We start from the raw sequence: 144,179 nt of genomic DNA on the forward strand, positions 1-144,179 counted from the left end.
GCACAAAGGGTTTGCACTTGACTACTAACCTAAAAGTTGGCAATTCGAACCCGCCCAGCAGCTCTGCAGAAGAAAGGCCTGGTGATCTGCTTCCATAAAGATTATAGCCAAGAACCCTATGGAGCAGTTCTACTCTGTAATACATGGAGTCTCCATGAGTTGGAATTGACTTGATGGCAACAGGTTTGGTTTGGTTTTGATACCTTAACTATAACCAGCAAAACAACATTAATAAGATCCCTCTTCACGCCATTCCCTAGGGCCTCAAGATTGCCTTGGGACCCCCAGATTTGCCTTATAATTTCCTAGAGCAGTGATGGACTTCCAACATCTTTACCAATTTTTTCACATTCTTATCTTCTAAAACATCTCCTGGCAAGCCCACTTTGTAACAGGGAGAAGAGCATGCATAAAATTCGATAATTGAAGGGAGGGGTGGGAGGAGGTGAGTCTGCCAGTTGAAGCAGGGGGTGGGGAGGTTAGGGGGTGGGAGAACTACACCAGAGCAAATACACGAGTTGGAAGTGGGGAAGCCTGGTGGAGGAAAGCCCCGTCAAAACATAGCAGTGCCCCCTTCAGGACTGAGTCCCAGCCTGGGTACCCTGATGGCAGAGAATGCTAGCCAGCCCCTGTAGGTGAGAAAGGGGACTATAACCATCAAGTAAGAAGAGGAGGGGCTGAAGAGAGTGATCACAGAAGTCCTGTGGGAAGAAGGGGATGGGAGGTGTCTTAGTTATCTAAACCCACAAAACACCAAACCCACTGCCATCAAGTCAATTCTGACTCATAGTGAACCCATAGGGTTTCCAAGGCTGTAAATCTTTACGGAAGCAGACTGCCACATCTTTCTCCCTCGGTGCTGCTGGTGGTTTCAAACTGCTGACCTTTTGGTTAGCAGTCAAAGGTTTTAACCACTGCACCACCATAGTTCCTCCTTGGTTATCTAGTGCTGCTACAACAGAAATACCACAAGTGGATGACTTACACAAATTTATTTTCTCAGTTTAGGAAGCTAGAAGTCTGAATTCAGAGCACCAGCTCTAGGGGAAGTCTTTCTCTGTCACAAGGTCCTTGTTGCTTCAGCTTCTGCTTCCTGGTTCCCTGGAGAGCTACATGTCTCTTGGCATCTATCTTACCCCATCTCTGCTTCTAGCTTGCATTTAATCTCTTTTATATCTCAAAAGAGATTGACTCAAGATACACTCCACACTAATCCTGCCTCATTAACATAAAGACAACCTATTCCCAAATGGGATTATAACCACGTATGTGTTAGGATTTACAACACATATTTCTTGGGGGGGACACAATTTAATCCATAACATTCCACTCTTTGGCCCCGAAAATTCATTTCCTTGCCACACGTAAAACACATTCACCCCATCACATTATCTCGAAAGTCTTAAATCAACTCCACGTCCAAAATCTCATCTTCTGAATCATCTAGATCAAATATGGGTGAGACTTTAGACATATTCCATCATGTGGCAAAATTCGCCTTTGTGAACTTGTGCAATCTAGAATACAAGTTATTTGTTTTCAAAGTACAGTGGCTGAACAGGCACAAGGTACACATTTCCATTACAAATGGGAGAAATTGGAGGAAAAAAACAGATAACCAGCACCAAGTAAGTCCAAAACCCAGCAGAACAAATTACATTAGCTCTCAAGGCCTGAAAATAATCCTTTCTTCTCTGAGACCATCTGGGCTCTGGCCCTGCGCTCCAGACTCTTGGTGTTGGCTGTGCCCTCTGGATTCTGGGTGGAGGCCCCTGGGTCCTGGGCTTCAGCTTCACCTTCCAGGCCCTCTGGGACAGTAACTCTGCTCCCTTGGCTTTAGACAGCCCCATTCTATTCCATCTGAGAGGCGACCCCATCCCTTTGGCCCCTCGGGACCCCCCCCCATTCTTCTGCCCCTTGGGCATGGCAGCCCAATTCCCCTCTGTTTTGGGCTGTGGCCCCATCCCCCTGGCACACCTTAACAGCAGTGGCAGCCCCACACTCTGGAACCAAGTTGACAAAGATAGAAGATTGACTCTTTGAAACCTAGGAGGCTGTGGCCTCACTCTTTGAAACCAAAAAGACCTGGCTTCTCGTGCTCCTTCCACGGATGGTCCTTTTCTGGGAGGACAACAGATGTCCTGTTTCCTGCCTGTAGAATTCCAAGAAGCAGACAGCGTTCCTTCCTTTTGTTCCTTTTCTGTTCCCTTCAGTCTAAGCTGGTGGGTTTTCAGCTGTAGTAGTTAGTTAAATTCATCAGTCACAGGCTTAATCTCTTTAACAAGATTATGTAGCCACATCCTTGGTGAACATTCTAGAACTCATGTCCTTAATTCGTACAACAGAATTTTCCAAATCTTTAACTTCTGTTTTCATTTTGCACAGCTCACTTTTAAGTCCATTTCTTTCACATTTTACTATAGGCAGCAAGGAGAAACCACGTGGTCCCTTTAAGATTATGCTTAGAAATCTCATCAGCCAGATTTCCAAGTTCAACACTTAGAAGTTCTACCTTCCACCAAACGTTTGAGCATAATTCAGACAAGTTCTTTGCCACTGCATAAAAAAATCACCTCTATTGTCCAAAACATCACCTTCATTGTCCAACCACAAGTTTATCGTTTTCTTTTAAAGCGTCACCAGAAGCACATTTAACATACACATTTCTACCAACATTATGTTGCTGGCGCACCATATGTATTCTCTACGACGATAGAGACTTTCTCTATACCTCTCCTCACTTCCTTCTGAGCCCTCACCAGAATTGTCTTTGATGTCCATAATCCTACCAACAGTCTCTTCAAAGCAACCTAGGCTTTTACTATTAGACACCTTAAAACTCTGCCAGCCTCTACCTATTACCCAATTCCAAAACCACTTCCACATTTTAGGTATCTGTTAGAGCAGCATCCCCACTCTTCCGGTACCAAATTCTGTCTTAGTTATCTAGTGCTGCTATAATAGAAATACCACAAGTGGATGGTTTTAACAAACAGAAATTAATTTTCTCACAGTTTAGGAGGCTGTAAGTCCAAATTCAGGGTGCCAGCTCTATGGGAAGGCTTTCTTTCTCTGTCAGCTCTGGAGGAAGGTCCTTGTCTCTTCTGAGCTTCTGCTCCTGGGCAGTCTTCATGTGGTTTCACATTTCTCTTCCTCCATCTCTTCTTCTAGCTTTCATTCAATTTCTTTTGTATCTCAAAAGAGATTGACTCAAGATACACCCTATACTAATCCTGCCTCATTAACATAAGACAACCCATTCCCAAATGGGATTATAACCAGGAGCATAGAGTTTAGGATTTACAACACATACTTTGAGGGAACACAATCCAATCCATAATAGGAGGAACAGGAGGGAAAGGAGGGCGTGTGGGTGAATACAGAGGACAGTCTGGTCTGTCTCCCTCCTGTGAAAGGAAGAGGAGGAAATGGGACATAGAAGTCCTGTGAGAGGAGCAGGTGGGAAAGGAGGATGGGTGAATGGGAGTAAGGATATAGTCCTAGGTAAAGTGGTGATAAAAGGAATGTTATGAAGGAGGGACACAGAAGTCCTGTACGAGGGGGTGGTGGAAGGAGAGACATGTAAGTCTTACATAAATCCTATATGGGAGAAGGGGGAAGAGGAACAGAATCAAGTATGAGAAGGGGGGGTGGGAGGAGTGTGCCTTAGTTTCTTAGTGTTGCTGAAAAAGAAATACACAAGTGTGTGGCTTTAATGAACAGAAATTAATTTTCTCACTGTTTAGGAGGCTAGAAATTTGAATTTAAGGCACCAACTCTAGGGAAAGGCTTTCTCTCTTTACTCTGGGGGAAGGTCCTTGTCTCTTTTCAGCTTCTCTTCCTCTGTTCCTTGACGATCTTCATGTGGCTTGGCATCTATCTTCCCCCATCTGTGCTTGCTTGCTTCTGTGTCTAATCTACTCTTTTTATATTTCAGAAGTGACTGGCTTAAGACACACCCTACACCGATATGTCCTCATTAACAGACAAAACCCTATTCCCAAATGGGATTACATCCATAGTATATGGGTTAGGATTTACAACACATATCAGGGGAAGGGGAGGGACTTACAAATTCTGCATGAGAAAGAGGTAAGATGAAGGAAATAAAAATCCTAAAGAAGAAGGGGCAGAGGAGGGAGATAAAGTGTGCAACCCATAGCAGGTACCCAAGTCATTCATTGTAGGTGCTCAACACATTGCTTTCCATTTTAGTTTCTTATTGAAGTATAACTTACATGCAATAAAGTGCACAGTCATAAGCTTGCAGCTCAATATACACTTACATGACTACCACTTTGGGCACGTCATTAAGAAAGAGCAATTGCTAGAAAAGGACATCATGTTTGGTAAAGTCGAGGGTCAGCGAAAACAAGGGAAACCCTCAATGAGATGGATTGACACACCAGCCACTGTTATACATAAGGTCGCCATGAGTCCGAGCCAACTCGATGACGAGTAACAAATATTTATTATTCATTATTTATTTATCTTGGGATATAGAACATTTCCAGCAACCTTGTGCTCCCTGCCCGTCAGCACCACCCACAGAAACCACTATTATGTCCTCTGCCACTGTAGTTTTGTCTTGCTTGATTTTGAACTTCCTCCACACTTGCCTGCACTCTTAGGGAAGGATCTGGGTTTAAGTCTTTAAATCTTTAAATCAGTCCTCCACTGCTCCCTGTTTTGCCTCAGCCTCAGTCTGTGGCCAATTTTCTTACTTACACACTCCACATGCCAGTAGGACTTCAAAAACAGGTTTATTATATGAATAATACGTGGTATGGTATTTTTTTCAATGATTTTTTTCATTAGGGAAGCTTTTATTTAATGCAGTGGTAATTTGCCATGAGCATACCTGTTGTATTGCTGATCTTGTTATTTCTGTTAAATAAAGTTTTTGTGTAAGTATAGCATTTATCCACCACTTGTCTGTCAGTTTGTTGCACTGTGATGGCTTATGTGTTGCTGTGATGCTGGAAGCTATGCCACTGCTATTTCAAATATCAGCAGGGTCACCCATGGAGGTTTCAGTGGAGCTTCCAGACTAAGACAGACTAGGAAGAAGGACCTGGTGATCTAATTTTGGAAAAAAAAATTGGCCAGTAAAAACCTTACAGGATAGCAATGAGACACTGATACACTGCTGGAAGATGAGCCCCTCAGGTTGGAAGGCACTGAAAATATGATTGGGGAAGACCTACCTCCTGAAAGCAGAGTCAACCTTAATGACATGAATAAAGCTTTCAGGACCTTCATTTGCTGATATGGCATGACTCAAAATGAGGAGAAAGAGCTGCAAACATCCATCAGTAATCAGAATATGGAATGTACAAAGTACAAATCAAGGAAAATTGGAAGTTGCCAAAAATGAGATGGAATGCTTTAAGATCAATATGCTAGGCATTAGTGAGCTGAAATAGACTCGCATATGACATTTTGATTTGGACAACCATATGGTCTACTTTGTCTGGAATGACAAATTGAAGAATGGTGTTGCATTCTGTCTTGGTCATCTAGTGCTGCTGTAACAGAAATATTACATGGATGGCTTTAACAAAGAGAAACTTATTTCCTCACAGTAAAGAAGGCTAAAAGTCTAAATTCAGGGCGTCAGCTCCAGGGGAAGGCTTTCTCTGTCAGCTCTGGAGGAAGGTCCTTGTCCTCAATCTTCCCCTGGTTGAGGGGCTTCTCAGGCGTAGGGACCACCGGGCCAAAGGACATGCTCTGCTCCAGGTACTTTCTTGGTGGTATGAGGTCCTCCTGTCTCTCTGCTCGCTTCTTTCTTTTATATCTCAAGAGATTGCCTGAAGACACAATCCAATTTTATAGATTGAATCCTGCCTCACCAACACAACTGCTACCCATCCTCCCTCATTAACATTACAGAGGCAGGATTTACAACATATAGGAAAATTACACAATACTGGGAATCATGGCCCAGCCATATTGATACACACGTTTTTGGGGGGACATAATTCAATCCATGAGACATTATCAAAAAGAACATTTCAAAATCTATCCTGAAGTACTGCACTGTCAGTGATAGGATAATATCTTCCTATAAGGAAGACCAGTTACTATAACTATTATTCAAATTTACACACCAACCGCTAATGCCAAAGGTGGAGATACTGAAGTTTTACCAATATCTGCAGTCTGAAATTAATTAAACATGCAATCAAGATGCATTGATAATTACTGGTGATTAGAATGTGAAAGTTGGGAACGAAGACTGATCAGTAGCTTGAAAATGTGGCCTTGGTGATAGAAACAACACTGGAGATCGTATGACAGAATTTTACAAGATCAACAACTTATTCATTGGAAACACCTTTTTCAACAACATAAATGATGACTATATACATGAACTTCGCCAGATGGAATACATAGGAATCAAATCGACTACATGTGTGGAAAGAGATGATGGAGAAACTCAATATCATCAGTTAAAAAGGCCAGGGGCCAACTGCAGGACAGACCATCATTTGCTCATATGACCATCAAGTTGAAGCTAAAGAAAATTAAAACAAGTCCACAAAAGCTAAAGTATAACCTTGAGTATATTACACCTAAATTTAGAGACCATCTCAAGACTAGATCTGACGCACTAAACACTAATGACTGAAGACCAGAAGAGTTGTGGGATGACATGAAGGACATCACACATGAGAAAAGCAAAAGGTCATTAAAAAAACAGGAAAGAAAGAAAAGATCAAAATGGATGTCGTAAGAAACTCTGAAACTTGCTCATGAATATAGGGCAAACAAAAAAAACCAAACCCAGTGCCATCGAGTTGATTCTGACTCATAGCGACCCTATAGGACAGAGTAGAACTGCCCCATAGAGTTTCCAAGGAGCACCTGGCAGATTCAAACTACTGACCCTTTGGTTAGCAGCCGTAGCACTTAACCACTACGCCACCAGGGTTTCCATAGGGTAGCTAAGGCAAATTGAAGACGTGATGAAGTAAAAGACCCGAACATATTTCAAAGTGGGACCCGAGAAGACAAACCAAAACCAAACTCATTGCTGTCAAGTCAATTCCGACTCATAGTGACCCTACAGGACAGAGCAGAACTGCCCCGTACGGTTCCCAAGGAGCGGCTGGTGGATTCGAACTGCCGATATTTTGGTTAGCAGCCAAGATCTTAACCATTGTGCCACCAGGACTCCAAGAAGACAAAGTATTATAATGAAATGTGCAAAGACCTAGAGTTAGAATACCAAAGGGGAAATATATACTCAGCATTTCCCAAGTTGAAAGAACTGAAGAAAAAATTCAACCCGCGATTTGCAATATTGAAGGATTCTATGGGGAAAATATTGAACGACGCGAGAAGCATGAAAAGGAGATGGAAGGAATACACAGAGTCACTGTACCAAAAAGAATTGGTCGACATTCAACCATTTCAGGAGGCAGCATATGATCAAGAACTGAAGGAAGAAGTCCAAGCTGCACTGAAGACACGGGCAAAAAACAAGTCTCCAGGAATCAACATAATACCAATTGTTTCAACAAACGGATGCAACGCTAGAAGCACTCACTTGTTGATGCCAAGAAATCCAGAAGAAAGCTACCTGGCCAACCGACTGGAAGAGATCCATATATGTGCCCATTCCAAAGAAAGGTGATCCAACAGAACGCGGAAACTATCAAACAATATCACATGCAAGTAAAATTTTGCTGAAGATAATTCAAAAACAGTTGCAGCAGTACATTGACAGGGAACTGCCCAATAATGAAGCTGGATTCAGAAGAGGATGTGGAATGAGAGATATGATTGCTGATGTCAGATGGATCTTGGTTGAAAGCAGAAAATACCAGAAAGATGTTTACTTGTGTTTTATTGACTATGCAAAGGCATTCGACTGTGTGGATTATAACAAATTATAGATAACACTGTGAAGAAATGGAATTCCAGAGCACTTGTGTTCACGGAGAACCTGCTCATACACCGAGAGGCAGTCCTTCAAACAGAAGGGGATACTGTGTTCTTAAAAATTGGGAAAGGCGTGCACCAGTGTTCTATCCTTTCAGCATACTTACTCAATCTGTATGCTGAGCAAGTAATCGGAGAAGCTGGGCTATATGAAGAAGAACGCAGCATTGGGATTGGAGGAAGACTCATTAACAACCTGTGATATGCAGGTTGCTGAAACTGAAGAGGACTTGAAGCACCTACTGATGAAAGTCAAAGACTACAACCTTCAGTATGGATTACACCTCAACATAAAGAAAACCAAAATCCTCACAACTGGACCAATAAGCAACATCATGATAAATGGAGAAAAGATCGAAGTTGTCAAGGATTTCATTTTACTTGGATTCACAATCAACAGCCATGGAAGCAGCAGTCAAAAAGTCAAATGACATATTGCATCTGGCAAATCTGCTGCAAAAGACCTTTTTCAAGTGTTGGAAAGCAAAAATGTCACTTTGAGGACTAAGGTGCACCTGAGCCAAGCCATGGTATTTTCAATCACCTCACATGCAAAAGCTGGACAAAGAATAAGGAAGACCGAAGGACTGATACATTTGAATTATGGTGTTGGTAAAGAATATTGAATATACCATGGATTGCCAGAAGGACTGTCTTAGAAGTACAGCCAGACTGCTCCTTAGAAGCAAGGATGGCAAGACTTCATCTCATGTACTTTGGACATGTTATCAGGAGCAATCAGTCCCTGGAGAAAGACATCATGCTTGGTAAGGTGGAGGGTCAGCAAAGGAGAGGAAGACCCTCAATGAGATGGACTGACACAGTGGCTGCAACAACGAGCTCAAACACAGCAATAATTTTAAGGATGGCGCAGGACTGGGCAGTGTTTCATTGTTGTACCTAGGGTCGCTATGAGTCAGAACTTGACAACACCTAACAAGAACAATAGCATTCAAGTGTAAAAGGGCACAAGTCATAAGTGCATAGGTGAAAACATCCATTCATTTCAAGAACAGAACACTACCATTGACGATGGCCTCCAGCCAAACACCACCAGGAACAACCTGTGGTTAAAGAATCTGGATTTATTACCCATTGCAGTGAGGGAGAATGGGCACTGCGGGGTGTCTTAGTAAGAGGGTGTTAGAAAAGACTTTTAGGATTTGCACCTGTGCTAGGTGATTTGGGGGAGGGTTTAAGGAAGCAGGGCTTTTCTCTGGATTGGATGCTGTCAAGAAGCAGGTCATTTTATAGTTGGGTATCTTAATGAAGCAAGATTAAAACCATAATTGGTAAAGCAGCAGCACTCACTCATTTTAACCAGGAAAAGGAGGTGTTTGGCCATTTTTGTGGTTTGAACAATGTTCCTGTTTTTGGTGTGTTCAGACATGATTACAGGCTGGTCTTTTGTCTTCATCCATCATGGTCACAGCCTTGTCTGATACTGCTGTTCTGTGGAATTGTTTACGTTCAAAAGGAGAACATCAAGGCTTCACTGTGAGTACCAGGCCAGCTCCGAGATGTCGGGGGCTGCTTTTCTTCTCATCAACATCTCCGATTTCCCTTCATACCCTTTCCCAGTCACTCTCCCCACAAAGGTAGCCACCATCCTGACTTCTATCAACCTACATTAGTTTTGTCTGTGTTTGAACTGTATATAAATGGGATCCTACAGTATGTGCTCTTTGGAGTTTGCCTTCTTTCAGTTATTATCTTTTTGAAATTCATCCACATTGTTGCATATACTTATACTTCAATCCTTTTCATTGCTTTCTAGTATCCTATTCTATGGATATACCAAAAATCCTTTATCCATTCTAGAGCTGATGGACCTTCCCCCATACCCCCTTGAGTTTGGCTATTATTAGTAAAGGTGCTATGAACATTCTAGTACATAACATTTAGTGCATATATGTGCACATTTGTTTCATATATACATAGCAGTAAAATGACTGGGTCATACCATAGGTGTATGCTTACCTTTTGAAGAAACTGCCAAACCATTTCCCAAAGTGGCTGTACCATTTTATATTCTCTCTAGCAGTACTGGAGAGTTTGTCTTCCCCCATTCTCACCGACACTTGACAACTAACTTTTGTATTTTTTTGACTCCAGTTAACCATATGTTAGACCTTTGCATCATGTCCCTTATGATTTCCCCAGTCCCTTATTGTCTCTTCTTTTTGTTCTCTATAATTCATTCATAAGTTCTATTGTCTGATCTTCCCGCTCACTAATCTGCTCTTCACTGGTTTCCAGTCTGCTACAAAACCATTTATTGATTTCTTAATTTCAGTTACTGTATTTTCTAGTCACAGACTTTTTATGCGGCTCTTTTTTATACATTCCAACTGTCTGGTAATATTTTCTATTTTATCACCTCTTAGACATATTTACTACTTAAAAAAATTTTTATTGTGCTTTAAGTGAAAGTTCACCAGTCTCTCATACAAAAATTTAAACACACCTTCCTATACACTAATTGCTCTCTCCAATGAGACAGCACACTCCCTCCCTTGACTCTCTATTTTCATGTCCATTTGGCCAGCTTCTGACCCACTCTCCAGACAGGACATGGAAAAATAGTCTGATGTGTCTACTTGATCCAAGAAGCTCACTCCTCACCAGTATCATTTTCCATCCCATAGTCCAGTCCAATCCCTGTCTGAAGGGCTAGCTCTTGGGAATGGCTCCTGTCTTGGGCTAACAGAAGGTCTGGGGACCATAACCTCTGGAGTCCCTCATAGTCTCAGTCAGACCATTAAGTCCGGTCTCTTTACGAGAATTTGGGGTCTGCATCCCACTGCTCCCCCGCTCCCTCAGGGGTTCTCAGTTGCATACCCTGTCAGGGCAGTCCTCGGTTGTAGCCGGGTACCATCTAGTTCTTCTGGTCTCATGCTGATGTAGTCTCTGGTTTATGTGGCCCTTTCTGTCTCTTGGGCTTGTGTCCTTGGTGTTCTTCATTCTCCTTTGATCCAGGTGGGTTGAGACCAATTGATGCATTTTAGATGGCCGCATGCTAGCGTTTAAGACCCCAGACGCCACTCTCCAAAATGGGATGCAGAATGTTTTCTTAATAGCTTTTATCATGCCAATTGACTTAGATAGCCCCTGAAATGATGGTCCCCAAACCCCTGCCAAGCTGGCCTTTGAAGCACTCTTTATTCAGGAAACTTCTCTTTTAGTTGAGTACTATTGTGCTGACCTCGCCTGTATTGTGTGTTGTCCTTCCCTTCATCCAAAATAATTCCTATCCACTACCTAACCAGTGAAAACCCCTCTCCCTCCCTCCCCCTCTCGTAACCATCAAAGAATATTTTCTTCTCTGTTTAAATGATTTTTCCAGTTATTATAATAGTGGTCTTATACAATATTTGTCCTTTTAGAACCAACTAATTTCACTCAGCATAATGCCTTCCAGATTCCTCCATACTATGAAATGTTTCATGGATTCATCATTGTTCTTTATGGATGCGTAGTATTCCATTTTTGAATATACCATGATTTATTTATCCATTCATCCATTAAGAAGCACCTTGGTTGCTTCCATCTTTTTGCTATTGTAAACACTACTGCAACGGACATGGGTGTGCATATACCGGTTAGTGAAAAGGCTGTTAATTGTCTAGGATATATTCCAAGGACTGGGATTGCTAAATTGTATGGTAGTTTAATTTCTAGTTTAAGGAAACGCCAAATTGATTTCCAAAGTGGTTGTACCAGTTTACATTCCCACCAGAAGTGCATAAGTGTCCCAGTCTCTCAACAACCTCTCCCGCATTATTTTGTTTTTTGGATTAATGTCAGCCTTGATGGAGATGGAATCTCATTGTAGTTTTGATTTGCATTTTTCTAATGGCTAATGATTGTGAGGATTTCCTCATGTATCTATTAGCTACCTGAATATCTTCTTTAGTGAAGTGTCTGTTCATATCCTTTGCCCATTCTTTAATTGGGTTGTCTTTTCGTAGTTGAGTTTTTGAAGCATAATGTAGATTTTGGAGATCAGACGCTGACTGCAAATGTCATAGCTAAAAACTTTTTCCCAGTCTGTAGGTAATCTTTTTACTCTTTTGGTGAAGTCTTTGGATGAGCATAGGTGTTTGATTTTTAGGAGTTCCCAGTTACCTAGTTTCTCTTCTGCACTGTTATGAACATTTTGTATACCATTTATGTCATGTATTAGGGCACATAGCATTCTCCTTATTTTTTCTTCTGTGATCTTGTTTTAGATCTTATATTTAGGTCTTTGATCCATTTTGAGTTAGTTTTTATACATGGTGTGAGGTACGGGTGCTGTTTCATTTTCTTGCAGATGGATGTCCAGTTATGTCAGCACCATTTGTTAAACAGAACATATTTTCCCCATTTAACTGACTTTGGGCCTTTGTCAACTATCAGCTGCTCATATGTGGATGGATTTATGTCTGGATTCTCAATTCTGTTCTATTGGTCTATGCATCTGTTGTTATACCAGTAACACGCTGTTTTGACTACTGTGGCAGTATAATAGCTTCTAAAATCAGGTAGTGTGAGACCTCCCACTTTGTTCTTCTTTTTCAGTAATGCTTTACTTAACCGGGGCCTCTTTCCCTTCCATATGAAGTTGGTGATTTGTTTCTCCATCTAATTAAAAAATGCCATTTGAATTTTAATTGGAATTGCATTGTATCTACAGATCACTTTTGGTAGAATAGACATTTTTACAATGTTACATCTTCCTACCCATTAGAGCAAGGTACGTTTTTCCACTTATGTAGGTCTCTTCTGGTTTATTGCAGTAGTGTCCTGTAGTTTTCTTTGTCTAAGTCTTTTACATCTCTGGTAAGATTTTTTTCTATGTATTTTATGTTCTTGGGGGCTACTGTAAATGGTATTGATTTAGTGATTTCCTCCTTGATGTTCCTGTTGGTGTAGAGGAATACAACTGATTTTTGTATGTTTATCTTGTATCCTGATGCTCTGCTGAACTCTTCTATTAGTTTCAGTAGTTTCTAGAGGATTCCTTAGGGTATTCTGTGTATAAGATCATGTCATCTGCAAATAGAGATAGATACTTTTACTCCTTCTTTACCAATCTGGATGTCCTTTATTTCTTTATCTAGCCTAATTGCTCTGGCTAGGACCTCCAGCACAATGTTGAATAAGAGTGGTGATAAAGGACATCCTTGTCTGGTTCCTGATCTCAAGAGGAATGCTTTCAGACTCTCTCCATTTGGGAAGATGTTGGCTGTTCGCTTTGTACAAGTGCCCTTTAGTATGTTGAGTTTTCCTTCTATTCCAATTTTGCTGAGTTTTTTTTTTTATCATGAATGGGTGTTGAACTTTGTCAAATGCCTTTTCTGCATCAATTGATAAAATCATATGATTCTTGTCTTTTGTTTTATTTATATTAATTGTGTTTCTAATGTTGAATTGTCCCTGCATATCTGGTATGAATCCCACTTGGTTAGGGTAAATTATTGTTTTGATATTTTGTTGAATTCTATTGGCTGGAGTATCATTGAGGATTTTTGCATTTAAGTTCATGAGGGGTATAAGTCTGTAATTTTCTTTCTTTTGTGGTGTCAGTACATGGTTTTGGTATCAGGGAAACGCTGGCTTCATAGAACGAGTTTGGGAGTATGCCGTCGTTTTGTATGCTGTGAAATAGTGGTGTTAACCGTTCTCTGACAGTTTGGTAGAACTCTGCAATGATGCCTTCCAGACCAGGGCTTTTTTTGTTGTTGTTGTTAGGAGTTTTTTGATTACCTTTTCAATCACTTCTTTTGTTATGGGTCTATTTAGTTGTTCTACCTCTGTTTGTGTTAGTTCAGGCAGGTAGTGTTTCTCTAGGAATTCATCCATTTCTTCTAGGTTTTCAAATTTGTTGGAGTACAGTTTCTCATACTAATCTGTTTCTTTTAATTTCAGTTGGTGTGTTGTAATAAAGCCTATCTCATTTCTTATTCAGGTTATTTGCTTTCTTTCCTGTTTTTCTTTTGTCAGTTTGGCCAGTGGTTTATCAATTTTGTTAATTTTTTAAAAGAACCAGCTTTTTGGAAGCAACCAAGGTGTCCATCAACGGATGAATGGGTAAATAAATTGTGGTATATTCACACAATGGAATACTACGCATCGATAAAGAACAGTGACGAATCTGTGAAACATTTCATAACATGGAGGAACCTGGAAGGCATTATGCTGAGCGAAACCAGTCAGAGGCAAAAGGACAAATATTGTATAAGACCACTATTATAAGATCTTGAGAAACAGTATAAACTGAGAACACATACTTCTGTGGTTACGAGGGGGGGAGGGAGGGAGAGGGTTTTTTAGTGATTAATTAGTAGATAAGAACTGCTTTAGGTGAAGGGAAGGACAACACTCAATACATGGAAGGTCAGCTCAATTGGACTGGACCAAAAGCAAAGAAGTTTCCGGGATAAGATGAATGCTTCAAAGGTCAGTGGACCAAGGGCGGGGGTTTGGGAACCATGGTTTAAGGAGACTTCTAAGTCAATTGGCAAAATAATTCTATTATGAAAACATTCTGCATTCCACTTTGAAATGTGGCGTCTGGGGTCTTAAATGCTAACAAGCGGCCATCTAAGATGCATCAATTGGTCTCAACCCACCTGGAGCAAAGCAGAATGAAGAACACCAAGGTCACATGATAACTAAGAGCCCAAGAGACAGAAAGGGCCACATGAACCAGAGACCTACATCATCCTGAGACCAGAAGAACTAGTTGGTGCCCGGCCACAATCGATGACTGCCCTGACAGGGAGCACAATAGAGAACCCCTGAGGGAGCAGGAGATCAGTGGGATTCAGACCCCAAATTCTCATAAAAAGACCATACTTAATGGTCTGACTGTGACTAGAGGGATCCTGGCGGTCATGGTCCCCAAACCTTCTGTTGGCCCAGGACAGGAACCATCCCCGAAGACAACTCATCAGACATGAAAGGGACTGGACAGTGGGTAGGAGAGAGATGCTGATGAAGAGTGAGCTAATTATATCAGGTGGACACTTGAGACTGTGTTGGCATCTCCTGTCTGGAGGGGGGATGGGAGGATAGAGAGAGTTGGAAGCTGGTAAAATTGTCATGAGAGACTGGAAGGGCTGACTCATTAGGGGGAGAGCAAGTGGGAGTAAGGAGTAAGATGTATATAAAATTATATGTGACAGACTGACTTGATTTGTAAACGTTCACTTGAAGCTCAACAATAAAAAAAAAAAAAAAAAGGAAAAAAAGAACCAGCTTTTACTCTTGTTAATTCTTTCAATTGTTTTTCCGTTTTCTATTTCATTCAGTTCTGCTCTACTTTTTATTATTTGCTTTCTTCTGGTGCCGGAGGGTTTATTTTGTTGCTTTCTATTTGTTCATGTTGCAGGGGTAATTCTTTGATTTTGGCCCTTTCTTCTTTTTGTATGTGTGCATTTATTGAAATACATTGAACTCTGAACACTGCTTTTGCTGTGTCCCAAAGGTTCTGATAAGAAGTGTTTTCACTCTCATTGGATTCTATGAATTTCTTTATTCCATCCTTAATGTCTTCTATAACCCAGTCGTTTTTGAGCAGGGTATTCTTCAGTTTCCAAGTGTTTGATTTCTTTTCCCTACTTTTCCTGTTGCTGATTTCTACTTTTATGGCCTTATGGTCAGAGAGGACGTTTTGTAATATTTCAGTGTATTGGATTCTGTTAAGGCTCGCTTTATAACCTAATATGTGGTCTCTTCTACAGAATGTTCCTTGTCCACTAGAAAAGAAAGTATACTTGGCTGCTGTTCAGTGAAGTGTTCTGTATATGAGGTCAAGTTGGTTGATTGTTGCATTTAGATCTCCGGTGTCTTTATTGAGCTTCTTTCTGGATGTCCTGTTTTTCACCAAAAGTGGTGTGAAGTCTCCTAGTATTCTGTGGAGCGATCTCACTTTTCAGTGGTGGTAAGAGTTTGTTTTGTGTATCTTGAAGCTCTGCCATTGGGTGCATAAATACTTAATATGGTTATATCCTCCTGGTATATTGTCCCTTTAATCATTTTATAGTGTCCCTCCTTGTCCTTTGTGGTGGATTTAACTTTGAAATCTATTTTGTTGGAAATTAATCCTGCTACTCCTGCTCTTTTTTGGGTGTTGTTTGCTTGGTATTTTTCCATCCTTTTAGTTTGTTTGTGTCTCTAAGGTGTCTCTTGTAGGCAGCATATAGACAGATTGTGCTTTTTTATCCATTCTGCCACACTCTGTCTCTTTATTGGTGCATTTAGTCCATTTACATTCAGTGTAATTATAGATGAGTTTATTGCTGTCATTTTGATATCTGTTTTTGTGTTGTTGACAGTTTTTTTCCCACTTAATTTTTTTGTGCTGAATGATTTATCTTTATATATTGTCTTTTATTCATTGTTGATTTCCTATCTGCTGAGTCTCTACTTTTTTTCTTGTATTTTATTTTGATGAGTAGGACAGTTAGTCTCTTTTGTGGTTACCTTAGTATTACCCCTCTTTTTCTTAGATTAAACCTGACTTTTTCATTATATTGCTTTGTCTTCTCCATATGAAAGATCTATGACTCATTTCTTAGTCCCTCTGTATTGTTTTAATATTGTCTTCTTTCACATAATATTGCTGTTTCCCTGTTTTGAGTGGTTTTTTAAATCTTGATTTATTTTTGTGATTTCCCTGTCTGGGTTAACCTCTGATTGCTCTGCCCAGTGTTCTAGTCTTGAGTTGATACCTGATATTTATTTTCTAACCAAAAAACTCCCTGTAGTATTTCTTGTAGTTATGGTTTGGTTTTTACAAATTCCCTAACCTTCTGTTTATCTGGAAATGTCCTAATTTCACCTTCATATTTGAGAGACAGTGTTGCTGGAAACATGATTCCTGGTTGGCAATTTTTTTCCTTCAATGCTTCGTATAAGTCTTTCCATTGCCTTCTTGCCTGCATGGTTTCTGCCGAGTAGTCCGAGCTTATTCCTATTGACTCTCCTTTGTTAGTGACTTTTGTTTTATTCCTAGCTGCTCTTTAAATCCTCTATCTTTGGTTTTGTCAAGTTTGGTTATGTCTTGGTGAATTTCTTTTAAAATCTACCTCATGTGGAGTTCAATGAGCATCTTGGATAGATAGCTTCTCATCTTTCACAGTATCAGGGAAGTTTTCTGCCAACAAATCTTCAACAATTCCCTCTGTATTTTGTTATCCCTTCCTGTTCTGGTACTCCAATCACTCGCAGGTTATTTCTCTTGATAGAGTCCCACATGATTCTTAAGGTTGCTTCACTTTTTAAAATTCTTTTATCTGATTTTTCTTCAAATATATTGGTGCCAAGTACTTTATCTTCAAGCTCACCAATTTTGCCTTCCACTTGCTCAATTGTACTCCTCTTTCTATTGAGTTGTCTAAATCTGTAATTTTATTGTTCATCTTCTGAATTTCTGATTGCTGTCTATGGATCCTTGCAGCTTATTAAATTTTTCATTATGTTCTTGAATAACCTTTTTAATTTCTTCAACCACTTTATCTGTGTGTTCCTTGGTTTGTTCTGCGTATTGCTTGATCTTTTTAATCTCATTCCAGATGTCTTGAAGAGTTCTGTATATTAATCTTTTGAATTCTGCATCCAGTAATTCCAGGAAGTCACCTTCATCCAGAAGATCCATTGGTTCTTTGTTATCAGAGCTTGTTGAGGCAGTCATTGTTTCTTTACGCGACTTGATATTGACTGGTGTCTCTGAGCCATCTATAAGTTATTAATTTTTTGTTTGCTTACTGTATCCTAGCTTATTGCTTTGTTTTGTTTTGATATGCCCAAACAGGGTTGCTTGAGTGAGCTAGCTTATTTTCGCCTTTGGAGTTCTGACGTCCTGTCCCCAGATGGCTAGAGCTGTTATCAGGCATATCAGTCTGAGTCTATATTCACTTTTCTTGTATGAATTCAGCTCAGGTGTCCAGGTAGCTGATCATCAAGTGTGTGGTAAAGGCTCTGTCCTACAGTCTTAGAGGGACAGGGGTGATTGGTGTAGGTACCGGTATCTGGTTGCAGCAGGTGGTCATGCTCTGAACAAGGCAGAGGGCTGACAACCGTCCCCCAAGTCTGTGAGGGAAGTGTGTCCCTGTTCTCTAGAGTGCACAGGTGGGTGGATTCTGCAGACAGACCATGGGCACCCTAACCTTTTTGCTTTAAGGACTGGGAGGTACCAGTTGTCCTTTGACCACTGTCACGGGTAGCTGGGTGACCTGAGTGGAGCCACCAGTCCTTAGGCCCCTGATGTGGGTAGGTGAGGGCCCTGTTTAATAGGCAAAGTGATGTCAAATATCAAACACCCACCTCTTCACCACGCAGCTATAACAGTTGCAGTCTGCCAATAACGGCCTATGCTCTTGAAATAGGCCCACACAGGTCCATGCAGGGGGGAAAAGTACTCGAAGTTTATGCATGGACAGGAGTTGCTTCTGTCCTTAGCTCCCCCAGTTACTGGAGGTGGCAAGTTATCTCTTCCCCTAGTTGTGAATTTATTCCTACTCCAAGGCCGGGAGGATGGCTCCGGGTGCTCAACAGGCCGTATCTCAGGCCAGGGAAATCAACAGCCTCTGAAGCCAGTCTGGGGGGAGGGGGTGCAGTAAAATGTAAGCAAATACTTAGCATTTGCTGAGCGTGCTATTATTCTCTGGTTCCGGAGGTTTGAGTAGGCTGTGCAGCTGGCTGCTTCTTCCTGAGGAAACTGTGGCCGAATGCTACTAACAGCCTGCTGCAGCTGCTCCCAGGAGCAGTGCCTGAGGGATCCCGGCAATTCAGGTCCGGCAACTCCTCTCTGCTTCTGAACCATCTCTACCTCCCCCTGCCACTCAGTCCGTTTTCTAATTTTGCCTTTGATGTTCAGGACTCCTAGTTTGTCATAAATATAATCATTTCGCTTTTTTTTTTTTTTGGTCTTTGATGTAAGAGGGATCACAGGAAGCATCTCGCTATTCCACCATCTTGGCCTCGCCTCCTAATTTACTATTACTTTAAAGTCAGTGTCTAGTAAGTAAAAAATTATGGTCAATTGAGGGCTGACATCTATTGCACTTCTTTTGTTTGACCTAGGTTCTTGATGTGCATAGTCATTTTTAATTGAGTGTTGGGAATTACATATGGAAGTTGATGTCTCTCTATGGAGAGGGTCACTCTATCCTCTGGCAAGCAAGCAAAAATAAAGGCAGATTATCTCATCCAATTAGTGGTTGAGCTGATCCAAGGCTGAGTTGCAGTGTTTGTGAGGCATGGTCAACCTCTGGATTGGCTTCAGTTTTCAGGATTAAGCCCCCTAGGTGTCCCATCTATAAATCTGGGGTGTTTAATTTCATGGGTCTGTTTTTCTTGGTGCATACTTCTTTTAATTACTGTATTTAGCTCAGTGCCCTTATGTCACAGTGTCAGTACACAACATGTAGGCTAGTACCCAACAGCATCAGAAAGTGCGATTTTCCAGTTAGTGGGATATTCTAGTTAATAGGGTGTGGTTGTGGCATAGAGTATTGTAAAATGCACCTCACACTGGTGACTGTCTCGCATATGTAGCTGTGTAATGAAATTATAGAACCGTAGATGACTGTGAAGATCAAGTACGTTCTTCCAAACCAGGTGCACTTTGGAATCTGTCATTGCCTGATGGTCTTTGTTTTGAACAATGCTAATTGTGATCATGTAGATATACAGAAATGTTAGTTGATAGCCTTGTTTTATAGGAGCTTTTACTATAACAGCTTCCTCTTTGCGTTCCCCTTTTCCATCTACAGACACAAAAATGCTAAAGTTTATGTTGAAATAAACCTCATAGCTACCTAGTTCATTGCTGGGAACATAGTGAGGGCTCAGGAGATACCGGTTCCCTCTCCTTTTGATTACTACTGCAAGTGTTAATCCAGACCAACGTCATAAACGTCAACAGAGCACTCTGAGGGAGTGGGACTGTCTCTCGATTACTAGGCTGAATTTGGATTGAGTTCTGTTCAGCAGGCTTTGTGGAACTATTAAAGGTTTCTGAGAAGTTGAGGGATGGGACCAAAGTTTACCTTTAAAGGCCTGAAATAGTTTGTGGGAAATAAGAGAGACTGGAGCCTGAAGCAGCACTGTAAAGTAGGGTATATAAGGTGAGAGAGGCAGAAGTAGTAAGTGTAAGGATGGAGTGGAGGGCAGATATGCAGGACAAAGTTAATAGGACCCAGCAACTGACTGATGGCTGGGGTGGAGAAAGGTAAGGTGCAGTTCAAGGTTGGGCATGGGGGCCTGAGAAAGTGATGGTACTATGGACAGGAACAGGAAACTAAAACTATAAACTCAAGCTTCAGTTATACTGTTTTTCAAGTTCACTTTAGACATCTGAGCTGGGGAACTTGATTCAAAGTCATACGCAGAGAAGAGATATGAACACAGAGAACAAAGACAAACCAACACCTAGGTAAACCAAAACCAAACCAAACCCAGTGCGTCGAGTTGATTCCGACTTATAGCGACCCTATAGGACAGAGTAGAACTGCCCCAAAGAGTTTCCAAGGAGTGCCTGGCAGATTTGAACTGCCAACCCTTTGGTTAGCAGCCATAGCACTTAACCACTATGCCACCAGGGTTTCTCAGAGAAAAGAGAAGCAATCTCACCATTTCTCCCCTCACTTCTCTGCCTTTCAGGAAATAGCCAAAAGCTTAACCACTATGCCACCAGGGCTCCTTAAAAGGCTCCTTAGACACAGTATATTAAAAAAAAAAGTTGCTGTCAAGTTGATTCCAACTTAGAGACTTTATAAGACAGGGTAGAACTGCCTCACAGAGTTTCCAAGGAGCAGCTGGTGGATTCAAACTGCCCACCTTTTGTTTAGCAGCCGTAGCTCACCATAGCTCTTAACCACTGTGCCACTAGGACTCCAAATAGTATATTAAAACACATTGCTGTCAAACTGACTCATAGCTACCCTATAGGACAGAGTGGCTATTTTACAAATTTAAAAGACAAACTTTCTAAAATTCTTCCTTGCAGACTTCAACTCTTTTGCCCTAAATAATAAAGCAGGTAGAAAAGAAATGAACAACATATTGGTACACTAAAGGCCCACTTTATAGGTGAGAAAACTAGTATTCTCCTGAGTTCTTGGCCCCAAATCGGCCATCTTGCAGTCAGAAATACTACCCACCTTTAAAACTTAAATCTGATGCTTTCATTCATTTTTAAGCACTTATGTAACACAAATTCATTTCCCCCTTTTCCAAATTGTACCATAATTTTTTAATTTTTATAATTTTTATTGTGCTTTAAGTTTCCAAATCAAGTCAGTCTCTCACACACAAACCCATATACACCTTGCTACACACTCCCAATTATTCTCCCCCTAATGAGAGCCCACTCTCTCTTTTCGTGTCCATTTCGCCAGCTTCTAACCCCCTCAACCCTCTCATGTCCCCTCCAGGCAGGAGATACCAACATAGTCTCAAGTGTCCACCTGATCCAAGAAGCTCACTCCTCACCAGCTTCCCTCTCCAACCCCTTGTCCAGTCCAATCCATGTCTGAAGAGTTGCCTTCGGGAATGGTTCCTGTCCTGGGCCAACAGAAGGTCTGGGGGCCATGGCCACCGGGGTACTTCCAGTCTCAGTCAGACCATTAAGTCTGGTCTTATGAGAATTTGGGGTCTGCATCCCACTGCTCTCCTGCTCCCTCAGGGATTCCCTGTTGTGTTCCGTCAGGGCAGTCATCGGTTGTAGCTGGGCACCATCTAGTTCTTCTGGTCTCAGGATGATGTACTCTCTGGTTCATGTGGCCCTTTCTGTCTCTTGGGCTCATAATTGCCTTGTGTCCTTGGTGTTCTTCATTCTCCTTTGATCCAGGTGGGTTGGGACCAATTGATGCATCTTAGATGGCTGCTTGCTAGCGTTTAAGACCCCAGACACCACTCTTCAAAGTGGGATGCAGAATGTTTTAATAGATTATGCCAATTGACTTAGATGTCCCCTGAAACCATGGTCCCCAGGCCCCTGCCACTGCTACGCTGGCCTTCAAAGCATTCAGTTTATTCAGGAAACTTGTTTTTGGTTTAGTCCATTGTGCTGACCTCCCCTGTATTGTGTGCTGTCTTTCCCTTCACCTAAAGTAGTTCCTATCTACTAATTAGTGAATGCCCCCTCCCACCATCCCTCCCTCCCTCCTCTCGTAACCACAAAAGAATGTTTTCTTCTCAGTTTAAACTATTTCTCAAGTTCTTATAATAGTTGTCTTATACAATATTTGTCCTTTCGCAACTAATTTCATTCAGCAATAATGCCTTCCAGGTTCCTCCATGTTATGAAATGTTTCACAGATTCCTCACTGTTCTTTATTGATGGGTAGTATTCCATTGTGTGACTATACCATAATTTATTTATCCATTCATCCATTGATGGGCACCTTGGTTGCTTCCAATTCTTAACGGACTGCACTGTTTTGTGGGAAACATGACTCATGTAATAAATTCAAATACTGGAAACTGAGAATAGGTAAAATTAACAATTCCTGCTGCCCTCAAATTCTCGAATGTACATAAATAATGACAATGAGAACGTAGAGAACTGGTTTGCTGAGCACTGCGTCCCAAAAGCAGGCTGTCTCTATCCCATATACCTGTGGTCACCATGGGGTCCTCAGCACAGCTTCTCTTTCCACAGAAGCCCCAGTGACCACCTCCCATTTCCTCCATTCAGTCCCCAAATACCCACTGCCAAGACCACAAGATCCCACATCACTGAAGCCTCCAGACCCTATGGCCTCTGACACCCCAGACCCCATCACTCACCCCACAGACCTCCTATCATTCCCAGATTATAGCAGTCGGCTCCACATTGACTGTCCATAACTCTTCATGTTTTCACTAACACTGTGCCACATTTTACCACTCACCTGCACTGCTCTTCACTCACCATTTACTCCCACTCTGCCCCCATTCACCACTACGACCTCCAATTTACTTACACCCTGTCCTCATTTCCAACTCTCACTCTCTATCCCTCATTATCCCCACTCACTCCCACTCTCCCCATTACTCATATTTAAGTACACTGTTTCTTCTCCAGTAATTCACTCCACCTGGTATTCTCTCCATTTATCTCAACTTTTCCCCTTATCCACCCCTACTCTGCCCCTCATTACTCCATTCACCCACACTTGACCCTTCACTACCTTCCTCTCTCTCCCTAATTCCAGTCCATTTATTCATATCCTACTGTTCATGCCCATTCCTTCCCCTCCAGGTCTGTTCCTCACTCACCTTCGTTCATGTACACGCTGCCCATCAGGTTGCCATCTCTTTCGCAGGAAGAAGGAGTCCAAGATACACCTGAAATGGAAAGACTTAACCTCCCAACCCCACCCCACTGCAGGATGACCTTTGATGAGTCAGTTAGATTCCTTCTCAACAGGAAGACAAAACAGCTTCATTTCCAATCTTTTTAGGCATCCTCCCAGCAGACTGCACCAGGAGCTGGCCAGTCGCACCCAATTTCTTCTCCAAGCATCCTTCTCCCTGGAAAGGGACTGAATGTGACATGTCTGAATTACATAGCCTATTAAAAAGTGAGCCAATGCTTCATTTTCTTGCAGGATAATTCAGAAAAAAAGGCCCAGAGGACCCAGACAGGATCTCAGATCTAGCTTACCCATTTTGTTTTATCTAAACACTGACCATCCCCAGGTTTTGCATAGCTTGGCCTGTCCAGCTCCACCAGATAGCCTCAGTGAAAAACTGCAGAGGCATGAGTGCCACAAATATGGTAATTCACACAGGAGTACCTCTCATTCTGGAGCAAATGTGCTGAGGCTACATGGTCCTCAGCAGTGTCCATTCAGACCATCGCTCTCAATCTGTCGCTCACCATGGAAAATGTTATGTGTTACCATCAGTAATGTGACCTTGAGCAAGTAGATTCATGCTTTACATTTCTTGTAAAAAAAATGTATATATATAATTTAAATCACTGTGTTAAGATACGGAAAGACATTGCGGGCTTTAGTACAGATATTTTCACAGATGGCACTGTGCATAGTAAGTTAGAAGTGTATTCCACTCTTAATTATTCTAGGTTTACAGAATGTGCTCCCAGCTGACCTGGCAATTACTTCATTTGGCACCCTCAGGAAAGTAATGCCTATGTCCCTTTGGAACTGACTGGATATCTGTTGTTCTGACTGCACAGCTATTCCATTCATTCTTTTTAAAAAATTAAATTCCAAATTGAGCATATCTATATTAAGTTATTAAATCCTGTATCTAAAATCTGACTTCATTATAACATTAATAGTATAAAACACGCTTTTTAAAAAGTTTTATTTGTTTTTTTGAAAAGATAGTACATCCTCATAGAATAATTTTCAAGCTATGAATGGATATACAGTTATCTCCCTCCCTGTCCCATCCCCCCAGCCACCCACTTCCCTTCTTCCCAGAGGTAATCAAAGTTACCAGCTTCTTGCGTATCTTTTGAAAGAGTTTATGCATATACAATCAATTTCGTACTTATCAATTTTTTTCCTTTTTATATACAAACGGTAGCATATTATACTCATTATCCTGCATCTTGATTTTCTGACTTGGTAACATATCTTTTTTTTTTTTTTTAACATATCTTGGAGATTATCCCGTATCAATACATAAAGAGTGTCCGTCCAAGTTCTCTTTGGTTGGTTGGTTACATATGTATGTATGTCTCTGCTAGTAGTCTGCTGTATGAATATACCATGATTTTGGAAAATAGACCCCTGAAGTTATCATTTGGACAGCTTCCAATCTTTTGTTTTTGCAAACAGTGTATCAATGAATACCTCTGTGTGTTCATCATTTTGTACATGTTTGAGTATATACATTCCTAGAAGTAGAAATGCCGGCTCAAAAGCCATGTGCATTTCTGGTTTTACTTTTTAATCCTTCATCTTTGAATGAGAAGAATTTTTCCTGAACTTACTATTTGCTAGAGGTTACAGATCAGAGTTTTTCTTACAACTGGGAGTTTTATTTGTTTTTTTGCATGTGTGTGTTCTTTCAGACTTTACTTCTCCCAAGCTAGCAACTTTAGGGTTCTTCACAAGAAAAAGTACCCACTCCTCTTCCAGCCCCCACCCCCTCAACTGCTCCTGCTGCCAGTACAGACAACTTTCTGCAAATATGGCTTGTCTGAGTGATTCCTTGTCAAGGCCCCCACGTGTTTCTCCTCAGATCCGAAATGGGTTTAGGAAACACCATACCTTCTATCTGCCCATGCAATCTGTTACTGTTGTTGAAAAAGATACACGGTTTTGTACCTCAGGATGTATGAAACTCAGATAAGAGTCCTTACCAGTGCTGTTTTACATCTGGAGCCTTGAGCATTCTCTCTCTGAAATCTCCTGTACTGGCACTTGATTCCTGCTGACTCTAGCAGCCCTCTTATTAGAGTTTCAGCTTTCTCTCAATTTTGTCAGATACTGAGATTACACTTCTGCTTCTTTTTCTCCCTGTAGATTTTGGGTGAAGATTGAGATGAAAAGAGGAAAGACTGGCTTTACTCCCTCATATTTAAATCAGAAGTCAGAACATAGTTTCAAAATATTAATTAAATTGACAAAACTTTCCTTCAGTGTACATAACAGACACTGTTGATTTACTCTCTAACGTGTGATGTGCTTTGACTTCCAGGTGTGGCCTCTCCCATGGGCTTTCTTTCCTGTATGGGTTCTCTGATGTACAATAAGGTTTGATTTTTGGGTAAAGGCTTTTCCACATTCTGTACACTTATAGGGTTTCTCTCCAGTATGAGTCCTCTGATGCACAGTGAATGTTGATTTTTCTCTGAAGGCTTTGCCACACTCATTGCATGCATAGGGTTTCTCTCCTGTGTGTGTTCTCTGATGTATTATGAGCTGTGACTTTTGGCTGAAAGCTTTCCAACATACAGGACATTCATAGGGTTTCTCTCCTGTATGAATTCTCTGGTGTATAATGAGCTTTGACTTTTCTCTGAAGGCTTTGCCGCATTCATTACATTTATAGGGTTTTTCTTCTGTATGAGTTCTTTGATGTATAATGAGGTACGATTTTTGGGAGAATGCTTTTTCACACTCATTGCACTCATAGGGCTTCTCTCCTGTATGACCTCTCTGATGTAGCATGAGATAGGATTTCTGAGAGAATGCTTTCTCACATTCATTACATTCAAAGGGTTTCTCTCCTGAGTGAGTTCTCTGATGTACACCAAGGTTTGACTTTTGGGTGAAGGTTTTTCCACACACATCACATTCATAGGGTTTCTCTCCTGTATGAGTTCTCTGATGCACAATGAGAGTTGACTTCTCATTGAAGGACTTCCCACATTCAATACATTTATGTGGTTTCTCTCCTGTGTGAGTTCTCTGATGTATAATGAGGGTTGACTTATCGCTGAAAGTTTTTTTACACTCATTACATTCATGGGGTTTCTTTCCTGTATGAGTACTATGATGTATAATTAGATCGAGCTTCTGTATGAAAGATTTCCCACATTTAGTACATTCATAGGTTTTCTCTCCTGTGTGAGTTTTCTGATGGACAATGAGGTTTGACTTCTGAGTGAAGGCTTTTCCACACTCATTACATTCGTAAGGTTTCTCTCCTGTATGAGTCCTGTAGTGTATGATGACAGTTGACTTCTCTCTGAAGGCTTTCCCACATTCAGGGCACTCAAACGGTCTCTCTCCTGTATGTGTCCTCAGGTGTATTATGAGCTGAGATTTCTGGCTAAATGCTTTTCCACATTCAGTACATCCAAAGGGTTTCTCTCCTGTATGAGTTCTCCAGTGCACAATGAGGTGTGACTTCTTGCTGAAGGTTTTCCTACATGCAGTACATTCAAAAGGCTTCTCTCCATTTTTAATTCTCTGATGTAGACTAAGACCTTTCTTTCGCCTGAGGGCTTTCCCACATTCTTTATATCCATATGGTTTCACCCCAGGATTTGTTTTTTCATATTCAGTATGGAAAAATAATTTTGTACACCCATTATCATGCTTCTTTCCTGAAAAACTACTAAATGAGTCTATATTATCTGCCATATTACTTCCAAATGGGTCATGTTTATGGGGTCTCTGTAATGAAGAAATAAGGTTTGTACTCAGATGAAGCGTGTTTCCAAATTCACTACATTCATGGCCATTCTTGGTGGTAATTATTTTCTGGTTAGGAACTCCATCTTGCATCAACAAACATTTATCTTGGTTATCCTGGTGCTGCCTCTCAATCTGTTCATCAACTTGGCAGTCTTCTTCTAGAAAGAAGTACAATAAACCATCTTTACACTTTGACATTGTAGAATCAACCTCCTTTAGAAATGCCCTGCCATGTGAAAGCTGGTACTATCATCTTATTTTATCAGAGCTCCTGAAGAAAGAATCATGATCAACAAATACTGTTCTTTCACTAACCTCCCAACTGCTAATCTTTTTGTTACCAAGAACAATCACCCTGACACCTCAGTCTTTCTTACTTCTACTTTGATGCCGTCTCTGATTTCCATCAATTCTGGGGGCTTGAAGTATCAGATTCTTTATCACCCTTTACCTTCACTTATCATATGAACTCTGAACTACATCAGAGTTATACTGTTTCTACCTAGGGAGAAATGCAACAATGTAATTCATGGACTCAAATCTTAAAACAACCCTGAGTCTACATTCCCAATGAACAGGAGAAATATCTATAATAATCAGCCTTAAGGAAAAAAAAAAATGAAAACTAAAATTCTTTGCCCCATCTGAAGTCACCTGTGTATTCAGCTATATATTAGCAATGAGAAATACAAAAATTAAGAAAATAATTCCACTTACAACAGCATCAACAAGAGTAAAACACGTAGGAATAAATTTAACAGAAGTGAAAAATTTGTACACCAAAAACCACAAAACATTGTGAAAGAAATTAAAGATGATCTTAATAAATGGAAAGAATCCCATGTTCATGGATCAGAAGACTTAATATTGTTACAATAATATTCTTAATATTCTCCAAGTTGATCTACAGATTCAATGCAATTCCTACCAAAATCCCAGCTGACTTGTTTGCAGAAATTGACAAGCTGATGCTAAAATTCAAAAGGAAATACAAGAGACCCTGAATAGCCAAAAAATCTTGAAAAAGGAGAACAAAGTTGGAGGAGTCACACTTACCAATTTCAAAACTTACTACAAAGCAACAGAACTCAAGACAGTGTGGTACTGGCACAAGGATAGACATATAGGTTAACGAAATAGAATTTAGAGTCCACAAATAAACCCTCACATCTACAGTCAACTGATTTTCAAAACGGGTGTCAACACAATTCAATGGAGAATAAAACAGTCTTTTCAACACATAGTGCTGGGAAATTCACATACAAAAAAATGAAGTTGGATCCCTACCTCACACCTTACACAAAATTTAACTAAAAGTGGATCACAGACCTAAATGTAAGAGGTAAAACTATAGCACTCTTAGAAGAAAACATAGGAGTAAATCATGACCTTGAGTTACACAATGGTTTCTTAGATATGACACCAAAAGCTCAGGCAACCAAAGAAAAAAAGATAAATTGGACCATCTCAAAATTTAAAATGTTTGTGCTTCAAAGGACACAACAAGAAAGTGAAACACAATAGAGGGTCCCAGACAGAGCTGAGAAATGTAGAACAAAACTACAATTCAAAAAAAAAAAAGAGCAGACTTACTGGCCTGACAGAAACTGGAGAAACTCCAAAAGTACAGACCCTGGATACCCTTTTAGTTCAGTAATGAAGTCACTCCTGAGGTTCACCCTTCAGCCAAAGATTAGACAGGCCCATAAAACAAAATTAGACTAAAGGGGCACAGCAGCCCAGGGGCAAGACTAGAAGGCAGGAGGGGACAGGTAAGCTGTGATAGGGAACCCAAGGTCAAGAAGGGAGAGTGCTGACATGTTGTGGGGTTGTTAACCAATGTTACAAAACAATATGTGTACTAACTGTTTAATGAGAAGCTAGTTTGTTTTGTAAACCTTCATCTAAAATACAATAAAAAAAGAGAGTTAAACAAAAACCCACAAAACGGAAGAAGATATTTTCAAATCATATATCTGACAAGGGAACTTTTAATCAAGAATATATAAAGAACTCCTACAACTCAACAATAAAAAGACAACCAAATTAATTGTCAAAGGATTTAAACAGATATTTCTTCAAAGAAGATACACAAATAGCCAATAAGCACATGAAAAGATACTCAACATCACTAGTCATTAAGGAAATGTAAATCAAAAACACAATGAGATACCACTTCACATCCACTAGGATGGCTATAATAAAAAAAAAAACAGAAAATAACAAGTGTTGGCAAGGATATAGAGAAATTAAAACCTGCATATATTTCTGATGGGACAGTAAAATGATGCAGCCCCTGTGAAAAACAGCTTGGCAGTTCCTCAAAATGTTAAACATAGAGTTACCATAAGACCAAGCAATTCCTCTCCTAGGTATATACCTAAGAGAACTGAAAACATATATTCATATAAAAATTTGTATATAGAATGCTCACAGCAACATTATTCATAATAGCCAAACAGTAGGAACAACCTGAATGTCCATCAACAGATGAATGAACAAAACGTGGTATATCTGTACAATGGAATATTAAAAAAAAAACACATGAATGAATAAACAAAACGTGGTATATCTGTACAATGGAATATTACTCTCCCATAAAAAGGAATAAAGTACTGATACATGCTACAATATGGATGAACCTTGAAAACACTATGTTAAGTGCAAGAAGCCAGACTATAGAAAGCCACATAGTGTACAATTCGATTTATATGAAATGTCCAGAAAATGGATTAGTGTTGCCAGGGATGGGGGAGAGGGGAATAAGGAGTAACTGCTAGGGCATGTTTTAAATTAGGTAGTGATGATGGCTGCACAACTCTGATTATGTTAAAAATCACTGAAATGTATACTTTAAAAGGATGAATTTTATGGTATACAAATTATATCTCAATAAAACTATTTTAAAGAAGAGATAATCAAGGTGTTTTAGGAGAGCAAATTTGACAGGAATATTTAAGCTAAACAAGAACAGAGTCTGATAATCCAATCTGTAATTACAACATACAAGTCTAAGCCTGTGACTCATGTGGGCCTAGCTTTAGATATGCCAGTGAGAAATGAGAATGATGGAAATGGTGAGGGTGGGGAAGTGTGGCATTTAAAAGATACTCATCTATGGGATAAAAGGAACAGCACAGAAGCTTCTGAATGAGCACCAATTTAAGGAGAATAGCCCAGTGTGTGTGTGACATGGGACGGGGGGTGGGGGGAATGTTAGTCTTATGTTTAAGGTGTTCACGTTCCTGTATTCAAACAGCAACAAAAGCCAACAACCTTTCCCAAGATATACTGAAAACCCTTTCAGAGGTCCTCACCCATGACTGACAAGCTGGGACCTCATGTACTCCATATCCTGGGGCAATCCTACTTACCTAGAAAACTCCAAATTGGGATTTTTCCTTCTGCTGCGGCTTGCTCTTCTAACTCTAATTTGAGAATGAGGTCTGGTTTGGTAATCTGATGCTCTGTTAATGAGAAATGACAGAGATACCTCCTTGGTCTTCAGAGCCTCTGAGAAAAAGGAAGCTGCAGTTTTGGGCAGCACAAGGGACCTATCCCTTGTCACAATGATTTTGAGTTCACAAATACCTTGTCAGGGGAACAACAGGGAAAAAGGACCTTTTGCCCTTGGAATTCAATGTCAAATACTTCAAGCAATTCAGAGACCTTGCAAATTTCAGAAATTGGCAAAGGGAAGGCCCTATATTGGACACGATAATCACAAAGAGCAAAATTACCTGGGGAAGCCATTCTTACCCACAGAGACCAGGTTGCTGTAGGTCTCCAGCATCACATCTCTGTACAGAGTCTTCTGTGGAGGGTTCAGGTACTGCCATTCCTCCTGGGTGAAATCCACAGCCACATCTTCAAATGTCACTTGTCCCTGTAATTGCACATTCTTTTTATTCTAAAATGCTGACCAATGAGTGACGCAGACGGAATGTAGAGGAACTTCTGACTGTGTTCACTGTTCATTCTGATAAGTTAATATAGGATGTCTACCTTATATGAAGCACATTGACCTACTTTGTGGGAAAAACACAAATCAATAATTAAGACACTACGGTACTAGCATAAGAATAGACAAATAGTCCAGTGGAACAAAATAGAAAATCCAAGCATGTATGGACACATTATTTATAATAAAGTTGACACTGCAAAGCAGTAGAAAAAAGGATGATCTTTTCAATAAATGTGTATGGGTTACTGGATATATGGGAAAAAAATTAAATTTAATCCCTAACTCTCACCATCCACAAAAAATCAGCTGCAGGTGAACTGTAAATCTGATGAAAGTTAACACAATAAAGTGTCTAGAAAATAAGACAGAAAAATGTTTTACAAGTTGGGATATGGAACGAATTCTAAAACAAGACACAGAATGCACTAATCATAAAAGGCAAATATTTATAAACATTATAAAATTAAAATTAAGACAGAGAAAAGGAAACTGTAGGTGGGGAGGAGATTATCTGCAACATTCATAAATGACAAAAGGATCATATACAGTACATAAAAGGATCTTATATAATATATACAATAACTCCTACACATAAATAAGAAACACATAAATGACAATAGAAAAATGGAAAAGATATGGGAACAGATACTTCACTAAAAAGGAAAACCAAATGAACTATGAACATAAGAAAACATGCTCAACCTCATTAGCAATCAATATAAATGAAAATTTAAGCCATATTGAGATACCACTATGCACTCACCAGAAAGGTTATAATTAAGCAGGCCAAAGTATCATAAGATTATGGAGAAACCGGAACACTCACACATTGTTAGGAGGAGTGTAAACTGGTAACATACCTTTGACAAACAGTTTCGCATTATTTATTAAAGTTAATGATTTGCATACACTAAAAAAAAGCAATTCCCTTGGTATACACTTTAAGAGAAAATTACACACATATGCACTAGAAAACAAGTACAGAGATGTTCATAGCAGCACAATTTCTAATAGCTAAATCATGGAATCATTTAATAGAATATTATTCAGTAATGAAAATGAATAAACTACAACTGCACACCCAACATGGATGAATCTCACAGATGTAATGATGAGCAAAAGAAGCTAGATACAAAAGAGTACATACTGCGTGATTCTATTTATACATAGCTCAAGAACAGGCAAGGTTGATCCATGATATTAAAGTCATGATAGTGATCACCTTTGGCAGGTGGCACTAACTGGGAGAGGACATAGGGGGAGACTCTAAGGTCCTTATTATATTCTATATCTTGACCTGAATGCTGGCTTTGTGATAATTCATTAAACTGAACACTAATGACCTGTAAACTTTTCTTTATGAATGTTATACTTAAATATACTTTCTATCTTTATACTTAAATAAAAATTGTCAAAAGCAAAGACTGCAAAATGGTGGAGCAGTCAGATGCACTAAGCCATCCCACTGCAACTAAGACCTGAAAAACCAAGTAAAACAGACACAAACGTCAATCCCAGAACCATGAACTTTAAATGAAAGGATAAAGTATTAGAAGGCACTGAGGAGAAGAAACTGACAGAAAACAGGGAAGGAACAGAGATATGAAGCAGCATGACTCAGCATGCCATCCTGAAATAGGGCCAACAACTCCACATGCAGAAAGACACCTTCATGGAATTCCCAACAGAAGACAGAGGGACAGTGTGGACACACCCGGGACTAAGTCTGATCATGTTTGCTGGCTGCAACTCAGCAGAAACCCGGACTCTCTCACCCATTAACCACAGGGGCACGCTCCTACAACCCCCTGCCCCTCTGGTGAACAGCAGCCATAACTACCCCATTACGGCAACCCAGGTTGCTGGAACCAGAGCATCAACCCACCCTATGGCCCTCCTTCATCTAGCCCCCTCTGCCCCTGCCTTTGTGCCCCTCCTACGTCTCTCCTCTGCCCCACTGCCCGCAGCCCTGAGTGAACCTGGCCCAGACCCAGGCCCCTTCCCACCAGGTCTGGGCCCCTCCCACCACTGCCCACTGCCTCAGTGGGACCTGGGCCAGAACACAGGCCCTTTCCCGCTGGCTCCACACCACTCCCGCCACCCACTGCAGCCCCAAGCGGACCTGGCCTGGACCCCAGGCCCCTCCCTGCCAGCTCTGGGCCCCTCCCGCCACCTGCTGTGGTCCCAAGGGGACCTGGCTGAGACCCTAGGCCCATTCCCACCAGTTCCAGACTCCTCCTTCTGCCAGCCATGACCTGAGGGGACCTGGCCTGGACCCCAGGCCCTTCTCCACCAGCTCAGGAATCCCCGCAGACCGCAGCAGCCCCACTCCAGCCCCCAGCCCAGTTCACACTGCAGACATATGACCCATCTCTGCCCCCTTCCTTCCTGCTGGACCTATCCTGCTGCACCATAGTTGAGCGACCAGACCTACACACCAGGACAAAGTGGTGAGAACTATCAGGCCCACAGATGAGCAAACAACAAAGCACACCTGGCCCACCCACCCAGACATAACCAAACAACACCAGGACAAAACAAATAAACCTAAAATCAATAAATAAAGAAAATAAGACCTGAATGTCTCAGAGACAGCTGACAATACCAAAACATATAAAACACAGGATAAGATGGCTCCAGTGAGAGACCAGAATAAAGCACCAGCTGATCATCCAGCAGAAGAAATGGCACTGGAACTACCTGATAGGGAATTCAAAAGTCTAATAGTCAGGGCTTTCCAGCGATTAGGAAAGAGATCAAGGAAAACACAGATAAAATCATGGAAAACATAGACAAAACCAACTAAAACCTAGCCCAAATCAAGGAAAACACAGAAAAAGCAGTAGAAGGATTCAGAAAAATAATACAAAAACAAAATGTCAAAATGAACAATTACAAATCACACAAAAACAGCAATTAGAAATTGCTGTAGTACACCAGTACTACTCAAACTATTTCAGAACACAGAAAAGGAAGGGAAACTTCCGAATTCATTCTATGAAGCCAGCATAACCCTGATACCAAAACTGAGCAAAGACACAACAAAAAAAGAAAATTACAGACCCAATATCTCTCATGAATACAGATGCAAAAATTCTCAACAACACTGTAGCCAATAAAATTCAGCAACATATTAAAAAAAATTATAATGAACCACGGCCAAGGGGGGTTCATACCAGGTATGCAAGGATGGTTCAACATTAGGAAATCAATCAACATAATCCACCACATAAGTAAAAAAGAATCACATGACCATTTCAATCGCCACAGAAAAGGCATTCGATAAAGTCCAACACCCAAACCTGATAAAAACCCTTGATAAGATAGGAATAGAAGGAAAATTCCTCAACATAATAAAAGGCAGCCAAAATCATTCTCAATGGAGAGAGGCTGAAAACATTCCCTCTTAGAACAGGAACAAGACAAGGATGCCCTTTGTCACCACTCCTATTTAACATTCTGTTGGAAGTTCTAGCTAGAGCAATAAGGAAAGAAGAAGAAATAAAGGGCATTCAAATTGGTGGGAAAAAAAAACTATCCCTATTCTCAGATGATGCAACACTGTACACAGAGAACTGTAAGACTCCACAAGAAAATTACCGGAACTAATAGAAAGATTCAGCAGAGTATCAGTATATAAGACAAACATACAAAAATCAATTGGACTCCTACACACCAATAAAGAGAACCATGAAAAGGAAATCAAGAAATCAACATTTGTAACAGCCCCTAAAAAAATAAAATACTTAGGAATAAATCTAACCAGGTACATAAAAGACCTATTCAAAGAAAACTACAAAACATTACTGCAAGAAACCAAGAGACCTACATAAATGGAAAAACATATCATTGCTCATGGATAGGTACTCAACCTTGTGAAAATGTCAATTCTACCCAAAGCAATCTACAAATACAATGCAATTCCGATCCAAACACCAACAGCATTCTTTAACGAGATGGAAAAACTAATCATCAACTTTATATGGAAAAGAAAGAGGCCCCAGATAAGTAAAGCATTACTAAAGAAAAAGAACAAAGTAGGAGGCCTTGCACTACCTGACCTCAGAACCTACTATACAGCTATGGCAGTCAAAACAGCCTAGTGCTGGTACAACGACAGATACATTGATCAATGGAACAGAATAAAAAAGCCAGATGTAAATCCATCTACCTATGGCCACCTGATATTTAACAAAGGCCCAAAGTCCATTAAATGGGGAAAAGACAGTCTTTTTAACAAATGGTGCTGGCAAAACTGGATGTCCATCTGCAAAAACATGAAACAGGACCCACCCATACCTTACACCATACACAAAAACTAATTCAAAATGGATCAAAGACCTAAACATAAAACCAAAAATTATAAAGATCATGGAGGAAAATACAGGGTCAACACTAAAAACCAAAACCAAACCCACTGCCGTTAAGTTGATTCCGACTCATAGCGACCCTATAGGGCAGAGTACAACTGCCCCATAGAGTTTACAAGGAGCACCTGGTGGATTCAAACTGCTGACCTTTTGGTTAGCAGCCGTAGCACTTAACCAGTATGCCACCAGGGTTTCCATGTCAAAACTAGGGGCCCTAATATATGGCATAAACAGCATACAAGCCATAATTAACAACACACAAACACCAAGATAAGCAAGATGGGATCTCTTAAAAATTAAACACTTAGGCTCACCAAAAGACTTCACTAAGAGTAAAAGAGAACCTACAAACTGGGAAAAAAAATTTGGATATGATACATTTGACAAAGGTCTAATCTCTAAAATATATAGGAAAATCCAACACCTCTATGATAAAAAGACAAATAATTCAATTAAAAATAGGCAAAGGATATGAACAGACATTTCGCCAAAGAAGACATTCAGGCGGCTAAAAAACACGAGGAAATGCTCATGATCACTAGCCATTAGAGAAATGCAAACCAAAACTACAATGAGATACCATCTAACCCAACATTGCTGCCTATCATTAATTGAGTTGTGTCTCTGGGTTGGTCCCCCAAAAATGTGTCCACTTGATTAGGCCATGATTCCCGGTATTGTGTGGTTGTCCTCCATTTTGTGATTGTAATTTATGTTAAAGAGGATTAGGGTGGGATTGTAACACCACCCTTACCCAGGTCACACCCCTGATCCAATGTAAAGGGAGTTCCCTTGGGGTGTGGCCTGCACCACCTTTTCTCTCTCAAGAGATAAAAAGGAAAGGGAAGCAAGCACAGAGAGGGGGACCTCATACCATCAAGAAAGAAGCACCGGGAGCAGAGTGCGTCCCTTAGACCCGGGGTTCCTGGGCAGAGAAGCTCTAGTCCAGGGGAAGATTGGCAAGAAGGACCTTCATCCAGAGCCAACAGAGAGAGAAAGTCTTCCCTTGGAGTTGACCCTCTGAATTTGGACTTCTAGCCTACTAGACTTCGAGAAAATAAATTTCCCTTTGTTGAAGCCATCTCCTCGTGGCATTTCTGTTACGGCAGCACTAGATGACTAAGACACTGGCACAAATCAAAGAAAACAGAAAATAACAAATGTTGGAGAGGTTGTGGGGGAGATTTGAACTCTTATGCATTGCTGGTCCCATCCCAGTGCCATCGAGTTGATTCCGACTCATAGCGACTCTATAGGACATTGCTGGCAGGAATGCCAAATGGTACAATCATTTTGGAAAACAATATGGCACTTTCTTAAAAAGCTAGAAACAAATACCACATGATCCAGCAATCCCACTTCTAGGAATATACCCTAGGGAAATAAGTGCCATCACACGAATAGACATATGCACACCCACGTTCACTGCAGCATTATTCACAATAGAAAAAAGATGGAAACAACCTAGGTGCTCATCAACAGAGGAATAAACAAACTATGATACATACACACAAAGGAACTCTGCACAATGATAAAAAACAACGATGAATCTGCAAAACATCGCACAACATGGATGAATCTGGAGGGCATTATCCTGAGTGAAATAAGTCAATCAAAAAGGACAAATATTGTATGAGACCACTAGTATAAAAACACATGAAAATGTGTCCCACAGAAAGAAACAATCTTTGGTGGTTACGAAGGAAGGGATGGGTGGGAAGGGAAAAACACTTAACTAGGGAAGTCAGTAAAACTCTTCCAGGGCAAGGTCCTAGAAGCTTCACAGACATATCCAAACGCCATGAGAGACTGAGATACTAGGCAGAGGGATTGGGACCGTGGTCTCGGGGTATATCTAACTCAACTGGCATAACATAGTCTATAAAGAAAATCTTCTACATCTGACTGTGGTGAGTAGCTCCTGGGGTCTTAAAAGCCTGTGAGTGGCCATTTAAGATACATCTACTGGTCCCATCCCAGCTGGAGCAAAGGAGAATGAAGAAGACCAAAGACACAAGAGAAAGATTAGTCCAAAGGACTAATGGACCTCACCTACCACAACCCCTACCAGACGGTGCCCAGAACAACTAGATGATGCCCAGTTACCACCATCAACTGCTCTGGCAGGGGTCAAAATAAAGGGTCCCAGACAGGGCGGGAGAAAAATGTAGAACAAAATTCAAATTCACACACACACACAAAAAGACCAAGCTTGCTGGTCTGACAGACTGGAGAAACCCCAAGAATATGATCCCTGGACACCCTTTTAACTCAGTACTGAAGTCACTCCTGAGGTTCATCCTTCAGCCAATGATTAGACAGGTCTCTAGGGCCAACAATAACACACATGAGGGTCATGCTTCATAGTTCAATCATGTATAAGAGATTAATGGGCACACTGAGCCAAAAGCAAAGACGAGAAGGCAAGAGGAGACAGGAAAACTCAATGAATGGAAACAAGGAAACTAGGGTGGAGAAGGGGAGAGTGTTGACACATCATGGGGTTGGCAACAAATGTCACAGAACAATTTGTGTATTAACTATTTAGTGAGACACTAATTTGCTCTGTAAACTTTCACCTAAATCACAATTTAAAAAAGGTACAAAAGCAATTCAATGGAGAAAGGATAGCTTTGTCAACAAATGGTGCTGAACAATTGGACATTCATATGCAAAAAAATCAACCTAGATCCATACCTCAAGCATATATAAAAATTAACTCAAAATGGATCAGAGATGTAAATATAAAACCTAAACCTATAAAAATTTCTAGAAGAAAGTCCGGGAGAAATTCTTTTTAATCCTGCATTAGCCACAGAGTTCTTAAATATGACACCAAAATTCAAAAGACACCATCAAAAGAATGAAAAGATAAGCCATAGACTGGGAGGAAATATTTGCAAATCACATACCTGGTAAAGGACTTGTATTGAGTATATATAAAGAACTACCAGAACTCGATATGTAAAAAAACTCAATAAAATACTTCACCAAAGAAGATATACAAATGGTAAATAAACACAAGAAAAGCTGCTCAACATTATTAGTCATGAAAACCACCCACCACCACTGCCGTCGAGTCGATTCCGACTCATAGCAACCCCATAGGACAGAGTAGACCTGCCCCATAGAGTTTCCAAGGAGTGCCTGGCGGATTCGAACTGCCGACCTTTCGGTTAGCAGCCGTAGCACTTAAACATTATGCTAGGGAACTGCAAATGAAAACAACTATTAGATACTGTGATGCACTTATTAGGAGCCCTGGTGGCGAAGTGGTTAAGCATTCAGCTGCTATCCCGAAGGTCAGTAGTTCGAACCCACCAGCTGCTCCGCAGGACAAAGATGTGGCAGTCAGTCTGTTTCTGTAAAGATTACACCCTTGGAAACCCTATGGGGAAGTTCTACTCTGTCATATAGGGTCACTAGGAGTCAGAATTGACTCAACGGCAACAGTTTTATGCACCTATTAGAATGAGAAAAAAACTGACAATACCAAGTGCTGATGAGGATGAAGAGCAACTGGAACTCAAAGGTTTTTTTTTTTTTTATATCATACATATATCATATATCATAGGAATATCAAATTGGCACAGCCATCTTAAAAAACTACTTTCCAGTTTCTTATAAAATTAAACATACACTTGCCATATGATCTTACAATCCCACTCCCAGGTATTTACCCAAGTGAAATGAAGGCTTATGTAAACTCCCAAACCTGTAAATGAACATTTTTATTTGTAATAACCAAAAAACTGGAAACAACCCAAATGTCCTTCAACTAGTGAATGGATAAACACAAGCTGGAATCCATACAATCTAATACTATTCAGCAATAAAAATAAACTACTGATACATACAATAACATGGATGAACCTCAAAGGTATTATGCTAAGTGAAAGAACCCAGACTCAAAAGGCTACATACGGTATGATTCCATTTACATAACATTATGAGAAAGGCAAAATGACTACATTATGAGAAAGGCAAAATGACAGGGACCAAAAAGAGATCAGTCATTGCCAGGGTCTGGGATGCAGGGAGGGGTTAACTACAAAGGAGAAATATAAGGAAGGGATGGACCTGTTGTATATCTTCATTGTGATGGTGGTTACATACATAACTGGATGGGTTTATGAAAACATGCAGAACTATATACCAAAAGGTGTCAATTTTACTGTACATAAATTATACCTTAATTTTTTTAAGTGAAAAAAATTAAGGGGCTTCCAGGCAATCTAGGATAATTGCATCGGTACAAATCTGAATCTCTCCATATGTCCTCAAAAACACAATACAGATCAACAGGAAGAGCAAATGAATCTACACATAACCTACACTTTCAGTTTAACTTATAATAGAAAATAGAGAATACTATGACTTTTAAATTACCTGTAAGTAAAAAAACAAATACCAAATTGCAGCTCAACTGTTTCAAACTTTTATCATAAACCTTTTTGGAGTGTGAAGAGGTCTGAAAAAACAGTCAAGAGAACATAAATGGGGAGTAGAGGGCCTAAGAGTGAGCTGAAATCATGGTTAGAAAGTGAAAATCTACCATAAGTATGAAAATACTTTAAAAAAAAACAAAACAAAAAAACAGCTGTCTGGACATATCAGCGCACCAGCTGTAGGAAGGACCTTGAATGTGTGCAGGATCCAAGGTGGCAGTGACAAAAAAGCATCATTTCTGGGGGAGAAGAGAGTAGAAAGGAAGAAGTACCCCCTTGGAAACTAGGTAGTGAAGGGAAAAAGACAAGAGGTGGAAATTTAGGGTCATGTAAAACAAACAATGACAAAAAAAAAAAAAAAGAAAATCAGAGCATACATAATTCCTCTCCCAAAGAAACAGTCATTCTTTAAGGAAACTGCACTTTGCCTCACTGACAAAAAGGGTATAACTGATATAGGAATCGGGAAGCCACACCAATTCCCAACCCTGTCCTCAAAACTAATATACAAAAACAGTTTTCATCTATTCACAGCTTCATTAAGAACAGTAGAAAATGAGATGACATTTCAGGTGACAAAAAACAAAACCAAACACAAAGTAGGAGAAAACAGTAACTCAACACTACAAAATGAGTTAAATATCCTTGAACAATCACTTGGAAATATGAATAAAACACCTTGAATCACAAATTCAAAAGCTAGGTATAAAAACGGACAAAAATCGGTAAAAAATGTAATGATAGTTGACTGAATTCAGTAAAGAAATTGAAGAAAAAGACAAAATAATCTTAGAAATGAATATTAAAATGCAAGGTATCCAAAGAACAATAGATTTGAATGAAAATTTAGTAACGGACACTAAAGAACGGCAGGAAAGCAACTAAATAAATTAAAAAATGAAATAAAGAAAAAAAGAGTGAAGAGAAAGTGGTTAAAATGGAAGACAAGCAAAAAAATCCAACGTACTGACATCTGGAGTATCTGAAGAAGAAAAACAAATAAGGGGACATAACTAAAACTACAATCCATGAAAACTTTCCAGAAATAAAAGACCTAAATATATACATTGAAAGGGCCACTAAATACCTGCCATTTATTCAAATGGTTCACAAAAAATTATGTGTGTGTGTATGTACACGTTCTTTTCCCGAACCATTTGAATAAGTTACAAAAGACACCATGCTCCTTTACCACTGAATAAAAAAAATACATATCCTAAAAATAAGGTCATTCACTTACATAAAAGCAGTGTAATTATCAAAATGAGTAAATTTAATAATGATATAATATGATATCTAATGTAGAAACCTTATTCAAACTGTCTCAGTAATGATCTTTAATGGAATTTATTTTTTCTGGTCTAGGATCCAACCCAAGATTACACATTGCATTTAGTTTTCACGTCTAAATTTTTAATCTTCTTTAATCTGGAAGGATTTCTCAGCATTTCTTTGTCTTTCATGTCCTTGACATTTTTAAAGCAAATAGGCTTGAATAAGCTGCAGATGTAAATGCATGTTTTTTATAAGCACTTATATATTATATAAAAATATATATGCAACAATAAATAGAACAATAAAGTAGAATGGGTAAAATGTAAATAATAGGTGAATTTGGGTAAGATATATAGGAATTCCTTGAACCATTCTTGGAACTTTTCATAAAGTGTTACACCCAAAATAAACGATAAGACTGAATTATAGCTCATTGAATTAAAAAAAAAAGAAAAGCCTCAAGTGCATACTGATAATAAATATATACATAAATGAAGGAAGGAAATCTTTTCTTTACAGAAGCCAATATAGCTGGAATGATGGGGTTAAAAAATCCCCATTTTACAATCATCAGAATAATAATTGATTCAAACAACATTCAGCAATGGATGCTAAAACAATTTAGTAAATTTATTTTGTAAAACTTAGAAAATAGGTTATGCAGTCTGAAAGTATTATGTCACAGGTTACTTTCAAATGAGAAGTGGTAATTTTACAGTGGAGAGACCTGACACCACTTTAATCAAGTGATCAGGGTTAACATCACAAATGAGACAAAATGACATCATGTGCCTCCTAATTTGATTCACAGAGAAGGACACAGCATTATCTATGTAGAATTCCCATCAAAATCTTTAACCTGAATTTAACCATGAGAAAACAATTTGATAAATACAAATTGAGAGACACTGCAAAACAACCAGCCTGAATTTTTAAAAAATATCAATGATATAAAAAAGAAAAATGGCTGGGAAACTACCCTACATTAAAGGAGACTAAAGAGGCTTGACAAGTAAATGCAGTGTGTGATCTCTGACCAAATCCTGGATAAGGGAATGTACTGTCAAAGGCATTATTGGGACCATTAGGATCATAGGAATATAGACTACATATTACATAATAGTATTATATCATTGTTAATTTCCTGAGTGTAGCAATTGTAATGTAATGAAACAGGAGAATGTTCTTGCCCTAAGGAGATGTATGATGAAGTATTTAGGTGTAAAGTGTCATTATGTCTGCCATTAAGTCTCAAAATGTATGTGTGTATGTATGTGTGTATATATACACATATATATATAACTGTATGTATACACACAAATATATATTTCTAGAGAGACAGATAAAGTAAACATAAATGTGGCAAAAGTCAACAATTGGTGAAGGGTATATGATTATTCATTTTATTGTTCTTGCAACTTCTCTGTAGAAAATGGTCAACACATATGGAAAGTTGGTTAACTTCACTAATAATTAAATAGATAAATAAAGGAGGTGGAGCCAAGATGGCAGAATAGAAAGACGCTTCCCTCGAGCCCTCTTTACAACAAAGACCTGGAAAAAAAAGTGAAACGAGTATATTTCTGACAAGCTGGGAGCCCTGAGCATCAAAGGCAAGCTTAGACAATAAACTGAGGGGCAGGGGAAGGAAGAGACCGTTCAGAAGTGCAGAGGAGTTACCGGACCTGAATCGTGGGGAGCCCTTAGGCACCATTCCCGGAGCAGCGGCAGCAGCGGGCTGGTCCTAGCGTTCGGCCGCAGTTTCCTCAGGGACAAGCAGCCAGCCACACAGCCCACTCACACCTCCGGAACCTGAGGAGAAGGGTGCTCTCGGCAAAAGCTAAGTACTTGCGGATATTTTACCGAGCCACTGCCCCCCCCCCCCCCCCCCCCCCCCCGCCAAGCTGGCTTCAGTAGCTGAATCCCTGGGCCTGAGATAGGCCCTGCTGAGCACATAGAGCCCTCCTTCCAGCCTTGGGGAAGGAAAAAATTTGCAACTGGGGGGAAAAGATAAAGGGGCGCCCAGAACGGAAGCGGCCCCTGTCCTGGGCATAAACCTTCCGAGGACTTTGAGCACACTTTCCCTTCTGCATTGACCTGTGTGGGCCTATTTCGGGAGAATAGACCCTTGTTGGCAAACTCCGACCATTTCAGCTGTGCGGTGGAGGGGTGGGTGTTTGACGTTTGACATTACTCTGCCTATTAAACAAGCTCCTCACCTACCCATAACATGGACCTAAGGACTGGTGGCTCTGCTTGGGTCGCCCAGCCACCTGCAACAGGGGTCCAGGGATAACTGGTACCACCCAGTCATTACAACAAAAACACTGGGTGCCTGTGGTCCCTCTGCAGAGCCCACCCACCAGCACACTCTAGGGAACAGAGACGCATTTTCCTCAGAGACACTTGGGGGTCGGTTCTCAGCCCCTTGCCTTGTTCAGAGCGTGACCCCCTGCTGCAATCAGATATGGGTATATATGCCAAGCAGCCCTGCCCCTCTAAGACTGTAGGACAGAGCCTGTACCACATACTTGATATCAGCTACCTGGAAACCTGAGATGAATTCATACAAGAGAACTGAATGGACTCCTAGACTGATATACCTGATGACAGCTCTAGCCAGCTGGGGTCAAGACACCAGAGCTTTAAAGGCAAAAATAATCAAGCTAGCTCACTCAAGCAACCCACAGGGGCATACCAAAACAAAACAATGCAAGCAGCTACGACACAGTAAGCAAGCATAAACTAATACTATAACTTATAGATGGCTCAGAGACAACAGTCAATATCAAGTCACATAAAGAAACAAGCCATGATCACCTCAACAGGCTCTCAAAACAAAGAATCCAGGGATCTTTTAGATGAAAGTGCATTCCTGGAATTCCCAGATGCAGAATACCAAGTTTAATATACAGAACCCTTCAAGACATCAGGAAGGAAATGAAGCAACACGCAGAACAAGCCAAGGAACACACAGATAAAGCAACTGAAGAAATCAGAAAGATTATTCAGGAACATAATGAAAAGATTAATTTAATAAGCTGGAAAATCCATAGACAGCAATCAGAAATTCAGAAGATTAACAATAAAATTACAGAATTAGATAACTAAATAGAAACTCAGAGGAGCAGAATTGAGCAAGTAGAACCTAGAATTTCTGAACTTGAAGATAAATCACTTGACACTAATATATTTAAGAAAAATCAGATAAAAGAATTTAAAAAAATGAAGAAACCTTAAGAATCCTGTGAGACTGAGACTCTATCAAGAGAAATAACCTAAGAGTGATTGGAGTACCAGAACAGGGAGGGCAAACAGAAAATACAGAGAAAATTGTTGAGGATTTGTTGGCAGAACACTTTCCTGATATTATAAAAGATGAGAAGATATCTATCCAAGATGCTCATCAAACTCCATATAAGGTACATCTTAAAAGAAAGTCACCAAGACATTATAATTAAGCTTGGAAAACCAAAGATAAAGAGACAATTATAAGAGCAGCGAGGGATAAAAGAAAAGTCACCTACAAGGGAGAGCCAATAAGAATAAGATCAGACTACTCGGCAGAAACCATGCAGGCAAGAAGGCAATGAGATGACATATTTTAAAAAACTGAAGGAAAAACATTGCCTGCCAAAAATCATATACCCATCAAAACTGTCTCTTAAATATGAAGGTGAAATTAAGACATTTCCAGATAAACACACGTTGAGGGGATTCATAAAAACCAAACCAAAACTAAAACTACAAGGAACACTAAAGGGAGTTCTTTGGTTAGAAAATCAATAATATCAGGTATCGACCCAAGACTACAACACTGGGCAGAGCAACCAGAAGTCAACCCAGACAGGGAAATCCAAAAAAAAAAAAGCCCAACACAGTGTAACTGCGATGTTATTACATAAAAGAAGACAACATTAAAATAATAAAGAGGGACTAGGAAATGTAATCATACGCCTTCCATATGGAGAGGAAGATAGGGTGATACAAAGAAATAAAAGATAGTTATAAATTTAGAAAATTACGGCTAAATAATAAGGTAACCACAAAGGAGACAAACTATCCTACTCACCAAAATAAAATACAAGGGAAAAATACAGACTCAGAGAAACAAAATCAACAACAACAAATATGAGGAAAGGACAACATATAAGAAAATCTACTCAGCACATAAAATCAAGTGGGAAAAAGAAGCTGTCAACACACAAAACAAGACATCAAAATGATAGCTCTAAATTCCTACCTCTCCATAAGTACCTTGAATGTAAATGGGCTAAATGCACCAATAAAGAGACAAAGAGTGGCAGAATGGATTAAAAACAAGATCCATCTATATGCTGCCTACAACAGACACACCTTAGACTTAGAGACACAAACAAACTAAAACTCAAAGGATGGAAAAAAATATATCAAGCAAACAACAATCAAAAAAGAGCAGGAGTGGCAATATTAATTTCTGACAAAATAGACTTTAAAGTGAAATCCATCAGAAAGGATAAGGAAGGACATTATATACTGATTAAAGGGACAATACACCAAGAAGATATAACCATATTAAATATTTATGCACCCAATGACAGGGCTGCAAGATACATAAAACAAACTCTATCAGCATTGGAAAGTGAAATAGACAGCTCCACAATAACAGCAGGTGACTTCAACACACCACTTTCAGTGAAGGACAAGACATCCAGAAAGAAGCTCAATAAAGACACGGAAGATCTAAATGCCACAATCAACCAACTTGACCTCATAGACATATACAGAACACTCCACCCAACAGCAACCAACTATACTTTTTTTTCTAGTGCACATGGAACATTCTCTAGAATAGACCACATATTAGGTCATAAAGCAAGCCTTAGCAGAATCCAAAACATTGAAGTATTACAAAGCATCTTCTTTGACCATAAGGCCATAAAAGTGGAAATCAATACCAGGAAAAGCAGGGAAAAGAAATCATACACTTGAAAAATGAACAATACTCTGCTCAAAAAAGACTGAATTATAGAAGACATTAAGGATGGAATAAAGGAATTCATAGAATCCAATGAGAATGAAAACCCTTCCTATCAGAACCTTTGGGACACAGCAAAAGCAGTCCTCAGACGCCAATTTATATCACTAAATACACACATCCAAAAAGAAGAAAGGTCTAAAATCAGAGAACTATCCCTACAACTTGAACAAATAGAGAGCCAACAAAAGAAACCCACAGGCACCAGAAGAAAACAAATCATAAAAATTAGAGCTGAACTAAATGAAATAGAAAACAGAAAAACAATTGAAAGAATTAACAAGACCAAAACCTGGTTTTTTGAAAAACTCAACAAAATTGATAAACCACTGGCCAAACTGCTAAAAGAAAAACAGGAGAGGAAGCAATTAACCTGAATAAGAAATGAGATGGGCAATATTACAACAGACCCAACTGAAATTAAAAGAATCGTATCAGATTACTATGAAAAACTATACTCAAACAAATTTGAAAACCTAGAAGAAATGGATGAATTCCTAGAAACACACTACCTACCTAAACTAACACAAACAGAGGTAGAACAACTAAATAGACCCATAATAAAAGAGATTGAAAAGGTAATGAAAAAACTCCCAACAAAAAAAGGCCCCAGCCCGGATGGCTTGACTGCACAGTTCTACCAAACTTTCAGAGGAGAGTTAACAACAGTACTACTACAAATATTTCAGAGCATAGAAAAGGACGGAATACTACCAAACTCATTCTATGAAGCCACCATATCCCTGACACCAAAACCAGGTAAAAGACACCACAAGAAAAGAAAATTATAGACCTATATCTCTCATGAATGTAGATGCAAAAATCCTCAACAAAATTCTAGCCAATAGAATTCAACAACATATCAAAAAAATAATTTACCATGACCAAGAGGGATTCATACCAGGTATGCAGGAATGGTTCAACATTAGAAAAACCATTAACGTATTCCACCACATAAATAAAACAAAAGACAAGAATCACATGATTTTATCAATTGCTGCAGAAAAGGCATTTGACAAAGTTCAACACTCATTCATGATAAAAACTCTCAGCAAAATAGGAATAGAAGGAAAATTTCTCAACATAATAGGGTGTTTATACAAAGCCCACAGCCAACATCCCCCTAAATGGAGAGAGCCTGAAAACATTCCCATTGAGATCGGGAATCAGACAAGGATGCCCTTTATCACTGCTCTTATTCAACATTGTGCTGGAAGTCCTAGCCAGAGCAATTAGGCTAAAGAAATAAAGGGCATCCAGATGGCAAGGAAGATGTCAAAGTATATTTGCAGATGACATGATCTTATATGCAGAAAACCCTAAGGAATCCTCCAGAAAACTATTGAAACTAATAGACGAGTTCAGCAGCGTATTGGGATACAAGATAAACATACAAAAATCAGTTGCATTCCTCTACACCAACAAAAAGAACATCGAAGGGGAAATCACTAAATCAATGCCATTTACAGTAGCCCCCAAGAAGATAAAATACGTAGGAATAAATCTTACCAGAGATGTACAAGACTTATGCAAAAAAAACTACAGGACACTTCTGCAAGAAACCAAAAGAGACTTACATAAGTGGAAGAACATACCTTGCTCATGGATAGGAAGACTTAACATTATAAAAATGTCTATTCTACCAAAAGCGAGCTATACATTTAATGGAATTCCAATCCAATTCCCAAGGACATTCTTTAATGAGATGGAGAAACAAATCACCAATTTCATATGGAAGGGAAAAAGGCCCCCGATAAATAAGGCATTACTGAAAAAGAAGAACAAAGTGGGAGGCTTTACTTTACCTGATTTTAGAACCTATTATACTGCCACAGTAGTCAGAACAGCCTGGTACTGATACAACAACAGATACATGGACCAATGGAACAGAATTGAGAATCCGGTAATAAGCCCCTTCACATATGAGCAGTTGATATTTGACAAAGGCCCCAAAACAGTTAAATGGGGGAAAAGACAGTCTTTTTAACAAATGGTGCTGGCATAACTGAATATCCATCTGCAAAAAAATGAAACAAGACCCATACCTCACTCCATGCAGAAAAATTAACTCAAAATGGATCAAAGACCTAAATATAAAATCTAAAACGATAAAGATCATGGAAGAAAAAATAGGGACGACGTTAGGTGCCCTAATAGATGGCATAAACAGTATAGAAAACATTATAAAGAACGTGGAAGAAAAACTAGGTAACTGGGAGCTCCTAAAAATCAAACACTTATGCTCATCCAAAGACTTCACCAAAAGAGTTAAAAGACTACCTACTGGGAAAAAGTTTTTAGCTATGACATTTCTGATCAGCGCCTGATCTCTAAAATCTACATGATACTGCAAAAACTCAACTGCAAAAAGACAAATAACCCAATTAAAAAATGGGCAAAAGATATGAATAGACACTTCACTAAAGAAGACATTCAGGTAGCTAACAGATACATGAGGAAATGCTCACGATCATTAGCCATTAGAGAAATGAAGATCAAAACTACAATGAGATTTCATGTCACTCCAACAAGGCTGGCATTAATCCAAAAAACACAAAATAATAAATGCTGGAGAGGCTGTGGAGAGATTGGAATACTTATACACTGTTGGTGGGAATGTCAAATGGTACAATCACTTTGGAAATCGATTTGCCACTTCCTTAAAAAGTTTATAAAGTTAGAGATAGAACTACCATACAATCCAGGGATCCCACTCCTTGGAATATATCCTAGAGAAATAAGAGCCTTTGCATGAACAGATATATGCACACCCATGTTTATTGCAGCTCTGTTTACAACAGCAAAAGCATGGAAGCAACCAAGGTGCCCATCAACGGATAAATGGATAAATAAATTATGGTATATTCACACAATGGAATACTATGCATCCATTAAGAACAGTGAGGAATCTGTGAAACATTTCATAACATGGAGGAACCTGGAAGGCATTATGCTGAGTGAAATTAGTCAGTTGCAAAAGGACAAATGTTGTATAAGACCACTATTATAAGAACTTGAGAAATAGTTTAAACTGAGGAGAAAACATTCTTTTGTGGTTACAAGAGGGGGAAGGGAGGGAGGGTGGGAGAGGGGCATTCACTAATTAGATAGTAAATAAGAACTACTTTAGGTGAAGGGAAAGACAGCACACAATACAGGGGAGGTCAGCACAATGGACTAAACCAAAAACAAAGAAGTTTCCTGAATAAATTGAATGCTTCGAAGGCCAGCGTAGCAGGGAGGGGTCTGGGGACCATGGTTTCGGGGGACATCTAAGTCAATTGGCATAATAAAATCTATTAACAAAACATTCTGCATCCCACTTTAAAGAGTGGTGTCTGGGGTCTTAAACGCTAGCAAGCAGCCATCTAAGATGCATCAGTTGGTCTCAGCCCACCTGGATCAAAGGAGAATGAAGAACACCAAGGACACAAGGCGATTATGAGCCCAAGAGACAGAAAGGACCATATGAACCAGAGACTATATCATCCTGTGACCAGAAGAACTAGATGGTGCCTGGCTACAACCGATGACTACCCTGACAGAGAACACAACAGAGAACCCCTGAGGAGCAGGAGAGCAGTGGGATGCAGACCCCAAATTCTCATAAGACCAGACTTAATTGTCTGAGACTGGAAGGACCCTGGTGGTCATGGCCTCCAGACCTCTTGTTGGCCCAGGACAGGAACCATTCCCAAAGCCAACTCTTCAGACATGGATTGGACTGGAGAATGGGTTGCAGAGGGATGCTGGTGAGGAGTGAGCTTCTTAGATCAGGTGGACACTTGAGACTATGTTGGCATCTCCCGCCTGGAGGGGATATGAGAGGGTTGAGGGGGTTAGAAGCTGGCGAAATGGACACGAAAAGAGAGAGTGGAGGGAGAGAGCAGGCTGTCTCATTAGGGGGAGAGTAATTGGGAGCATGTAGCAAGGTGTATATGGGTTTTTGTGTGAGACTGACTTGATTTGTAAACTTTCACTTAAAGCACAATAAAAATTATTAAAAAAAAAAAAAAACCTAACTGGAAAACTAGAGGAATTAAAAATAGAAGAGTAAACCAAACCCAAACCAATAGAGGGAAGAAGTTAACAAAGATTAGAGCAGAGACAAATGAAATAGAGAATCGAAAATCTATAGAAAAAAAAAAAAATCAATGAAAGCGTATGTTGGTTTTTTGAAAGAATAAAATTGGCAAGCCTTTATCTAGACTAACAAAAAAAAAAAAAAGGAGACATACATATCCAAAATTAGAAACAAAAATGGGGGAGCATTATACCAGAGCCGAATGGAAAAGAAAAAAAAAGATCATTAGATAATATTACAAACAATCGTATGCCAATAAAATTAATAACTTCAATGAAGTGGACAAATTCCTAGAAACATACAAACTTCCTACACTAACGCAAGATGAAATAGATGATCTCAACAGACCCATGACAAGTGAAGAGATAGGAGAAGTAATCAAAAACCTCCCAACAAAGAAAAGTCCAAGATTGGACAATTTCACTGGGGAATTCTACCAAACATTTTCAGAACTTGACACCAATTCTTCTTAAACACTTCCAAAATATAAAAGAGGAGGGAATTCTCCCTTACTCATTGTATGAGGCTAGCATCACCTTGATACCAAAAGCAGACAAAGGCTTCACACACACAAAAAAAAACTACAGACCAATGACTCTGATGAAGATAGATGCGAAACTCAACAAAATATTAGCAAACTAAATACAGAAGCATATGAAAAGGATTATACATCAAGACAAAGTGTGATTTATCCCAGGAATGCATTAGAAAGTCAATAAATGCAATATACCACATCAATAGAATAAAGGAAACGAACCACATCATTATTTCAATTGATTCAGAGAAGGCTCTTGACAAAATTCAACACCCTTCATGATACAAGCACTTAACAAAATAGGAATAGAAGGGAAATTCCTTAATATAATCAAGGGCATTTGTGAAAACCTTACAGTCAACGTCATACTCAATGAAGAAAGACTGAAAGCGTTTCCCTTAAGATCACAAACAAGACAAGGGTTCCGTTCTCACCACTGTTCTGCAATATTGTATTGGAAGCTCTAGCCAAAACAATTAGGCAAGAAAAAGAAATAAAAGGCATACAAATTGGGAAGGAAGAAGTAAAATTACCCCTCTTTGCAGATCATGTAATATCCTTCTGTATATAGGATCACGTTAATCTGCAAAGAGGGGTAGTTTTACTTCTTCCTTCCCAATTTGTATGCCTTTTATGTCTTTTTCTTGCCTAATTGCTTAAAGGGTCGGCAGTTCAAATCCACCAGGCGCTCCTTGGAAACTCTATGGGGCAGTTCTACTCTGTCCTATAGGGTCACTATGAGTCGGAATCGACTCGACAGCACTGGGTATATACAGAAGGAAACCCTGGTGGCGTAGTGGTTAAGTGCTACAGCTGCTAACCAAAGGGTCGGCAGTTCAAATCCACCAGGCACTCCTTGGAAACTCTATGGGGCAGTTCTACTCTGTCTGATAGGGTCATTTTGAGTCGGAATCGACTTGATGGCAATGGGTTTGGGTTTTTTTTGGTTTATATACAGAAAGACCCAAAGAATCCACAAGAAAGCAAGTAGAATAATAAATGAATCTGGCAAAGTGGCAGGATATAAGGTCAATATGCCAAAATCAGTCGGGTTTCTATACATCAACAATGAACAAGCCGAAAAGGAAATTAAGAAAACAATCCCATTTACAATAGCATCTAAAAAAGATTAAAATACCTAGGAAAAAATTAAACCAAGGAAGTGAAAGACCTGTACACACACAAAAAATATAAAACATTACTGAAGGAAATTAAAATGAAACAAACAAAAAAAATCCCCACTGCCATGGAGTTGATTCCAACTCATAGGACCCAACAGGACAGAGTAGAACTGCCCCATAGGGTTTCCAAAGAGCAGCTGGTGGATTCGAACTGCTGACCTTTTGGTTCACAGCCAAGCTCTTAACCACTGTGCCATTAGGGCTCTGAAGGAAACTAAAGATAATCTAAATATATGGAGAGACATTCCATGCTCATGGATTGGAAGACTCCATATTGTCAAGATGTCAATGGTACCTAAAGAATCTATAAATTCAACACAATCCCCCTCAAAATCCTAAGAGCCTTCTTTGCAGAAGTGGAAAAATCAATCATGAAACTTATATGGAACTGCAAAGGGCCCCAACTTGGAAAAAGAACAGAGTAGGAGGACTCTCTCTTCCTGATCTCAAAACATATTATAAAGTTACAGTGATCAAAACAATCTAGTACTAGTATAATGATAGATGTATAGAACAATGGAATAGAACTGAGAGCCCCAAGGGCACATATCTATGATCAACTAATCTTCAACAAGAGTGCTAAAGCCATCAAAAGGGCAAAAAAAAAAAAAAAAAAAACCCAGCCTCTTTAATAAATGGTGCTGGGACAACTGGATTTCCATTTGTAAAAAAAAAAAAAATGAAGTAGACCCATACCTCACACCATATAGAAAAACGAACATAAAATGGATCAAAGACCTAAATGTACAACCTAAAACCATGAAACTCTTTAAAAGAAAACACCGGGGAACTGCTTCAGGACCTAGTCATTAACAACACATTCTTAGAAATGACACCAAAAGCACAGGCAATAAAAGACAACAACTTAAGATTTCCGTACATCAAAGGACTTTGTCAACAAAGTGAAAAGGCAACCTACAGAGTGGGAGAAAACTTTTGGGAGCTATTTAACAGATAAGGGTCTAATATCCAGAATATATAAATTCTCCTACAACTTAACAAGAAAAAGACACATAACTCAACTGAAAAATGGGCAAAGGACTTGCTTGCCTAGACATTTCACCAGTGAGGATATTCAAATGGCCAACAGACTCATGAGAAGATGCTCAATGTCATTAGCTATCAGAGAAGTGCAAATCAAAACAACAATGAGATATCAATTCTCGTCCACTAGGATGGCTAAGATTTAAAGAAAAAAAAAAGGAAAGTAACAAATGTTGGTGAGTATGTGGGGAAATTGGAACCCCTATCCATTGCTGGTGGGATTGCAGAATGCTACAGCCACTGTAGAAAAGAGTGTAGCAATTCCTCAAAACACTGAAACTAGAACTACCACATGACCCAGCAATCCCACTCATGTATACCCAGGGGACTTAAGGGCAGAAACACAAATGTTGCCAATGTTCATTGCAGCACTATTCACAATAACCAAAAAGTAGAAACAACCATCAATGGATGAATGGACAAAATGTGGTACACACATGCAATTGGATACTACACAGCCAGACAGAGAAATGAAGTCCTGATACATGCTACAACATGGATGAACCCTGAAGAGATTATGCTGAGTGAAATAAGTCAATCACAAAGGACAAATATTGTATGATCTCACTTATATAAAACTACAAGAATAGGTAATATAAAGACCAAAGTTGATTAGATGGAAGGGAGGGAGGGAGGGAGAGAAGGGGAGACATCATTTGGAAAGCAGGGAGTTTGTGGTAAGGGGAAACTTGGTACAGATTAAGAGGTATACAAGCTATTAATGCAATTGATACCACTAAGCTGTACATCTGAAAAGGCTGAATTGGCAAACATTGTATAATACACATTCAAAAAAAAAAGTAGCTGCTAATGCTCCTTATGTACAACCAAATACCTCACAGGATTTCTTTTCTTGGTTTGGAGGTTTAAGGTCATGACCTCACGGGACATCTCAGTCAACTGGCCTAATACTGTTTTCTGCAGGGCTTCAAACTGGTTCAGTCATGGCCGACGAAGCAAAACCAGAACAGACCCAAATTTTTATAATTTGGGTGATCCAGAGTGATAACCAGAGTGGGAAAAATTATGGGTTGAAGCCTTGGAGTAGGAGACTCAGAAGAGGTATAGTGAGCCCTTTCAGGAGCCTGATGCATTGAGACTGGATTATTGGCAGGACTATGGAGAGTGACACAGTCAAAGTGGCACAGTTGGCCACCAATCTTTGAGTGGGACACTTCTGTTTCCAACTCTGCTCAAAATCTAAAGGGCAAGAGATTTGGTTGCCAGGAAACCCACCCTTATTTTCTAAAAGGGAGGTTAGGTTCCTAGCAGGGCTTCAACCCGTACTTTTTCCCATTCTGGTTATAGTCCCAGTTCACCCAAATTTTAAAAATTTGGGTCTGTTCCAGTTTTGCTTCCTGGGCTATGACTGAACCAGGAAGAACGAGTTCAAAGCCCTGGTTTTTTGGTGTTTCTGTTCTACCTCATAGTCTGTTATGTAGTGCCTGGGTCCTAAAAGCTTGCAAACAGTCATTCAAGGTATAACTAATAGGTTTCCATTCACCTGGAGTAAGACAGGAAGAACAAGAGTCAGGAATAGGAGGAGGAAATGTTGCCAACATGAACATCTACATCCTTTGTCATGAAACCAGAAGAACTGGATGGTACCCAGCTACCATTACTGAATGACTTGATCTAAGATTCTGTAGAAGAGTCCTGATCAAAAAGGGGGAAAAATGAAACAGAATTCCAAATTCTCAACGGAATCCAGAGCTTCTGGAGCCACTGAGGCCAGACAAATACCCAAAACAATTATCCTGAGATAATCTTCAAACCTTAACCCTCAAACCAAAACTTTCCCTCAAAGTTTGTTTAGAACCAAACTACAGTTCAGCTTAATTAGTAAAGTTGTCTGCCTTGAGCACTGACCCCTCTCAAAGATTTATCTATGTAGGATCAAATCGACAATAGCATCTTAAAAGCTTAGATGAGGGAGATGGCAGAGTAGTCACACACTTCCGGTGGTCCCTCTTACAACAAGGACCCAAAAAAACAAGCAAATGGATTATATATATGATAAGCTAGGAGCCCTGAAAATCAAGGGCAAAGTTAAGAAATCAGACTGAGCGGCACGCAGTGAGGAGTTGCCGGACCTGACTGGACAGGAACTGGTGCCCCTCAGCCCTGATCCACTGGTGCAACTGCAGTGGGGCTGGAGGTGGCATTCATGATGCAGCGCCTTCAGTGAAAGAAGGCAAGTGAGTGGCACAGCCCTGGTCCCCTGGAGTGGCTGTGGTGGGGCTGGCGATAGCCTTTAGGACGCGGTAACTTCAGTGAAAGAAGGTAAGCAAGTGGCGCATCCCTGTTCTCCTGCAGCGACTGTGGCAGGGCTGGCCTTAGCGTTTGGGATGTGGTTTCCTTAGCCACAGAGAGCCAGTGGCACAGCCTACTCATGCCTCAGAAATCAGTGAAAAACAGCACTCTCGGCACAAGATAAGTGATTATGCCTAATCTACCATGCAGACCTAATAGCTCCCCTTTCAAAAGAACTCTCCCATTTACCTGATCCCTCCTCCCTCTGCTCCAAGCCAGCTTCAGTGACAGTCGATCTCCCTGGGCCTGAGATAGGTCCTGTTGCACGCCCTGAGCCATTCACCCTGCCTTGGAGAAGGAACAAATTAACAAATGGGGGAAAAATAATCTGCCGGCTCCCCTAAACTAGAAACGTAGGGCAGAAGAGGCTCCTGTCCAGGCACAAGAGGTCCACAGACTTTGAATGTCTTTCACCCCTGCATGGACCCATGTGGCCTCATTTCAGCAGCCAGGCTCTTGTTACATTGCAAGGGTGTAGTCCCCAAGGTCTGACTTTAACTGTATCAGCTGTGCCATGTAAAGGCAGGTATTTGACGTTTGACTCTACTCTGCCTATTAAGCAGGGTCCTCCCCTACACACATCAGAGGCCTGAGGACTGGTGGATCCACCCACACCACCTAGCCGTCCACGACAGAATTCCAAAGATAAGTAGTGACTCCCAGTCCTTATGGTTAAAAGCACTGGGTGCCTATGGTATGGCTGCAAAGCCCACCTGCCTGTGCTCTCTAGAGAACAGGGACATGCCTTCCTCACAGACATGCAGGGGAAGGTAATCAGATCCCTGCCCCGCTCAGAGTGTGACCCCCCTGCTGCAACAAGAAACCTGTGCATACACCAATCATCAATGCTCCTCTAAGACCATAGGTGAGAGCCTGCACCACATACCAGGTGACCAGCTACGTGGACACCTGAGCTGAATCCATACAAGAAAAGTGAATGGACTCCTAGGCTCATATACCTGGTAACAGCTCTAGCCATGGGGGAACAGAACACTGGAGCTTTAAAGACCCCAATAATCAAGTCAGCTCACTCGAGCAGCCTATTTTGGTATATCAAAACAAAACAAGGCAAGAAGCTATGACATAGTAAGCAAACATAAAATAAATTAATACAATAACTTATAGATGGCTGCGAGACAACAGTCGATATAAAATCACATAAAGAAGCAGACCACGATTGCTTCAACAAACTCCCAAATCGAAGAATCAAGGAATCTTCTGGATAAAGATATTTTCCTGGAATTACCGAGGCAGAATACAAAAGATTAATATATAGAATTATTCAAGAGATCAGGAAGGAGATCAAGCAAAACGCAGAACAAGCCAAGGAACACACAACAAAGCAGTCGAGGAAATTAAGGTTATTCAAGAGCATAATGAAAAATTTCATAGGATGCAAGAATCCACAGAAAGATACCAATCAGAAATCTTGAAGATAATAAAATTTCAGAATTAGACAACTCAATAGAATGTCAGAGAAGCAGAATTGAGGAAATGAAAGTCAGAATTAGAGAGAATGAACATAAAACACTTGGCAAGAATATATTCAGAGAAAAATCAGATAAGAGAATTAAAAAAAAATGAAGAAACCCTAAGAATCATGTGGGGCTCTATTGAGAAAAATTACCTACAAGTGATTGGAGTACCAGTATAGAGAGGGAAAACTGAGAATACAGACAGGCTCAATGAAGGTCTATTGGCAGAAAACTTCCCTGATACCATGAAAGAGGAGAAGCTATCTATCCAAGAAGCTCACTGAACCCCATACAAGGCAGATCCCAAAAGAAAGTCACCAAGATATATTATAATTAAACTTGCTAAAACCAAAGATAAAGAATTTTAAGAGCAGCTAGGGATAAACGAAAAGTCACCTACAAACGTGAGCCAATAAAAATAAGCTTGGACTACTCAGCTGAAACAACGCAGGCAAGAAGATAATGGGATGACATATATACAGCCTTGAAGGAAAAGAACTGTCAGCCAAGAATCGTATATACAGCAAAACCGTCTCTCAAATATGAAGGCGAAATTAGGAGATTTCCAGATAAACAGAAGTTTAGGGAATTCGTAAAAACCAAACCAAAACTATAAGAAACACTAAAGGGAGTCCTCTGGCTAAAAAATCAGTAACATCAAGACTAGAACAGAGGACAGAGAAACCAGATATCAACTCAGATAGGCAAATCACAAAAATAAAACAAGATAAAAAACACTCAAAACAGGGAAACAGAGCCGTCATTATGTAAAAGATGACAACATTAAATCAATAAAGAAGGACTAAAAAATGTAGTCATAGACCTTTCATATGCAGAGGAAGACAAGGCAATATAAATAAGCGTTTGGTTTAAACATGGAAAAACAGGGATAGATACTAAGGTAAACACAAAAAAAAATTTTTTTTGTTGGACTACAAATCCTACACATCAAAATAAAATACAAGCAAAACTTAGCAAAAACAAAATCAACAACAATGAAAAAGAGGAAAACACAGCTTATAAAGAAAACTACTCAGCACCAAAAATTAAGTGGAAAAAAGAAGCTGTCAAAAACACACTAAAAAAGACACCAAAAATACAAAAATAAACTCATACATATCAAGAATTACACTGAATGTAAATAGACTAAATGCACCAATAAAGAGACAGTGGCAGAATGGATTAAAAAAACCACGATCCATCTATATAGTGCCTAAAATAGACACACCTTAAACTTAAAGACATAAACTAAAACTCAAAGGATGGAAAAAAATATATCAAGCAAACAACAATCAAAAGAGCGTAAGTAGTGATACTAATTTCTGACAAAACAGACTTTAAAGTTAAATTCACCACAAAGGATAGGGAAGGATACTACATAATGATTAAAGAGACAATATACCAGGAGGCTACGACCATATTAAATGCACACACACCCAACAACAGGGCTTCAAGATACATAAAACAAACTCTAACAGCATTGAAAAGTGAAATAGACAGCTCCACAATAACAGTAGGAGACTTCAACACACCACTTTCAGTGAAGGACAGAACATCCAGAAAGCTCATTAAAGACACAGAAGATCTAAATGCCACAATCAATCAACTTGACCTCACAGACATATACAGAACACTCCACCCAAGAGCAGCCAAGTATACTTTCTTTTCCAACACACATGGAACATTCTCTAGAATAGACCATATATTAGGTCATAAAGCAAGGCTTAACAGAATCCAAAACATAGAAATGTTACAAAGCATCTTCTGTGACCATAAAGCCAGAAATCAATTAACAGAAAAAGCAAGGAAAAATAAATCAAACACATGGAAACCGAACAACACCTTGCTTAAAAACGACTGGATTATACAAGAAATGAAGGACGCAATAAAGAAATTTGGAAACTCAAATGAGAATGAAAACACTTCCTATCAGAACTTTTGGGAACAGCTAGAGCGGTACTCAGAAGTCACTTTATAGCAATAAATGAACACATCCAAAAAGAAGGGCCAAAATAAAAAAATTATCCCTACAACTTGAATAAATAGAAAGAGAGCAACAAAAGAAACCCTCAGGAACAAGTAGAAAGCAAATAATAAAAATTAGAGAAGAATTAAATAAAACAGAGGACAGAAAATCCAATGAGAGTTAACACGACCAAAATCTGGTTCTTTGGAAAGATTAACAAAATCAATGAACCACTGGCCAGACTGACAAAAGAACAACAGGAGAGGAAGCAAATAACCTGAATAAGAAATGAGATGGGTGCTATCACAACAAACCCAACTGAAATTAAAAAAAGCGTATCGAATTACTATGAAAAATAATACTCTGACAAATTTGAAAACCTAGAAGAAATGGACAAATTTCTTAGAAACACACTATCTACCTAAACTAACACAAACAGAGATATAACAACCAAGTAAACCCATAACAAAAGAAGAGATTGAAAAGTAATTTAAAAACTCCCAACAGGGGGAGGGGGACAAGATGGCTGACTAGGCAGACGCTACCTTGGATCCCTCTTGCAACAAAGACTCGGAAAAACAAGTGAATGGATCACATACATGACAATCTATGAACCCTGACCATCAAACGCAGATCTAAAGAGTTGACCTGAGTGACAGGTGAGAGAAAAGCTGCATCCTGAACCAGCGACCCCTTCTGGAACCCGCGACCCACCCCACCTTGGCCCTGGCGGTTCCCTGGTGCTGAGTGGCAAGGCTAATTGAAGCTTGCTGAGGTGGGGCAGGCACAGGACACAGCCCTAACCCCTAGCCCCCTGGGGTAACCTCCATAGAGACTCAGCCAGCACAAGCAGGCTGCACACTGGCAGGGCTAACGAGAGAACGAACAACCATGGGGAAGCAGCGACTGTTTTCAGAGCCTGAAGCCAGCGTGCCAGTCAGGAAACCTTGACACCGGGCTTTCGATTGGGCGCAGGGGAGCTGAGCACGGCATCCTGAGACGGCGCAAACATGGGACACAGCCCTAGCCCCCAGAAGTGACCTCGGGGGAAGCACAGCCAGTGAACGCAGGCAGCGCAGCAACGCGGCTGACAAAAGGAGAAGTCACCGGGAGGCAACTACTGGTTTTGGAGCCGGGAGTGCAGCATCCCAGCCGGGGAACCTTGGCGCTGGGCTTTGGACTGGCAGCGGAGGAACTAACCACGGCTTCTGAGACAGCACAAGCACAGGACACGGGCCTGACCCTTGGGGGCAATCTCTACCCAACCAGCGCACACAGTCAACGGGCCCCTCGGGAATCTCAGATAAAACAGTCATCCCAAGCAAGATAAGTAACTTTGTCTACATTCCAGGGTGCTACTCTCTCCTATCTATCTGATCCCTCCCCTCCCTTCCCAGGCAGCTTAATTAACATTGGAATTTCCTGGGCCAGGGAGCGAAGTGCTCTGCGGATTTTTTTTTCTTTGTTTGTTGGTTTTGTCTTTTCCTAATCCATTCTCCTGGCCTGAGAGAAGCAGCTACAAAAAACCCAGGGACCAAGAATCCTTCCCTGACTTCCCAAAATTGGACTAAAAATACAGAACCAGCTCCAGCCAAGCATTTGAGATCCACAGTCTTGGGCTTTCATCCCTACAGGGAACAAGGTGGCTATTATAATGCAAAGGCAATTCTGATAGGGATCTGACTGTAATTGTTTTAGCGGATTACTGGAAAGACAAGTTTCCCAGGTCTGATATCTCTACCTATTAAACAGAGCCCTCACTGACCGACAACAGGGAACTGAGGGCTGAAGCTCCACCCAAACCACCTAACCTCCTGCCATAGGGGTCTGAGGATAGTGACACCTACCAATCTGTAGAGGTACTTGCATTCAGTGCCTAAGGTACAGCTGCAGAGCCCACCCACCAAAGTGCTTTAGGAATAGAGACACAACTACCTCACTGGCACTTGGGGGAAGCCTGTCAGCATCCTGCCCCCCCCGGAATGTGACCCCCTGCTGCTACTGGAATCTGGTGCACACAACTATCACCACTACTCCTCTAAGCGAATGGGTGACAGTCTACACCACACACTTGGTGACCCAAAATCAGATTCTACTCAAGAATAGTGAATGGACTCTTAGGCTTATATTTCTGGTAACAGCCCAAACTAGCTGGTAAGAGAACATAAGTGATTCAAAGCCTACAACAATCAAGGCAGCGCAATCTAGTAGCCTATCTACGTACACTGAAAGAAAACAAAACAAGGTAAGTCTCAGTGAGCAAAAATAAACTAAACCATTACAATATCTTATAGATGGCTCAGAGACAACAGTCGATATCAAACCACATAAAGAAGCAGAGCTTGATTGCTTCTACAACTCCCCAAACTAAAGAATCAAAACCTTTCCCAAACGCAGATACAATCCTGGAATTGCCAGATGCACAATATAAAAAACTAATTTACAGAATGCTTCAAGACATCAGGGATGACCTCAGAAATGAAATAAGGCAATCTACAGAAAAAGCCAAGGAACACACTGATAAAGCAGTTGAAGAACTCAAAAAGATTATTCAAGAACATAGTGGAAAAATTAATAAGCTGCAAGAATCCATAGAGAGACAGCATTCAGAAATCCAAAAGATTAACAGTAAAATTACAGAATACATAACTCAATAGGAGGTCAGAGGAGCAGAATCGAGGAATTGGAATGCAGAGTGGGGCAGTTGGAGGATAAAGTAATTGACACCAATATAGCTGAAGAAAAATCAGATAAAAGAATTAAAAAAAAATGAAGAAACCCTAAGAATCATGTGGGACTCTATCAAGAAGAATAACTTGTGTGTGATTGGTGTTCCAGAACAAGGAGGGATAACAGAAAATACAGAGAGAATAGTTGAAGATCCGTTGGCAGAAAACTTCCCTGACATCATGAAAGACAAAAGGATAGCTATCCAAGATGCTCATCGAACCCCATTTAAGATTGATTCAAAAAGAAAATCGCCAAGACATATTATCATCAAACTTGCCAAAACCAAAGATAAAGAGAAAATTTTAAAAGCAGCCAGGGAGAAAAGAAAGGTCTCCTACAAAGGAGAATCAATAAGAATAAGTTCAGACTACTCAGCAGAAACCATGCAGTCAAGAAGGCAATGGGATGACATATATAGAGCACTGAAGGAGAAAAACTGCCAGCCAAGGATCATATATCCAGCAAAACTCTCTCTCAAATATCAAGGAGAAATTAAAACATTTACAGATAAACACAAGCTTAGAGAATTTCCAAAAACCAAACCAAAGCTACAAGAAATACTAAAGTAAATTGGTCAGAAAATCAGTAACATCAGATAACAACACAATACAAGGTCACAGAACAGAACATCCTGATATCAACTCAAATAAGGAAATCACAAAAACAAATTAAGATTAATTTTAAAACGAAAAAAATGCTCAAAACAGGGAATCATTGAAGTCATTATGTAAAAAATCACAATAATCAAAAAGAGGGACTAAATACAGGAGGCATAGAACTGCCATATGGAGAGGAAAACAAGGGGATACACGACGATACAAGATAGGTTTTTACATAGAAAAATAGGGGCAAATATTAAGGTAATCACAAAGAGGTCTAACAATTCCATAACTCAAAATAAAAACCAAGAAAAACATAACGACTCAGCAAACATAAATTCGACTACTATGAAAATCAGAAACACACAATTTACAAAGAAAAACATCTCAGCACAAAAAAGTAAGTAGAAAAATCAAACTGTCAACAACACACAAAAAAAGGCATCAAAATGACAGCACTAAACACATTCTTATCTATAATTACACTGACTCTAAATGGGCTAAATGCACCAATAAAGAGACAGAGTCTCAGACTGGATAAGGAAACACAATCCGTCTATATGCTGCCTACAAGAGACACACCTTAGACTTAGAGACACAAACAAACTAAAACTCAAAGGATGGAAAAAAATATATCAAGCAAACAACAATCAAAAAAGAGCAGGAGTAGCAATATTAATTTCTGACAAAATGGACTTTAAAGTTAAATCCACCACAAAGGATAAAGAAGGACACTACATAATGGTTAAAGGGACAACTGACCAGGAAGATATAACCATATTAAATATTTATGCACCCAATGACAGGGCTGCAAGATACATAAAACAAATTTTAACAGAACTGAAAAGTGAGATAGACACCTCCACAATTATAGTAGGAGACTTCAACACACCAATTTCGGAGAAGGACAGGACTTCCAGTAAGAAGCTCAATAGAGACATGGAAGACCTAATTGCTACAATCAACCAACTTGACCTCATAGACCTATAGAGAACACTCCACCCAACAGCTGCAAAATATACTTTCTTTTCTAGTGCACATGGAACATTCTCTAGAATTGATCACATATTAGGTCATAAAACAAACCTTTGCAGAATCCAAAACATCGAAATATTACAAAGCATCTTCTGGAAATCAATAACAGAAAAACTAGGGAAAAGAAATCAAATACTTGGAAAATGAACAATACCCTGCTCAAAAAAGACTGGGTTATAGAAGGCATAAAGGAGGGAATAAAGAAATTCATAGAATGCAACAAGAATGAAAATACTTCCTATCAAAACCTCTGGGACACAGCAAAAGCAGTGCTCAGAGGTCAATTTGTATCGATAAATGCACACATACATAAAGAAGAAAGAGCCAAAATCAGAGAACTGTCCCTACAACTTGAACACATAGAAAGTGAGCAACAAAAGAATCCATCAGGCACCAGAAGAAAACAAATAATAAAAATTAGAGCTGAACTAAATGAAATAGGGAACAGAAAAACAATTGAAAGAATTAACAAAGCCAAAAGCTGGTTTTTTGAAAAACTCAGTAAGATTGATAAACCATTGGCCAGACTGACTAAAGAAATACAGAAAAAGAAACAAATAACCCAAATAAGAGAGGAGATGGGCCACATCACAACAGACCCAACTGAAATTAAAAGAATCATATCAGATTATTACGAAAAATTGTACTCTAACAAATTTGCAAACCTAGAAGAAATGGATGAATTCATGGAAAAACACTACCTACCTAAACTAACACAATCAGAAGTAGAACAACTAAATAGACCCATAACAAAAAAAGAGATTGAAACGGTAATCAAAAAAACGCCAACAAAAAACAGCCCTGGCCCGGACAGCTTCACTGCAGAGTTCTACCAAACTTTCAGAGAAGAGTTAACACCACTATTACTAAAGTATTTCAAAGCACAGAAAATGATGGAGTACTACCCAACTCATTCCATGAAGCCACCATCTCCCTGATACCAAAACCAGGTAAAGACATCACAAAAAAAGAAAATTACAGACCTATATCCCTCATGAACATAGATGCAAAAATCCTCAACGAAATTCTAGCCAATAGAATTCAACAACATATCAAAAAAAAATAATCCACCATGACCAAGTGGGATTTATACCAGGTATGCAAGGTTGGTTTAATATTTTTTTTTTTTTATGCAAGGTTGGTTTAATATTAGAAAAGCCATTAATGCAATCCACCATATTAATAAAAGACAAAAACCACATGATCTTATCAATTGATGCAGAAAAGGCATTTGACAAAGTCCAACACCCATTCATGATAAAAACTCTGAGCAAAACAGGAATTGAAGGAAAATTCCTCAACATAATAAAGGGCATCTATACAAAGCCAACAGCCAGCATCACTCTAAATGGAGAGAGCCTGAAAGCATTTCCCTTGAGAACGGGAACCAGACAAGGATGCCCTTTATCACCGCTCTTATTCAACATTGTGCTAGAAGTCCTAGCCAGAGCAATTAGGCTAGACAAAGAAATAAAGGGCATCCGGATTGGCAAAGAGGAAGTAAAATTATCTCTATTTGCAGATGGACATGATCTTATACACAGAAAACCCTAAGGAATTCTCCAGAAAACTACTGAAACGAATAGAAGAGTTTGGCAGAGTCTCAGGTTATAAGATAAACATACAAAAATCACTTGGATTCCTCTACATCAACAAAAAGAACATCGAAGAGGAAATAACGAAATCAGTACCATTCACAGTAGCCCCCAAGAAGATAAAATACTTAGGAATAAGTCTTACCAAGGATGTAAAAGACCTATACAAAGAAAACTACAAAGCTCTACTACAAGAAATTAAAAAGGACATACTTAAGTGGAAAAACATACCTTGCTCATGGATAGGAAGACTTAACATAGTAAAAATGTCTATTCCACCAAAAGCCAACTATACATACAATGCACTTCTGATCCAAATTCCAATGTCATTTTTTAATGTGATGGAGAAACAAATCACCAACTTCATATGGAAGGGAAAGAAGCCTCCGATAAGCAAAGCATTCCCGAAAAAGAAGAAGAAAGTGGGAGGCCTCACTCTACCTGATTTCAGAACCTATTATACAGCCACAGTAGTCAAAACAGCCTGGTATTGGTACAACAGGCACATAGACCAACGGAACAGAATTGAGAACCCAGATATAAATCCATCCACATATAAGCAGCTGATATTTGACAAAGGCCCAGTGTCAGTTAATTGGGGAGAAGATAGTCTTTTTAACAAATGGTGCTGGCATAACTGGATATCCATTTGCAAAAAAATGAAATAGGACCCATACCTCACACCATGCACAAAAGCTAACTCCAAGTGGATGAAAGACCTAAACATAAAGACTAAAATGATAAAGATCATGGAAGAAAAAATAGGGACAACCTTAGGAGCCCTAATACAAGGCATAAACAGAATACAAAACATTACCAAAAATGACGAAGAGAAACCCGATAACTGGGAGCTCCTGAAAATCAAACACCTATGCTCATCTAAAGACCTCACCAAAAGAGTAAAAAGACCACCTACAGATTGGGAAAAAATTTTCAGCTATGACATCTCTGACCAGCGCCTGATCTCTAAAATCTATATGATTCTGTTAAAACTCAACCACAAAAAGACAAACAACCCAATCAAGAAGTGGGCAAAGGATATGAACACACACTTCACTAAAGAAGATACTCAGGCGGCTAACAGACACATGAGAAAATGCTCTCGATCATTAGCCCTTAGAAAAATGCGAATTAAAACTACGATGAGATTCCATCTCACTCCAACAAGGCTGGCATGAATCCAAAAAACACAAAGTAATAAATGTTGGAGGGGCTGTGGAGAGACTGGAACTCTTATACACTGCTGGTGGGAATGTCAAATGGTACAACCACTTTGGAAATTGATTTGATTATTCCTTAAAAAGCTAGAAATAGAACTACCATACGAACCAGCAATTCCACTCCTTGGACTATATCTTAGAGAAATAAGAGCCTTCACACAAATAGATAAATGCACACCCATGTTCACTGCAGCCCTGTTTACAACAGCAAAAAGATGGAAGCAACCAAGGTGCCCATCAACAGATGAATGGGTAAATAAATTATGGTATGTTCACATAATGGAATCCTACACAATGATTAAGAACAACGATGAATCCATGAAATACCTTGTAACATGGAGGAACCTGAGAGGCACTATGCTGAGTTAAATTAGTCAGCTGCAAAAGAACAAATACCGTACGAGACCACTATTATAAGAACTCAAGAAACAGTTTAAACACAGAAGAAAATATTCTTTGATGGTTATGAGGGCGGGGAGGGAGGGAGAGGGGTATTCGCTAATTAGATAGCAGACAAGAACTATTTTATGTGAACGGAAAGACAACACACAATACAGGAGAGGTCAGCACAACTGGACTAAACCAAAAGCAAAAGCAGTTTCCTGAATACAACCAAACACTTTGAATGCCAGAGTAGCAGGGACGGGGGTTTGGGGACTACGGTTTCAGGGGGCATCTAGGTCAACTGGTGTAACAAAATGTATTAAGAAAACGTTCTGCATCCCACTTTGGTGAGAGGCGTCCAGGGTCTTAAATTCTCCCAAGAGGCCACCTAAGATGCATCATTTGGTCTCAACCCACCTGGAGCAAAGGAGAATGAAGAACACCAAAGATATATAGTAAAGATGATCCCGAAGGACAGAAAGGGCCACATAAACCAGAGACTACATCAGCCTGAGACCAGAACTAGATGGTACCCAGCTACCACAGATCACTCCCCTGACAGGGAATACAACAGAGAATCCCTGAAGGAGGAGAACAGTGGGATGCTGATCTCAAATTCTTGTAAAAAGACCAGATTTAATAATGGTCACTGAGACTAGAGGGACCCTGGAGGTCATGGTCCCTGGACCCTTTGTTAGCCCAGGACTGGAACCATTCCCGAGGCCAACTCTTCAGACAGGGATTGGACTGGACTATAAGATAGAAAATGATACTGGTGAGGAGTGAGCTTCTTGGCTCAAGTAGACACAGGAGACTATGTCGGCAGCTCCTGTCTGGAGGCAAGATGAGAAGGCAGAGAGTACAGGAGTTGGTTGGATGGACACGGGGAATACAAGGTGGAGAGGAGGCACGTGCTGTCTCATCAGGGGGAGAGCAGCCAGGAGTACATAGCAAGGTGTGTATAACTTTTTATATGGGAGACTGGCTTGATTTGTAAACTTTCACTTAAAGCACAATAAATGAATTTGAAAAACCGTAAAAAAAAAGGTTAGATGAGGCACTTAGGGGGCAGAGAATTTACATTAATGGTGGTGGAATAAGCTGGAAAAGGATAACAAGAACACAGAAGAGAAGCAGAGAGTGCTGTGAAAGGGATGGCTGATGTCAGAATTGGTAAAAAGGTTGGAGAGTAGAAGTGTATCTGACCTCCACCTCATGGGGACCCACCTTGGGCTGATCGTGATTCACATTATCCCCCCTGAAGTTAGACAGGTACTATCACTGCTACCACTACCATTTTAAACAAGGTTATGAAGATTTTCTCCTATTCTGTAAGTTTTATAGTTGAGGCTTTACATTTAGATCTGTGATCCATTTTGTACTGACTTGTATAGGTGGGAAGATTAGTTCAAGGTTCATTATTTTGCATGTGGATTTCCAGTTTTTCAAACACCATTTGTTGAAAAGACTATCTCCATTAAATTCCTTTTATGGTTTTGTCAAAAACTAACTTGCCATATTTGTGAGATTTATTTCTGGACTCTATTCTGTTCTGTTGGTCTTAGTATCTATTCCTTTGCCAATACCACACTGTCTTCATTACTACAGCTATATCATAAGTCTTAAAGTTGGGTATTGTGATTCTTCCAATTTTATCCTGATTTTTCAAAATTGTGTTGGCTATTCTCGTTCCACTTTAGAATAAATTTGTCTACACCAAAAACACCCTCTGCTGCTGAGTCGATTCCAACTCATAGCGACCCTACAGGACAGAGTAAAACCACTCCCATAGGATTTCCAAGGCTGTAAATCTTTATGGAGGCAGACTGCCACATCTTTCTACTGCAGAGCAGCAGGTGGGTTTGAGCTGCTGACCTTTTGGTTAGCAGCTGAGCACTTTAGTCACTGTTCCACTAGAGCTCCTTAATCTTGGCTATATCTAAAAAAAATCCTGCTGGGATTTTGATGGGAACTGTGTTAAACCTATACATCATTTTAGGGAGAAATGACAGCCTTACTATGTTGCTTCTTCTAAGCCTTGAACATGGTATGTTTTTCCATTTATTTAGGTCGTCTTTTTTATTTCATCAACATTTTGTAATTTCCAGCATACAGGTCCTGTAAATGTTTTCTTAGGGTTATGTGTTTCATTTTTTTAAGCTATTATAAATGTTATTCTTTTTAAAAGTTTGGTTTCCAGCATTCTACTATACAGAAATTTGATTGATTTTTGTTTGTTGACTTTGTATCCTGTGACCTTGTGAAACTCATTAGTATAATTATAGGCATTAAAATACAGTAAGGGATTTTCTATATAGATAAATCATGTCTTCCATGGAAAAAAAAAATTTTTTTTTTTCCATGAAGAGAGACAGATTTATTTTTCCTTTCCTGTCAGTATGCCTTTTATTTCTCTTTTTTTTTTTTTTCTTGTATTATTGTACTGGCTAAAATTTCCAGTATAATGTTGACTAGGATTGGTGAGAATATACATCCCTCACCTTGTTTTTAATCTCTGGGGAAAAGCATCCAGACTTTCACCATTCAGTTTGATGTTACCTATTGGTGTTTTCTAGATGCCTTTTATTAATTTCAGGAAGTTCTCTTCTATGCCTAGTTTTCTGAGAATTTTTATCATGAATTGGTATTGAATTTTTCAAATGCCTTTTCTGCATCAACTGTTATGATCATGTGGTTATTCTTTTCTAGATTGTTGATATGGTAGATTACATTGTTCGAGTTTCAAATATAGGATTAGCCTTGCATTCCGGAAATTTACTTGGTCATGGTGTACTATTCTTTATATATATTTCTAGGTTTGATTTGCTAATATTTTGTCAAAAATTTTTGCATTTGTTTCCATGAGGGTTCAGGGTTGTATCCTTTCACCATACTTATTCAATCTGTATGCTGAGCAAATAATCCCAAAAGCTGGACTATACAAAGAAGAACGTGGCATCAGGATTGGAGGAAGACTCATTAACAACCTGTGATATACAGTTGAAAGTGAAGAGGACTTGAAGCACTTACTGATAAAGACAAAAACTGTAGCTTTCAGTACGGATTATACCAGAACATAAAGGAAACAGAAATCTTCACAACTGGACCAATAAGCAACATCATGATAAACAGAGAAAAGACTGAAGTTGTCAAGAATTTCATTTTTACTTGGATCCACAATCAACGCCCATGGAAGCAGCAGTCAAAAAATTCAAACGGCATATTGCATTGGACAAATCTACTGCAAAAGACCTCTTTAAAGTGTTAAAAAGCAAAAATGTCACCTTGAGGACTAAAGTGTGCCCATGATATTTTCAGTTGTCTCATATGCATGCAAAATCTGGACAGTGAGCAAGGAAGACTGAAGAATTGATGTCTTTGAATTATGGTGTTGGCAAAGAATATTGAATATACCACGGACTGCCAGAAGAATGAACAAATCTGTCTTGGAAGAAGTACAGCCAGAATGCTCCTTAGAAGCAAGGATGGCAAGACTTCATCTCATGTACTTTGGACATGTTATCAGGAAGGACCAGTCCCTAGATAAGGACGTCATGCTTGGTAAAGTAGAGGGTCAGCAAAAAAAAGGAGGGCACTCAGTGAGATGGACTGACACAGTGGCTCCAACAGTGGGCTCAAACATAGCAATGATTGTGAGGATGGTGCAGGACCAGGCAGTGTTTCGTTCTTTTGTACATCGGGTCACTATGAGTTGGAACTGACTCGATGACAGCTAACAACAGGTTTTCTTTCCTTGTACTGTCTTTGTCTGGTTTTGGCATTGGGGTAATGCTGGTATCATAAAATGAATGGGGAAGTATTTCCTTCTATTTTATTCTCTGTGAGATGATGTGTAAAATTGGTGTCATTTCTTCTTTAAATGTTGGTAGACTATGGCAGTGAAACCATATGGGCCTACAGGTGTCTTTTACAGGAGGTTTCTGTCTTATTAGTTCTAGGACTATTCATGTTATCTTTTTAATCTTGGGTGAGTTTTGGTAGTTCGTGGTTTTTTTTAGGAATTGGTCCATTTCATCTAAGTTGCCAAGTTTATGTGTATATATTATAGTTGTTTGTAACATTCCTTATTGTCTTTTAGTGTCTGATTTCTTTAGTGATATCCTCTCTTTCATTTCTGATATCAGTAATTTGTGTCTTTTCTCTTTTTTCCTTTGCCAGTCTTGCTAGAGGTATTTCAATTTTATTGACCTTTTTAAAGGACCAATTTTTTTTAATTTTTAAAATTTCTATTTTAATTGTGGTTTATTGAACAAAATGTTTTAACAGATTTGAATTTTGAAATCATTTTTTAAATCAAAACTATTGCTAAAGTTAGTGCTCAGTATGCAAACCTTACTCTCATAACTAATCTTCAGTTGATTAAACTCTTCCTAACAAAAAAAATTAAACATTGCTAAACGGCTAAACACATACATATCATCTCAAAATTTAACACAAATGTTAATAAAAGCATTTTTAAAAGTGTAAATCCATAAGGTCAAATCATAGGAGAGAGAACAAAAGCAAACAAGAATTTGAACAAGTGTGGAGTGTGGAAAGAGATAATTATCTCTCTGCCTTGAGACAGAAATAGTATGAAAGGAAATTATCTGCCCTACAGAATTGAAGAAAGGCTTGGGATTTGAAGCAGCCTGGTAGCGTAAAACTCATTGCTCAAGTGTGGGCTAAAAACAAGGAACGAAGGACCAATTTTTTGTTTCATTATTTTTTCTCTATTGTTTTTCTGTTTTAAACTTCACTGATTTCTGCTCTTTATTATTTTCTTTCTTTGGGGTTCATTTTGCTCTCCTTTTTCTAGTTTCTTAGAAAGACGCTTAAATTATTTATTTGAAACTTTTCTAATATAAGCACTTAATGCTGTAAGATTTCCTCTAAGCACTGCTTTGGCTGCAGCTCACAGATTTTTTATGTTGTATTCTCATTTTTGTTCAGTAGTAGCACTCGGTCACAGTTTCCTCAGGGAGAAGCAGCAAGCGGCACAGCGTACTCATACCTCCGGAACCAGAAAAGAATGGTGCTCTTGGCAAAAGCTAAGTACTTGCATACATTTTACCACGCCCCCCCCACCCCCAAGCCGACTTCAGTGGCTGTTGATTTCCCTGGGCCTGAGATAGGCCCTGTTGAGCACCCTGAGCCACGCTCCTGGCCTTAGAGAAGGAATAAATTCACATCAGGGGAAAGGATAATTTGCCAGTTCCACTAATCAGGGGAGCTCAGGACAGAAGTGGCTCCTGTCCAGGCATAAACGGTCCATGGACTTTGAATACCTTTCCCCCCTGAATGGGCATGTGTAGGCCTATTTCAGGAAAATAGGCCTTTGTTCGCAGACTGCAGCTGTTTCACCTGTGTGGTGAAGAGGTGAATGTTTCATGTTTGACACTGCTTTGCCTATTAAACAGGGTCCTCACCTACCCACATCAGTTTAAGGGCTGGTGGCTCCACTCACGTTTCACCCAGACACCCGCGACAGGGGTCCAAGGGTAACTGGTACCTCCCAGGCCTTACAACCAAAAGGATTGGGTGCACATGGTCCATCTGAAGAACTGACCCACCTGTGTGCTCTAGGGAACAGGGACACACTTTCCTCAGAGACACTCAGGAGAGTTCTCAGCCCCCTGCCTTATTCAGAGCGTGACCCCCTACTGCAATCAGATACCAGTACCCACACAAAACACCCCTGAACCTCTAAAACTGTACGACAGAGACTGCATCACACACTTGATGACCAGCTACCTGGACACCTGAGCTGAATCCACACAAGAAAAGTGAATGAACTCATAAGCTCATATACCTGATAACAGCTCTAGCCACCTGGTGACAGGACATCAGAGCTTCAAAGGTGTAAATCAAGCTAGCTCACCCAAGTAACCCATTTGGGCAAATCAAAACAAAACAAAGCAAGAAACCAGGATACATTAAGCAAACACAAACTAATAACTTTTAGATGGCTCAGAGACAACAGTCCATAGCAAACCACATAAAGAAACAGACCATGATCGCTTCAACAAGCCCTCAACACAGAGAATCAAAGGATCTTCTGGATGAAGGTGACTTCCTGGAACTACCAGATGCAGAGTACAGGAGATTAATATACAGAACTCTTCAAGACATCAGAAAGGAAATCAGGCATTATGCAGAACAAGCCAAGGAACACACAGATAAAACAGCTGAAGAAATTAAAAAGCTTATTCAAGAACATAAGGAAAATCTAATAAGCTGCAAGAATCCATAGAGAGACAGCAATCAAAAATTCGTAAGATTAACAACAAAATTACAGAATTAGACAACTCAACAGAAAGTCAGAGGAGCAGAATCGAGCAAAAGGAAGGCAGAATTAGTGACCTTGAAGATAAACCACTTGACACTAATATATTTGAAGAAAAATCAGATAAAATAATTAAAAAAATGAAGAAACCTTAAGAATCATGTGGGATTCTATCAAGAGAAATAACCTACCAGCGACTGGAGTATCAGAGCACGGAGGGATAGCAGAAAATACAGAAAGAATTGCTAAAGATTTATTGGCACAAAACTTCCTTGAAATCATGAAAGATGAGAAGATATCTATCCAAGATGCTCGTGGAACTCCACATAAGGCAGATCTTAGAAGAGTGTCACCAAGACATATTATAATCAAACTTGCCAAAACCAAACATAAAGAGAGAATTTTAAGAGCAGGTAGGGATAAACGAAAAGTCACCTACAAAAGAGAGTCAATAAGAATGAACTTGGACTACTTGGCAGAAACCATCCAGGCAAGAAGGCAATGTGATGACTTAAATAAAGCGCTGAAGGAAAAAAAATTGCCAGCCAAGAATCATACATCCAGCAAAAATGTCTTTCAGATATGAAAGTAAAATTAGAACATTTCCACATAAACAGAAGTTTACCGAATTCATAAAAACCAAACCAAAACTACAAGAAATACTACAGGGAGTTCTTTGGTTAGAAAATCAATAATATCAGGTATCAACCCAAGACTAGAACAATGGACAGAGCAATCAGAGGTTAACCCAGACAGGGAATCCACATAAATAAATCAAGATTAAAAAACACACAAAGGAGACTAACAATCCTACTCATCATAATAAAATACAAGAAAAAAATACAGACTCAGAAGAAAAAAAATCTACAACAATAAGAGGAAAAAACATTATAAAAAGATAAAGTACTCACCACAAAAAATTAAGTGGGAAAAAGAAACTGTCAACAACACAGAAAAAAAGACATCAAAATGACAACATTAACTCATACCTATCCATAATTATGCTGAATGTAAATGGACTAAATGCACCAATAAAGAGACAGAAAATGGCAGAATGGACAAAAAAAAACATGATTCGTCTATATGCTGCCTACAAGAGACACACCTTAGACTTAGAGACACAAACAAACCAAAACTCAAAGGATGGAAAAAAACATATCAAGCAAACAACAATCAAAAAAGAGCAGGAGTGGCAATATTAATTTCTGACAAAATAGACTTTAAAGTGAAATCCACCACAAAGGATAGGGAGAAGAAAAGAGAGCCAGTGCCATTGAGTCGATAAAGGATAGGGAAGGACACTATATAATGATTAAGGGACAATATACCAGGAGGATATAACCATATTAAATATTTATGCACCCAATGACAGGACTGCAAGACACATGAAACAAACTCTAGTAGCATTGAAAAGTGAGACAGATAGCTCCACAATTATAGGAGACTTCGATACACCACTTTCGGTGAAGGGCAGGACATCCAGAAAGAAGCTCAATAAAGACACGGAAGATCTAAATGCCACAATCAACCAACTTGACCTCATAGACATATACAGAACACTTCACCCAACAGCAACCAAGTATACTTTCTTTTCTAGTGCACATGGAACATTCTCTAGAATAGACCACATATTAGGGCATAAAGCAAGCATTAGCAGAATCCAAAACACTGAAATATTACAAAGCATCTTCTCTGACCATAAGGCCATAAAAGTGGAAATCAATAACAGGAAAAGCAGGGAAAAGAAATAAAACACTTGGAAACTGAACAATACCCTGCTCAAAAACGACTGGGTTATATAAGACATTAAGGATGGAATAAAGAAATTCATAGACTCCAATGAAAATGAAAACATTTCCTATGAGAACCTTTGGGACACAGTGAAAGCAGCACTCAGAGGTCGATATATTTCAATAAATGCACATGTAAAAAAAGTAGAAAGGGCCAAAATCAAAGAATTATCCCTACAACTTGAACAAATAGAGAGCAACAAAAGAAACCCTCAGGCACTAGAAGAAAGGAAATAATAAAAATTAGAGAACTAAATGAAATAGAAAACAGAAAAACAACTGAAAAAGTTAACAAGACCAAAAGCTGGTTCTTTGAAAAAATTAACAAAATTGATAAACCATTGGCTAAACTGACAAAAGAAAAACAGTAGAGGAAGCAAATAACCCAAATAAGAAATGAGATGGGCGATATTACAACACTCCCAACTGAAATTAAAAGAATCATATCACATTCCTAAGAAAAATTGTACTCTAATAGATTTGAAAACCTAGAAGAGATGGATGAATTCCTAGAAACACGCTACCTACCTAAATTAACACAAACACAGGTAGAACAACTAAAAAGACCCATAAAAAGAGAAGAGATTGAAAAGGTAATCAAAAAACTCCCAACAAAAAAAGGCCCCGGCCCGGACAGCTTCACTGCAGAGTTCTACCAAACTTTCAGAGAAGAGTTAACGCCACTACTACTAAAGGTATTTCAGAACATAAAAAAGGATGGAATACTCCCAAATTCATTCTATGAAGCCAGCATACAACCCTGATACCAAAATCAGGTAAAGACACCACAAGAAAATTACAGACCTATATCCCTCATGAACTTAAATGTAAAAATTCTCAACAAAATTCTAGCCAATAGAATTCAACAATATATCAAAAAAATAATTCCCCATGACCAAGTGGGATTCATACCAGGTATGCAGGGATGGTTCAACATTAGAAAAACAATTAATGTAATTCATCATATAAATAAAACAAAAGAACCACATGATTTTATCAATCGATGAAGAAAAGACATTTGACAAAGTTCAACACCCATTCATAACAAAAACTCTCAGCAAAATAGGAATAGAAGGAAAATTCCTCAACATAATAAAGGACATTTTAACAAAGCCAACAGCCAACATTATCCTAAATGAAGAGAGTCTGAAAGCATTCTCCTTGAGATCCGGAAACAGACAAGGATACCCTTTATCACCACTCTTATTCAACATTGTGCTGGAGGTCCTAGCCAGAGCAATTAGGCTAGATGAAGAAATAAAGGGCATCCAGATTGGTAAGGGGAAACCCTGGTGGCGTAGTGGTTAAGTGCTACTATGGCTGCTAACCAAAGGGTCAGCAGTTCGAATCCGCCAGGTGCTTCTTGGAAACTCTACGGGGCAGTTCTACTCTGTCCTATAGGGTCACTATGAGTCAGAATCGACTCGATGGCACTGGGATTGGGTTTTTTGGTTAGATAGGTAAGGAAGAAGCAAAAGTATCTCTATTTGCAGATGAGATGATCTTATACACAGAAAACCCTAGAGAATCTTCAAGAAAACTACTGAAACTAATAGAAGAGTTCAGCAGAGTATTGAAATACAAGATAAACATACAAAAATCAGGTGCATTCCTCTACACCAACAAAAAGAACATCAAAAAGGAAATCACCAAATCAATACCATTTACAATAGACCCCCAAAAGATAAAATACTTAGGAATAAATCTTACCACAGATGTAAAAGACCTGTACATAGAAAACTACAGGACACTACTGCAAGAAATCAAAAGAGACCTAAATAAGTGGAAAAACATACCTTGCTCACGGATAGGAAGACATACCATTGTAAAAATGTCTATTCTATGAAAAGCAATCTATAGATACAATGCAATTCTGATCCAAATTCCAAAGACATTTTTTAATGAGATGGAGAAACAAATGACCAACTTTATGTGGAAGGGAAAGAGGCCCCAGATAAGTAAAGCATTACTGAAAAAGAACAAAATGGGGGCATCACACTACCTGATTTTAGAATCTATTAGTTCGAATCCACCAGGCACTCCTTGGAAACCACATGGGGCAGTTCTACTCTGTCCTATAGGGTCGATATCAGTTGGAATCGACTCGATGGCAACGGGTTTGGTTTTTGGTTTTACACCGCCACAGTAGTTAAAAACAGCCTGGTATTGGTACAACAACAGATACATAGACCAATGGAACAGGATTGAGAATCCAGACATAAATCCAACCACATATGAGCAGCTGATATTTGACAAAGGCCCAAAGTCAGTTAAATGGGGGAAAAGACAGTCTGTTTAACAAATGGCACTGGCATAACTGAATATCCATCTGCAAAAAAATGAAACAAGACCCATACCTCACACCATGCACAAAAACGAACTCAAAATGGATCAAAGACCTAAGTATAAAACGACAAAGATCATGGAAGAAAAAATAGGGACAATGCTAGGAGCCCTAATACATGGCATAAACAGTATACAAAACATTACTAACAATGTAGAAGAGAAACCAGATAACTGGGAGCTCCTAAAACCAAACACCTATGCTCATCCAAAGACTTCACCAAAAGAGTAAAAAGATTACCTACAGACTGGGAAAAAGTTTTTAGCTATGACATTTCCGATCAGCGCCTGATTTCTAAAATCTACATGATACTACAAAAACTCAACTACAAAAAGAAAATAACTCATTTAAAAAATGGGCAAAGACATGAACAGAGACTTCACTAAAAAGAAGACATTCACGTAGCTAATAGATACATGAGGAAATGCTCACGATCATTAGCCATTAGAGAAATGCAAATCAAAACTACAATGAGATTCCATCTCACTCCAACAAGGCTGGCATTAATCCAAAAAACACAAAATAATAAATGTTGGAGAGGTTGTGGAGAGACTGGAACACTTATACACTGCTGGTGGGAATGTCAAATGGTACAACCACTTTGGAAATCGATTTGGCACTTCCTTAAAAAGCTAGAAATAGAACTATCATACAATCCAGCAATCCCACTCCTTGGAATATATCCTAGAGAAATAAGAGCCTTTTCACGAACAGATATATGCACACACATGTTCACTGCAGCCCTGTTTACAATGGCAAAAAGATGGAAGCAATCAGGGTGCCCATCAACGGATAAATGGATAAAGAAATTATGGTATATTCACACAATGGAATACTATGCATCAATAAAGAACAGTGAGGAATCTGTGAAACATTTCATAACATGGAGGAATCTGGAAGGCATTATGCTGAGTGAAATTAGTAAATTGCAAAAGGACAAATATTGTATAAGACCACTATTATAAGAACTTGAGAAATAGTCTAAACAGAGAAGAATATATTCTTTGATGGTTACTAGAGGGGTTTTAGAGGGGTGAGGGAAGGAGGGAGGGAGAGGGGTATTCACTAATTAGATAGTAGATAAGAACTACTTTAGGTGAAGGAATAGACAACACGCAATACAGGAGAGGTCAGCACAACTGGACTAAACCAAAAGCAAGGAAGTTTCCTGGATAAACTGAATGCTTCGAAGGCCAGCATAGCAGGGGCGGGGGTTTGGGAACCATGGTCTCAGGGGACATGTAAGTCAATTGGCATAATAAAATCTATTAAGAAAACATTCTGCATCCCACTTTGGAGAGTGGCATCTGGGGTCTTAAATGCTAGCAAGTGGCCATCTAAGATGCATCAATTGGTCTCAGCCCACCTGGAGCAAAGGGGAATGAAGAACACCAAGGACACAAGGTAATTAGGAGCCCAAGAGACAGAAAGGGCCACATAAACCAGAGACTACATCATCCTGAGACCAGAAGAACTAGATGGCGCCCAGCTACAACCAATGACTGCCCTGACAGGGAACACAACAGAGAACCCGAAGGAACAGGAGAGCAATGGGATGCAGACCCCAAATTCTCGTAAAAAGACCAGACTTAATTGGTCAGACTGAGACTACAAGGACCCCGGTGGTCATGGCCCCCTGACCTTCTGTTAGCCCAAGACAGGAACCATTTCCAAAGTCAACTCTTCAGACAGGGATTGGAGTGGACAATGTGCTAGAAAAAGATGACAGTGAAGAATGAGCTTCTTGGATCAAGTAGACACTTGAGACTATGTTGGCGTCTTCTATCTGGAGGGGAGATGAGAGGGCAGAGGGGGTTAGAGCTGGCCGAGTGGAGAGAAGGAGTGTGCTGTCTCATCAGGTGGAGAGCAACTAGGAGTACGTAGCAAGGTGTATATAAATTTTTGTATGAGAGACTTGATTTGTAAATTTTCACTTAAAGCACAATAAAAATTAAAGGAAAAAAAAAAAAGAATGAACTACTGATACAACAACTTGGATGACTCTCCACAGAATTATGCTGAGTGAAAAAATCAATCCCAAAAGGGATTCTTCAAGATTCTTGAAATGACCAAATTAAAGAAATGGAGAAGAGATTAGTGATTGCCAGGAGTCTAGGAACAGGGATGAGGGGGGAATAGTGGTGAGTGTGGCTGTAAAAGGACAACATGACGGACCCCTGCAGTGATGCAACTGTTCTGTATCTTGACATATCAATGTCAGTATCTCGATTGTGATATTATACTATAATTTTGGAACATATTACCATTGAAGGAAACTGAGTAAAGGGTACACAGGATCTCTGTGTTATTCTTACAACTGCATGCAAATCTACAATTATCTAAAAACAATAAGTTTAATTTAAAAAAAGGTTACATACCACAGGATTCCATTTATATGACACTCTTGAAAAGAGAAAACTATAGTGACACAGAACAGATCTGTAGTTGCCAGGGGTTACTGGTGGGGTTGCGGGGAGAGGTATGACTACAAAGGGGTAACATGAGACAGTTTTTGGGGGGAATGAAACTATTCTCTATCCTATAGACTAGCTAAATCAATCTATACATGCATTAACATTTATCAAAGTGTACAGCAACAACAACAAAATCAGTATTACTGTATGTTAATTTAAAAAATAAAATGTAAAAAAAATATGATAGGCTGTGGGTGTCTACAGAACTTTGTGTCTTAGCCAAACAAGAATCAGAAGTCCAACTGAGAAAATACTTCAGGAAAATCATTTGAAAGAAGGTATGTCATTCCTAAATTACATTTTGACATTATGTCTTCAGTTCACAGAGGAATGCTGTAGGATGGCAGTGACTGCATTTCTCACCACGCTGTGGTTGAAGACAATTCCATCAACCACATTAAGACCCAACAAAGAAACGCTTTGAAACTTAATTTCAGGAAATCTTAAACTTCCCCCAAGGATTGGCGTGCTCTCTCCGTATGGGTAAGGTGAGCCATGTTACTGGTGCCATTTCCCTTTTTGCTATGACTGCCAGACAGCTCAAAGAGAAACTTGCAGCTCAACATTAGTATCTGTTATACCCTAAGTCCTGCACATATCCACACTCTAACTTGGCCTTGATCTGCTTTCTCTCATATTTTCCCTGATGCTAATGTTTATTTATAAACACCAGACTCCTAAAGATCTCAACACATCCATGGTAAAACAAAGGAAACATACTTACCTGGGATTTGGCCATCTCTTGCTCTTGTTGGGAAAGGGCAGAGATGTGTGAAGGTTGAGCTGGAACCAGGGGAGAAAAGGAGAGCGTATGAGACCCCACCAGGCTTTCAGTGGCCAGAACTTCCTGACTAGAAATCCCCTCACGAAGCTGGTTATGAGGCTGCTCTTTGGAAGAACTTGGGCAACCACGTGCCTTTAACAACTTGTGTATTCTTGACCCTTTTTCTCATGTGAACAATGAATATGAAGTTTTTTTTTAATTTTATGCATGTGTAACTGACCCAGAAATTGTATTTCTAGGTATTTTCCTTAATGAAATAATTTATTAGAATGTATCATAAATTATTTTTCTGTAAGTACTTTCATCTCGGCATTGATTTCAACAATATCAAACTTAAAAGATCCTATATAACCCAAAATAAGGGATTACCATAATAAGGAAATACAAAGGATGAGATGCTATTTAAATGCTGCTAAAAAATAATGTTGTATGGAACTGTACACTTATTATCTTTGTACTTTTCTGTCCATACATCTCAATTAGAAGCTGAAAAAAAGTTATCGAAAACTGTTTAAGCTAAGTAACATTAAACTTCTAAATGGGGGGAAAAAAGTAAAACTGCAGGAACCCATCTAAACACTATATTGTAAATATTTAAAAGCACATACCCCTATACGCACTAAAAATTTCTAAGAACAGATATCTAAATGTGTGTATGGGGTGAGATTAGTATTGCCTTTCCTCTATTTCCAACGTATCTATAATTAAAATATGTTTCTTACTTGTTAAACACCAAAATACTGATTTTAAAACTATTATCCTAATGACATTTTAACCAAGATCTCCCTGAGACCCTGGGGCTCTAGGCCCCACTCATCCCTCCTACCCCCAACTTTGGACGAAGCCCCTAGACAAGTGAGTCCTCTCAGCTGCCTCTTCTTCCCTCTCTCCTCACCTCACAGAGGCTGTCTTGGCCTGGAGTAGGAAGGCGCACTTCGGGTGCAGATTCACTTCAGCTGCAGCATTCACAAAAGGCCCCTACCTTGGGCTTGGGCAGGGTAGAGAGGCACGGGGCGGGGGGGGGGGGGGCGGGGGGGGCGGGGGAGGTGCTAAGGAGGGGCCTACGCCCTGGGGAGTGCAGCTGAACCCTTAGCGCAGGTCACTGTGCTGGAAATGTGTTAAATTCAAAGTTCAATAAGCCCATTCGATCCTGACTAATCCTCCTAACTTTGTCCACCATTGAGCCCACAGACCCTCTCCAATCACTGACGTCTCAGTTGCCCATCACTCACCCAACAAACCTCCACATCAATGATCCACACAGACCTCCCTTCGCTCATTACCCAGAACTCTCCCATCACTCAGCCCACACCCCCTAGTACTCGCCCCCTCAACCTCACTCTCAACAACAGATTTTCGGCTCACTGCAGAGGCCAGCGTACAAAAACTGTCCCCGAGAAGCACTTCCGCTTCAGGACCGACCCTCTAGCACCTAAAGGGTTGCGCGGCGAGTCCTGCGCACGCTCTGTAGTTGCTCTGAGTAGGCAACAAGGGCCCAAACCCCTCAGCTTTGCCAGACGCTGAGGTTACGGAGGCAGCAGCGCAGGCGTGGAAGGAAGATGGCCGCATCTGTGATGTCGCTGGGGGAGGCAAGATGGCCGCGCCCAGTGTGTTTCGTCCCCTCAAGGGCGGCCATTTTGAGGGGGTGTTAAGTTAGTTCTGCGGAGGCTGCCATTTCTAAGACTTGCAGAGTCCGGTTTTTTTACAGCTGGGAGAGGAAGTGTGGAATTAAGGAAAATATTCTAGCAGGCAGGCATTTGGTGTCTTGAATTTGGAAGGTAATACTGGGTTTGGAGAAGATGAAATTGAATAGAAAGACGGCATGCGTGGCAGGAGAGCTCTGTATGAGCAGACTGGGAGGTAGGGAAAGGTCACTGGCTTCATCCGGTGGCTGGGGCTGGGAGTTGACATTCTAACGTTTTCAGGACGGTATGTAGACAGACAGAAAGCTGAAGAATAAATAAACAGCGACATGGAACACACACACACAACGGGGTGGTGGGAGGAGCTGTGTTCAGTAGTGGCTAGCAGGTTGCTTTCTCCGAATGTTAAGGAACGGTCTTTCTTCGTCCAAGGAGACAGGCTGACCAAAAAGAACCGACCATACAAAGATCTGGGGCAAAGAGCTTTCTGGTGGATGGCGCAGCTGTTGCAAAGGCCTTGAAGTAGGACCTTACTTGGCACATCGGAGGGACAGAAATAACTGTAGTGTGTTGGGAGTGTAGGAGGTACGGGGGAGGGAGAGATGGGGGGCAGGTACCATAGGGCTGCTCCTCGGCCAGCGATGGAGCTCATATTTCGTTCTGGAAGCCGTGAGAGGGATCAGATTTTTAAAAGACCAGACCGAAGAAATTTAGTATTATATATTAACATTAAAAAATACTCATACTGTATATTTGACTCTTTTGATTATTGCCTTTTTTTTCCTCCTACTAGAATATGAGCTCCACAGGGATTTCCTTAAAGCACTCCTGTATGCCAGGTACTGTTCTACACGCTGGGATATAAACCAAAAAAGAAAACCAAATCCCCTGGAATATAGCAGGGAAAAAAAACAAAAACCAACAAAACAAAAACATAACACAGGCAGTGGGGGTTCAAACCTTGGCTCTGCCACCTACCAGCTGTGCTACCCAGGACATGGCACTTAACTTCTCTGTGCTAAGTTTCCTCATTTCTAAAAGGGAGATAATAATAATGACTCCCTCCTGGGACTGTGCTGACAATTAAGTGATTGATAATTGTAAAAGGTTTAGAACAATGCCTGGCACCTCGCAAGTCCTATGTAAGTGTTTATTATTATTACTTAAAAAAAAAGAAAAGAAAAGAAAACTAGATGTGCATATGTATAGAACTTTTTTTTAATAAGAAAGAAAACAAAAACATCACCTACAGGCTATTTTGAGGAGAACACACTACAGAGGGTAAGAGCAGAAACAGGCAGACCAGGAGGAGGCTCCTGCATCAGGCTCAGCAAGTGGTAATGGGGGCTCAGGTGCAACTCAGTATGTACTTTGTGTCAGGGACCATGTGAAGGAAATGACATGACTTGCCTCAGACAGTCACTACATCAGTCTTATGGCCCTTTTCAGATGAGGAAACTGAGTCCCAGAGAAGTTAAGTAACTTGCCCAAGGTTACATAGGTTCCCAAGGTCAGATCCTTAACTTCCACCCAATAATACTCTTCTTTATTTTTTTTAATTCAATACCCCACAATACTTCCAGAAGATGTCTGAGAGGCTTCATTTCAGAACCATTAAAACCAGCCAAGGAATATTTATACCAGAAATATGGATGGGGCTTCCTAGTAGACAAGGCAAAGAGAGAAAGCAGGGATATAACTCATATCTCTTACTCCCTGAAGGATCAGCACCTCCTGGGTACAAAGTCCGTCAGAATTAAGAGGTGGGAAATAGGTGGGGCTGGATTTTTATGGCACATCCCAGTCTGGTCCCTTCCAGCCCCCAAACATCCCCCAACACTTTCTACACAGACACTCCTACATGGAGGGGGAAATCATTTAGGGTTGGAGGGCATTGGGGGCACAGTGATCACCAGCTCCAGAAATGTTTCTGAGCCACCAATGCAGCCCCTCAGAAACCACCCCAGGTTCTGCAGTGCACATCCACAAGCTATGGCAGGTCAGTTTTTCTGCTGCTGAGTCAGGAGCCCCACTTTCTGCCCTGGGCATCCTCTACTGTCAGTCCCTAGAGGAGCAACCTCCTTGTGTTAGACATCTGGTGCTGCCATAACAGAAATACCACAAGTGGATGGCTTTAACAAAGAGAAATTTATTTTCTCACAGTCTAGTAGGTTATAAGTCCAAATTCAGGGCATCGGCTCCAGGGAAAGGCTTTCTCTCTCTGTCGGCCCTGGAGAAAGGTCCTTGTCCTCAATCTTCCCTGGTCGAGGAGCTTCTCAGGTGCAGGGACTCCGTGTCCAAAGGACGTGATCTGCTTCTGATGCTGCTTTCTTGGTGGTAGGAGGTCCCTAACTCTCTGCTTGCTTCCGTTTTATCTTGAGAGATAAAAGGTGGTGCAGGCCCCACCCCAAGGAAACTCCCTTTACATTGGGATCAGGGAGGTGACCTGAGTAAGGGTGGTGGTACAATCCCACCTTAATCCTCTTTAGCATAAAATTACAGTCACAAAATGGACAACCACACAATACTGGGAATCATGACCTAACCAAGTTGACACATATTTTTGGGGGGACACAATTCAATCCATGACAGAAGGTGGCTAGGTGAAGGGATGTGAAAAGCTGAAAGGTACCTGGTCCCACCACAGAGTCTGCACAATGTGACACTCCTACCCAAAGACTGAGAAAGGCCCCCACCTGGCTGGTGAGTCATCGTGATAATTGCTCTTAAGACACATTTTATCAAAACTATGAAAATGTTCCCAATTGTGAGCAGTCATTTTGGACCATGAAGCAGCAAGTGAGGTTGGCAGAGCAACTGCATAGAAGGAGCCAAATTTCTGGTGACCTTGGAACTGCCATGCCAGCCCTGACCTACCTGCCTCCAAGAGAGGAATTCCCTTTCATCCTTTTGAAGCTACTATTATTTGTGGTGGTGTTGGCTTGTGCAGCCAAACTGAATACTAAACGATGTATCAGACTTCTCTGTCCTGGCCAGTGTGTCAGTAAATAAAGGTCATCCAGGCACCTGCAGAGGTAATAATGGTGAATGGAGGACAAATTGGAAGGGAATGGAAGCAAGGAGAGGCAAAGAACGATGGAATGGAGGTGAATAAGCAGGTAGAATGGGGTGAATGTGGGTAATGTGGTGCAGAGTGGCGGAATGACTATGCATTCAATTTTGAATTTGAGATTATGGAGGAGACTAGTAAATGGGAAAATGAGGCATAGTCTAAGCAAAAAAAGTGAAACTGGGAACAGATTGTGAGTGAATGGAGTTGGTAAAGCATTAGCGTGTGAGATGATAATGAGTACTAGGATTAGAGTGTGAAGGAATAGTGGTTATGAGGTACAGTATGAATGAAGATCAGTGAATTTAGGGAGAAAATAAAAGTGATGGGGGGGTAATGTGGGGCACAGAAGAAGACTGGGATGCACAAAGGGGCAGAATAAGAGGGAATGGAGATGAATTAGTGGTGAAATGTGAATAAATATGTGACTTCAAATCAAGTTTGTTTGAGTAGGGGTACTATAAAGAAAGAGAATAAACAGGTGAATGAGGGGCAGACTGTGATTGGACAAGGGTAATGCAGGCAGTGTTCCAGGAATGTGAGGTTATATGAATCCCAGTGTGAATCGGCAGAGGTGACTAAGCTGAAGAGTGTGCATAAATGGAGGTAATGTTGAGCAGAATGAGGGGGAATGGACATAAAGATCAAAATAAATATGGGTTTTGTGGTACAAAGGGAGAATGAGTGGAGGTCACATGGTCCAGGGTGAGTAAAGTGGAAAAACATGGGACTCAATGTGAGAGAAAAGGTGTATTTGAGGCAAAATGTGACTGAACAGGTGTAAAAATGGTGTGGGGGCAGTGTCTGACCTCCTGTACCTTCACAAGGAGGAGGGAGACTCAAGATCAACAGCTGATTCCTATGAGGTGATGGTCAGACATGCCTCCTCTTTCTGCCATCTTTACCAATTTTGACACCAACCATGCCTCCCACAGCACTCTCTACTTCTCTGCTAGGTTCAATAATTCATTGCAATGGCCACACAGAACTCACAGACAATACTAATGGTTATCGGGTTTATTGGGGAAGTAACAGATTACATTTCAGGTTCAGGAATGCTCAGGATACAGTCCTTCCATCAGGACAGGCTCTTTTCAGCCATGCCCACGGGCACACCTCTCTCTGGCTCTTCTGCCTCTGCCCTGCTTAGGCAACTGTTACAAAGCTCTTTTAGCTCGGCTGGTAAGTGCCCAGAGGCACCCCACTCTGCCAGTAAGCCTCAGCCCAAAGTGCTCAGCTCCAGCTTTGTGAGTTGGCAAACCCTGGCCCCATCAAGTGCCCAGAGGCACCCTACTCTGGCCAGCAAGCCTTCTGCCCAGGTACTCAGCTTTCTCACTCTATGGGCTGGGAAGCCCAGAAGGCCATCTCCTGCTGGTCTTTCCTGCTGCCGTTACTCTGCCACCGCTTCTTGATGCCTTCAGTGTTACAGCTCTCTCTCTCTCTCTCTCTCTCAATATCTCCTGGTCCCAGGAGCTCCTCAGTGCAGGGATCCCAGGATCAAAGGATGTACTCTGCTCTTGGCTCTTCCTTGGTGGTAGTAAGATCATCTCCTCCCACCCCTGGGATGGCTCATTTTAAGCCTAGCATGATGGCAAAACTGACCAATCCCTTTGGTGGGCCACAATTACCTTATTTGCACAGTCCTGCCCAATCACTTGGGTGGGAGTTACAAGACCATGGCTAGAAGGCCATATTAACTAAGCCATGGCACTGCAATGGGGATGCTGTAGGGCAGAGTGGGAGTGACTAGACATGAATGTAGAGTGGAATGTGAGTGACATGAAGGTAATAGGGGTTACATTGGGAATGAATTTAAATGAATTAGGTAATGAGAGGCAGGTAAATGGGGCCAATGAAGAGAAAATTCAGAAAGAATGGAGGTGGCCAAGGATACACTCTGAGTATATGTGGGTAAGTTGAGGTAGTGTTTGATTGGGAGTAATGTGGGGCAGCTTTATAGGAAATGGGGGTAACATAGGGGCAGAATGTGAGAGAATAGAGGTGAAGGAGGGGCAGTGATTAGGGAAAATGAGGCCGAGAGTCAATAAACAAAGCTAAATGATAGACCAAGGCAAAGTGAACAGGAGTCATTTGATGCAGTGTTAGGAACTATAAGTGAATGTAGGAAGTAAGAGTCTGAGTGAGAGTGAATGAAAGTAAATAAGGAATAGGATGTGAGAGAATTTTGGTAATGGTAAGTAGAGAGTAACAGTAATATGAGGTGTTGTGTAAGTGAATATAAGTGAATGAGAGGCAGAATAAATGAATGGAGGAAAAGAGGTAGAATGAAAATGGAGATGAAAAAGCAGTAGCGTATGAGTAAATATACGTAACGTGGAGCAGAGTGTGACCAAATGGGGATAACACAGGGCAGATTCCAGTAAATTAGGATAAAATGGGATACAATAAGAGAGATAAATGAGGTGTCAAGAATGAGTAAATGGGGGTAATGAGGGGCAGAGGACAAGAAGGTAGTGATCGTGTTTTGCAGAACATAAGGAATTGGAGGAGGTAGTAGGTCCAGTGCGAGTGAACAGAGCTGACTACTCAGCAGAGTGGGAGGAATGCAGGCAATGAGGGGCAGACTAAGTGGAAATGGAGGTGACCAAGTGGTAGAGTATGACTAATGGGGATAGAGTGGGACAGTGTTCAGGAATGGAGGGGAATGCGGGCCAAGCGTGAGGCTCAATACCTGAGTCCTGTCTGTCATTTGCATGTTACCGGCCCCCATCTCCCTGAGTCTCTTTATGACATCTCTGGGATTCTCCCTGTCTTTGTCTCCTATCTCTGTATGTATCTCAGCATCTTTCTTTCTCCTTGTGTCTCTATTTCTTGGTCTCTGACAGAACTGTCACTGGAGAAGGTGGTGAGGTGCCCAGCTCTCCAGCTTCTGTGTTCCAGAATCCATCATTTAGATCTTCATTCATACAGCCCAGAGTTCCAGAATGCACCTAATTCTGAACACTGCAGGGTGAATCTGGAGCAAGGAGTCAGCTAGGAGGGCTTATGGGTGTCGCAATGGAGGCTTGGGGCACTGTAGTGGCAATCCTGGCCACACTGATGGTTGCCACTGTGGATGCCAAAATCTATGGACGCTGTGAGCTGGCAATGAAGCTGGACAAGGCGGGCCTCAATGGCTTCAAGGGCTACACCATTGGAGACTGTGAGACTCCAGCTGCCCCGGGTCCTGTACCCCCCCAGGCCAACTACTACACTCAGACCCAGGCCCCCTTTGTCATTTGTCACCTCCCCAGGGTAGGGTATGACCCCCTTGGTCACCTCCTGACCAACTGTGATGAGTGGTTTAACCAACTTTAGTGTCATCACCATCATTGCCTTCACAACCATCACCTCCGTCTCCACCATTAACACCACAAATTTATCATTATTATCACCATTTATGCCATCACCACTGATATCTCACCAGAGTCACCAATGTTAATACCATCACCAGGCCAAGGTCATCACCCCCAAAACTGAGATGCCAACCGTCCCTATCCTCACCCCCCTCATCCTAGCCTCCCCTATTCCCAGGTCCCATGCCTACCTGCTACCTCCCCTCCTTCCCCGGCCTCAGGGATGTGCATGGCACACTATGAGAGTGGCTTTGACACCTCCTTCGTGGACCACAATCCCGACGGTAGCAGTGAATACGGCATTTTCCAGCTGAACTCTGCTTGGTGGTGTGACAATGGCATTACACCTACCTGGAACCTCTGCCACATGGATTGCCGTGGTAAGGAACCACTTGGGATACCCTAAAGCCCTGCCTGGCCCCACTCTCTCACGCACAGAGGGCAAGGTTGTCTAGGTCATAATCTTCAGCAGCAAGCATGGTTAGAAAAATGATGGGGGAAAGGAGCAAAGTTGCATGGACTGTTAGAGACACCACCCTGTATCATTACCTGGACTGCACTGAGAGGTTGTCTAGGTCAGAAGAACTCAGAGCTCCAAAACCTCACCCAGAATGGAAACGTCCATTTTCTGGGACTCAGGAAACAGGAAACTTAGCTTCATGTGAAATGTAGAGATTATCCTGATTTAAGGTTGAGGTTGTTCAGGATAAGTCAAGACAATGGTTGAGGTTGTCCAGGCTCTGAGGGAAGAAGCAATTGTCTGACTGTAGGAACGGAAACAAGCTACCTCCAAGTAGAAAGGACAGAACTTGGTTCCAGAGAAGAGTATGGTGTTGTTGAGGACAAAATAATTGAATTTATTCAGGGTTGGCCAAAATAGTGGTTAAAGTTTTCCAAGGCAGGCCAAAATGAAAGCTGAGGTTATTTGATACCAACCCAAATGGAGGTTGTCCTGCCAACATGGCAGTTTTCATCCAGGTCACCCAGGATTGGTCAATTCGAAGGTTGAGGTTTCCAGGACTGACCACCACAGAAGTTGAGGTTGTCTAGGACAGGCTAACACGGAAGTTAAGGTAGTCCAGGACTAGCTAAAATAGAGGTTGAGGTCCTGGATCAGTCAACATGGAGGTTGAAGTTATTTATAACCAGTCAAAATGGCAGTTGAGGTCATCCAGGACTGACCAACATGGCAACTGAGATGGCCCAGGACTGGTCAAGATGGTAGTTGAAGTTATTCATAACTAGTCAGAATGTCAGCTGAGGTCATCCTAGTCCAGCCAGTATGGCAGATAAGATCATCTAGAACCAAGCAACATAGTGGTTGAGGTTGAACAGGATTAGTCAACGTGGAGATTGAGGTCATTCATAACCAGTCAAAATGGGAGTTGAGGTTATCCAGGACCTGAGAGCATAGTGTTTGAAGTCCCTAGGGCTGACCAACATTGCTGTTGAGTAGTTTGCCAACCAGTCAATGTGATAGTTGTAGTGTTGGATCAGCCAGCATTATAACAGTTAAGATCTTTCATAACCAGACAAAATGACAGTTAAAGTCATCCAGAACTGACCAACATGGAGTTTGAGGTTATCCAGGACCAGCCAATATGGTATATTAGTTACTCGTAATGAGCCAACATAAGTCAAGGTCATCCAGGGTCAGTCAACATGTGTTAAGGTTGTACAGAATCAGCCAGTTGAGGTAATTCATAATCAGCTGACAAGTGAGTCGAGATCATCCAGAATCAGCCAATGCAGTGGTTGAGGTTATTTAGGCCCCAAGGAACCCAGAATCTCTGACTTCCCTCCACACACTGTCATTGTGTCCCCAGTGCACCGGATCACCATGTCCCTCTCTTCCCCCCTAGACCTGCTCAACCGCCACCTTCTAGATGACATCCTGTGTGCCAAGCAGGTCGTGTCCTCAAAAAAGGGTATGACTGCCTGGTGAGTTCATGGGGTTGGCCTGAATCCTGGGCAGCCGGGATAATGCCACCACTGCCCCATCAGCCTATCCACTTCATCCTCCCTCCCTCCCTCCCTCCCTTCATTTCCCAGGGATTCTTGGACCAAGCACTGTTATGGCCATGATTTATCTGAATGGCTCAAGGGGTGTAATATGCGCGTGAAAATTGACTCAAAGAAAATGAATTCATGACTCAGATACCCAGAGACAGAGATTTTCTTTTCTTTTTCTTTCTTCTTTTTTTTTGGATTTAATAAAGGATGGTATCCATAAACAATGCAAGAGAACTTCTAATGCCTGACTTCCTTCAATTTTCCAACGCCTGGAGGTACCCCCATTCAATCATTTCCCTCTTATATTTAAATGCCTAAACAGGGGACACCAGATCACTCAGGAGGGCAGGTTAGTGTTCTCCTGTTTTCAAATCCCAGCCCTATCACTTGTTAGCTGTGTTGCCTTGGGAAAGGCACTTAATTTTTCTGTGCCTCAGTTTCCTCATCTTAAAATGATGATAATGATAGTAACTATCTCATGTGGTTGTTGGATTAAATAAATTAATGTTTATAAAGCATATAAAGTACTTGGTACACAAGATAGGTCTGGAGATAGAGAGGCAGGGATGGTGGGACATGAAAACTGACTTCCCTTAAAAATAATCACTCAGTTGAGGTCACCACAGGGTCTCTAATCAAGGCAGATACAGTCTCTTGGGGGATGGGGATGGAATTGGTTTCAGCTTACATCGGAAGCTCAGTGAGAATTAGCAGTTTACCATACTCACACTCTCCCACATCCTCCCACATATCACCATTCTAATTCTCAGTACCCTCCCATCTCCTCTTTCAAGATGAATTTCCTAAATTTCAAATGACATACTGGAAATTTAGGCCAGGAAATCAACGGATGCATACGATAATAATTCCTTTCTACAGAGTGCTTGGGTTTCAGTCTGTATCTTGAGTACAGAATTTAAGAATTTGAAATTGCCATTATTTCTCTTTGTGCTGGCCAACCCGCTGGAAGCCACACCCATTGTCCTTGAGTCCCCCCGTGTCTTTCATAGTCTTTATTTGGAAGTGGATACTCAATTACCAAAAGCCTTGCTTTCAATGTTCACTTCATCCAAGATAAGCGTAAAAAAAAAACAAAACCCAGTGCCGTCAAGTCGATTCCAACTCATAGCAACCCTATCAGAGTAGAACTGCCCCATATGGTTTCCAAGGAGCGCCTGCCGGATTCGAACTCCCGACCCTTTGGTTAGCAGCCATAGCACTTAACTACTACACCACCAGAGTTTCCAAGAAGAGCATAGATGATCATTAAAACAGCTATTTGCCACTGCATGCCGAGGAATGCCCCAGCCCCCTCCTTAATGCCAACTGGATTTCTCCTGCCTTCAGCCCCACTTAGACTGGATAACCAAATCTCACATCTCCCTGAAGGGTGCTCTCTGAATGCAATAGAGTCATTCAACCAAAGCAGCAGAAACCGACTCTGGTGGATTTAAATTAAAAATGGACCTTCTAAAAGCCTATCAGGTAGCTTGTAGAATTTATGGGAAGTATTTCGTGATCAAGCTCAGAATGGGGCCAGGGAACACACACAGAAACACAGCCAAAATCACCCCCACAGAATGGGCCGGGGTAGAAATTCTGGCAGTATTAGCTGTTGCTACTTCTGAAAACTGGATTTGATGCCCTAGTGTTTTGTTGCTTTACATTGTTCTGAGTTTCCATTCTAATAATTTCTAACATTCACAGTATTTTTCATTGTTGTTCTTTTAGTGGTTATCTTTAAATCTATAACTTTATATCATTTGGTAAGACCACATTTCTTATTGTTTTTGTTCTTAGGTGCCTTCGAGTCAGTTCCAACTCATAGTGACCCTATGCACAACAGAACAAAACACTGCCCGGTCCTGCGCCATCCTTACAATCGTTGGTATACTTGAGCCACTGCGTCAATCCACCTCGTTGAGGGTCTTTCTCTTTTCCACTGACCCTCTGCATTACCAGGCATGATGTCCTTCTCCTGTGACTGATCCTTCCTGACCACATGTCCAAAGTATGTAAGACTCAGTTTCACCATCCTTGCTTCTAAGGAACATTCTGGTTGTATTTCTTCCAAGACAAATTTGTTCATTCTTTTGGCAGTCCGTGGTATAGTCAATATTCTTCGCCAACACCACAATTCAAAGGCGTCAATTCTTCAGTAGTCTTTGTTCATTGTCCAGCTTTCACATGCATACGATGTGATTGAAAATACCATGGCTTGGGTCAGGCGCACCTTAGTCTTCAAGGTGAGATCTTTGCTTTGCAACACTTTAAAGAGGTCCTTTGCAGCAGATTTGCCCAATGCAATGTATCTTTTGATTTCTTGACTGCTGCTTCCCTGGGTGTTGATTGTGGATCCAAGTAAAATGAAGTCGACAGCTTCAATCTTTTCGCCATTTATCATGGTGTGGCTTATTGGTCCAGTTGTGAGGATTTTCGTTTTCTTTATTTTAGGTGTAATCCATACCGAAAGCTGTGGTCTTTGATCTTCATCACTAAGTGCTTCAAGTCCTCTTCACTTTCAGCAAGCAAGGTTGTGTCATCTGCATAATGCACGTTGTTAATGAGTCTTCCTCCAATCCTGACGCCCCATTCTTCTTCATATAGTCCAGTTTCTTGGATTATTTGCTCAGCATACAGATTGAATAGGTATGGTGAAAGAATACAACCCTGACGCACACTTTTCCTGATTTTAAACCAATCAGTATCCCCTTGTTCTATCCGAACAACTGCCTCTTGATCTATGTTAAGGTTCCTCACGAGCACAATTAAGTGTTCTGGAATTCCCATTCTTCGCAACGTTATCCATAATTTGTTATGGTCCACACAGACAAATGCCTTTGCATAGTCAATAAAACACAGGTAAACATCCTTCTGGTATTCTCTGCTTTCAGCCAGGATCCATCTGACATCAGCAATGATATCCCTGGTTCCACATCCTCTTCTGAAACCGGCCTGAATTTCTGGCAGTTATTTGTCGATATACTGCTCCAGCTGCTTTTGAATGATCTTCAGCAAAATTTTACTTGTGTGTGATATTAATGATATTGTTTGATAATTTCTGCATTCAGTTGGATCACCTTTCTTGAGAGTTGGCATAAATATGGACCTCTTCCAGTCAGTTGGCCAGGAAGCTGTCTTCCATATTTCTTGGCATAGATGAGTGAGCACTTCCAGTGCTGCATCCATTTGTTGAAACATCTCAATTGATATTCTGTCAATTCCTGGAGCCTTGTTTTTCGCCAATACCTTCAGTGCACCTTAGACTTCTTCCTTCAGTGCCATCAGTTCCTGATCATATGCCACCTTTTGAAATGGTTGAACGTCGACTGATTCTTTTTGGTATAATGACTCTGTGTACTCTTTCCATCTTCTTTTGATGCTTCCTGTGTCGTTTCATATTTTCCCCATAGAATCCTTCACTATTGCAACTCGAGGCTTGAATTTTTTCTTCAGTTCTTTCAGCTTGAGAAACGCCGAGCATGTTCTTCACTTGTGGCTTTCTATCTCCAGCTCTTTGCACATGTCATTATAATACTTTACTTTGTCTTCTCGAGCCACCCTTTGAAATATTCAGTTCTGTACTTCATCATTTATTCCTTTTGCTTTACCTGCTTGACATTTGAGAGCAAGTTTCGGAGTCTCTGAAATCCATCTTGGTCTTTTCTTTCTTTCCTGTCTTTTGAATGACCTCTTGCTTTCTTCATGTATGATATCCTTGATGTCATTCCACAACTCATCTGATCTTCGGTCATTAGTGCTCAAGGTGTCAAATCTATTCTTGAGATGGTCTTTAAATTCAGGTGGGATATACTCAAGGTCGTATTTTGGCTCTCGTGGACTTCCTCTGATTTTCTTCAGTTTCAGCTTGAACTTGCATATGAGCAATCGACGGTCTGTTCCACAGATGGCCCCTGGCCTTGTTCTGACTGATGATATTGAGCTTTTCCATCATCTCTTTCCACGGATGTAGTTGATTTGATTCCTGTGTGTTCCATTTGGCTAAGTCCATGTTGTAGATGCCGTTTATGTTGGTCAAAAAAGGTGTTTGCATTGAAGAAGTCGTTGGTCTTGCCAAATTCTGTCATTCGATCTCCGGCATTGTTTCTATCACCAAGGCCATATTTTCTAACTACTGATCCTTCTTCTTTGTTTCCAACTTTTGCATTCCAATCACCAGTAATTATCAATGCATCCTGCTTGCATGTTCAATCCGTTTCAGACTGCAGAAGCTGATAGACATCTTCAATTTCTTCATCTCTGGCCTTAGTGGTTGGTGCATAAATTTGAATAAGAGTTTTATTAAATGGTCTTCCTTGTAGGCGTATGGATATTATCCTATCACTGACAGCACTGTATGTACTTCAGGATAGATCTTGAAATGTTCTTTTTGACTATGAATGCAACGCCATTCCTCTTCAAGTTGTCATTCCTGGCATGGTAGACTATATGACTGTCCAATTCAAAATGTCCAATACCAGTCCATTTCGGCTCACTATTTTACTGCCTAGGAATGAATTCTATTTCATTTTTGACGATTTCCAATTTTTCTAGATTCATACTTCCAATTTTTCTAGATTCATACTTCGTATGTTCCAGGTTCCAATTGCTAATGGATGTTTGCAGTGGTTCTCATTTTGAGTTATGCTACATCAGCAAATGAAGTTCCCGAAAGCTTTACTCCATCCACCTCATTATGGTCGACCCTACTTTGAGGAGGCAGCTCTTCCCCAGTCATGTTTTGAGTAACTTCCAACCTGGGGGGCTCATCTTCTGGCACTATATCAAACAATGTTCCACTGCTATTCATAAGGTTTTCACCGGCTAATGCTTTTCAGAAGTAGACTGCCGGGTCCTTCTTCCTAGTCTGTCTTAGTCTGGAAGCTCAGCTGAAACCTGTTCTCCACGGGTGATCCTGCCGGTATCTGAATACCGGTGGCATAGCTTCCAGCATCACAGCAACATTCAAGCCCCCACAGTACAACAAACTGACAGACACGTGGGGGTACATTATAGATGACATTTATTCCCCATTATAAGAGATAACAAAACAGCTTAATAATAGTGGATTTTATTATTTTTTTTTCTATGAGAATTTGGTATTCAGTCTAAAAACTTATTTCCCTTATGTTGTTCCTATGGGACTATGTTTATTAAAATTAATTAAATTGGGTTTCCCTTGATATGTGTGCCCATATTTACAGTGAAGTTTGTCCTCCAACTGAAGGCTCACCTATATTCAAGCTTTCAAAAGATCTCATTCTTAACCTCGCCAACATAAAATAGTCATGCAATATTAAAAAAAAAAGTACAAAGGCCAGATTTTTTGCTTCAGGACCTTGACTTTCACTACTCTTTCTTCCTAGAATACTCTTCCCACCAGTATGACTGTCACCTCCTTTTTTCAGTTATCAGCTTAAATATCTCAGAGATGTCTGTCTTCCCTGATCACCCCAGTTAAAGCATGAGCTCCCATCCCACCTTTTCTTGTCTTACTCTGTGTGGTATTCTGGCTCCTAGAAGATACTGAAGTATTTCTGAATGAATCAATTAACGAAATTATTAAATTCTCAAAGTTTACATCATGAGTTTTCTACTGTACTATAAACACAGAGTTTTCCATGAAAGATTTTCTATTTTCAGTTCTTTCATAAGGCTTTTCTTCTCTCTGAGTTCTTTAATCCGTAATGAGTTTTGACTTCTGAAACAGTTTTCTCATATTCAGGACAATCATAGGGTTTCTCTCCTATGTAAGTTCTTTGACGTATAGTGAGTTTTGACTTCTCTCTGAAGGATCTACTACATTTATTTTATAGGTTTTCTCTCCTGTATAAGTTCTTTGATGTATAATGAGATATGATTTCTGGGAGAAAACTTTCCACATACATTATACTCATAGGGCTGTGTGAATTCTCTGTTGAATAATGAGATATGACTTCTGGAAGAAAGCTTTATTACATTCATTGCATTCATAGGAATTCTCAAATCTTTCTCTTGTATGAGCCCTCTGATGTAACATGAGATATGAATTCCAGGAGAAGACTTTCCCACATACAGTTTTTTCTCCTGTGTAAATTCTCTGGCGGAGCACTAAGACTCAATTTAAGGGTGAAGGCTCTCCCAAAGTCTGAACACACATAGGATTTCTCTCCTGTATGAGTTCATCGATGTCTATCAAGTGCTGATTTCTCTCTCAAGGATTTGCCACATTCATTACATTCAAAGGGTTTCTCTCTGGTGTGCGTTCTCTGACGTACACTGAGGTGTGCTTTTTGGTTGAAGATTTTCCTGCATTCAGACATTCAAATGGTTTTTCTCCTGTGTGAGTTTTCTGATGTATTATAAGTTTTGTCTTTTCTCGGAAGGGTTTGCCACACTCGTTGCATATATAAGGTTTCTCTCCTGTATGAGTTTGTTGATGTATACACAGCGTTGATTTCTCTTTGAAGGATTTGCCACATTCATTACATTCAAAGTGTTTCTCTCCTATGTGCATTTTCTGATGCACACTGAGGTATGCCTTCTTGTTGAAGACTTTTCCACATTCTGCACATTCCTAAGGTTTCTTTCCTGTATGAGTTATTTGATGAACAACAAGGAGTGAATTCTTGCTCAGGGTTATTCTACACTCAGGAAATTCATAGGGTTTCTCTCCAGTTTGAGCTATATCATGCTGAACAAATGATGGGTTATGATTAAGGCCTTTCTCATATTCATTATGGTCGTGGGGTTTCATTCTATTATTTTTCTCATGCCTGCTATGAATTAATAATTTACCACATTCATTACATTCATAACATTTCTGAGCTTCAACGCTTCTATTATGACTGAATAAGACTAAATTATCTTCAAAAGTTTTCCTATATGAGTCATATAGAGAGGGTGTTTGTACTGAAGAAACCACCCATGTGTTCTGAGGAGATGGGTTTATAAATCCATTACATTCATGACCTCTCTTTTTAGTGATAGTTTTCTCATTGCTGGATATAGTTTGCATCAGATGTCTATTTTGTTTTTTTCTGGCACATCTCCAAGTGGTCAGGCTTCTAGAAAGAATAATAAACCATATCATGTGAATACACCTTTGTCAGAAGCAGGCCTTTCATGGGATTGACTTTTATTTTATTTTAGGTCTAAATGCCAGTCAGAAAGAAATTTCCAAGTGTATGTCTTGCTTACACTCTGAGCTTGAGGAAAAAAAAAATTATCGAATACAAGTTGGAACAGGAAAGTAACAATAAATATAATTGACTTCGATTGTTTAAGAAAAAGATCTTAATATTTGGGAGAGAAGATGGAAATAGGTTTAGGGAACCATGAGTAGGAAAAAGGATGCTGGAAGGGTAGCAGATCCAGGACTGAGGGAAGAGAACTCAAATAGAATGGAAAGAGCCTTCCAGGAACGATGAAAACAACTAAAGTGACCAACAGAATAAGCAGAAAGATTATTCCAGGTTGTAGTCTAGTTCCTCACATCTCATTCCAGTATCACTATGAGACAATAACTCACAAAACTAACAGCGTGGAGTTCACACCAAAGGTCCATATCCTTAAGGAAGATATTTCTGAGCTTTCAAAGATGTCCAGCCCTCACTGATCCACTGGAGTCCTACTCATCATCTCCCACCCATTTTCATCTTGCCCACTTACCTATATAACTCAAACTTGGGGTTTCTGCCTCTATTTTCCCAAGTCCTTCTTTCTCCAAAGACACAATCATACCTGGTTTGGTAACAGGATACCCTGTAATGAAAAGTAATACAACACTTAGGCACATTTGTGTGGGCTTCAGGATCTCAAAATAATTAGGAAGGTACATTTTAATGTGGGTAAATTTCACATGGGAGACGAAAACACAGACACCTTGTTCAGCCTAAGTGATATTAAGAATCTTCAGTCCCTGAAATTTGAGGCCAAAGTGTTGAAGCACTCAGACATAGAAAGTTATTCTACTGGGTATACTGTGAATAACTTGGGGAAACCACCCTCACCCACAGAGATTAGATACCTATAGCTCTCTAGCATCGCATCTCTATACAGTGTCCCCTGAGTAGGGTCTGGTCAGTACCATTCCTCCTGGATGAAGTAACTGTAAAAATGGCATCTGACCTCCTCTAACTTTACAAGGAAGAAGGAGACTCAAGAGTAACAGCTCCTCCCATTTTAGATAGCCAATGTTTAAATTGCCTGCCCCATCAAACCAGTGGAAACCCTGGTGGCATAGCGGTTAAGACCTACGGCTGCTAACTAAAAGGTCAGCAGTTCGACTCCACCAGGCGTTCCTTGGAAACTCTATGTGGCAGTTAAACTCTGTTCTATGGGGTCGCTATGAGTTGAAATTGACTCGATGGCAACAGGTTTGGTTTTTTTTTTTTTAATCAAACTGGTACCCTGAGGAGACAAGCATCTTCCTTGGTCTTCCTTCTCCTTTGCTCCGGATAGGATGGGATCAATAGATGTATGTTAGATGGCTGCTTGTAAGCTTTTTTTTTTAATTACTTTTTTTTAGTGTACTTTACATGAAGGTTCACAGAGCAAATTAGTTTCTCATTAAATAATTAATACACATATTGTTTTGTGAAAAGACATGCAGACCTATCCGGAACTGCTGACAGAACAGAAGATTTGCATTTGAAGGAATGACCTATAGAAAAAAATGACTCTTTTGCTTTTTTAATTTAGAGCAGGCAAGCAGGTTGCCTTTGGGTGCACTGAGGCGGGAAATGTCAGTGCCCATCAGAACCCCCTTCTAGGACTGGAAGTCAAAGAAAGGCAGCTAGTAGACAGCTTGGTATGCCCATTTGTGGTGACAGCCTGGTCTACTCATGAGTGGAAGTAGGGGAAGTGCAGCAATGAAGAAAAACAGGCTGAGTTTGGACATGTTCCATTGGCATCTGTTGACCTAGCCCTCGGAGACTAGGGGTGACAGAGAGAGAAAAGGCTGGCTGGTCAGAAGTGCAGGGAGTTGTGTGGACTCCTAAGCTTACAGGCATGTGGTCCCAGTTGATCTAGCCCATTGGTCTAGAGATGAGAGAGAGAGAAGGGGCTGGCTCGTCTGAAGTGCCGGGAGGGGTAACCTACAGGGCTGTTACCCATTGTGACCTAGCTTGGATGGCTAGAGATAAGCCAACCAGAACCCAACCAAATGAAGATAAAGATGTTTGACACCGTGAGCCAGTATAGATGGCTGCAATTTGATGGCTTGCTCTGGACTGGACTTTGCTGATGGATGCAGGTGCTCAACATTCCAACTGGAGCAGAAGATTCTTCAAGACCAAGGAAGACGCTTGTCTCCTCAGAGTACCAGTTTGATAAAAGAAAAGAAAAAACCAAACCTGTTGCCGTCGAGTCAATTCTGACTCATAGCGACCCCATAGAACAGAGTACAACTGCCCCGTAGAGTTTCCAAGGAACGTCTGGTGGAGTTGAACTGCCGACCTTTTAGTTAGCAGCCCCACCAGTAAGCCTTGGCCCAGAGGCCTCAGCTCTAGCTCTGTGAGTTGGCAAACCTAGCTCCACCAAGTGCCTGGAGGCTCCTGCCTGAAGGCACTCAGCTTTTTCACTCCACTGTGCTGTCTCCTGCCAGTGTCTCCTGCTGGTCTCTCCTGCCACTGTTTCTCTGCTGCTGCTCTTTGCTGTCTTCAGTGCTACGGCTCTCTCTCTCTCTCAATCTCCTGGTTCCAGGAGCTTCTCATTGCAGTGATCCTGGGTCCAAAGGACCGCTTCACTCCTGGCTCTTCTTCCTTGGTGGTAGTGAGATCCTCTCCTCTAGCCTCTAAAAAAAAAAAAAAATTTTTTTTCTAGGATGGCTCATTTTAAGCCTAATGGGATGACAAAACTGACCAATCCCCTCATTAGGGTTTCATAGACCTTGTTTGCATGGTTCCACCCAATCACTTGGGTGGGAGTTACAAGATCATGGCAAGAAGGCCACACAAAAGTGATCCATCGCACTGCAGTAACAAACCATCAAGTTGTTTAGAGCTTACCCAGGAAATGTCAATCAACTCAAGAAATCCCCTCCCAAGTTGGCCCCCCCAACCCCAGGGCAAAAGAGCCACATAAGAGAACCCATTGCACCACACTGCCACACTGTAACAGAAACTACACAGAAATCCTTCAATATGGGGTTGATTAAATAAATCATGGCACATGAATTTTTGTTGTTACGTTAGTTGCAATTGAGTTGATTCTGACTCATGGCAACCCAGTGTGTGCAGAGTAGAGCTGCTCCACAGGGTTTTTAAGGCTGTGACCTTTTGGAAGTAGATCACTAGGCCTGTCTTCCAAGGCACGTCTGGGTAGTTTCAAACCACCAACCATTCAGCTAATAGTTGAGCGCTTAACCATTTGTGCCACCCAGGTAACCCTGGCACATGTATACAATAGAAAAATATGCAGCTGTTAAAAATATCTCTATGTCCCGACATTGAAATATCTTCTATCAACAAGCACTCATTGAAGAAGAACTATCCCAGCCTTGCCAGTGACCAGCTGTGCAACCCCATGCCACTTGCTTATCCACTCTGGGACTCAATTTCCTTACCAGTAAAATGTTGATAATAATGGTATTTACTTCATAGAATTGTTGTGAGGATTAAAAGTGGTCACATATGTAAAGTTACAATGCCAGGCAAAGTATAAACACGTTACAGTTTCCTATTACTGCCACTTCTGCTTTCATTATCATTACTACTACTACCATTATCCAAATTATTATGTAAACAGTGAGTTACAAAAGTTTGTATATTATGAGCAAATTCTAGCAAAAGGAAGACTTATGCTAACTATTTGTGTATGTATATATAAATATAAAGAAAGAGAGAAATGTTACTTTTAATAAAATTCATCATAAATTGATTATCTGAAATGAATAGTGCTATGAAATCATGGGATATTTTTCCTTTTTAGATCGTATATTTCTCTAAAATTTGAATTTTTGTTTCACTTCTGTATCATTTTTGTAGTGAGAAAAAATGACAAAATAATATAGACTTTTTTAAAAAGGGCAGAAGGGGAAGAACTGAAAATGATCAGGGCCATCATAAACTCTGAACCTGAAAAATAAAAGGGCAGAGGATGTTTGACAAAGAATATAAGCTGAACCCATGGGTTGCTCAGACTGTACTGAAATCCCAAATGAGGAAAAAAAAATTATTGAAAAATAATTTGAAGGGTGTGGGGTTTGCTGATTCTTCCTGCCAGTCAAGATTTTGTCCTTGTATTGAGCCAGAATATGAGAGCTGTTAGTGCAGACATGCTCTTGGCTTCCTGAAGAGGCACATCCCCTTAGTTATGCTCTAGCAGGATACTTTGGCTGATATGAAAAAATATTTTAAGCCACAAGAAGCACAATCCTATCCCTGTATTTATCACAAGACTGGATAAGAACATGGCTGACCCATCAGAGACAATGTCTTCAAACCTCAACATCAGGGAACCTTTGCTTCTGTGGAATTGGCTTACTTTCTCTGTATGGGTGAGATAAATCAACTGAGTGTGTTTCCTTCACTTTATGTTGTGGCTTCCAGAAAGCTCAGAAAAATAACTGCAGCTCAACATAATTATGTAGAAGCCTAAGGATCTACATATATACATTTCAACCTTGCCCTACTTCCCTAATCCTAACTTTTTATGTGTTTATACATTTTCATTTTATGGTATAAATATTAATGTAACCATAGAAGCTTCCTAGACACATTGAAACACCTTGAGGGACTGAGTTAGTGGGGCTGGGGGCTGGGGACCACGGTATCAGGGGACATCTAGGTCAATTGGCATAACATAGTTCATAAAGAAAACGTTCTACATTCTACTTTGGTGAGTATCGTCTGGGGTCTTAAAAGCTTGTGAGCAGCCATCTAAGATACTCCACTGGTCCCATTCCATCTGGAGCAAGAAGGAATGAAGAAAACCAAAGGCACAAGGGAAAAATTAGTACAAATGACTAATGGCTGCAAGTACCACAGCCTCCACCAGACTGAGTCCAGCACAACTAGATGGTGCCTGGCTACCACCACTGACTACTCTGACAGGGATCACAATAGAGAGTCCCAGACAGAGCTAGAGAAAAAGGTAGAACAAAATTCTAACTCACAAAAAAATACCAGACTTACTGGTCTGACTGGAGAAACCCTGAGAGTATGGCCCCCAGACATCCTGTTAACTCAGTACTGAAGCCACTCCTGAGGTTCACCATTCAGCCAAAGATTAGACAGGCCCATAAAACAAGACTAAATGGGCACACCAACCTAGGGGCAAGGACAAGAAGGCAGGAGGGGACAGGAAAGCTGGTAAAAGGGAACACAAGGTAAAGAAGAGAAAAGGGTTAACAGGTCATGGGGTTGGCAACCAAAGTCACAAAACAATATGTGTATTAATTGTTTAATGAGAAACTAATTTGCTCTGTGAACCTTCATGTAAAGTACACTAAAAAAAGAAGTAATTAAAAAAAAAAAAGCTTACAAGCAGCCATCTAACATACATCTATTGATCCCATCCTATCCGGAGCAAAGGAGAAGGAAGAAAACCAAAGACTCAAGGAAAATACTAGTCCATAGGACTAATGGGCCACATGAACCACAGCATCCACTAGCCTGAGCCCAAAAGAATTAGGTGGTGCCTGGCTACCACTGCTGACTGCTCTGACAGGGATCACAATAGAGGGTCTCTGACAGAGCTGGAGAAAAATGTAGAAGAAAATTCAAATTCACATTAAAAGACCACACTTATTTGGTCTTACAATGATTGGAGGAACCCCCGAGACTATGGCCCCTGGACACCCTGCTAACTCAGAACTGAAGCTACTCCTGAAGTCCACCTTTCAGTCAAAGATTAGACAGGCCTATAAAACATATAACACATGTGAGGAACGTGCTTCTTAGTTTGATCAAGTATATGAGACCAAATGGGCAACACCTGCCCAAAAGCAAAGACAAAAAGGAAGGGACAGGAAAAGTAGATGAGTGGACATGGGGAACCCAGGGTGTAAATGGAAAGGGGGAGAGTGCTGACACATTGTGGAGATTGCAATCGATGTCACAAAGCAATTTGTGTATAAATTTTTAAATGAGAAACTAATTTGCCCTGTAAAATTTTACCTAGAGCACAATAAAACGTAAAAACTATTAATATAATAATATCAAACTCTTATATAGTGCTTATTGTGTATGTACCAGGCATTGTTCTAAACACTTATATTAATTCAACCGATGCTCACAACAACCATAATAAGGTAGGTATTATCATCATCATCATAATGGTCCCTATTTTATAGATGGGGAAACCAAAGCACAGAGAGGTTAGGCAATCATCACCATAATCATCCCTATTTTACAGATGGCAAAACTAAAGCTCCCACAGGTTAGGTGACTTGCCTAAGCTCACAAAGCGGTTAAGGGCAGTTTGACTCCAGAATCTGTGCTTCCTTGCTTCTGTGATTCCTAAAATTGTTGTTAGGTGCCAACAAGTCAGTTCCAATGCACAGTGACCCTATGTACAACAAAACAAAATGCTGCCCGGTCCTGCGCCATCCTTAAATACCAAAAAACTCATTGCTGTCAAGACAATTCCGACTCATAGCGACCCTATAGGACAGAGTAGAACTGCCCCATAGGGTTTCCAAGGAGCAGCTGGTGGATTCGTTCTGCCAACCTTTTGGTTAGCAGCAGAGCTCTTAACTATTGTGCCACTTAGGTGGGGGGAAAAGACAAGTAAGAACTTACCTGGAACTTAGTCATCTCTGACAGTTGTGAAGAGGCAACTTTTTAGGCAGAGGCCTAAAAAGGCAGAGCTGTTGATAGGGAAGAGAAGAAGAGAAAAAAGAAGAGCTGGAGAGGGCAAGGAAAACCCAGGTCGAAAGTTCATCAACTCAGCAGGCCAGAGATACATATATGCCAGTTGGTAAAATGCCCACGCTTTAGCCAAGAAAAATGGGAAAAGGCATGTTTTCCCCGCAGATTTCTATCACTCAACACAGACTATCATTGACTCCATAGACTTCCAAACTGACTCATCCCCATAGACCCACCATTACCAACTCCACAGATGCCCCCGTCACACATCCCACAGATCCCCATCACTCACCCCACAGATTCCCATCACATACCTAACAGATCCACCATCACACACCCCACAGACCCACATCATACACCCAACAGACTTCATCAATCACCCAACAGACCCCATTACTCAGCTCACAGACCCACTCAACCCACAGACCACCATCACTCAGCTTAAAGGTCCTCCCACCCCCGTCACATAGCCCAGAAACTAGCGGTAGGTAAACAAAGGAATCATCTGTGAGTCTTACACGAGTCATGAGGAAGGATAGAAAAAAAAAAAAGAGGCAGGTGTTATCCCATTATCAGAGCTTCCAGTACTCACCCAGTAAATTCACGTCTTAACAGAGTCCACTCCCACGTGTCTGTCGGTTTGTCATACTGTGGGGGCTTGCGTGTTGCTGTGATGCTGGAAGCTATGCCACCGGTATTCAGATACCGGCAGGGTCACCCGTGGAGAACAGGTTTCAGCTGAGCTTCCAGACTAAGACAGACTAGGAAGAAGGACCCAGCAGTCTACTTCTGAAAAGAATTAGCCAGTGAAAACCTTATGAATAGCAGTGGAACATTGTCTGATATAGTGCCAGATGAGCCCCCCAGGCTGGAAGTTACTCAAAACACGACTGGGGAACAGCTGCCTCCTCAAAGTAGGGTCGACCTTAATGACGTGGTTGGAGTAAAGCATTTGGAACCTTTATCTGCTGATGTGGCACAACTCAAACAGAAAAAACAGCTGCAAACATCCGTTAACAATCAGAACCTGGAACATATGAAGTACGAATCTAGGAAAATTGGAAATGGTCAAAAATGAAAGGGAACGCATAAACATCGATATCCTAGGCATTAGTGAGCTGGAATGGACTGGTATTGGCCATTTTGAATCAGACAATCATATGGTCTACCATGCCAGGAATGACAACTTGAAGAGGAATGGTGTTGCATTCACCGTCAAAAAGAACATTTCAAGATCTATCCTGAAGTACATACAACGCTGTCAGTGATAGGATAATATGCATGCACCTACAGGGAAGACCAGTTAATACAACTATTATTCAAATTTACGCACCAGCCACTAAGGCCAAAGATGAAGAAACTGAAGATGTCTATCAGCTTCTGCAGTCTGAAACTGATCGAACATGCAAGCAGGATGCATTGATAATTGTTGGTGATTGGAATGCAAAAGTTGGAAACAAAGAAGAAGGATCAGTAGTTGGAAAATATGGCCTTGGTGATAGAAACAATGCCAGAGATCAAATGACAGAATTTTGCAAGACCAACGACTTCTTCAATGCAAATACCTTTTTGACCAACGTAAACAGCGACTACAAACATGGTCTTCGCCAGATGGAACACGCAGGAATCAATTCGACTACTTCTGTTGAAAGAGACGATGGAAAAAGCTCAATATTATCAGTCAGTACAAGGCCAGGGGCCGACTGTGGAACAGATCATCAATTGCTCATATGCAAGTTCAAGTTGAAACTGAAGAAAATCAGAGCAAGTCCACAAGAGCCAAAATACGACCTTGAGTATATCCCACCTGAATTTAGAGACCATCTCAAGAATAGATTTGACGCCTTGAATACTAATGACCAAAGACTAGACGAGTTGGTCATCAAGGACATCATACACGAAGAAAGCAAGAGGTCATTCAAAAGACAGGAAAGAAAGAAAAGACCAAGATGGATTTCAGAGGAAACTCTGAAACTTGCTCTCAGATGTCAAGCAGCTAAAGCAAAAGGAATAAATGATGAAGTACAGAACTGAACAGAAGAGTTCAAAGGGTGGCTCAAGAAGACAAAGTAAGTATTATAATGACATGTGCAAAGAACTGGAGATAGAAAGCCACAAGGGAAGAATACGCTCAGCGTTTCTCAAGCTGAAAGAACTGAACAAAAAAATTCAAGCCTAGAGTTGCAATAGTGAAGGATTCTATGGCAAAAACATGAAACGACACAGGAAGCATCAAAAGAAGATGGAAGGAATACACAGAGTCATTATACCAAAAAGAATTAGTCGACATTCAACCATTTCAAGAGGTATCATATGATCAGGAACCAATGGTAATGAAGGAGGAAGTCCAAGCTGCACTGAAGGCTTTGGCGAAAAACAAGGCTCCAGGAATTGACAGAATATCAGTTGAGATGTTTCAACGAATGGATGAAGCGCTAGAAGTGCTCACTCGTCTATGCCAAGAAATATGGAAGAGAGCTTCCTGGCCAACTGACTGGAAGAGATCCATATTTATGCCTATTCCCAAGAAAGGTGATCCAGTCGAATGCAGAAATTATTGAACAATATCATTAATATCACAAGCAAGCAAAATTTTGCTGAAGATCATTCAAAAGCGGCTACAGCGGAGAGCAGTAGGATGCAAACCCCAAATTCTCATTAAAGGACCAGACTTAATGGTCTGACTGAGACTGGAAGGACCCCAGTGGTCATGGCCCCCAGACCTTCTGTTGGCCCAGGACAGGAACCATTCCCGAAGCCAACTCTTCAGAAATGGATTGGACTGGACAATGGGTTGGAGAGGGAGGCTGGTGAGGAGTGAGCTTCTGGGATCAGGTGGACACTTGAGACTATGTTGGCATCTCCTGCCTGGAGGGGAGATGAGAGGGTTGAGGGGGTTAGAAGCTGGCGAAATGGACACAAAAAGAGAGAGGGGAGGGAGAGAGCGGGCAGAGTAATTGGGAGTATGCAGCAAGGTATACATAAGTTTTTGTGTGAGAGACTGACTTGATTTGTAAACTGTCACTTAAAGCACAATAAAAATTATAAAAACAAAAAACAGAAGTGGCTGCAGCAGTATGTGGACAGGGAACTGCCAGAAATTTAGGCCAGATTCAGAAGAAAATGTGGAACCAGGGATATCATTGCTGATGTCAGATGGATCCTGGCTGAAAGCAGAAAATACCAGAAGGATGTTTACCTGTGATTTCTTGACTATGCAAAGGCATCCGACCATATGGATCATAACAAATTATGGATAACATTGTGAAGGATGGGAATTCCAGAACACTTAATCGTGCTCATGTGGAACCTGTACATACATCAAGAGGCGGTTGTTTGGACAGAACAAGGGGATACTGAGTGGCTTAAAGTCAAGAAATGTGTGCTTCAGGGTTGTATCTTTTCACCATACCTATTCAATCTGTATGCTGAACAAATAATCCAAGAAGCTGGACTATATGAAGAAGAACGGGGAGTCAGGATTGGTGGAAGACTCATTAACAACCTGTGTTATGCAGATGACACAACCTTGCTTGCTGCAAGTGAAGAGGACTTGAAGCACTTACTAATGAAGATCAAAGACCACAGCCTTCACTATGGATTACACCTCGACATAAAGAAAACAAAAATCTTCACAACTGGACCAATAAGCCACAACATAATAAATGGAAAAAAGGCTGAAGTTGTCAAGGATTTCATTTTACTTGGACCCACAATCAACACCCATGGAAGCAGCAGTCAAGAAATCAAAAGATACATTGCATTGGGCAAACCTGCTGCAAAGGACCTCTTTAAAGTGTTGCAAAACAAAGATGTCACCTTGAAGACTAAGGTGCACCTGAGCTAAACCATGGTATTTTCAATCATATCATATGCATGTGAAAGCTGGATAAGCTGAATAAGGAAGACTGAAGAATTGACGCCTTTGAATCGTGGTGTTGGTGAAGAATATTGAATATTCCCATGGACTGTCAAAAGAACAAACAAATCTGTCTTGGAATAAGTACAACCAGAATGCTTCTTAGAAGCAAGAATGGTGAAACTGTGTCTTACATACTTAGGACATGTTGTCAGGAGGGACCAGTCCCCGGAGCTTGGTAAAGTAGAGGGTCAGTGGAAAAGAGGATGACCCTCAACGAGGTGGATTGACACAGTGGCTGCAACAATGGGCTCAAGCGTAACAACGATTGTACAGATTGTACCGGACTGGGCAGTGTTTCATTCTGTGGTACATAGAGTCACTATGAGTCGGAACCGATTCAATGGCACCTAACAACAACAGAGTCCACACTTGTCTGTATCACTTCATTCTGAGTGACCCCTTTACCCTCCTTTGCCAACTGGTCTGCTGTTACGACCTGAATTCTTCTTATTCTCTCAAGGTTCAATTGGTGTTCCCAAAATCAGTCACAACTTCCTCCTCCAACCACTTTCTTCGTTCTTTACCCCACCGTAGGTACGCTCTGTCACTATGCCTTTCCTGAAGCCAGTCGTGCTAGTAGCCAAAACTGTGTTCTTCCATAACTGCAATGATTGTGTTAAATTCATTGCTGTGGAGTGGATTTCCACTAATAGCGACCCTATAGGACAGAGTAGAACTGCCCCATAGGTTTTCCAAGGAGTGCCTGGTGGATTCGAACTGCTGACCTTTTGGTTAGCAGCTGTAGCTCTTAACCACTATGCCACCAGGGTTTCCAATGATTGTATCAGGCTGGCAAGAAAAAGAGAAAGAGAAAAGAAAAAACTGGCAGCGCCAATTAACCGGGTTGTCAAAGGAGCAGACATCTTCGTAGTGGTTACCATTCCGTACAGCGAAGAAATGTGCCTCTTAGGGTTTGGAAAAGATGGGGTTTCACAGGGAATTTGGTATACTTGGCGATAAAAGTGGGGCTGTTTGTGCAAAGGCTGGTGATGGAAGTCTTGTACATTTGAGTGATTTGATGGAAACTGGTATGCGAAAAATTAGAGCTGGAGACCACCGTGTAACACCCCTTGCTGGGATATACCACTGAGGAGATGTTGGGTGGAGGAGGGGGAAGAAACCAGGAATGGTACAGTTCTCCCTGGGAAGTATTACCGGAGAGAAGGGAAACAAAGCGGGGAATGATGTATTCTTGTACAAATCGGTACCACTGGGGAGGTGGGGTGAAAGTACAGAGGTGGTAGTACTCTTAGGAAGATAACAGCAGGGAGATACAGAGAAAGTCAGGGGTAGTATAGTCCTTTTGATAGATACTATCGGGCTATCTGTGAAGTTCCAAGGTGGTACAGTCCCCTGGGGGAGACACACTGGTGCAGATGGGGTCTGGAGTGGTATAATTTTGCTCTCAGAGAAAGAGACATGTGAAGATAGTGACACCAATAAACCTGGGATAGTGGAGCAGAAGCCAAGAGAGAAAGGAGCCTGGGCAAGGTAGGGGTCCAAGTTGGAGATCAGGTGAGAACCCAGGCCTGACAGTAACCTCACCAGGCCTATATTCCATCCTCTTCCTGGGACCCTGCCACAGAGAGATCTTGAGGGCTGAGATTCCTGGGTCAGAGTCCTATGGGGCAGGATTCAGGGCCTTGGTGAGGGCTGGGGGGACATAGAGTGGATAGTCAGTGCTCAAATTTGGACCTCAAACACTCTACCCTATTAACTGCATTCTACTACTTGATGGTGTGAAAGACAAGATGCACCATACAACTAAGGAGGTGATTTTTTTCAGTCTATTGCAGTAGGGAGAGCATTCACTGATGAGGAAAATCTCAAAGAAAAGAAAGGGGGCCTGGGGTTTTATAGCGGCAGGTAAACAAAGGAATCATCCGTGAACGTCTTATGAGAGTCATGAGGGAGGATGGAGACAGGTCTTATCTCAGGATACGTGAAAGCATTGGGGCCCTTCACTAAGCCCTTTCCTGAAACACGAAAGGATGAGGGCATTTCTTAATCTTCGCTGCTTTTCAGGAGCAAAGGGCTCAGAAATAAAGTTCAACACTGTCAGTCACCTTCATTCCAGCTCACTCTGCACCTCATGGCTCCCACATCCTCCCACTCTACCTATCATTCAAATATTTTCCCTCCCACAATGCCCCAAATTACCCCCATGCAATCCCAGTTTATTCACTTGCATTTGCTCTGCTTCATGGCCAGCATTCACACATCATATTAATACCTTTTGTGTGTGTGTGTGTGTGTGTGTAAACATAAAATTTACCGTTTTGAAATGTTGTAAACTTTCACCACGATCTAGTTCTAGAACATTTTCATCACTCCAAAGGAAAACCACGTACCTATTAAGCAGACACTCCCCATTTCCCCCTGCCACCAGGACCTGGCAACCACTAATCTTTCTGTCTCTGTGGATGTGCCTAGTCTGGATATTTCATATATATGGGATCATACAATACATGATCTTTTGTATCTGACTTCTTTCATGTCGTATAATGTTTTCAAGGTTCATCCATATTGTAAAATGTATTAGTACTTTACTACTTTTTATGGGTAAACTATATTTGATTGCATGGATATACCACATGTTTATCCATTCATCTCTTAATAGGCATTTGTGTTGTTTCCATCTTTCAGCTATTGTGACTAGTGTTGTTATCAACATTTGTGTACCAGTTTTTGTTTGAAAACCTGTTTTCAATTTTTTGGGGTGGAATTGCTGGATAAGATAGTAATTGTATATGTAATTTTTTCAGGAACCACCGAGCTCTTTTCCTCAGCGACTGCACAATTTTACATTCCCATCAGCAATGTACAAGGGTTCCAATTTCTTCACATCCTTGCCAACAGTTGTTATTTTCTGTTTTCATTGTTATTATTATTGCCACCCATTGCGACTAACAGCAACAACGAGTGTGAAGTGGTATCTCATTTCGATTTTTACTTGCATTTCCCTAATGAATGACTAAAGGCTTTCTGGAACCTGTGCTCCCTGATGTCAGATGGATCTTGGCTGAAAGCAGAAAATACGGGAAAGATGTTTACCTATGTTTTCTTGACTATGCAAAGGCATTCAACTGTGTGAATCATAACAGATTACAGATAACATTGCAAAGAATGGGAATTCCAGAACACTTACTTGTGCTAATGCAGAACCTGTACATAGACCAAGACGCAGTTGTTCAAACAGAACAAGGGGATACTGGTGGTTTAAATTCAGGAAAGGTGTGTGTCAGGGTTGTATCCTTTCACCATACTTATTCAATCTGTGTGCTGAGCAAGTAATCCAAGAAGCTGGACTATATGAAGAACGCAGCATCAAGATTGGAGGAAGACTCATTGACACAGCCTTGCTTGCTGAAGGTGAAGAGGACTTGAAGCACTCACTGAAGACTGCAAGAGGTAGGTCTTTTCTATTGTTTTTGTTTCTTCCTTTCTTCTTTTCTTTTTTCTTTCTTTTTAACTCCTGGCATTCAAGGGAATCGCTGTCAAACATGAGCTGAACGCAAGCTGAAAGGACATAGACTTCAGTGAAGATATAACAAGGAATCCGATCTTTGAAAAAATAGTTTGGAAAAGGCACTAAACCCACAAACTACTACATCCTTCAACAACCAAAAGAGAAAAAAATCAAACCCTAAGGAAGGGGGAGACTCTGATTTCCAGAGTTACCACATTATATAGTTAAAATATCCCATTTTCTATAACAACACATAAATAAATAACAAGACATACAGAGAAAGAGGAAAGGATGCCTCCATCAAAGGAACATAATGAAGTGACAGAAACCATCCCTGAGGAAGCCTAGATATTAGACAAACTAGATAAAGACTTTAAAACAACTGCTAAAAGAACTAAAGGAAAACACAGATAAAGAAGTAAAGCAGACCAGGAAACCAATGAATGAACAAAATGAGAATATCATTGAAAAGATAGAAATTATAAAAAAAAGAAAGCAAATGAAATTCCGGAGCTGAAAAATATAATAACTGAAACAAAAAAATTCACTAGAGGTGTTCAACAGTAGATTTGAGCTGGCAAAAAAAAAAAAGAATCAGTGAATTTGAAGATAGAAAAGACTTGGCACACTTGTTGAAAATCAATTTTCCATAGATGTGTGAGTTTATTTCTGGACTCTCGATTCTATTTCATTGGTTTATATGTCTATATACCAGTATCACAGTTTTGACTACTCTAGCTTTATATTACATTTTGAAATCGGGAAGTGTGAGTCCTCCTACTTTGTTCTTCTTTTTCAAGATTGTTTTGACTATTAAGAGTCCCTTGCAAGTCCATATGAATTTGAGGATTGGCTTTTCCATTTCTGAAAAAAAAAAAAAAAAAGACTGTTGGAATTTTGATAGAGATTGAGTCAAATATATAAATCACTTTGGGTAGTATTGACATCTTAACAATATTAAGTCCATGAACATGGGAAGTCTTTCCATTTATTTAGATTTCCTTTAATTTCTTTCAGCAACATTTTAGATTTTTCAGTATACAGGTCTTTCACATCCCTGGTTAAATTTACTCCTAGGTGTTTAATCTTTTAAATGCTATTATAAATGGAATTATTTTCTTAATTTCCCTTTCAGATTGTTCATTGCTGGTGTATAGGAATGCAACAGATTTTTGTGTGTAGATCTTGTACCCTAACATTGTTGAATTCATTAATTCACTCTAGTAGCTTTCTTGTGGATTCTTTGGGATTTTCTATATATAGGACCATATCTTCTGAAAATAGAAATAGCTTTACTTCTTCCATTTCAATTTGGATGCCTTTTATTTCTTTTTCTTGCCTTGCCCTGGCTAGAACTTCCTATACAATGTTGAATGGCAATGGTAAAAGTGGGCATTCTTGTCTTGTTCCTGATCTTAGGAGGAAAGTTTTCAGTCTTTCACAGTTGAGTATGTTGTCAGTTGTGGGTTTTTTGGGAAACTTTTTTAGAATGCAAAGTTGAGACTTTTTCCACAGGGTGAAACCAGAGCACAGGGTCTGATGCAGGTTACAGTGTCAGAGACTTTTGAATTACAGGAGCTGAAAGGTTGTAAGTGACAAAGACCAGCCTTGCAGAGCTCAAAGGAGACAATGGGAATCTGGGAGAACATTAACACTGAGTGCTGTGAGTGACAGGCTGGGGTGGGTTGTGCCCATTTGAAGGGCCAATAGGAGATCTGGATGATGATGCTTACTCCATAAATGCCCCTATGTTCTGAATTTGAACCTGAGCCTCTATTAACTGTTCTATCATTAATACCTCTCTGGTTAGACCCAATATCCAGGTCCCTCTCTGGTGTGACCTCAACCTGGTCCTCTATTAATTCTTCTACCACCAATGTCCCTCTGCTCTGACCTCAATATCATGCTTCTTCAACTATTCTGCCATCATTGCTGCTCTGGTCCAGGCCTCTGTTACTCATTCCACCAAAATTTTTTTCTTTGTGAACTCATACACTTGTCTCTGTTATCTCTTCCACCATCAATGACCCTCTGGTGTTAACTTGAACCGAGACCTATTTTTACTCTTCCACCATCATTATCCCTCTGCTCTGACTCCCTATCCTGGTTTTTATTAATTCTTTTATCACTAATGCCCCTCTGGTCTGCATTTTTAACCTTTCTGCTAATAAGTCCACCATCAATGATTCTCTAATGTAAATATCAAAACCTAGGCCTCTGTTAATTCTCTGCTCTGATTGTAAACCTAGGCCTCTGTTAACTCTTCCATCATCAATGTCTAAGTCTTTCTGTTCTAAATCTCAAAGCCTGAGCCTCTGAGATCTCTTCCACCATGAATGTCCTACTGCATTTACAAATAAAAAATTTTTTTATTATTTTTTAAGGACTTGTTCATGGTTCCAACATTAATGCCCTCCAGCATAGCCAAAAACTTGGATATCTGTTAACTTTTTAACCATTTATGCTGCTACTGTTTAACCTCAGTTCTGGGCCTCTGTATTTAATCTGCCATCAATGCTGTGCAACTCATACCTTGAATCAGCTGGGCAGTTCCCTTGCTGGTCTGGCCTGGGGTCTCTCATATGACTGCAATCAGATGATGCCTCAACTGGGGCTGAATGATCTAAGATGGCTGTTGGTGATGGCTGTCATTTGGCTCACCTGTCTCCAGCAGGCTAGCCTGGAATTACTCACATAATAGTCTCAGGATTCCAAAAGGAGCAAAAGAGAGGACAAGCCCCAGTGCACAAGTGCTTTTCAATCTCTTCTTGCATCACATTTGCTGATGCCCCATTGGCCAAAGCAAATCATACGGCCAAGCTCAGACTCAATGTTGTAGGGGACTACACAAGACCAGGGATATCAGCAGGAGTGACTCATTGGAGGCATGACTCATTGGAAGGCATTAATGTAACAATTTGCCACAATTGTTAAAAATTCCCACATCATTGACCTTCTGACCTAGGCCTCTGTTAACTCTTCCAAGGTCAAATGGAAGCCTGAAAACCTGAGTGGCATAACTCTGGGAGACATTTTGTTATATGATATGATGATGAACTGGACCAATTGTTGATGATCAAGCAGAACTCTAGTAATGTGCTAGTATCTTTTGACTCTTATTTTTCAGGTTACATGTACTACAAAGGATATCATTTGGGAAGGAATTTCCAGGAACTACTCCCTGGCCATCACATTATGCAGTGTACAGCTGCTAATATATTGATTACTTAATGATCGAATGATTAGAAAGGTCCTTGGCTATAAAGGACAAAATACAGCACTGGCATGTCCGACATGCCACAGTGAGCTATGCACAAACAATACACATCACCCTCATGTTTGTAGATGGAAAACTATCAAAGAGAATAGAAAAAGAAAATAGGTTTCTGATGGGATTAAAGCAGTAACCATCACATGATGGGTCTGAATTCCTCTGGGGAACAGCCCCGCCCTGAGAAAAAGAAGTCTATGGGAGGTCTCATGGTATACTCAGACTACATTACCTCTAGGTGTACACCACCATTCATCTAACTGAAGTATGGTGGACTCAATGTTTTGGGGTACAAAATATGTATGATAACTGCACTCAAGCCATTAGTACACAATGGCAACACCATGTGTGGTGGATTAACAACACTGGCCCACAAGACAGAAAGGGGATTTAGGAAAGACAAAGGCCAGTCTAAGCATTATGGGACAAGCTAAATTCACTTTTTAAAAAAATTTTTATTGAGCTTCAAGTGAATGTTTACAAATCAAGTCAGTCTGTCACATATAAGTTTATATACACCTTACTCCATACTCCCACTTGCTTTCCCCCTAATGAGTCAGCCCTTCCAGACTCTCCTTTCGTGAAAATTTTGCCAGCTTCCAACACTCTCTACCCTCCCATCCCCCCTCCAGACAGGAGATGCCAACACAGCCTGAAGTGTTCACCTGATACAAGTAGCTCACTCTTCATCAGAATCTCTCTCCTACCCATTGTCTAGTCCCTTCCATGTCTGATGAGTTGTCTTCGGGAATGGTTCCTGTCCTGGGCCAACAGAAGGTTTGGGGACCATGACCGCCGGGATTCCTCTAGTCTCAGTCAGACCATTAAGTATGGTCTTTTTGTGAGAATTTGGGGTCTGCATCCCACTGATCTCCTGCTCCCTCAGGGGTTCTCTGTTGTGCTCCCTGTCAGGGCAGTCATTGGTTGTGGCTGGGCACCAACTAGATCTTCAGGTCTCAGGGATGATGTAAGTCTCTGGTTCATGTGGCCGTTTCTGTCTCTTGGGCTCATAGTTACCGTGTGACCTTGGTGTTCTTCATTCTCCTTTGCTCCAGGTGGGTTGAGACCAATTGATGCATCTTAGATGGCTGCTTGTTAGCATTTAAGACCCCAGACGCCACATTTCAAAGTGGAATGCAGAATGTTTTCATAATAGAATTATTTTGCCAATTGACTTAGAAGTCCCCTTGAACCATAGTCCCCTAACCCCCACCCTTGCTCCGCTGACCTTCGAAGCATTCAGTTTATCCGGGAAACTTCTTTGCTTTTCGTCCAGTCCAGTTGAGCTGACCTTCCATGTATTGAGTATTGTCCTTCCCTTCACCTAAAGTAGTTCTTATCTACTAAATAATCAGTAAAAAGCCCTCTCCCACCCTCCCTCCCCCCGCTTGTAACCACAAAAGTATGTGTTCTTCTCAGTTTATACTATTTCTCAAGATCTTATAATAGTGGTCTTATACAATATTTGTCCTTTTGCCTCTGACTAATTTCGCTCAGCATAATGCCTTCCAGGTTCCTCCATGTTATGAAATATTTCACAGATTCGTCACTCTTCTTTATCGATGCGTAGTATTCCATTGTGTGAATATACCACAATTTATTTAACCATTCATCCGTTGATGGACACCTTGGTTGCTTCCAGCTTTTTGCTATTGTAAACAGAGCTGCAATAAACATGGGTGTGCATATATCTGTTCGTGTAAAGGCTCTTATTTCTCTACGGTATGTTCCGAGGAGTGGGATTTCTGGGTTGTATGGTAGTTCTATTTCTAAATGTTTAAGATAACGCCAGATAGATTTCCAAAGTGGTTGTACCATTTTACATTCCCACCAGCAGTGTATAAGAGTTCCAATCTCTCCACAGCCTCTCCAACATTTATTATTTTGTGTTTTTTGGATTCATGCCAGCCTTGTTGGAGTGAGATGGAATCTCATCGTAGTTTTAATTTGCATTTCTCTAATGGCTAATGATCGAGAGCATTTTCTCACGTATCTGTTAGCCGCCTGAGTATCTTCTTTAGTGAAGTGTGTGTTCATATCCTTTGCCCACTTCTTGATTGGGTTGTTTGTCTTTTTGTGATTGAGTTTTGACAGAATCATGTAGATTTTAGAGATCAGGCACTGGTCGGAGATGTCATAGCTGAAAATTCTGTCCCAGTCTGTAGGTGGTCTTTTTACTCTTTTGGTGAAGTCTTTAGATGAGCATAGGTGTTTGATTTTTAGGAGCTCCCAGTTATCGGGTTTCTCTTCATCATTTTTGGTAATGTTTTGTATTCTGTCTATGCCTTGTATTAGGGCTCCTAACATTGTCCCTATTTTTTCTTCCATGATCTTTATCGTTTTAGTCTTTATGTTTAGGTCTTTGATCCACTTGGAGTTAGTTTTTGTGCATGGTGTGAGGTATGGGTCCTGTTTCATTTTTTTTGCAAATGGATATCCAGTTATGCCAGCTCTTTTCCCCAATTAACTGACACTGAGCCATTGTCAAGTATCAGCTGCTCATATATGGATGGATTTATATTTGGGTTCTCAATTCTGTTCCATTGGTCTATGTGCCTGTTGTTGTACCAGTACCAGGCTGTTTTGACTACTGTGGCTATATAATAAAAACCATCGTAATATGTTCTAAAATCAGGTAGAGTGAGGCCTTCCACTTTCTTCTTCTTTTTCGGTAATGATTTACCTATCCCAGTCTTCTTTCCCTTCCATATGAAGTTGGTGATTTGTTTCTCCATCACATTAAAAAATGACATTGGAATTTGGATCGGAAGTGCATTGTATGTATAGATGGCTTTTGGTAGAATAGACATTGTTACTATGTTAAGTCTTCCTATCCATGAGCAAGGTATGTTTTTCCACTTAAGTATGTCCTTTTGAATTTCTTGTAGTAGAGCTTTGTAGTTTTCTTTGTATAGGTCTTTTACATCCTTGGTAAGATTTATTCCTAAGTATTTTATCTTCTTGGGGGCTACTGTGAATGGTATGGATTTGGTGATTTCCTCTTCGATGTTCTTTTTGTTGATGTAGAGGAATCCAAGTGATTTTTGTATGTTTATCTTATAACCTGAGACTCTGCCAAACTCTTCTATTAGTTTCAGTAGTTTTCTGGTGGATTTGTTGGGGTTTTCTGTGTATAAGATCATGTCGTCTGCAAATAGAGATAATTTTACTTCCTCCTTGCCAATCCAGATGCCCTTTATTTCTTTGTCTAGCCTAATTGCTCTGGCTAGGACCTCTAGCACAATGTTGAATAAGAGCGGTGATAAAGGGCATCCTTGTCTGGTTCCCGTTCTCAAGCGAAATGCTTTCAGGCTCTCTCCATTTAGAATGATGCTGGCTGTTGGCTTTGTATAGATGCCCTTTATTATGTTGAGAAATTTTCCTTCAATTGCTATTTTGGTGAGAGTTTTTATCATAAATGGGTGTTGGACTTTGTCAAATGCCTTTTGTGCATCAGTTGATAAGATCATGTGGTTTTTGTCTTTTGTTTTATTTATATGGTGGATTACATTAATGGTTTTTCTAATATTAAACCAACCCTGCCTTCCTGGTATAAATCCCACTTGGTTATGGTGGATTAATTTTTTGATATGTTGTTGAATTCTGTTGGCTAGAATTTTGTTGAGGATTTTTGCATCTATGTTCATGAGGGATATAGGTCTGTAATTTTCTTTTTTTTGTAATGTCTTTACCTGGTTTTGGTATCAGGGATATGGTGGCTTCATAGAATGAGTTAGGTAGTATTCCGTCATTTTCTATGCTTTGAAATACCTTTAGTAATAGTGGTGTTAACTCTTCTCTGTAAGTTTGGTAGAACTCTGCAGTAAAGCCGTCCGGGCCAGGGCTTTTTTTTGTTGGGAGTTTTTTGATTACCTTTTCAATCTCTTTTTTTGTTATGGGTCTATTTAGTTGTTCTACTTCTGATTGTGTTAGTTTAGGTAGGTAGTGTTTTTCCATGAATTCATCCATTTCTTCTAGGTTTGCAAATTTGTTAGAGTACAATTTTTTGTAATAACCTGATATGATTCTTTTAATTTCAGTTGGGTCTGTTGTGATGTGGCCCATCTCGTTTCTTATTCAGGTTATTTGTTTCCTTTCCTGTATTTCTTTAGTCAGTCTAGCCAATGGTTTATCAATTTTGTTAATTTTTTCGAAGAACCAGCTTTTGGCTTTGTTAATTCTTTCAATTGTTTTTCTGTTCTCTTTTTGTTTTCTTCTGGTGCCTGATGGATTCTTTTGTTGCTCACTTTCTATTTGTTCAAGTCGTAGGGACAGTTCTCTGATTTTGGCTCTTTCTTCTTTATGTATGTGTACGTTTATTGATACAAATTAACCTCTGAGCACTGCTTTTGCTGTGTCCCAGAGGTTTTGATAGGAAGTATTTTCATTCTCGTTGCATTCTATGAATTTCTTTATTCCCTCCTTAATGTCTTCTATAACCCAGTCTTTTTTGAGCAGGGTATTGTTCGGTTTCCAAGAATTTGATTTCTTTTCCCTGTTTTTTCTGTTATTGATTTCCACTTTTATGGCCTTATGGTCTGAGAAGATGCTTTGTAATATTTCGATGTTTTGGATTCTGCAAAGGTTTGTTTTATGACCTAATATGTGGTCTATTCTAGAGAATGTTCCATGTGCACTAGAAAAAAAAGTATACTTTGCAGCAGTTGGGTGGAGAGTTCCGTATAAGTCAATGAGGTCAATTTGGTTCATTGTAGTAATTAGGTCTTCCATGTCTCTATTGAGCTTCTTACTGGATGTCCTGTCCTTCTCCGAAAGTGGTGTGTTGAAGTCTCCTACTATAATTGTGGAGGTGTCTATCTCACTTTTCAGTTCTGTTAAAATTTGTTTTATGTATCTTGCAGCCCTGTCATTGGGTGCATAAATATTTAATATGATTATATCTTCCTGGTCAATTGTCCCTTTAATCATTATGTAGTGTCCTTTTTTATCCTTTGTGGTGGATTTAACTTTGAAGTCTATTTTGTCAGAAATTAATATTGCTACTCCTGCTCTTTTTTGCTTATTGTTTGCTTGATATATTTTTTTCCATCCTTTGAGTTTTTTTGTTTGTGTCTCTAAGTTTAAGGTGTGTCTCTTGTAGGGAGCATATAGACGGATCGTGTTTTTTAATCCAGTCTGAGACTCTCTGTCTCTTTATTGGTGCGTTTAGTCCATTTACATTCAGTGTAATCATAGATAAGTATGTGTTTAGTGTTGTCATTTTGATGCCTTTTTATGTGTGTTGTGGGCAATTTCATTTTTCCACTTTTTTGTGCTGAGACGTTTTTCTTTGTAAATTGTGTGTTCTTCATTTTCATAGTATTTGACTTCATGTTTGCTGAGTTGTTATGTTTTTCTTGGTTTTTATTTTGAGTTATGGAGTTGTTATACCTCTTTGTGGTTACCTTAATATTTACCCCTATTTTTCTAAGTAAAAACCTAACTTGTATTGTCCTATATCGCCTTGTTTCCGTCTCCATATGGCAGTTCTATGCCTCCTGTATTTAGTCCCTCTTTTTGATTATTGTGATCTTTTACATATTGACTTCAATGATTCCCTGTTTTGAGCATTTTTTTTTAATTAAGCTTAATTTGTTTTTGTTATTTCCGTATTTGTGTTGACGTCAGGATGCTCTGTTCTGTGACCTTGTGTTGTGCTGGTATCTGATATTATTGGTTTTCTGACCAAACAATTTCCTTTAGTATTTGTTGTAGCTTTGGTTTGGTTTTTGGAAATTCGTTAAGCTTGTGTTTATCTGTAAATATCTTAATTTTTCCTTTATATTTGAGAGAGAGTTTTGCTGGATATATGATCCTTGGCTGGCAGTTTTTCTCCTTCAGTGCTCTCTATATGTCATCCCATTGCCTTCTTGCCTGCATGGTTTCTGCTGAGTAGTCTGAACTTATTCTTGTTGATTCTCCCTTGAAGGAGACCTTTCTTTTCTCCCTGGCTGCTTTTAAAATTTTCTGTTTATCTTTGGTTTTGGCAAGTTTGATGATAATATGTCTTGGTATTTTTCTTTTTGGATCTATCTTAAATGGGGTTCGATGAGCATCTTGGATAGATATCCTTTCGTCTTTCATGATGTCAGGGAAGTTTTCTGCCAGCAGACCTTCAACTACTCTCTGTGTTTACTGTCCTCCCTCCCTGTTCTGGGACTCCAATCACTCGCAAGTTGTCCTTCTTGATAGAGTCCCACATGATTCTTAGAGTTTCTTCATTTTTTTAAATCCTTTTATCTGATTTTTTTCCAGCTATGTTGGTGTTAATTCCCTGGTCCTCCAGATTTCCCAATCTGCTTTCTAATTGCTCGAGTCTGCACCTCTGACTTCCTATTGCGTTGTCTAATTCTGTAGTTTTATTGTTAATCTTTTGGATTTCTGAATGCTGTCTCTCTATGGATTCTTGCAACTTATTAATTTTTCCACTATGTTCTTGAATAATCTTTTTGAGTTCTTCAACTGCTTTATCAGTGTGTTCCTTGGCTTTTTCTGTAGCTTACCTTATTTCACCTCTGAGGTCATCCCTGATGTCTAGAAGCATTCTGTAAATTAGTTCTTTATGTTCTGTATCTGACAATTCCAGGATTGTATCTTCTTTTGGGAAAGATTTTGATTCTTTAGTTTAGGGGGTTGTAGAAGCAATCATGGTCTGCTTCTTTATGTGGTTTGATACCGACTGCTGTCTCCGAGCCATCACTAAGATATTGTAGTGATTTATTCTATATTTGCTCACTGAGTCTTATCTTGTTTTGTTTTCTTTCAATATACGTAGATGGGCTGCTAGATTGCGCTGTCTTGATTGTTGTAGCCCTTGACTCACTTATGACCCATTACCAGCTGGTTTGGGCTGTTACCAGATATATATGCCTGAGTCCATTCACTATTCTTGAGTAGAATCTGATTTTGGGTCATCAAGTGTGTGATGCAGACTGTCACCTATCCACCTAGAGAAGTAGTGGTGATAGTTGTGTGCACCAGATTCTAGTAGCAGTTGGGGTTCACACTCCAGTTGGGGCAGGATGCTGACAGGCTTCCCCCAAGTGTCAGTGAGGTAGGTGTGTCTCTATTCCTAAAGCACCTTGGTGGGAGGGCTCTGCAGCTGTACCTTAGGCCCCCAATGCAAGTACCTCTACAGATTGATAGGTGTCACCCTCCTTAGACCCTTAAGGCAGGAGGCTAGGTGGTCTGGGGGGAGCTTCAGCCCTCAGTTCCCTGTTGTGGGTCAGTGAGGGCTCTGTTGAATACGCAGAAGTATCAGACCTGGGAAACTTTTCTTTCCAGCAATCCGCTAAATCAATTACAGTCAGATCGCTATCAGAAATGCCTTTGCATTATAATAGCCACCTTGTTCCCTGTAGGGATGAAAGCCCAGGACTGTGGATCACATATGCTTGGCTGGAGCTGGTTCTGTTTTTAGTCCAATTAGCGAAGGATTTTTTGTCCCTGGGTTTTTTGTAGCTGCTTCTCTCAGGCCAGGAGAATGGGTTAGGAAAAGACAAAAAAAAAAAAGAAGGAAAGAAAAACCGCAGAGCAGTTCACTCTCCGGCTCAGGAAATTCCAATGTTAATGAAGTCGCCTGGGAAGGGGAGGGGAGGGTTCAGATAAATAGGAGAGAGTAGCACTCTGGAATATAGACAAAGTTACTTATCTTGCTTGGGATGACTGTTTTATCTGAGATTCCCGAGGGGTGCGTTGCCTGTGTGTGCTGGCTGGGTAGAGATTGCCCCCGAGGGTCAGGCCCACTTCCCGTGCTTGCGCTGTCTCAGAAGCCGTGGTCAGTTCCTCCACTGCCAATCCAAAGCCCCACGCCAAGGTTCCCTGGCTGGGATGCTGCACTCCTGGCTCCAAAACCAGTCACTGCCTCCCGTTGACTTCTCCTCCCCTCAGCCCCATCGCTGCACTGCCTGTGTGCCCTGGCTGGGATTCCCCTGAGGTCAGTTCAGTGGGTTGGGGCTGCGCCCCGTGTTTGCATCATCACAGGATGCCATGCTCAGCTCCCCTGTGCCCAGTCCAAAGCCCCGTGCCAAGGTTCCCCGGCTGGAACACCGCACTCCTGGCTCCAAAACCAGTCGCTGCCTCCCGGCGACTTCTCCTCCTGCCAGCCGCGTTGCCGCGCCACCCATGCGGACTGGATGGGCCCCCTCCCGAGGGCAGTTCAAGGGGGTAGGGCTGCGCCCAGTGTTTGCGCCGTCACAGGGTGCCGTGCTCAGCTCCTCTGCACCCAGTCCAAAGCCTGGCGCCAAGGTTTCCTGACTGGGATGCTGGCTCCAGGCTCTGAAAACAGTCGCTGCTTCCCCGTGGTTGTTCGTTCTCAGTCTCTGTCACTCAGATCAACTCTTTAAATCTGTGTTTGTTGGTCAGGGTTCGTAGATTGTCATGTATGTGATCGATTCACTTGTTTTTCCGAGTCTTTGTTGCAAGAGGGATCCGAGGTAGCGTCTACCTAGTCAGCCATCTTGGCCCCCTAAATTCACTTTTAATGGGGACCAACATTCAGAAGATGAACGTTTTTTAACTACAATAAGCATATTAGAGGGAATTCTTTTCCAGAAAGAATGCAAGGGATAGGAGTCAGCCTGGAAAGATGATGAGGATTTAGTGAAATTAGTCAGGCGGACTCAACAAATAATGATGGATAATGCTAGGACCCAGTATTGGAAAAGTGCTTGTACCCTGACCCAACTGGGCTTCTTGACTATTTTAATACAGATGGAGGCTGAAGTAGCCATGGGTAACTGCCCTTCATCTTAGCTGCTGAGTTTCAAGGGACACACCTGCAGGAATCTTATATACCCCTATCTTAGTTTCCTAGCGCTTCTGTAACATACATACCACAAGTGGGTGGCTTTAAAGAACATAAATTTATTTTCTCACCGTTTAAGAGGCTAGACTTCTGAATTCAGGGTGTGGATTAGGGGAAGGTCCTTCTTTGCCTATTTTGGCTTCTAGTAGCCAGCAATCCTTGGAGTTCCTGGGCTTGTGGATTCATCTGCCTCTGTGGTCAGAAAGCATCTGTCTTCTCCCTTGTTTGTGTGGACCTCTGTCTTAATCATCCAGCACTGCTATAACAAAAATACCACAAGTGGATGGCTTTAAGAAAGAGAAATTTATTCTCTCACAGTCTAGGAGGCTAGAAGACCCAATTCAGGGAGCTAGCTCCTGGGGGACGCTTTCTCTGTCAGTTCTGGGGTAAAGTCCTTATCATCAGCCTTCCCCCGGGTCTAGGAATTTCTTAATGCAGGGACCCCAGGTACAAAGGATGTGCTCCACTCCTGGCTCTGCTTCCTTGATGGTAGGAGGTCCCTCTCTGCTCTGATCAATTCTCTCTTTTGTATCTTAAAAGAGATTAACTCAAGGTACAACCTAATCCTGTAGATTGAGTCCTGCCTCATCAATATAACTGCCTCAATCTTGCCTCATTAAAGTCATAGAGGTAGGATTTACAACACATAAGAAAATCATATCAGATCACAAAATGGTAGACAACCACACAATGCTGGAAATCATGGCCTAGCCAAGTTGACACACATTTTTGGAGGACACAATTCAACCCATAACAACCTCTGTGTCTGTCTACTCTGCTCTTTTTTAACTCAGATGTGATTAGATTTAAAACTCACTCTATGTGGGTATGACCTAATTAACGTAACACCAAACCGGATTACATACACAGGTATGGGGTCAGGATTCCAACATATATTTTGGGTGGACACAATTTAATTCATACAACCTCCAAACTTACAAAAGGTCTCAGGGCCCTTGTAATTTGCATCAATGCACTATGACTGCCCTTGCTCCACGAAGAGGTCAGAATAAGACATATCCTAAAGTACAGTAAGTAGGGATAGGAACTATTCTGAATACCACCCGTGTTCTCCCTGTAGGAGAGAGATGGGCGCTGCTATATAACAATGGAAATCAGTCTCAGTACAAGCGTGTGAGCCAAGAAAAGATGACTGACTTTGTTCCCAACTAAATTGAAACCCGGAAGTAACCTAATGGTGGCTGATTGTAATGACCTCTGCTCATAATAACATCTGGTATATAGATAAGGGCCAATTCTGTTGGGAAGGCGTGGCTAATATCTCTGTAATTTTTACTGATTTAAAATGAATTTTATCATGACCATACTGCAGTATCATCTAACACTGGCAATGTCCGTAAAATTCAACTGCCGTAGGTAAATAAGTCAGGTGATAATACTGATATTGATGGTCAAATGTTGTGAGAGATTGAGTTAAAGTTTCCTTGGGATGTAAAACTGATGAAAAATGACTGGTCTGAGGAAGAATTGGATGTAGCTAACCATCAGCTAATTTCTACTCTAAACAGTTCTGTACAAGTTTATCATAAGGTAGCAGTAAAAGGTAGCAGTAGATCAAGGAAATATGAGTAATCAAATTAGTACAAAATATGAAACGCATGTAATGGCTTTAAAGGATGGGTTCATTGTTTATTTAAATACATCCTTATCCCACACTGGCTCCTCCAAATACTGTATTAGCAATATTTATGCGGACACTATTGCTATATCTGTTAAATAAATGCTATACTAAATCTAGTTGGTCAGATAAAAATGATTGTTTTTGATGTAAGGGAGCCTAGGCCAAGGGCCAGGGAGGTACACTGTACAATAAAGGGTTAACTCATCAGGCCTGGGCTACCCAAACCCTGCACATTCTAAACATCTTCAGGATTTGCCCTTGACCAACTCCTGGGAGATAACCTATGAGCCCTTGGAGTATCTTGCCCAATAAAAGTATCTTTTGTATACCTGACATCGTGGGCCATGCTACCAATGTGATTTATGCTAACAATGTTATTTACAGTGAATGCCTATTTTTGTATGCCTGAGGCTTTGGGCCGCGCTGTATCAGTTTGATCTCTGAGGGCTAAAGACTAAACAGCTAAGGTCAGTCACACAGATGTTCCATGCCTACCAGATTGATCCCCAGTAAAATTCTGGACAAGGCTCGGGTGAGCTTCCCTGGTTGACAGCACTTCATATATGTTGTCACACATTGTTGCTGAGAGAAATTAAGAAAAGCTGGAAGCTTGCACCTGGTTTCTCCTGAACTCTTCCCTATACACCTTTTTTCTTTGCTAATTTTAATCTGCCTCCTTTCACTGTAATAAACTGTAACTGAGTATAACAGCTTTTATGAGTTCTGTGAGTCCTTCTAGCAAATCATCAAATCTAAGGGTGGTCTTGGGGATTGCCAACATAGTATCTCCCACTTGTTTTTCCACGTAACAAAATGGAAAAGGGCAAATAATTGGAAAACAAAATCAGAAATTTAGAGAGAATAAAAGCTGTATAGCTGATCTAGCCTTACTTCTATATGAACTGAGCTGCATGTTTCTCTGTGAGCTTCCTGGAAACCACAGCGAGGAGGGTGAACAGGATCAGCTACATGATTTGCATTATCCATAAAAAGAAAACGGATCGGTTCTTTAGATACTAAAAATTTCCAGGCATTTAGGTCTAACAAATTTCATTGTTGGTTCTTTCTAAAGGTCAGTAATTTTCAGCTCAGGACTCTCCCAGTGAGGCCATTTTTAGTTAAAATTCTCTGGCAGATGCTTGCAGGGTTGGTGTTTGAGTGGGCTTTCCTGGTTTTCCATAGCTTCTTTGCCATCATCTCTTTTTGTGGATTCATGCTCCAACTCAAGGCAAGTTCCCTCTCCTATTCTCTTCCACTTCAAAAATCTTCGTTACTTTTTTCTCCTCACAAATATAATCTATACATGGGGCAAAAATATGTAAAGAATATAAATAAGTAAACATTGGGAAAGGAAAAGCCTCTGTAAAATTCCTCCATAATGTAACATCTGCCCCCTGACCCAAGATAACCATGATTATCTGGTTTGAAGAAATTCTGCCAGACTTTGTTTAATACATATATAATCCCATCTATATGGGTTTTTTTTTATATGGGTGTAGCTTTGTGTGTAAATGAGTATGAGTGTCTCATTATATTCTGCATTTTGCCTGACAAAAAATTTACTATATGTTCTGTCCCACAGTTTGCTTTGTTTATGGTAGATTTTTCCATAATTTGAAAAAGTGTTTATGTAGTTAAACTTACCAGTCTTCTCTTTCACAGTATCTAGGTTTTATGTTGAAGAAGAAATCGTTTCATTCTACTTGGATCAACAATCAACATTCATGGAAGTAGCAGTCAAGAAATCAAATGACAAAACTGCTGCAAGAGAACTCTTTAGAGTTTTAAAAAGCAGAGATGTTACTTTTTTTTTAATAATTTTTATTGTGCTTTAAGTGAAAGTTTACAAATCAAGTCAGTGTGTCACATATAAGCTTATATACACCTTACTTCATACTCCCACTTACTCTCCCCCTAATGAGTCAGCCCGCTCTCTCCTTCCAGTCTCTCCCTTCATGACGATTTTGCCAGTTTCTAGCCCTCTCTACCCTCCTATCTCCCCTCCAGACAGGAGATGCCAACACAGTCTCAAGTGTCCACCTGATACAAGTAGCTCACTCCTCATCAACATCTCTCTCCAACCCATTGTCCAGTCTCTTCCATGTCTGATGAGTTGGCTTCACGAATGGTTCCTGTCCTGGGCCAACAGAAGGTATGGGCACCATGACTGCTGGGATTCTTCTAGTTTCAGTCAGACCAATAAGTCTGGTCATTTTATGAGAATTTGGGGTCTGCATCCCACTGTTCTCCTGCTCCCTCAGGAGTTCTCTGTTGTGCTCCCTGTCAGGGCAGTCATCGGTTGTGGCCAGGTACCATCTATTTCTTCTGGTCTCAGGATGATGTAAGTCTCTGGTTCATGTGGCCCTTTATGTCTCTTGGGCTCATAGTTGTCGTGTGACCTTGGTGTTCTTCATTCTCCTTTGCTCCAGGTGGGTTGAGACCAATTGATGCATCTTAGATGGCCGCTTGTTAGCATTTAAGACCCCAGACGCCACATTTCAAAGTGGGATGCAGAATGTTTTCATAATAGAATTATTTTGCCAATTGACTTAGAAATCAACTTAAGCCATAGTCCCCAAACCTCCGCCCTTGCTCTGCTGACCTTCAAAGCATTCAGTTTATCCTGGAAACTTCTTTGCTTTTGGTCCAGTCCACTTGAGCTGACCTTCCCTGTATGGAGTATTGTCCTCCCCTTCACCTAAAGTAGTTCTTATCTACTAACTGAGCAGTAATACCCCTCTCCCACCCTCCCTCCCTCCCTCCCCCCTCTCATAACCACAAAAGTATGTGTTCTTCTCAGTTTACACTATTTCTCAAGATCTTATAATAGTGGTCTTATACAATATTTGTCCTTTTGCCTCTGGCTAATCTAATTTCACTCAGCATAATGCCTTCCAGGTTCCTCAATGTCATGAAATGTTTCACAGATTCGTCACTCTTCTTTATCGATGCGTAGTATTCCATTGTGTGAATATACCATAATTTATTTAACCATTCATCTGTTGATGGACACCTTGGTTGCTTCCAGCTTTTTGCTATTGTAAACAGAGCTGCAATAAACATGGGTGTGCATATATCTGTTCGTGTGAAGGCTCTTATTTCTCTAGGGTATATTCCGAGGAGTGGGATTTCTGGGTTGTATGGTAGTTCTATTTCTAACTGTTTAAGAAAATGCCAGATAGATTTCCAAAGCCGTTGTACCATTTTACACTCCCACCAGCAGTGTATAAGAGTTCCAATCCTCCACAGCCTCTCCAACATTTATTATTTTGTGTTTTATGGATTAATGCCAGCCTTGTTGGAGTGAGAAGGAATCTCATTGTAGTTTTAATTTGCATTTCTCTAATGGCTAATGATCGAGAGCATTTTCTCATGTATCTGTTAGCTGCCTGAATACCTTCTTTAGTGAAGTGCGTGTTCATATCCTTTGCCCACTTCTTGATTGGGTTGTTTGTCTTTTTGTTGTTGAGTTTTAACAGAATCATATAGATTTCAGAGATCAGCGCTGGTTGGAGATATCATAGCTGAAAATTTTTTCCCAATCTGTAGGTGGTCTTTTTACTCTTTTGGTGAAGTCTTTAGATGAGCATAGGTGTTTGATTTTTAGGAGCTCCCAGTTATCGGGTTTCTCTTCATCATTTTTGGTAATGTTTTGTATTCTGTTTATGCCTTGTTTTAGGGCTCCTAACATTGTCCCTATTTTTTCTTCCTTGATCTTTATCGTTTTAATCTTTTTGTTTAGGTCTTTGATCCACTTGGAGTTAGTTTTTGTGCATGGTGTGAAGTATGGGTCTTGTTTTATTTTTTTGCAAATGGGTATCCAGTTATGCCAGCACCATTCGTTAAAAAGACTGTCTTCTCCCCAAGTAACTGAAACTGGGCCTTTGTCAAAAATCAGCTGCTCATATGTGCATGGATTTATATCTGGGTTCTCAATTCTGTTCCATTGGTCTATGTGCCTGTTGTTGTACCAGTACCAGGCTGTTTTGACTACTGTGGCTATATAATATGTTCTAAAATCAGGTAGCGTGAGGCCTCCCACTTTCTTCTTCTTTTTCAGTAATCCTTTACTTATCCGAGGCTTCTTTCCCTTCCATATGAAGTTGGTGATTTGTTTCTCCATCACATTAAAAAATGTCATGGGAATTTGGATCAGAAGTGCATTGTATGTATAGTTGGCTTTTGGTAGAATAGACATTTTTACTATGTTAAGTCTTTCTATCCATGAGCAAGGTATGTTTTTCCACTGATGTACGTCCCTTTTAGTTTCTTGCAGCAGTACTTTGTAGTTTTCTTTGTATAGATCTTTTACATCTTCGGTAAGATTTATTCCTAAGTATTTTATCTTCTTGGGGGCTACTGTGAATGGTATGGATTTGGTGATTTCCTCTTCGATGTTCTTTTTGTTGATGTAGAGGAATCCAAGTGATTTTTGTATGTTTATCTTATAACCTGGGACTCTGCCAAACTTTTCTATTAGTTTTAGTAGTTTTCTGGAGGATTCCTTAGGGCTTTCTGTGTATCAGATCATGTCATCTGCAAAGAGAGATCATTTTACTTCCTCCTTGCCAATCCGGATACCCTTTATTTCTTTGTCTAGCCTAATTGCTCTGGCTAGGACCTCTAGCACAATGTTGAATAAGAGTGGTGATAAAGGGCATCCTTGTCTGGTTCCCATTCTCAAGGGAAATGCTTTCAGGCTCTCTCCATTTAGGGTGATGCTGGCTGTTGGCTTGGTATAGATGCCCTTTAATTTGTTGAGGAATTTTCCTTCAATTCCTATTTTGCTGAGAGTTTTTACCATGAATGGGTGTTGGACTTTGTCAAATGCCTTTTGTGCATCAGTTGATAAGATCATGTGGTTTTTGTCTTTTGTTTTATTTATATGGTGGATTACATTAATTGTTTTTCTAATATTAAACCTACCTTGCACACCTGGTATAAATCCCACTTGGTTGTGGTGGATTATTTTTTTGATATGTTGTTGAATTCTATTGGCTAGAATTTTGTTGATGCTTTTTGCATCTATGTTCATGAGGGATATGGATCTGTAATTTTCTTTTTTTGTGATGTCTTTACCTGGTTTTGGTATCAGGGATATGGTGGCTTCATAGAATGAGTTAGGTAGTATTCCATCATTTTCTATGCTTTGAAATACCTTTAGTAGTAGTGGTGTTAACTCTTCTCTGAAAGTTTGGTAGAACTCTGCAGTGAAGCCGTCCGGGCCAGGGCTTTTTTTTGTTGGGAGTTTTTTGATTACCTTTTCAATCTCTTTTTTTGTTATGGGTCTATTTAGTTGTTCTACTTCTGATTGTGTTAGTTTAGGTAGGTAGTGTTTTTCCATGAATTCATCCATTTCTTCTAGGTTTGCAAATTTGTTAGAGTACAATTTTTTGTAATAATCTGATATGATTCTTTTAATTTCGGTTGGGTCTGTTGTGATGTGGCCCATCTCGTTTCTTATTTGGGTTATTTGTTTCCTTTCCTGTATTTCTTTAGTCAGTCTGGCCAATGGTTTATCAATTTTGTTGATTTTTTCGAAGAACCAGCTTTTGGCTTTGTTAATTCTTTCAATTGTTTTTCTGTTCTCTAATTTCTTTAGTTCAGCTTTAATTTTTATTATTTGTTTTCTTCTGGTGCCTAATGGATTCTTTTGTTGCTCACTTTCTATTTGTTCAAGTTGTAGGGACAGTTCTCTGATTTTGGCACTTTCTTCTTTATGTATGTGTGCATTTATCGGTATAAATTAACCTCTGAGCACTGCTTTTGCTGTGACCCAAAGGTTTTGATAGGAAGTATTTTCATTCTCGTTGCATTCTATGAATTTCTTTATTCCCTCCTTAATGTCTTCTATAACCCAGTCTGTTTTGAGCAGGGTATTGTTCAGTTTCCAAGTATTTGATTTCTTTTCCCTAATTTTTCTGTTATTGATTTCCACTTTTATGGCCTTGTGGTCTCAGAAGATGCTTTGTAATATTCCGATGTTTTGGATTCTGCAAAGGTTTGTTTTATGACCTAATATGTGGTCTATTCTAGAGAATGTTCCATGTGCACTAGAAAAAAAAGTATACTTCACAGCCGTTGGGTGGAGTGGTCTGTATAAGTCAATGAGGTCAAGTTGGTTCATTGTAGCAATTAGGTCTTCCGTGTCTCTACTGAGCTTCTTACTGGAAGTCTTGTCCTTCTCCAAAAGTGGTGTGTTGAAGTCTCCTACTATAATTGTGGAGGTGTCTATCTCACTTTTCAGTTCTGTTAAAATTTGTTTTATGTATCTTGCAGACCTGTCATTGGGTGCATAAACACTTAATATGGTTATATGTTCCTGGTCAATTGTCCCTTTAATCATTATGTAGTGTCCTTCTTTATCCTTTGTGGTGGATTTAACTTTAAAGTCTATTTTGTCAGAAATCAATATTGCTACTCCTGCTCTTTTTTGCTTATTGTTTGCTTGATATATTTTTTTCCATCCTTTGAGTTTTAGTTTGTTTGTGTCTCTAAGTCTAAGGTGTGTCTCTTGTAGGCAGCATATAGACGGATCATGTTTCTTTATCCAGTCTGAGACTCTCTGTCTCTTTATTGGTGCATTTAGTCCGTTTACATTCAGCGTAATTATAGATAAGTAAAAAAAAATTTTTTCATGTGTTTAGTGCTGTCATTTTGATGCCTTTTTGTATGTGTTGTTGACAAGTTCATTTTTCCACTTACTTTTTTGTGCTGAGACGTTTTTCTTTGTAAATTGTGTGTTCCTCATTTTCATAGTAGTTGAATTTATGTTTGCTTAGTCGTTATGTTTTTCTTGGTTTTTATTTTGAATTATGGAGTTGTTATACCTGTTTGTGGTTACCTTAATATTTATCCCTATTTTTCTAAGTAGAAACCTAACTTGTATTGTCCTATATCGCCTTGTTTCCCTCTCCATATGGCAGTTCTATGCCTCCTGTATTTAGTCCCTCTTTTTGATTATTGTGATCTTTTACATATTGACTTCAGTGATTCCCTGTTTTGAGCATTTTTTTCTTTTTAAAATTAATCTTAATTTGTTTTTGTGATTTCCATATTTGAGTTGATATCAGGATGTTCTGTTCTGTGACCTTGTATTGTGTTGTTATCTGATGTTATTGATTTTCTGACCAAACAATTTCCTTTAGTATTTCTTGTAGCTTTGGTTTGATTTTTGCAAATTCTCTAAGCTTGTGTTTATCTGTAAATATCTTAATTTCGCCTTCATATTTGAGAGAGAGTTTTGCTGGATATATGATCCTTGGCTGGCAGTTTTTCTCCTTCAGTGCTCTGTATATGTCATCCCATTGCCTTCTTGCCTGCATGGTTTCTGCTGAGTAGTCTGAACTTATTGATTTTCTCTTGTAGGAGACCTTTCTTTTCTCCCTGGCTGCTTTTAAAATTTTCTCTTTATCTTTGGTTTTGGCAGGTTTGATGATAATATGTCTTGGCGATTTTCTTTTTGGATCAATCTTATATGGGGTTTGATGAGCATCTTGGATAGATATCCTTTTGTCTTTCATGATGTCAGGGAAGTTTTCTGCCAACAGATCTTCAACTATTTTCTCTGTATTTTCTGTTATCCCTCCCTGTTCTGGGACTCCAATCACACGCAAGTTATTCTTCTTGATAGAGTCCCACATGATTCTTAGGGTTTCTTCATTTTCTTAAATTCTTTTATCTGATTTTTTTTCAGCTATATTGGTGTCAACTCCCTTGTCTTCCAGGTCCCCCACTCTGCATTCCAATTGCTCGAGTCTGCACCTCTGACTTCCTATTGAGTTGTCCAATTCTGTAATTTTACTATTAATCTTTTGGATTTCTGAATGCTGTCTCTCTATGGATTCTTGCAACTTATTAATTTTTCCACTATGTTCTTGAATAATCTTTTTGAGTTCTTCAACTGTTTTATCAGTGTGTTCCTTGGCTTTTTCTGTAGATTGCCTTATTTCATTTCTGAGGTCATCCCTGATGTCTTGAAGCATTCTGTAAATTAGTTTTTTATATTCTGCATCTGGCAATTCCAGGATTGTATCTTCATTTGGGAAAGATTTTGATTCTTTAATTTGGGAAGTTGTAGAAGCAATCGTGGTCTGCTTTTTTATGTGGTTTGATATCGACTGCTGTCTCCAAGCCATTACTAAGATATTGTAACGATTTATTTTATATTTGCTCACTGAGTCTTATCTTGTTTTGTTTTCTTTCAATATACGTAGATGGGCTGCTAGATTGTGCTGTCTGGATTGTTGTAGCCCTTGAATCACTTATGTCCTATTACCAGCTGGTTTGGGCTGTTAGCAGATATATAAGCCTAAGAGTCCGTTCACTATTCTTGAGTAGAATCTGATTTGGGGTCACCAAGTGTGTGGTGCAGACTGTCCCCTATCCACTTAGAGCAGTAGTGGTGATAGTTGTGTGCACCAGATTCTGGTAGCAGCAGGGGTTCACACTCCAGGGGGGACAGGATGCTGACAGGCTTCCCCCAAGTGCCAATGAGGTAGGTGTGTCTCTATTCCTAAAGCGCTTTGGCGGGTAGGCTCTGCAGCTGTACCTTAGGCCACCAATGCAAGTACCTCTACAGATTGGTAGGTGTCACCCTCCTTAGACCCCTAAGGCAATGAGGGCTCTGTTGAATACGCAGAGATATCAGACCTGGGAAACTTGTCTTTCCAGTAATCCGCTAAAACAATTGCAGTCAGATCCCTATCAGAATTGCCTTTGCATTATAATAGCCACCTTGTTCCCTGTAGGGATGAAAGCCCAAGGCTGTGGATCACATATGCTTGGCTGGAGCTGGTTCTGTATTTTTAGTCCAATTAGGGAAGGATTTTTGGTCCCTGGGTTTTTTGTAGCTGCTCCTCTCAGACCAGGAGAACGGGTTAGGAAAAGACCAAAAAAGAAAAAAAACTGCAGAGCAGTTCACTCTCTGGCTCAGGAAATTCCAACGTTAATGAAGCCGCCTGGGAAGGGGAGGGGAGGGATCAGATAAATAGGAGAGAGTCCACCCCGGAACATAGACAAAGTTACTTATCTTGTTTGGTGATGACGGTTTTATCTGAGATTCCCGAGGAGTGTGTAGCCTGTGTGCTTTGGCTGGGTCGAGATTTCCCCCGAGTGTCAGGTCCTGTGCTTGTGCTGTCTCAGAAGCTGTGGTCTGTTCCTCCACTCCCAGTCCAAAGCCCAGCGCCAAGGTTCCCCAACTGAGACGCCACACTCCAGGCTCCAAAATCAGTTGCTGCATCCCGGTGACTTCTCCCCTTGTCAGCCGCGTCACTGGCTGGGCTTCCCCCAAGGTCACTTCTGGGGTCTAGGGCTGCATCCCATGTTTGCGCTGTCTCAGGATGCCGTGCTCAGCTCCCTTGCGCCCAGTCCAAAGGCCGGCGCCAAGGTTTTCTGACTGGGACGCTGACTTCAGGCTCCAAAAGCAGTCGTTGCTTCCCCGTGGTTGTTCGTTCTCAGTCTCTGCCACTCAGGTCAACTCTTTAGATCTGTGTTTGATGGTCAGGGTTCGTAGATTGTCATGTATGTGATCGATTCACTTGTTTTTCCGAGTCCTTGTTGCAAGAGGGATCCAAGGTAGCTTCTACCTAGTCAGCCATCATGGCCCCCGGATCAGATGTTACTTTAAGGACTAAGGTGAACCTGGCTCAAGCCATGATCTTTGTCAATCACTTCATGGGCATGAAAAAGCTGCATAATGAAAAAGGAAGAAAGAAGATGAATTGATGCATTCGATCTGTGGTGTTGGTGAAGAATATTGAATATACTGTGGACTGTGAGAAGAATTAACAAATCCGTCTCAGAAGAAATACAATCAGAATGCTCCTTAAAAGCAAGGATGGAGAGACTTTTACTTGCTTATTTTGACACGTCGTCAGAAAAGACCAATCCTAATAGAGTGTCAGCAAAAAGAGGAAACCCTCGATGAGATGTACTGACACGATAGCAAAAACTATGGACTCAAACACACCAAAGATCATGAAGATGGCGCAGGACTGGGCAACATTTCATTCTGTTGTACATGGGGTTGCTATGGGTTGGAGCCAACTCAACAGCAACTAACACCAAATTTTATGTAATGCTTAAGACGGGCTTCCACACTAAAAAATTCCCCTGATTCTCCTGTTTCTCTTATTACTTTTACCCATTCAATTTCTTTTTATTGTGCTTTAGATGAAGGCTTACAGAGCAAATTAGTTTCTCATTAAACAATTAATACCCGTATTGTTTTGTGATATTGGTTGCCAACCCCACAATATGTCAACACTCTCCCGTTCTTGACCTTGGGTTTCCCATTATCAGCTTTCCTGTGCCCTCCTGTCTTCTCATCTTTGCCCCTGAATTGGTGTGACCATTTAGTCTCATTTTGTTTTATGGGCCTGTCTAATCTTTGGCTGAAGGGTGAACCTCAGGAGTGACTTCAGTATTGAGTTAAAATGGTGTCCGGGGGCCATACTCTCGGTGTTTCTCCAGTCTCTGTCAGACCAGTAAGTCTGGTCTTTTTTTGTGAGTTACAATTTTGCTCTACATTTTCTCCAGCTCTGTCCGGGGCCCTCTATTGTGATCCCTGTCAGAGCAGTTGGCGATGGTAGCTGGTCACAATCTGATTATGCTGGACTCAGTAAGGTTGAAGCTGTGGTAGCTGTGGTCCATTAGTCCTCTGGAGTAATCTTTCCCTTGTGTCTTTGGTTTTCTTCATTCTCCCTCGCTTCAGACGGGGTGGAACCAGTGGAGTATCTTAGATGGCCGCTCATAAGCTTTTAAGAGCCCAGTCAGTACTCACCAAAGTAGAATGTAGAACATCTTCTTTATGTGCCAATTGAGCCAGATGTCCCCTGAGATCATGGTCCCCAGCTTTCAGCCCAGTAATTCTGTCCCTAAGGGAGTTTGGATGTGTCTATGAAGCTTCCATGACCTTGCCTTGGTCAAGATGTGCTGGCTTCTCCAGTATTGTGTACTGTCTTACCCTTCACCAAAATTACCACTTATCTCTTTTCTATTTAGTGGTTTTCCCTCCCGACCTCTCGCCTCCCTCGTAATCATCAAAGATTGTTTATTTTTGTGTGTAAGTTTTTATAATAATGGTTTCATACACTATTTGTTCTTTTGTGATTGACTTATCTCACTCAGCATAATGCCCTCCAGATTCATCCATGTTGTGACATGCTTTGCAGATTCATCATTGTTCTTTATTGCTGCATAGTATTCCATTGTGTGTGTACCATAGTTTTATTTATCCATTCTACTGTTGACGGGCACATAGGTTGTTTCCATCTTCTTGCTATTGTGAATAATTGTCTTAGTCATCTAGTGCTGCTACAATAGAAATACCACAAGTGGATGGCTTTAACAAAGATAAATTTATTTCTTCACAGTAAAGTAGGCTCAAAGTCCAAATGCAAGGCGTTGGCTCCAGGGGAAGGCTTTCTGTCTCTGTCGGCCTTCTCATCAATCTTCCCCCAGACTAGGAACTTCTCTGCGCAGGGACCCCAGCTCCAGAGGATGTGCTCTGCTCCTGGCACTGCTTTCTTGGTGGTATGAGGTCCCCCTGTCTCTCTGCTCACTTCTTTCTTTTGTATCTCTAGAGATTGCCTCAAGACACAATTCAATCTTGTAGATTGAGTCCTAACACAACTTCCGCCCATCCTCCTTCATTAACACCATAGAGGCAGGATTTACAACATATAGAAAAATCACACAGCACTGGGAATCATGGCCCAGCCAAAATGATACACACATTTTTAGGGGGACATAATTCAATCCATGACAATAATGCTGCAATGAACATGGGTGTGCATATGTCTATTTGTGTGACAGCTCTTATTTCTCTAGAATATATTCCTAGGAGTGGGATTGCTGGATCATACAATATTTCTTTTTTATTTTTTTAATTGTACTTTAGATAAAGTCTTACAGAACAAACTAGCTTCTCATTAAACAGTTAGTACATATATTATTTTATGACATTGGATAACAACCCCATGACATGCCAGTACTCTCCCTTCTCCACCTTGGGTTCCCTACTACCAGCTTTCCTGTCCCCTCCTACCTTCTAGTCCTTGCCCCTGGGCTGTTGTGCCCCTTTAGTGTCATTTTGTCCTGTGGGTCTGTCTAATCTTAGGCTAAAAGATGAACCTCCGGAGTGAATTCATTACTGAGCTAAAAGGGTCTCTATGGGCTATACTCTCAGGATTTCTCCAGTCTCTGTCATACCAGTAAATCTGGGCTTTTTTTTTTTAATGCACCTTTTATTTTATTTTTTTCTCTTTTATTTATTTATTTTTTAATTGTACTTTAGATGAACGTTTACAGAACAAACTGGTTTCTCATTAAACAGTTAGTACACATATTATTTTATGACTTTGGTTAACAATCCCACAACATGTCAACACTCTCCCTTCTCAAACTTGGGTCCTCTATTACCAGCTTTCCTGTTCCCTCCTGCCTTCTAGTCCTTGCCCCAGGGCTGGTGTGCCCCTTTAGTCTCATTTTGTTTTATGGGCCTATTCAATCTTTGGCTGAAGGGTGAACTTCAGGAGTGACTTCATTACTGAGCTGAAAGGCTGTCTGGGGGCCATACTCTCAAGGTTTCTCCAGTCAATGTCAGGTCAGCAAGTCTGGTCTTTCTTTTTGAGTTAGAATTCTGTTCTACATTTTTCTCCAGCTCTGTCCAGGACCCCTCTATTGTGATCCCTGTCAGAGTAGTCAGTGGTGGTAGCCGGGCGTCATCTAGTTGTACTGAACTCAGTCTGGTGGTGGCCATGGTACTTGTGGTCTATTAGTCCTTTGGACTAATCTTTCCCTTGTGTCTTTTATTTGTGTGTGTGTGTGTCTTTAGTTTTCTTCATTTCCCTTGTTCCTGAAGGGCTGAGACCAGTAGAGTATCTTAGATGGCCGCTCACAGGCTTTTAGGACCCCAGATGCTATTCACCAAAGTAGAATGTAGAACATTTTCTTTATAAACTATGTTATGCCAATTGAGCTAGATATTCCCTGAGACCATGGTCCCCACAGCCCTCCGCCCAGTAATTCAGTCCCTAAGGGAGTTTGGATTTGTCCACGGAGCTTCCATAATCTTACCCTGAACAAGTTGTGCCGGCTTCCTCAGTATTGTGTACTGTCCTACCCTTCACCAAAGTTATCACTTATCTATTGCCTATTTAGTGTTTTTCCACCCCCACTACTCCCCTCCCTCATAACCATCAAAGATTGTTTCTTTTTGTGTGTAAACCTTTTCATGAGGTTTTACAGTAGTGGTCTTATACAATATTTGTCCTTTTGTGATTGACTTATTTCACACAGCAGAATACCCTCCAGATTCATCCATGTTGTGAGACGCTTTTCAGATTCATCATTGTTCTTTATCGTTGGGTAGTATTCCATTGTGGGTATACACCATAGTTTTATTATCATTATTATTATCTGTTGGTGGGCATCTAGGTTGCTTCCATATTTTTGTTATTGTGAACAATGCTGCAGTGAACATTGGTGTTCATATGTCTATTCCTGTGCCAGCTCTTATTTCTCTAGGATATATTCCTAGGAGTGGGATTGCTGGATGATATGGTATTTCTATTTCTAGCTTTCTAATGAAACACCATATCGTTTTCCAAAACGGCTGTACCCTTTTTCATTCCCACCAGCAATGCATAAGAGACCCAGTCCTCCCACAGCATCTCCAACATTTGTTATTTTGTGTTTTTTAGATTTGTGCCAGTAATGCCAGGGTGAGATGGTATCTCATTGTGGTTTTGATTTACATTTCTGTAATGGTTAGTGATTGTGAGCATTTTCTCATGTGTCTGTTAGCCGCTTCAATGTCTTCTTTAGTGAAGTGTTTGTTGTATTTCCTTTGCCCATTTTTAATTGGATTATTTGCCTTTTTGTTGTAGACGTGTTGGATTTTCCTGTAGATTTTAGAGATTAGGCCTTTGTTGGATTTGTCATAGCGAAAAACATTTTCCCAGCCTGTAGGTTCTCTTTTCACTCTTTTGGTGAAGTCTTTTGATGAGCATAAGTGTTTAATTTTTAGAAGATCCCAATTATCTAGTTTATCTTCTGGAGTTTATATGTTGTTACTTACGGTTTGTATCCTGTTAATGCCATGGATTAGGGTCTCTAGCCTTGATCCTATTTTTTCTTCTATGATCCTTATAGTTTTGGGTTTTATATTTAGGTCTTTGATCTATTTTGAATATTTTTGTGTATGGTGTGAGGTAGGGGTCCTGTTTCATTTTTTTGCAGATGAGCATCCAGTTTTGCCAGCACTACTTGTTAAAAAGACTGTCTATTCCCCATGTGATAGACTTTGGGCTCTTGTCGAAGATCAGGTGTCCATAGGTGGATGGATTTGCATCTGGGTTCTTGATTCTATTCCATTGGTCAATGTAGCTGTCGTTGTACCAGTACCAGGCTATTTTGACTACCGTAGCTGTATAATAGGTTCTGAGGTCAGGTAGTACGAGTCCTCCTACTTTATTCTTTTTCTTCAATAATGCTTTACTTCTCCGGGGCTTCTTCCCTTTCCATGTAAAGTTAATGATTGTTTTTTCCATCTCTTTAAAGAATGTTGTTAATATTTGGATCAGGATTGCATTGTCTTTGCAGATTGCTTTGGGTAGAATTGTCATTTTCATAATGTTGAGTCTACCTATCCATGAGTATGGTATTTTTCCATTTATGTAAATCTTTTTTGTTTTCCTGCAGTAGTGTTTTGCAGTATACTTTGTATAGGTCTTTTACATCCCTGGTTAGATTTGTTCCTAAATATTTTACATTTTCGGGTGCTGTTATCAATGGTATTGCTTTCCTGATTTCCTTTTCATAGTTCTCTTTATTGGTGTATAAGAATCCAACTGATTTTTGTATGTTTATCTTGTATCCTGCTACTCTGCTGAATCTCTCTATTAGTTCCAGTAGCTTTCTTGTGGAGTCTTTTGGGTTTTCTATGTATAGTATCATATCATCCACAAATAGGGTCAATTTTACTTCTTCCTTATCAGTTTGGATGTCTTTTATTTCTTTTTCTTGCCTTATTGTTCTAGCTAGGACATCCAGCACGATGTTAAATAGGGGTGGTGATAAAGGGCATCCTTTTCTTGTTCCTGTTCTCAAGGGGAATGTTTTCAGCCTCTCTCCATTAATAATGATGTTGACTGCCTTTTATCTCTGAAGAGATAAAAGGAAAGGGAAGTAAGCAGAGAGTTGGGGACCTCGTACAACCAAGAAAGCAGTGCTGGGAGTAGAGGGCGTCCTTTGGACCTGAAGTTCCTGCACTGAGATGCTCCCAGACCAAGGGAAGGCTGATGCATCACAAGGACCTTCCTTCAGAGCCAATAGAGAGAGAAAGCCTCCCCCTGGAGCTGACACCCTGGATTTGGACTCTTAGCATACTAGACTGTGACAGAATAAATTTCTGTTTGTTAAAGCCAAAAAGAAAAGAAAAGAAAAGAATGATGTGGGCTGTTGATTTTGTATAGATGCCCTTTATTATGTTGAGGAATGTCCCTTCTATACCTATTTTATTAAGAGTTTTTATCAGGAATGGGTGTTGGACTTTATCAAATACCTTTTCTGTGTCGATTGAAATGATCGTGTGTTTCTTTTCTTTATGTATGTGGTTGATTACATTGATTGATTTTCTAATGCTGAACCATCCTTGCATACTTGGTATGAATCCTACTTCATTGTGGTGTATTTTTTTTTTTTTTATAAAATGCTGAATTCTATTGGCTAGAATTTTGTTGAGAATTTTTTTCAACTATATTCATGAGAGATATTGGTCTGTAATTTTCTTTTTTTGTGGTGTCTTTACCTGGTTTTGGTATCAGGGTTGTTTTGGCTTCATAGAACGAATTTGGAAGTATTCCTTCCTTTTCTATGTTTTGAAATAGTTTGAGTAGTACTGGTGCAAATTCTTCTCTGCATGTTTGGTAGGATTCTCCAGTAAAGCCATCTGGGCCAGGGCTTATTTTGTTGAGACTTTTTTGTTGTTGTTGTTACCTTTTCAATTTTTTCTCTTGGTATGGGTCTGCTCATATTTTCAACTTCAGTTTGTGTTAATTTGCCTAGGTGATGTATTTCTAGAAACTTGTCCATTTCCTCTAGGTTTTCAAATTTGTTGGAATATAGTTTTGTTGATTCTTTCTATTGTTTTTCTATTCTCTATATGATTTATTTCTGCTGATCTTTATTATTTCCTTTCTTCTGGTGGTAGTTGGCTTCTTTTGCTGTTCTCTTTCTATTTGTTAGAGTTGTGTACATAGAGTTTTGATTTTGTTTCTTTTTTGATGTGTGCATCTATTGCTATAAATTGACTTCTGAGTACTGCCTTTGCTGTGTCCCAAAGGTTTTGTATGATGTATTTTCATTCACGTTTGATTCTAGGAATTTTTTTATTCCACCTTTGATTTCCTCTGTCTCCCAGTGGTTTTTAAGCAAGGCGTTATTCAGTTTTCGTGTATTTGGGGTTTTTTTCCTTGCTCATCCTTTCAATTTTTGTCACATGTAGAATTTATTTTTATGTAAGCTGTGAAAAAAGTGTCTAACTATATTTTTCTCATGGCTATTCAGTTTTGAATAATCTGCCTTTCCTACATGTATCATATTAAGGTCCCATGTGCATTTGGGTTTCTTTCTGAACTCTATTCAGTTTCACTGTTTTGCTGATGGAAAGATTTAACAATATTTCTTTTATAAGATACAAAGCAAAATGTATTAGGCAGTCTGCACATTTTACTGTGGCATAAATGATCAGAATGTACAAAGTTGAGTGACATCCAAAAACATGACTGTGGACTTTGCCCAGGAGGAGTGGCAGCACCTGGGCTCTGCTCAAAGAGCCCTAAACAGACAAGTGATTCTGGAGACTTATAGCCACCTGGCATCTTTGAGTAAGGATGGCCACCCTCTGTAATTCAATGAATCCTTTCCCCTGTCCTTCAGAGCTGTCAAAGGTCTTTATATATTTTGCCTTAACAAGATGCTTCTTCTTTTATTACTATTATACTTTCCATTTTTAAATGTTTACATTTTTATTACATCCGGAATTTATTTTTATGTATGATGTGAGGTAGAGATCTATCTTTGATGGAAGTCCAGTTGGCAACTTCATTGTCAAGCCCCTGAAACTGCTCCCTCTCTTCATGAACTCCTGAACTGTCAAGGTAAACACCTTTATTATTTTGCCTTAACAGGTCTTCTTATTTAATAATAAATACATATTGGGCTATTGAATATCATCTGAGTACTAATTTCACTGTTTTTTATCCAATCTGATGGTGATATACATTGAATTGTGCCCCCCCAAAATATATTCCCCATTTGGGAATAGGGTTTTCTTTGTTATGTTAATGAGGTTATATCAGTGTGCTTTCGTTAGGTGCCATCAAGTCAGTTCCGACTCATAGCAACCCTATGTTTGCTTCTAACTCATAGTAATCCTGTGTAAAACAAAACAAAACACTGCCTGGTCCTGTGCCATCCTCACAATCATTGTTACACTTGAGCCCATTGTCACAGCCACTGTGTCAATCCATCTCATTGAAGGTCTTCCTCTTTTTCTCTGATCCTCTACTTTACAAAGCATGATGTCCTTCTGCAGGGACTGGTCACTCCTGATAACATGTCCAAAGCACATGAGATGAAGTGTCATCATCCTTGCTTCTAAGAATTCTGGCAGTACTTCTTCCAAAACAGATTTGTTCATTCTTCTGGCAGTCCATGGTATATTCAATATTCTTCGCCAACATCATAATTCAGAGACTTCAGTTCTCCTTCGATCTTCCTTATTCATTGTTCAGCTTTGACATGCATAACAAGGTGATTGAAAACACCGTGGCTTGGTTTAGGCACACCTTAGCCCTTGAAGTGACATCTTTGATTTTTAGCACTTTAAAGAGATCTTTTGCAGCAGATTTGCCCAATGCAATGCGTCATCTGATTTCTTGACTGCTGCTTCCATGGGTGTTGATTGTGGATCCAAGTAAAATGAAATCCTTGACACCTTCAATCTTTTCTCCTCTTATCATGATGTGGCTTATTGATCCAGTTGTGAAGATTTTTGTTTTCTTTATGTTGAGGTGTAATCCATACTGAAGACTGTGGTCTTCGATCTTCATCAGTAAGTGCTTTAAGTCCTCTTCACTTTCAGCAAGCAAGGTTGTGTCATCTGCATATCGCAGGTTGTTAATGAGTCTTCCTCCAATCCTGATGCCCCATTCTTCTTCATATAGTCCAGCTTCTTGGCTTATTTGCTCTGCATACAGATTGAATAAGTATGGTGAAAGGATACAACTCTGACCCACACTTTTCCTGACTTTAAACCATGCAATATCCCCCTTGTTCTGTTCAAACAACTGCCTCTTGGCCTAAGTACAGGTTCCTCACGAGCACAATTAAGTGTTATGGAATTCCCATTCTTTGCAATGTTATCCACAATTTGTTATGATCCACACAGTCAATTGGTCTTGGTGGTTGGTGTGTAAATTTGAATAATAGTTGTCTTAACTGGTATTCCTTGTAGACATATGGATATTATCACTGACAGCGTTGTACTGCAGGATAGACCTTGAAATGTTCTTCTTGATGATGAATGTAACACCATTCCTGTTCAATTTATCATTCCCAGCACAGTAGAGCACATGATTTTCTGGTTCGCTCAGGGGATGGTCCTCAGTCTCCTGCCTTGTTCACAGTGTGACCCCTTGCTGCAATCAGATACCTGTACCTACACCAATCACCCCTGTCCCTCTAAGACTGTAGGACAGAGCCTGTACCACACACTTGATGACCAACTACCTGGACACCTTTATGCATCTTTATGCATTCCATTCCATTTTTGACAGCTTCCCATTTTCCTAGATTCTAACTTCATACATTCAACATCCCTATTGTTAATGGATGTTTACAGCTGTTTCTTCTCATTTTGAGTCACGCCACATCAGCACATGAAGGTCCTGAAAGCTTGACTCCATCCATGTCCCACTAAGACCGACTCTACTTTGAGAAGGCAGCTCTTCCCAGTCGTCTTTTGAGTGTCTTCCAACCTGAGGGGCTCCTCTTCCGGCACTGTATCAGACAATGTCTTGCAGTTATTTATAAGGTTTTCACTGGTCATTTTTTTCAGAAGTAGACTGCCAGGTCCTTTTTCCTAGTCTGTCTTAGTCTGGAAGCTCAGATGAAACCTGTCCACCAACGGTGACCCTGTTGGTATTTGAGATACTGGTGGCAAAAC

The 144,179-nt window shown here is 40.4% G+C and overlaps 2 protein-coding genes across 10 annotated transcripts; one reads left to right on the plus strand and one right to left on the minus strand.

Annotated features, from left to right (window-relative positions):
* Positions 1-15,217: 15,217 nt before the first annotated feature.
* On the minus strand, positions 15,218-81,537 carry LOC100656046 (zinc finger protein 182). Of its 9 annotated transcripts, XR_010319778.1 has the most exons (7): positions 80,856-80,978; positions 79,901-79,959; positions 55,468-55,566; positions 30,807-30,933; positions 30,422-30,514; positions 23,203-27,205; positions 22,119-22,377 (listed from the first exon to the last, which is right to left on the minus strand). XR_010319778.1 is itself a non-coding variant. In XM_064278230.1 (6 exons), exons 3-6 carry the CDS (start codon positions 55,555-55,557, stop codon positions 25,575-25,577), a joined length of 1,938 nt encoding a protein of 645 aa, XP_064134300.1. In that variant the 5' UTR covers positions 55,558-55,566; positions 79,901-79,959; positions 80,856-80,978; the 3' UTR covers positions 15,218-25,574. The 9 variants fall into 9 exon arrangements, 8 of the variants coding, with proteins under 8 accessions (XP_064134300.1, XP_064134305.1, XP_023413668.1 ...); XM_064278230.1 differs by having other exon boundaries at positions 15,218-27,202; XM_064278235.1 differs by lacking the exon at positions 55,468-55,566 and adding an exon at positions 42,790-42,916 and having other exon boundaries at positions 15,219-27,205.
* Positions 81,538-86,415: 4,878 nt separating this feature from the next.
* LOC100655481 (sperm acrosome-associated protein 5-like) lies at positions 86,416-91,002 on the plus strand. The gene is made up of 4 exons (XM_003418002.3): positions 86,416-87,836; positions 88,251-88,409; positions 89,892-89,970; positions 90,082-91,002. The coding sequence occupies exons 1-4, from the start codon at positions 87,680-87,682 to the stop codon at positions 90,179-90,181; spliced, it is 495 nt and encodes a 164-aa protein (XP_003418050.2). The 5' UTR covers positions 86,416-87,679; the 3' UTR covers positions 90,182-91,002.
* Positions 91,003-144,179: the final 53,177 nt, after the last annotated feature.

This window comes from Loxodonta africana, chromosome X (assembly GCF_030014295.1).
Source record: "Loxodonta africana isolate mLoxAfr1 chromosome X, mLoxAfr1.hap2, whole genome shotgun sequence".
Taxonomy (NCBI): Eukaryota; Metazoa; Chordata; class Mammalia; order Proboscidea; family Elephantidae; genus Loxodonta; species Loxodonta africana.

Bases quoted from the DNA above. Each gene is read 5' to 3' on its own strand.
- LOC100656046 (XM_023557900.2), bottom strand. From the start codon at position 55,557: ATGGCTCAGGGCGTGCAACAGGACCTATCTCAGGCCCAGGGAGATCGA. The intron at 30,515-30,806 runs GTAAGAATGGCT...TCTCATTAACAG, and splicing joins CAGCAACCTGGTCTCTGTGG to AGCATCAGATTACCAAACCA. The intron at 27,206-30,421 runs GTAAGTAGGATT...ACTTCTTTCTAG, and splicing joins CCCAATTTGGAGTTTTCTAG to AAGAAGACTGCCAAGTTGAT.
- LOC100655481 (XM_003418002.3), top strand. From the start codon at position 87,680: ATGGGTGTCGCAATGGAGGCTTGGGGCACTGTAGTGGCAATCCTGGCC. The intron at 87,837-88,250 runs GTGAGACTCCAG...CCCCGGCCTCAG, and splicing joins GGGCTACACCATTGGAGACT to GGATGTGCATGGCACACTAT. The intron at 88,410-89,891 runs GTAAGGAACCAC...CTTCCCCCCTAG, and splicing joins CTGCCACATGGATTGCCGTG to ACCTGCTCAACCGCCACCTT.